At 45.9% G+C, this 144,179-nt stretch overlaps 1 protein-coding gene across 2 annotated transcripts; it reads left to right on the forward strand.

The window, feature by feature from the left end:
- Positions 1–546: 546 nt before the first annotated feature.
- Positions 547–109,483, forward strand: LOC119403520 (protein spaetzle 3-like). Of its 2 annotated transcripts, XM_037670459.2 has the most exons (6): positions 547–857; positions 99,572–99,696; positions 102,446–102,502; positions 105,527–105,706; positions 108,811–108,936; positions 109,194–109,483. In XM_037670459.2, the coding sequence occupies exons 1-6, from the start codon at positions 843–845 to the stop codon at positions 109,360–109,362; spliced, it is 672 nt and encodes a 223-aa protein (XP_037526387.1). In that variant the 5' UTR covers positions 547–842; the 3' UTR covers positions 109,363–109,483. The 2 variants fall into 2 exon arrangements, with proteins under 2 accessions (XP_037526387.1, XP_037526399.1); XM_037670471.2 differs by lacking the exon at positions 102,446–102,502 and having other exon boundaries at positions 573–857.
- Positions 109,484–144,179: the final 34,696 nt, after the last annotated feature.

The following is a 144,179-nucleotide window of genomic DNA, read 5'->3' on the forward strand; positions in this document are numbered from 1 at the left end:
GTAAAGCCTTCTACCCCGTCATTTTTTGACGGGTGCAAGTAAAAGATATTTATCTCTGTCTCGAAAGTGCGGTCTGCTTGAGCATCTCACGAAGCTATAGCCAACGATGCACAATGCGTCCGCACCGGTCATGTTGGAATCGGGATATATCGTAACCAGATTGGCAGCAGATGTTCGAAACTTGGAATGCTGGAACGGATCGAACGGAAGAACAGCATTTACGACTTCGCCGTGAAGTGCCTCTTCCGCTCTGGGTTACTTCACCGCCGCGCGTGCGAAAGTGGGCGCACAGCTAGACGATACGCGTACATACATGTGTGTGTGCGCGCGCGTGATAGGTACAACGGCCCTTTACCGCAAAACCGTATCGCACAGCAACTTCCTTCCCGAGCATTACGCCAACTTCCCGACAGGTCGAGTGCGAGGGCCGATGGGAAAGGGTGACCAGGCCGCAGCGCGTAAACGTTTCGAAAGAGGCGCATGAGACAAAGGCACGGGTAGAAAGTGCGCAAGAAAGAAAACGAGATCGGGCGAGGGCGACTCGAGGCGGCTGGAGAGGAGGGCGCCCCCGGCGGGGGAGGCTCGTCCGTGGTTTCGGGCGACGGCGAGTTGGTGAGCGCGACCGGCACTTGCACGGCGACGGAGCGCCAGTCAGGCCCTTGCCGAGTGCGGTTGCGCTTTCTCCCGAGAGGCGAGCGACCACGCGGACCTAGCGACGCACCTTGGGTTCACGTAGTATACCCACCGCGCTCAGCGGTCTTCCCATCTGACCCGAGTTGATCATCGACAGGGAGGCCACGCGGACTGTGAATGGGCTACGACTCCATGGTGCTAAGAACGACATGGATTGGCGTCAGGTGAGCTAGCTTAGAATCCCAGTGCTCGATGGCAGCGCGTGTGGCAAGCGAGGCAGGCCTCTCGCGCCGGGCTGTCACCCTCGGATGCGCAAGAGCTGTACACCTCCTTTCCCCCATGAAACAAGCTGTCGAGGGAAGAGCACGCGGGCGTCAAGAACGGAGACGGCTTTCGCTCTTTGTTGGACACCTACACAAAGTGTCCAACAAAGAACCTTTTAGGGAAGACGCAAATACAGAAAAAGAAAGTGGAATCCGCTGTCTCGATACTGATATGTGCAAAAATTTGGAGACGGCCGCCAAAACACATTCACTCATCTGAATGTTGTGAGCATTCATGGTTTCCTGCTGCACGGTGTCGTGAATAATCTAAAAACCATAGTGAGTAGCCGCATCTAATTGTATGCGCTAAGAAACAGCGCAGCTTAAGACAATTTACTAATATATCAATATTATTAAAGGGTTGCATCAGCACCAGTCGAGAAAGATTGATAGAACTAACGTTAGACAACGCTGTGTTCTTACTTGTGCCGTCGACAGTACTGTAAGACGTAAGAAGGAAGTCGCTGTCGGCAGAAGGTATGAGATTAGATAGTCGATTCATCACATTCTGAGATAATTTTTTTTTATTTTGGCTTTTTCTAATGTCACGTGACAAAGTGTTGTGCCATTTCTTCTTATACTGTGAAGTACTTCTTTGGTCACGCAATGATATGCCGTTGAACCATTAATATTTAGTGGCGTCATGCTGCTACAGTAGCACTGCACGACAAGGCAACCTTGATTATTTAAAGGAGCTTCATTAGTATTCTTCTATATATACGTAAGATAACGAGTGGAAGCCATTTAGATAGGTTCGGGATCGTTGCTACGTATCTTAAATTAACGTCACTAAAAGGACACAAGAACAACAACAAAAAACAGACTTCCTTCATCTACACTTCTCTATAGATATAGACGGTTTGTAGCAATTAGGCTGAGTTTTTTTAGAATACAGATCCAGTACAGCGTCTGTCGTCAGCACAGCGCCGCTCATTATTGGTTCATGCTTGGCCGACGGAAGTGACCTGGAAGATAACGGTTCCATCTTGAGCGAATAAAGAGCGCGAAAAAACGAAGAGGAGCGAGGGAACGACAGACACAGCTGTCGTTCCTTTGCTCGTCCTCGTTTTTTCGAGCTCTTTATTCGTTCAAGATGGAAGCCCGCCAACTTGCCCAATTAACCGTTCTGAAGAAAATCACGGTATCCATTAGTACGAAATGGAAGGCTTCGGCCCATCATAAACCATCATAAAGTCCATATAAAATTGTAGACACCGCCTTACATCGGCTACCGCTTGGATGGGCTTCGCCTATGCTGCAGAATATTAACGAGACAGAAGAGAAGGCAACTCTTATGAAATCTTTCAAACTTTGATGCACACACATGAAGTATTTTGCTATAGAGGTTGCGGTTCATCTCGCCAACCATAAGCATTCCTGTGGTTGCTACGAAACAGAGCGCTTCGGATTGTGAAAATCTGTAAAGCGTTGCCGCAGACTCCTGGCATCGAGTTCCTGGAGCACTGCAGTAGCGGTTCGTGTCGTACGTACATCGCAAGTACCTTGAAGATGAGCTGTTGCTGAGCCAGAAATAAGTATAAGGGGTGAAAGCAACCGCGACAATAAATACACGGCGCGGAATGGGGAGAGTAAACCCGAAATCGTGACACATGTTCGCTGTATATAGTTCTATGACGTCAAAATGAAGCCGCGTGTAAACAGGAACTTGCCAAGAGGTTTCATCACGTCATGCGGACCTGAGGAATGCGTAGTTGAGTGTGAGACTTGTACAACTACCCCCCAGCCGTCACAGACGTCACATTTCAAGTCATGTTTTCACGCTCACTTCCTCTCTTCCCCCGCTTGGAAGACGACGCGAAACTGCGTGAATCGTGAATTTTCCTTTGCGGTACACTCCCGATAAACGAAACTCACTTAAGCGAAAATGACCGATTAGCAGAACTATGGTAAGGACTTTCGTTGGCCGCCCATAGGCAAAATATTGAAGAAGTTTTCACACAATGAAAAAAAAAAAATCAGGGCTGCAATAGAATCCAAGCAGTATCCGTAGTAGTAAAGTGCCCTACAATAGAGACATGCCAGTGCTTCTTTCTTTTTTTCTTCCACGGTGTTTGTTAGAAACGTACTTAATGTGCGTACATAGAGAAAAAAAATGAGCCAAAGCCGCCTCTAGAAGCGCACAATAAGCATTACAAAGAACAGATTTCGAAGTAAACTGTTCTCTAAAAGGGCACCATTGATTGAAACTGCTTCGAAAAAATGCCCTATAGAGGCGTCATGTCCGGCGAGGAGTCACGTTAGCAGCTATGCAAATATTGTGCGACAGAAGCGCAGGATCGTACCCCGCTTCACACCATGTTGATTGCGTGATGAGTGGGTGGTATAAAGCTTCTTAATCATTACAAAGGGCTCAGCCATAATTCATCATCGTCATGATCACTATCATCATCAGTAGAAGCCGCAGCATCAGCAAAATGCGCAGATACATAAGTGCACTCACTGCCTTAAAGACACGCAGTGAGTTCTTCGCTACTTTGAAAAATGACGACGAATTATGGCTTGTGGATACTTTCTATAACTGTACTCGCAGTAGGCGCCCTAAGGGAGCTTACAACGGGCTCCAAGGAGGCCGGTCCTCCAGCTTACGTTGTGATTGTGCTGGTGTTTTCTTTTCTTTTTTTTGTATCGCCGGTACAACGCATTCTTATGGCTCAGATACAATCGTATTCTGCAAGCGTGGGTGTTCAGCCCAGTGGCTACGCGGCACTCGCCTTTGGAGGGGGGCCCCTGTTTTGAAACCCAGCACCACCACTTAAATGTATTTTGTTTTATGCATTTATTTCTTTGTAGCATATTCGTCACACGCGATAGACGGACCCACAGACAAACAATTGTCTTGTTGAGTCGACATAGACATGATTTCGCATTTAAAAGTCAGTACAAAACACTGACACTAGTTACCACACTGGACGCCATGAAAGGCGTGAAGCGATGTGATATTTCGTACGTTGAAGCCCTCCTTATTCTGTAAAAAAATAAAGAACGAAGAAAATACACATTGACCGGAACGGGGAAGTCTTTTGAAGGACCCGGTGTGAATGCATAAATCTCAACACGAACAAGGGGAAAATGTACTGTACCTGCAGTTCAAGCACGCGTGCAACGCCAATATCCCTGTCAGTTGTCCCATACTGAAATAAGAGGAATCAGAATTTGCACCCAAAATTGCCATTATTGGCTTCTGTGCGAGCGTCAAAGCTGTTCTTTTACGATGTTACGGTTGTTGAAACTTAAAGTTCAATTTGGAACTGCACAGCAGAACTTATTACATTCGCGCGCTTTTTTATTTCCGGCATTCCCGCACTTATATCGATAGCGTCATACACCCTAACAACGACACGACAGGACTTCGGTATAGTTCTGCAGCCAAAGGGGTCGGATGTGGGGATCCGTTGCGTTTCCCCACGGGAGCTTACTTTAAAACAAAGGAAAAGTCGCAGCTATGCACTTTAGTCTTCGCAGAAGCGTGGACATTATGGGCTCACAGTCTGTGACATTTTTCTTTTAATATCGATCGTATTCAAATGTTTAGTTATATTAGCGCTGTCATGAGCGCACTGTGCCTGTTTTCGCAGAGCCCTCGCGCCGCCTGTTCTTCTATAGCCTCAACTTTTTGCGGCTATGTATGCGTGTAGTTCGGGCTACCGGGGCACGGGCCCGGTATGCCACCCCATGACTACGCCACTGCCTATAGCATGTCCTGTAGCATGTTTCGCACTGCATTCCGACTGGCCCTTTGCTGTCATTGCAACATATACCTCCGTATTTGGTGGCCATGATAATAATAATAATAATAATAATAATAATAATAATAATAATAATAATAATAATAATAATAATAATAATAATAATAATAATAATAATAATAATAATAAGAACACACGTTTAGCACAAAACCTAAGATTGTGCGCCACATAAAGCAACATAACACACGGCGACATCTGGTTTCGATCATGTGATTGTTAAGGTCAGTTATATTACCTTTAGCGCAAGCGTTGTATCGCTCAGATGGCTTGCCCTGAACAAGAAGTACAGTTTTTGTTGCGACTATGTAATATAACGAAGCAACTTTTTGATGCAAAACTGCCTCAGCGTTATGAGCGTCGAACACTGATCGTGGCAGCCACATGTGGTAGGATTTGTAAATATTTCCAGATTCACGTAGTGTTCTTCAGAAGGTTGCACTGCTACCTCGAAATTTGAGAGGGAGCGAACTATACTCTTACCAAGCTCTGAAGAAAGAAGAGGGGCTGCCTGCGCAGATGTACGAGGAAATCAGAAGCAGGGGCGACGACCCAGATGCAGAAATCAAAATTACACGTTACTGTTACCACATTAAGAAGCACTCATACGTTATCTGTGGGCGCCATCCTTGCATATTTATCCACATGATGGTATAACTGTGGTTTGAAAGATAAAAACACCGACTTCGATTGCAATGTAACAGCGAGAAAGGCAGCATACGTACTCGGGCTCTCACAGAGTGCCGACTTGGGAATTCCGCTACATTTCCGTCTGAGTGCTAGCGCCAGTTTCTATAAGCTGTCTCAGTCTATCGCGCCAAACTACGGGATCTTATATTGGCGAAAATAGAAAAAAAATAATTATCTACGGTGTCTCAACTCTACACCGCCCATTGTATGCTACCTACGTTGGCTAACTTCCAGTCTCTCCATGTGGTCACTGGTGAAGCTAGACGTACTGGTTCTGGCAGCTGCGATATACCAGAAGCACAGCGGATACCGGTTCCACGTACTACGCGCGGCTTTCTGTATATATATATCTGCAAGAAACGACACCCATACCATCACTGCTGTCTACCACTGCTTTAAATCAGACACGCATCACTTAGAAAGAAAGAAAGAAAGAAAGAAAGAAAGAAAGAAAGAAAGAAAGAAAGAAAGAAAGAAAGAAAGAAAGAAAGAAAGAAAGAAAGAAAGAAAGAAAGAAAGAAAGAAAGAAAGAAAGAAAGAAAGAAAGAAATGGGGTGTTCCGTTATGTAATAGTTTTCTTGTTTAGTGTTTTCTCTGCTTTCGCTGTCAAAACATATGTATGCAGTTGAAAGCAAAATTATCGAGGCCACATCACCAGAAATAAATAAAATAAAATAGTTTCTGGCATAGTAGTGGTAACGGAATTTGTGTTTATGGCGCTGGTCAAACAGGCGCACGCAGTTTACCGCTTGCTTTCAGCAATTTGCGTAGGCCGTGAAAAAAACTTTTTCTTTTTTTTCTTGCGCTGCACCTGTGATACTCTTCTAGTCCTGAAAAATTCGTAAACAGGGGGTGTGCTGAAGACGACGTTTCGACAAGCGTACTTCTCTTCTTCAAGGTTGCAGCCTTGAAGAATACTGTCGACACGTCGGCTCCATGCAGCACACCCCCTGCTTACGAATTTTCCATCACAAGCTTCCACCTTCCACTGGCTCCTGCCTTTCAGTCCTGCAGCGCTGTAGCGATTGTACAATGGTTGCCGGTTCTATAGGTCAGCTGAGCCCGGCAAAGTTTGCCGACAACCTAGCCGCCTGTGTCTTCTGTACTTTGGCAGCAATCAAAAGTAGCCGCATGGGAACTGGAGGGCGCATAGGGCGCATCATACGCGCGCGCGCACGCACGGAATATTTCCAGTGAAATAGAAGTGCCCGAAGTGAAAATCTGATAATAATAATTGTTGGGGTTTAGCGTCCCAGAATCACGATACGACTATGAGAGACGCCGCAGTGGAGGGCTCCGGAAATTTCGACCACCTGGGGCTCTTTAAGGTGCACCTAAATCTAAGCACACTAGCCTCGAGCATTTACGCCTGCATCGAAAATGCGGTCGCCGCGGCCGGAATTCGATCCCGCGACCTTGGGGGTCAGCGGACGAGCAACATAACCACTAGACCACCGTGGCGTGGTGAAATGAAAATCTGACGTACAATATTTTAGCGGTGTGTTTTTCATTGCTCATTTTATTATTCTAGCAGAAAGGTACCTGTTCAATTACATAAATAATGGCGTCATCGAGATCCTGCACAATGACCCGCCTGTGCGTTTGTATATTCGTTTGTATATTGTGGAACTTGAAGAATTTTTTCTAAGGTATTATTTTGATGTCCATAACCTCGGCTGTTGCTAGTGCCATACATGTGCCCCTTAATGACCGTCGAGTTTCCAAACGCGACCATTCGGACGACATTAAAACTATTCAAGAGTATGTAGTTTCTAGTTTATGTAGTATAGAGTATTCTAGTTCATGTGAAGTCCCAAATTTCCCTCGTGCTTGAATGACAGAAGGCACATTAAAAAAAAAAAATTGGGGCAGCTACGCACTAGTGGTGCGAAGACTGAGGATAGAGCGGAGTTGCTGGCGTTCCCCACCTCCTTTCCCTTCTTCTCAACCTCACTTCCCTTTCCCACCCCTTGCTGTACTATACTAAATACGGCTATGCTATGCCGTTTCCATTAGTTTTGCATATCGATCGGTATTCATTGGTTATCGATCGGTATGGATTGGCCCGATAAAGTCCAAATTGGCCAAGTAATGCTCGTATAGTTTCGTCAAGGTCGTAATCTGCATCGGTTAGTTATCGATCAGTAGTGATTGGCTATCGATCGGTATTACACGGGTATCCAAGCTCAAGCGAGCATAGCCATGCGTTTCGCGCCAATGTTATGATTTTGGCTGCGCCAGGTTGCCATGGGGACGCGCAGTGACATCATCGCTCGGCGAGGTTTTTTTCCAGTCCACGGATCACAGCTCCGCCGTTAAAACGAAGTTTACGTTTCCTTAAGCGCCCCGATGACTACAAATAAGGCATAAGTTCAGGGGAAGATGGATGCTTGAAGAGATGAAAAATTCTCGAACACGGGCTGTCGCTGAAGCCAACGTTTCGACAAGCGGTCTTGTCTCCTCCAAGGCTGAAAGTTACAACCTTGAAGACGACAATACCCCTTGTCGAAACGTCGGCTCCAGCGACACTCCGTGTTTTTCACCTCTAATGATTGCAAGTTACAGAACTAGCCTGACCCAACATTCAGAAACTATATGTTTGGGGCAGTCATTGGTCGACGTAGTTGCCTATATCCGGGTATCATCATTGGCCGCTGTATCAACATCTCGCGCACAGGTGCTGAGCGCGATAAATTCCGCGAATCTAACCCATATTTTGTGGCTGCTTACGCACTGTAGTTCCGTTTGCTGAAAAGGAGAGAACTCTTAGCATCCTCGTTGGAATGCGCGCTGACACCACCAACGCCCATAGCCCATACGTGACTTTCAGAGTCATCGAAACCTGGAGATGCGAGGGCAGCGAGATACTAACTTTGGTGTCGTGTTGCGCAGTTTGTGCCTCGCACCATCGACATTCCGCCGCTCGTCGTCCGTGAGCTGAAAATGACAACGCGCCGTGACGCAAAACGTCCTGTGACGTAATTCTGTTTTACTCGCTCTTGTGCAGGCGTGTTTCGCCTACATATTCGAGCTCTGTATAGTGCACATGGCGGGCCACCGCATAAGGTACTGTTTTCGTGAAATACAACAGGGCTGTAGGATGCTGCATCTCGTTGGCTCCTCATTGTATTGGCGTTCCACACAGACAAACACGCGCACGCATTTACTCGCTCACACACACACACACACACACACACACACACACACACACACACACACACACACACACACACACACACACACACACACACACACACACACACACACACACACACACACACACACACGCGCGCGCGCGCGCGCGCGCGCGCGCGAAAGAAAAAGGAAAGATAGTCCACAAGATGGTCATTCGAAAATTGTACGCATGCATGCGCTTTCATAATAAATATGTTTAGGAAACCGTTAGGTTGTTTTTTTTTTATATCTATGGCGCGCTATACTTGACCAGCGCCTCCTCACTTGACGCACCATACATACGCGCGATATACCACGTGTTTTAATTTGTGTGTTTTTAGTTCGAAAAAAAATGCTTCCGAAAAGTTGCCTTCTGGGTTGATTCTAGAAAAGGTTAATTATTAGAAAAGGCAGAAATTGTCTGAGATTATGCATTTAACCTAAAAGACTTTCAAGTTGACCTTTCGATCATTTATCTTCAGCCGTTCGTTCTCGTTGAGAAACCGAAGCCGGGCATAGCAAATAAGTCACACCTTAAGATAAATCTCTAAATCTCCCCCACCCTGTTCCCATGTGTAGGGTAGCAAACCGGTTTTCCTAAACTAGTTAACCTCCCTTCGTTTCCTTCTCTAATATTTCTTCTTCTTAAGACTAACATCACTGTAGCGGTGTCCGTCCTATAGCATGCTCGTCGATTTGTTTCGCAGTGAAGAGTTGCCACAGTTTACCTCGCTTTCGGTTCAATTTACTATCATAAATTGAACACCACCCTGCACTACACTCCCTTAACAGAGGCGTGAGATACAGCGTTTGTGAGCGATGAAGGCAACGTGGAGGGCAGGAAAGGGGCGCGGGTAGGCGCGTTTTGCGAGTGTGAATGGCATGTGATCGTGAAATGAGTGGATGCCAGCCAGTAGGTGTGAATGGAAGCGACTACAGACGCGAGTACGTGAGGATGAGTGTGTGCGTGTGTGTGGGAGCGTTAACGAAGGCTAACGAGTGCGGGTGCGCGTAGGTGTGAGATTTGAATCTGTAAATAGACTTTGTCAATTGCTTCGAAACTACACGGAACGTCATGGCGCCTGTCTACGAACCATTTAGGCATCTGGAACATTGATGCTCCTAGAGCACCTCAGAAAATGAGACGCTCATTTTCCTCAGTCTCATGAACTTCGGCTTGTTACACGTGCTGTAGAATTCCTCCCACCGGGCCGCTTTATGGGGCTAGATAATGCTTGATAGGAGGAGCTCGAAGCATTGAGATTGTGGCATCGAAAATTGTGACAGAACATATGTTGCACTACCTGAATCCGAATTACCGAGAGGATATTGGCCGGAAATGACTATGCTAACCAATAATAACAGACTTTTGAATGATCGTTCTGAAGCACGCCACTATGGCATCCCTAATTTTAACTGCTGTGCAGTTTCGTCACGTTAAGAGCACAACTTATATTCGATTAAATTTCTGCATTCTGGTAGTTCTTATTGCCTGTTTACTATTGCATAGTATTCTTAGGGATTCACACGTGTCGATGTCGTTAAAATCAATCTGCTAAGGCCACTTTGGGCGCATTGATGTGGTGGATTATCCTGATTTTTTTATATGCCCCTTCTCAATGAGAACTAAATTATGTGAGTCAAGTTCGTACGATTCGTAAAATGTTGCTCTCCGTTGACTTTACATCATATCCTCCTTTTCTTGGTTCCGAAAGCTTTAGAGTAACAGACAGTGAACTACTGATGTTATGGTTTGTACGCGAATATGTACATTATAGATAATGGTGCAGTGTTTCCCAACCAACATGAGCGTGTCAAACTACCGATATAAATAGGGACCTTTCATTGACGGCCATTCTATCTCTGCTAGTGGTCTGTCGTTCAGCGGTCTAGTAAACCCGTAGATCACAGGAATTTTAGTTTAACCTTCTTGTAGTAATAAAATTTAATAGTATTGTAAAGTGTTGTAATACTGCTAAAAAGACGAGGACACGAGAAGAGTCTGGAAACACACAGATGCTGCGTTCATCTGGACTTCACGTGTCCTCGTTTATCTTTCTCTCTCTTTTTATGACATGATAACATGGAGAGCTTGGCACCTTGAGGTGCCACCGGGTTTCCCTCCTCGCATTGCTAACAAAATCAAATCCTTAAAATAATCGAAGAACGCTCATCATCACTGTCGTTGACGAGAAAGGGGGGGGGGTTCAAATCACCCACCCCTCCCTGCTGAAAAAAATTCCTGGCTGCGTCCCTGCTCATCATAGTGCAGACCACAAAATGAAAACTACTTCATAACAGTTCGGAAAGCTACAGATGATAGTAGAAGAACACGTAGAAACGTGTGCCAACGTGTACAAACGTGCACAACCATCGTCTTCTATAGTATTTCATGGTGGGACATCCACAAGCTCACATCGTAATATTTATTCGTCGTCGAGACGAAATGCGATCGATAGAGGCTTTCCAGACTTATGTGCTCTGTTTAAAATGTAGTAGAGAAAGAGCGGAAAATGAAAAAAGGCTTGACGATGTTAAGTGGAAGGGCAGAATATTTAATGGTAAATGTTTTCTATACCGTACAAATATGCACTACTGCAGCTTGAAGCCGATGTGACGTCGTTTTCCCGTGGCCAGAATCGCAGGCACTGGTATCGTTAGCATTACTGCAGGCGGATGCAGTGAGGTCTGTTTGGCTGGAAGTTATTACGCCTTAGCATAACTTATGCTATCAGCAAGTGTGTTTCACTTACTGAAACTTCATCACTTCGTCTTACAAAACGACAATCGACACGCATAGAGCATCTTTCCCGATCACTCCAGTAGCTTCAGAGAAACCTTGAAATATAGCTTGGAGAAGATGCCTCTTCGGCGATAAGAAAGAAGATCATTAATAGAAAAGCAGTTTTTAAATATGTGAAAAGTCAAAGCCACGTGCTTCTGAAGAGACGTATACAAAAGAAATCCTTGATTCACCCGCCCACTTTGTGTACCTCATTGCAATATTGAGTTTTGCTAAAATTGAGTTTTGAGTCTGATTTTCAGTGTTTGACGTTCTACTAATATAATTGAGGAAACTCGCTTGAAATCAGCAACGTTGAGTGTATTATGCATACCCACGTATGTGTATTTTTTTGTGTACCCAACAATTATTGCTGAATTGTGTGCAGAGACAGGTGTTTGTGGCTGTAAGCAATAACCCATGGGGCCAAAGCTAGGAGAATACTTCAAAAGGAAGCTTTAGAGTAAGCTCATAACACTAAAGATGGACAGGAAAATCACAAATGCAACATTGAGGCACAACAAGACGGCAGTGCGGATTAGACATTAGTCGCAAGCCGGTGGGATCTTAAATATATCGGTGTTCAACGTCCCGAAGCTCAGGGTTATGACAGGCACTAACGTGGAGAGCTTCGGATAAGAATCCACTGTCTGGAGTTCTTTAACGTGCGTCTAACTCAAAGTACAGTCGTGGTTTTGCGTTGCGCACCTAGCGGCATGCGACCACCACGACGGGAAAACCGAACCTGTGGCATTATGATTGGCCGCAGAACACCATAACCACATAACCACTGAGCCACCGCTACGGGTCCCCCGTATTCCAGTCCAAATTGAAGAAGTGATATCGCAGCAGTCCATGCATTCCGTAGATGAGATAAACGGTGATCTGTTACAATTACTGTACCGCTGCTAAGGGAAAGGAAGTGAACTTCATGGTAGTGAAAGGGGTTGGCTAGAGTGCTGAGCTTGGGAATTATATTTATTTATATGACCTGGTCTTCCACTGACCGGTCGTTTTCGGTGATGTTCATGATTTGTCCGATTCCAGTTCTTACAAACTATTCCACCGTGCAAACTCTTAATATTATTGTTTGTCCGATGTACGCACGTACTAACGAATATGAAAACTCCCTTTTGGTCATATACGGTGTCTATGAATATATACGTGTGTTTTCATATCCTAAAGGGCACAATAGCGGAACTTCCGGTGGTCGTCACATGCGGGAGAATCACGTGACTTGAGCACAAACGCCACGTATGACGTCATACCATCTTAGAAGAATAGACTGTTAGGCGAGATGGTAATTCATGATGAATGAAAATAGCGCGAAAAAACGTAGGACGAGACGAAGAAGGCTACAGCACAAGCGCTTGTGCTGTAGCCTTCTTCGTCTCATCCTACGTTTTTTCGCGCTATTTCCGTTCACCGTCATACCACCGCCAAAACTTGAATGAAAGGGTAGGTTCCTGCGTAGCTTTGCACAAGTATCGCTGTGTTGTCAGTGCCAGTGGTAGGACCATGTCACTGGTCTGGGCCAGTAACCACCGCCGTGCCGCTTCGTGCTTCTCACTATTTTGCCAGGGTCACAAATGCCAGAGCAAGCGTCGACAGCGAGGTGGCCGCTCTATCAATGACGTCATGTGTGACGTTTCTGCTCAGGTCACGTGACTCTCCCGCATGTGACGTAGACCGGAAGTTCCAGTATAGCGCTCCTATAGGATATAGACAAACGCTTCGTACACATTCGCTATAAATAATCCGACATGCTTTGAAAAGTACTCAATGATTTGTTTACATATAACCTTCCTTCCTTAAGGCTTCTAATATTCATCTCTTCCGCTTTCTACAAGAGCTGAATTACTCTTCATTTGTACACCTAGTTTTGTAGCGTTAGCTACACTGGCCGAGCTCGAGCAGTTTCGCGTGGCAATCAGAGAGCCGTGCTGCGCATGCGCGAGGAGAAGTGACGTCACACGGCGCACAGCTGGCGCACCGCAGCCGCCGCCGCCGCGCGCGCCTCGCCGATATCTGCGCATTCCAGAGGAGTGACGTCATAGCCGTGGCAGACATACTGGCGCCGGCGTTGGGACCGGGCACGAGACGCTGCCATAGAGACGGCAGCGTGTTACCACACTGACCACCGAGCCGTCTTTGTGGCAATAGAGAAATGGCGTTGAGCAAAAAATAAATATACATGTGTCACATAATGCGTACACCATGTGTGTGTCATTGAAGCAGCAGTAAGCTTGATAATCAAGCCAATCTTAGACAACCAGGAGAGCTAAGAATAATCAGCTGAACCTTAGCTCACGCTACGTATATCCTGGCATAGCCGAGCTAAGCCACTGCAATTTTTTTATATATGTATACTATTCCTGATCAAGAGCGCATTTTTGTTTGCAGATTGTTGCAGATGTTGCAGATTTCAGTTGTGAAATAATTTAATATGCATCCTATGTTACATTTTTCTCTCTTAGCTGTTTTTTCTTTCTATTGACTGAACGGCGACAAAGTTTGAATCGCTTCTCTTTCTTTCTTTTCGAATTAGTGCTCAATCGCGCATTGGCACACATCGATCAGTGTGTACCGATGCGCAATCGTTAATCTATAGTGACACTGGGACACGAATTGTGGCATCAACTTTCCATTACCTACAGTGGTGGCTTAGCGAATATGGCGTTGCGCTGCTAAGCACGAGGTAGTGGGATCAGAAACGGGCCGCGGCGGCCTTATACTAATATGGGCGGTAGGGGGGGGGGGGGGAATTGCGAACTGTGTACCGTGCATTGGGTCCGCTTCAGAGAATCTTCATTGGTGAAAATTGATATGGAGTCCCCCCATCATCTTAATGTCGTGGTTTCGGCACATAAAACTCTAGAGTTTATTTTTGAAATATTTTATTCATTGCCCTTATGTTATGCCCCAGAAGACTTAATGATTAATAAAGAAAACTCCCGTAAACACGAGTCCCGATTCATATATGTATCATGAAATTTGTTTAGTTTAATTATGACATGATAATAATATAAACTTGAGAGTCACCTACATCAGAATCTTACAAGGCTTTTGTTTATTATATTTCATAACCGTTCCGATTTATAAGCGTTCCTTTTTTTTAATATTTGCGATACGCCACCAACAACGTGTCGGGGTTGCACTTACCCTATCTCTGACCACCCTTTGGGCGCGACATTACCGCGGCCCATATAGTACATCGTGCCCATTTTGTGACGCCCCAATCCGCGATGTGACTGCCACACAATTGTTGTGGACTTGCACAGGCCTACAACTAAGTCGTCTTCGCCACCTCTGTGCAACGGGTCTCAGGCCAGGCCGACCACCAGACCTCGACCGCTGGATCCGTTGACCTTACCACCAATCATTATTAGACTTTATACACGAAGCAAATTTGCATGTGTATTTTTGACACCACCAGTTACTATGCCTAAGGGCAGGCTTTCGAAATAAAAATAAAATTCAGTCGCGCTATTCTACGACTTTTAGCCGTAGGGTATCAGTGAGCCACGAGGCAACGTTCGGGTTTCCAGCGCGCAACAAAAGATCGCTCACGCCGCCTCAAGGTCCTCTTAAATCACTTGCTCTCACCGAAAGAAATCGCTGGTTTTCCAAATAGCTGGTCTGTGTGAGGTCACTCTCTTATACGGGACATTCTCTTTACAAGTAACGCCTACCATCTTCGAGACGTGCGAATGCGGGGACTCCCTTTAAAATGTGACGGATCGATATTTGATTCGGGGCTGCGAACAATCAGGCCTCTGAAACTTCCGTTCTGCCGGAGCACGTTCTATTGTACTACTTCTTTTACTGGCGCCCTAATCGCATCTCATCCATCACAAACGAGTAAGTGAGTTGTTTAGACGCACGGTGAGTAGGACGGACAGGTTCAATTACTGATAGCAGAATAAAAGAACTTAAGTAGATGAGCTGTTGCAGCGACTTTGTGTGTATGCGCGCAAGTCGGGCTCCCTATACTCACGCAAACTCGTAATCTAGGGGTTGAAGCGTTGAAGGTACTTCGGCATCGAAGGTATATTTGTATCGTTTACACAGATTGCGGCTTAGTTTTTTTCTTTTAACACTGTTTTTGTAACGTACGATTCCTCCATCAGCAGTCCAGGTGTGCACTTCGGGCTGTACTCGTTAAAAGTACACCTCTCTTGTAACCGCGCATATGCACTGCTTCTCGCTAAGGAAACGTTTGCTATACATACTATACCGATGGATAAGCAACGTAGCCGTCTGAACAATTGACACTTTGGATAGTACTATGGACGAATTCTCTGCCTTAATTTTTTTCTCCTAGATTGCCCTAAGGCATTTTTTACCTCGGAGTAACATTTACACTGTGGCATTGCCTGCGCGTAAGCGATATAGTGAATACTTTATATTAACATTCGGTCATTATACCCAGGCGTCCATGATTGCACCACACCACACGAGCTTGCGTAGTAACGAGAATGCTTTGCCTTCCAAGGCAGTCAGTGTGCCTCGAACTATACACCGTGTTTTAACGTGGGAGTCCTCCAGTGGCGATTCCCCTCTCTCCCGTCGGCGGGCGTCTTGCATGCGCCGGTACATCTTGTGCTCATTTCCGCGTTGGCCGCAGACGCCGGCCTGAGCGAGCCAGCCGTCGCTTACGATTGCTTTCGCTTTGTTCTTGACTGCGCGGCCGCCAGGCACTACGAGTTGTCGGCGCGCTGACGCAACGGAGCGCTCAGCCTTCGAAACGTCTGTTCGGTACTGCCGCAACACACGGTTACAAACAAGAGCTCCGTGCGGGCTTGTCGGGGGCGCGTGCGACGTGGTCATAAAACCCATCAAGTGTCTTCATCGGCCGGCGCCTTTTTCTGGGTCACGGACGCGACGGGCCCCGCTGACCCGACGGCTCGCGTCCCGCGCGCTTCCGCTGTGTGCCCCATCGCGACAGCCCGCCCGGCGGCTCTTTCGGATCGGCGCGCGATCGACGACAACGCGTCCAGCGGCGCGCAAAGCGAGGGCACGGCGGGAAGCGTTGATAGATCATCGCGGCTCCCCCCGGGCTGGCCTCATTGGCATGCACACGGCGGCATCAGGCCCCTCGACGGTCCTGCAGCCAGTGGGACACAGCGTGACAGCCGCGAAGGCGCCGGTAGCCCTTGATGGTCCCCTTTAGCCGATGGCTTTCGCCTTGGACGACGAGCAGATTGCGGCGCCTGATAAGCGGCCCCTGCCACGGTATTCTCGCCACGCCATGAACGGCCCGTGAGCTCTACGGCGACGTCACCTCCGCTCCCAAGATAAGAGGGTGATTGGGACTCCCTGCTCGTGGCCTTCTGGACAAAATGCGTCGTAGAGGTGGTCGCGAAGTGTCCCGCCGGAGAACCGCTTTCCTCTAGTCTCGAGGCTGTGCCATTCCCTATCTCTTGGAATATAGTGTCGGAAGTGAGACAATGCCAAGAAAGCATCGACAGGAATGTTAGTCTACTTTGCAATGACCATAGACGCTGCAATTTTATATATGCAGAGAATATGCAGAACGGCTCGAAGTGCTCGCCGTGCATATCACCGGTGGCATCGGTAATATTGGCTCAGCGCTGAAAGTAGGCTGCACTGGTTGTTGTGACGAGGAGTTGGGGACCACACTTGCAGCACGACGGCAAGATACGCTTTGTATGAATAGTGGAGCGCAGCGAATGTCATCATATGATTCCGTACTAATGTCGGTCACAACCTAAGAAAACATGTAAGCTTCGCCCGTAGCCATTGCCGTGCCACCTGAAAAGAATTTTCATACATGCCCCCTGAAATTACGATTGCTTATTTCCGGGACACCAATCCCCTTCGCGTGTTTAAGATAGTAGATTTTCCATACAGAGAAAGTGTTGGTGTCACTGGTGTCAAGTACCAGACAAATTTTATTATAGATTCTGACTTGAGCATTCTGACTTGTCAGAAACGACGAACTTGGAGGAGTTAAGGTCTGGAATGATATACCGTGCCAAATAAATGAAATTAAATGATTTTCCTGTGCGCTTAAAAGGTACCTTCTTCTGAAAAAATTAATAAACAGTAACACTAGCACCCACTTTTGCTGCAATCTCTGTTTCATTACAACTTGATTAAAAGCCTAGCAAAATCATATTTGACATGCCTTACGTACTTTTCTGTATTTATTTTTGTTGTATAATATGGACAGAATCCGTTGCATACAAGTAACATTAAGTTGTACGATACTGCAATTGTTTTTATGATAAATATCTTTCTTTTCTTTATGTATTGCTCCATTTTTTTCCTTCTCTTGTTATCACTGAAGTGTACTTATAAAATATCTGCTTTGTTAACACAATCTCTTCATGCAATTGCATATTTATTTAGACACCCTGCTAGCCAGTAGCTACGGGTCTAATGTGTATTTTTATGTACTGAGAGAACTTGAAATAAAAAATGAATGAATGAATGAATAAACTTTTATTTTGCAATATATTTAGCATATACATTATTAAGTAGAAAGTAATTAAGCTTCGAACTATAAAGCAGGTGGCACGATTCTCTTACAGAGGTGGGGGACCGGTGCACCGCGATTCTGTGGGTGGAGAAGTGTGACTTGTGTCTGTCATTGGCTGTGTAACACCAGCACATTTCCTTCAGATAGCTATACGTTTTCAACGCGATATAGCGTTAAAGAACCCGTGTCACAAAAAAATGCGCTGTCGGCGTCGGCGCCATTATTCGCGGGCGAAAATTCCCGATGGATAAATGAACTTCCGCCGAGGGGTCAGGTTTACAGATGTAACATTGCGCGGCAGAAGCGTGGAATCGCACGAGGCGTCACACCACGCGAATATTGTAAAGGGTGAGTGGTTGAAAGCCGCCAACCCATAACAAATGACTCAGCCATAATACATCAGCATCATTGTCATCGTCAGTAGCAGCAGCCACGGCATCAACAAAGTGTGCTGCTACGTAGGTGCGCGCATTGCCTTACAGACGCGTAGTGGGTTCTTCGCAAGTGTGCTTGCAGTAGGTGCCATAGGAGAGTATACAGCGGCCAATGTCACGCTCACCGACGTCCCTTCCCTCACGGCACGTTTAAGGTGTCCACCGAGAATCGAGGCGTATGGCAAGCGAACGAGAAGGTGGTGCGAACGGGGCCCGCTAACGCTGTCGCGTTGCAGGGGCGTAGCCAAGGGGGGGGTTGGGGGGGTTCAAACCCCCCCCCCCAAAATTTTTCAGTTTTGCTTGCGTATATAGGCACGCGCACATAAAAACGCACGCACGAACATACATAAAGTATGGTTGAACCCCCCCCGAAAAAAATTTCTGGCTACGCCCCTGTCGCGTTGCACTCCTAAAGGCGAAGCTTAAGCGTCCTCCAAGTTTTTGTCAAAGTTACTGTAAGACGCACACTCGCCTGGTCAATTAAGCGTCTAAACTCTGCCGCCGTAATAAACACTGTCTTATATGTGTAAAAAAATGGTGCCACAGTGCGCTGTAACGACAGTCGAATATGTCATAAAATGTGTTGTTTATACGTGCCGCGTATAGCGTTTGCAATATTTACAACCTTAAGAATGAACTCTTTCTGGCAAATAAACATCGTTAAGGAAATTGCAATGAGCACAATTATTATCGGAATACACGCGCAGGCGATTTCACCGGTCAGTGCATTGTTGAAATGCAAGCAAGGTATTATCGTAATCTCTAAATGGCGCGCTTGAATACTACTTCACGACATCTTTAACATCTCACGTCCATCAGTCAGCGGGCATAAAAAGAATACGTAAACGCGAATTTCCCATTGCTGGTGCATACCCCACGTAAATGCCATTGCAAGTACGCGTTATCCACGTCAGTCATTTTTTATTCCTTTTTTTGCCGGTCCTAGCGCACAAAACATCGTGGTTTAGCACTAAAAAAAAAAAAAGACAGACACATGTGAGAGACAGGACAGGCGCTACTAACAACTGGTTTATTGCAAGGGTTGCAATGGAATAAATACCACACTGGTGCGCAGACGTGACGAACGCGTAACAAGACGTCACCACTTATCAGGCTACAGGCATGTGGCATCAAAAAGCCTAATCTCATTTCTATACAAGCAGATAGATGTGTCGCTAACACAGTTAGTACCTTTTTTCTTTATGTGATACGCCTCCCAGAATTCGCGGGCTGATTTGTTCCAGCTTCTTCCTAGAATCCTAGCCTCTCGAAATATCGGCTCACACATGCATTTTCGGCAGTGGGACGAAAGATGGGCCCCATCTACTTTCTTTAGATTTTGCGCATGCTCCCTTAACCGGTCATTAAGGCATCGGCCTGTTTGCCCTATGTACGACTTACCGCAAGACCGCGGTATGTCATACACCACTCCTTGTACGCATTTCACAAAGGGCGGGGCATGCTTCTTTGAGCACCCTTTCTTCTTGCAGCCCACCCAGGGGGATGAAACTTCGCGGTTTTTCTGTCCCGTGACCGCAGCGATCCTAATGTTTGGGGGCTGTACTACCTACGAGCATAAATGAACCGTCGTTGTTTCATTTTATATTTATTACCAGGTTACTTATTAACTCCCGAGTTTTTAATACTCAAGTGAACCTAAAGGTTGCAGTTCGAGGTTGCGAAAATATGAGCGCCACCCAGAGGGGAAAACGGGAACTGCGCCGTCCTATCTCTCACGGCGAAAACGGGGCGTTTCTTGTCGCGCGCCTATGTATGCTACGGCTTGCGGTGCCCCAAAGACCGCTTTTACCACCGTAAAGTTTGTTTAAGCGAAACTGGCGAAACCTTTGCAAGGTTCAGCGAAAGAGACGCATCAATGCATTAGCGCCGTTATCACAAATCGTGCTGTGCTGAGTGGTGTCGAAATTCTTCACGCCACACCGGCATAAAATTCTTTCGGATCCCGGCGGACGAAAGGTACGATCTGCATGATGCACGTTTTGTTTTTCTACGCTTGCACGGTATATCAGGATGCGGTTGCAGCAGTAGCTGTGTAATTTAATCGAGCATATACGTGCATGATTTATTTATTACATTCTGATTGTCTGCTCTACGGCTTAAATTATACTGTATGCTTGAATTTACTGTATGAATGGTACGTTTAGGCAATAAAACATTCAAACAAACTCTGCTCTTTATTCTTGTCTAATTTATGTGTACACGTAAACAAAAAAAAAAAAGTCTTACTTAGAATAAGCGGTGCAAAGACAGGTGGATGGGCGAACGTTCATCAATCAGAACGCAGTGATTGCCGTTTTATCATGCGGCGGGTTGCGCAACAGAAAGAAGGTCGCGCGCTCGCCATCTGAATACCTTCCACTTACTCAATTTGGCTTGCTGGTGCATCCCAATTGAATTTGGCGCTAAATCGCCCCCCTCCCCCCCGCCACTCGTATCCTCTGTCCTCATCAAGATGGCGTCCCCCAGTGCGTGTCTGCAATGCGCCGCCATGTTTTAGTACCGCCCCCAAACACCAGGTGTTCGTCTGGCGCTGCGAGCGAATATCGCGTTCCATGGATGGTATAGAAAGTTTCACTCCCCTGGCCCACCTTTGTTGTGCGAGGGCACAGCTGTGCAAGCTTGTTAGGCGCCGAAAAAACAAGCGGGACCCCATGCCTATTGGCAACCTTCTTCAGGTTGTGCGAAACCTTGTGCACATACGGCACAACTTCAGGTTTCTTCCCCGGTGCTCCCTCATCCGCTGTTTTTCGCTTGGCGCTGCCCTTTAGTTTTCGGAGTAGGACCTCAGCCACCGCCACCGATACCGGTCCAGGGAAACCCGCGGACAAGAGTCTTTCCAATTGTTTCACAAAGGCCGCTTCTACTACATGTGAACACGACTTTCGCAAGGCCGATTCCAGGCAGGATATAGCGATGCCCCTCTTAACAAGCTTTGAGTGGGCAGAGTCATAGGGTAAGAGTTCCTTTCGTGCCCTAGGGGAATACATCCAACATGTGTGACTCTTACAAAAGCGCAAATTAAGATCTAAAAACTGCAACATGTTACTTTGGGGCAGCTCTCGCGTGAACGATAAGCCCTTTCCATGCTGTTTAAAAAGGTTGATCACTAGGTCCACCTGGTCTCGGCACGGCACTGTGCTACTGTCGCTTAAAATAATCAAAAAATCGTCCATGTATATAAAAGCTTTTTTAACCTCATGGCTTAGAACCCCCTCAAGGCATTGGTCAATGTTAGCGAGAAAAATGTTGCATAAAATTGGCGCCACGCACGACCCGATGCAAATTCCCTTGTCTTGCAAAAATTGTTGCTCATTAAAAGAGATAAAAGTGTTCCTCAGGTAAACGTCTAAAAGGGTTAAAAAATTCTCTACCGTGAGACCTGCGGTGTTTTGAAATCTAAAGAAAGTAGATGGGGCCCATCTTTCGTCCCACTGCCGAAAATGCATGTGTGAGCCGATATTTCGAGAGGCTAGGATTCTAGGAAGAAGCTGGAACAAATCAGCCCGCGAATTCTGGGAGGCGTATCACATAAAGAAAAAAGGTACTAACTGTGTTAGCGACACATCTATCTGCTTGTATAGAAATGAGATTAGGCTTTTTGATGCCACATGCCTGTAGCCTGATAAGTGGTGACGTCTTGTTACGCGTTCGTCACGTCTGCGCACCAGTGTGGTATTTATTCCATTGCAACCCTTGCAATAAACCAGTTGTTAGTAGCGCCTGTCCTGTCTCTCACATGTGTCTTGTCTTTTTTTTTTTTTTTTTTAGCGCTAAACCACGATGTTAAGTACTCACCAACTCGCCCAACAACAAGTTCTTATTAGCGCACAAACCTTCCAGGCAAAATATGCTATTTTACGTCTCGTCCAATAAAGCACATCTAGGCCAAGCCATCGAAGGGAGTCATCCTGCCATGTTCGAAATCTCCAGAGAAAACATTAGATGCCGCCAAATAGGATGCGGCAGGTAGTTGTTAGAAGTACTGATTTCTCTATTCTTAGCCCTTTGATCCCCGATGTACAGTAGCAAGGTCTACTTGAATACAGTAGCAAAATGATGTTGAAAAAGAAGAAGGAAGGAGACAGGAAGCGCCCCATATAGTTGAGCTGTCTTCGATTACTACTTTACTCTATTCGTACTTCAGCATCATAATTGGTTGGTACCTTCTCTTACGAAGAGCAACAGCTTTGTGCGTGCATGCATGCGTGCGTGCGTGCGTGTGTGTGTGTGTGTGTGTGTGTGTGTGTGTGTGTGTGCGCGCGTGCGTGCGTGCGTGCGTGTGTGCGTGTGTGTGTGTGTGTGTGTGTGTGTGTGTGTGTGTGTGTGTGTGTGTGTGTGTGTGTGTGTGTGTGTGTGTGTGTGTGTGTGTGTGTGTGTGTGTGTGTGTGTGTGTGTGTGTGTGTGTGTGTGGAGGGGAGGGGGTGCGCACGCGTCACATAGCTATAAGGTAGGACAGATAGACATGAGCGTACCGAGATGATTTTGGAGTTTCTCTTGAGTTCTGTGCATTGAGTTCTGTGCTACTCTCTCATCACACGCGTTGACCACACGTAACGATACCAAATACGACTACATGTGAGCCTTAAATCTCAAGCAGTTTTAGATAACCCCAGTTGATTAAATCTTGAGTCCTGGACAGCCGTCAGGTTATCGTTTTATCACTAAACTTCCAAAACGTGATCGGTGCCTTGAGCGCTCAATCTCCACCCGCCAACATGCAGCATCGTATTCCTTTAACAAGGCCACTTGCCAATTGTGCGCCATAACTCGTCTACGTTTTTAAGTGGGTGTAACTTCATGCTTGTCTTGGAAGTGTATGCGTGCGGCTCTCATCGCCGGCCCCGGCCATCTTACCAAAGACCACAATTTATGAGGGAGCGCTAGAAACAAAGCACTTGTAATGGGAGCAAGCGGCTGCGTGAACCGCAGACGGCCTCGCGTGCCTAGCCCCTTCCTCTTTTTGCCCGAGTGCCCGGCATCGACGGAACTTGGCAAGTTTTCTCATGAGGGCTGACTTCGCCGCTTTTTCCAATTCAAATCTTGAAATGTAAGAATCAGCGAGTGGGCCTTGGTTCATCGCTCTTCATTCATTGCTCTTGCGACTGTCTCCTTCACTTCTCTTTCTTTTTTTCTCTCTCTCAGGTCTCCGGGGCTTTCCTGTTCGTCCGACTCGCGTATTACGAGTTCAGAGACGAATCTTATCGGACTTTATGCTGGGCGATCCTTTTCCGAGAGCGCACCGTTCTCACGCGATTCAAGGATGCGATTTCGTGATTCACATATTCTTGCTGCTTCTGCGCTGAAGGTTAAGCAGGCAGTGCCTGTAGTTTTGTCCCAGTTCTTTGGCTTTAGAATAGATATTTATCTTATACTATGGTGTGGAAATACGCGTGTATTCGTCGAACGCGCAAGCTACGTGGAGTTCGTTGCGTAAGACGTTTGCTTACGTGAAACGCTGCTTACGCAATGCCTCCTGATTTCGAAGATTGCGAACCTTCAGATTTAGTCGCTTTGACCCCGCTATACTTTGTGAACCTGAACCAACGCGCCTTCGTTGCTAAATCCTTTTGTATTGAGGTCGACAATGGATGATAAAAATGAGTGGAACGCCCCGTGGGATCCAGCTCGGCTCCCAGTGAGCTCCTGCGTGCACGTGCCATACAGCAAGGTACACATTTCGTGGCTAGCAGCAGAACTATAAGATACAAAAACTCGTCATCGAAGCTCGGCAAGCATGTTTATGAGTGTTTGTCAACATTAGCGAAAGTTATCTTAGGTTTAGTCAATGCTCAGAAAAGGTCGTGAGTATCTATGTCACGGGATTTTCGTGCAAGTCAGCTGCTTCACGTAGAGCTGTCATCAGGCTGAATAATTTTGTTGGAGCACTTTTAAACAAGAACCTCCAACTGGCGACATTGCGAACTTAGGCAGAAATGTAAGTACACAATCCTTCTCACCCACAATAGCTGTTTATTAGTGGCTGACCATCCTCGTTAATATGTTCGCTGCCAAGAAAGGCCGGCTCCTGGTTTTGCGACATGCTTTTTTCATATTAAGTTCTTTGTGGATCGTCATCATTATCAACATCATCATCAGCCTGACTACGCTCACTGCAGAGCAAATGCCTCTACCATGTTCCGCCAATCAACCCGGTCCTGTGCTTTTTGCTGCCACGTTGTACCCGCAAACTTCTTAATCTCATCTGCCCACCTAACTTTCTGTCTCCCCCTCGCGCGTTTGCCTTCTCTTGGAATCCACTCAGTTACTCTTATTGACCAGCGGTTATCTTGCCTACGCGCTACATGCCCTGCCCATGTCCATTTCTTCTTCTTCTTCTTCATTTAGACTAAGATGTTCTTAACACCAGTTTGGTCCTTGACCCACTCTGCTCTCTTCTTGTCCCTTAAGGTTACACCTATCATTTTCCTTTCCATTGCTCGCTGCGTCGTCCTCAGTTTAAGTTGAACCCCCTTTGTAAGCCGCCAGGTTTCTGCTCCGTAGGTGAGTACCGGTGAGATGCAGCTGTTATTTGCCTGCCTTTTGAGTGATAGTAGTAAACTACCATTCATAATTTGAGAGTGCTTGCCGAATGTGCTCCATCCCATCCTTATTCTCCTAGTTACTTCAGTCTCATGGTATAGCGCCGCGGTTACTACCTGTCCTAAGTAGACGTATTCCTTCACAAATTCCAGTGCCTCGCTGCCTATCGCAAAGCGCTGTTCTCTTCCGAGACTGTTACACATTACCTTAGTTTTCTGCGTATTAATTTTCAGGCCTACCGTTCTGCTTTCCTTGTCCAATTCAGTAATCATGAGTTGCAATTCGTCCCCTCTGTTACTCATCAATGCAATGTCATCAGCGAATCGCAGGTTACAAGGTACTCTCCATCAACTCGTACCCCTAACTCTTCCCAATCTAGGGCCCTTAAAACCTCCTGTAAGCATGCGGGGAAGAGCATTGTGGAGATGTTGTCTCCCTGCCTTACACCCTTTTTATTTGGGATTTTGTCGCTTTCTTTACGGAGAGCTATGGTGGCTGTGGAGCCGCTGCAGATTTCTTCCAGTATGTTTATATATGGTTCATTGACGCCCTGATTCTTTGTGGATTGTAGGCCGTAAAAACAAGGGCCAGCCAATCGTAGTAGTGAGCAAAATATCAGCAGAGGCAACTCGCCAACAATTAGAAGTTCTTGAAAACAAACGACTTTGTAAACTTCGTGAATTTGTTCTTATTGCTTGTCCATGTTTGCTCTAATATAACGTGTGAATTAAGAACGGCATAAACTGTTTGTAATGCGAAAAGGTAATTTTAATGAACAGGGGCCAAATTCACAAAGCTTTCTCTTGCCTACGCATTTTCTTAGCCAAGAATTCTCGTATCTCGAGGGAGTACGATAGCAACGGTACGAATTTAACTTACTCGCCACTTTTGAGGGCAAGGAGGCAACGCGAAAGCCGATGAAACGACAAGGAAAGAAAGAAGTGCGCGCAGGTGATGGTAAGGCTGCACGCGAAGCGTCTATAGCATCGACGGTATACGATGATAACGAATGTGTTTTTGCTGCATCTCAGCTTCCAGTTCGGGCGTCTGCTACAGCGCTTACGCGTCGCCGTGTTGCAGCAGACGTCCTGGAGCCTTGCGCGAAGCCAAGCGCTCGCGTTTCATCGATGACCATAGCTAACCAAAATCTACTTGCTCGATGACGTTAATAATCCGTGTGCTATCTCGTCAAGTGCAGGCGAACAACGCTCCAGATGCACCGCATCTATAAACCGCGCATAAATTGAAACATTGAAAGTTTGAAGATGTGACCGAAACGTCCCCCCCCCCCCTGTTTACCACAACCAGTTTAGTTACATTTTCATGAAGCTGCGCTGCCACTCAACTAATTAGGCATGTTCGAGCACGGTATGGTGGTTGTCATTAGGGTGTTTTGTAGCTATACGTAAAATGTTGCATTTCTTACAAAGATCTCAGTACAAGACATAGGAGTGGCCTTTGAGCCTACGGAGAACTGTACAGAAATATACAGCAGCAGTAAGAAAGGTGTCATGAGCGTAAAGCCGCAGGTTCAGTTAACAGCAGCATTTTGACAGGGCCGTAATGCGAGAGCAATCGTATACGCTTACATATGTGGACGCGTAAAACGAGGAAGATTCGTCGGGAGGTTTCTACGTGCTAATGCTTTTCAGAAAACACGGCGCAGTCCCTTCATCCTTGCGGAGTTTGCGTGAGCAAACATAAAAGAAGCGGCGTTCAGTTGTCTACACGAGCGCCTGGATTCACAGGGCGCGCGTGCTGCGCGTTCGTACGATTAACAAAAAAAAAAAAAGAAGACGGCGTTCGCGTTACTCACTAACGTCTATGGAAGCGAAAGCCATACAAAAGCGAGTGAAAGTGTGATTGTGCTTATATATGAGAATCGAAGCAAATTAAGTGAGTAGTGATTTGTTCAGTGAATGTTTATTTAAATGACGATAATCGAACCAAGTTGAATATTCACTTAGTGAAAGTGACATTAGTTGAAGTCAATTAGCGATAGTTTATTAGTGATGTCGCACTCGATACAAAGTGCACGGTAATATAGCCACACTTGATGGCTTTAACCTTCGAGTCACCTTACGCGAATGCATTAGGATACCGAGTTCTTTTTTTGATCGACTTTCACCGGACGCTTTGCATTACGCGTCATTCGAGGGAAAGATAATATATATATACTAGAGCTGTGCACGGGCCGTACTTCCGAGCCCGAGCCCGGCCCGGGCCCGCTGACTTTGTCGAAGGCCCGCCCGAGCCCGACGGCAAAGGGCTGCCAGCCCGCCCGGCCCGGCCCGGCCCGACGTACGAAAACACAATCCCGGGCCCGACCCGGCCCGGCCCGGCTTTTTGAAGGTTCGCTGCGAAAACAAAACATTGTTTTCCGGTAATTTGGCATTTTATTGAGCATATCGAATATGATCAAACGACACACGACGAACAGTCTCTAATAGAGACTGTTCGCCTCATGCCAGCAACAATGGAGTTCGCTCGCCAAGGCCGTCACGTGTATGGGGTATGCCAATGCAAGCGTCAGCTTCCACGAAGGCGATCTACGTCGGGTCGCTCGTAGCTGTTGCGTGCATTTTCACTAATATGGGATTTGGCCTTAAATCTAACGCGAACAGTCGCGTGGCGCCATCACTAGCTCAGGTGGTGTTACTTCTCTGTTCGTCGGAGTGCAACAGAGGCAGTGCTTTACCTGCTCCCCTTTTGTTTAAAGTATCGAATGGAAAGGAAAAGCGGTAAAGGGCGGTCGCGGAAAAGGCGCTGTATGCGTGCTGGAAGACAATTCCCGCTCATTCTCTATATTTCGGGCTTGAGTCGGGCTTTGCGCCGGGCCTGAGCCCGGCCCGCTAAAGATCCAAGTAGCCCGAGCCCGGCCCGGGCCCGAGGTGAAAATACGTCGGCCCGCCCGAGCCCGGCCCGCGGGCCGGGTCGGGCTCGGGCTTTCGGGCTACCCGGAGCCCGTGCACACCTCTAATATATACAATGAAGTAAGTGTTACAGTTGCCAGCTCTCTTCTGCAACACTGCAGCGGTGGTCGAGTCGTTACAGCGTCCGACTACAATGCGGGCGGTAATGGGTTCGATTCGCAGTGGCGCCAAGCACCCACGTATTTTTTTTTATGGAAAAACGGATAACACGGCCTGAGGTTATGTGTTGCGGGCGCTCTTTTCTTCAGAAGGTGGCCTTTCCGCTCTCTTCTTTCACTCCCCTTTAGTCCCAAAAACGCTGCGCCGTGCTCCTTCACGGATCACAGAAATAAGAGTATCTCTTTTTTTTGGTCTAACCACTACTATCGCAAGAGAGTCCAGTCCCGAAACCCAATTATCATACCTAGGCATTACTTTTCACGACTCTGGCTATTCTAGCGCCGGTCAGACATCACGCTGTTTTCAAGAACATCAAGAGACACGCGGCGGCCAAACTGCTTGCGGCCAAGATGACTGCCTTTGTCGGGACACACTTCCGTACAAGTTGGGTGGGATTAATTACACGCAACAGCGCGAAACGACAGGGACAGAGAGAAAAGACACAAACACAGTGATGTGTTTGCGTCTTCCCTCTCGGTCTCTGTCGCGTTGCGCAGCTCCGTTTAATGCCTCTGTCAGTAGTTATAAAGTACTCCAGCAGGTTATCGAGTTCTGAGGAGAGGGCAAAACAGTAGGCCTGGGAAAAGATTACGGCAAATTCATTTGTGTCATAAAGGGCTACTCTTCCCTTGGTAAGAACATGAAAATTTTAAACGCGAGTTTATTCTTTATCAACAGCAGTTACAGTATAGATGACAGGTGGACAGACAAAAATCCGCGTATTCAGCTTGACTAGTTTTGCGCCCTTAATAGTAATTGGCAACACGTATGACAATAGGTAGAAATACCACGCACACATGTAAAGGTATTACAGTCATGGGAGAAAGCTTGGTTATGCTGTTTGAAGTAGACTAGCCTATTGTGCATATTCGACAAACCCAATGTGTAGAAGCAATTTTACACAGAGGAGCTGTCCTATAAACTTACTTTTGCTGGTTGGTTGCATAGTTTCCAACTTCTTGCTCAGAACTGTAAGTTGTAAAATGAAACATCTTGTTTGAATTAACACATTTTATGTAAGGTTATATTCATTTTTGTGCAGTAGGAAACATACTTGAGAAATGAAAATGAGACAGAAAAAGGAGAACTAGAAAGCAAGTAGCAAAATTCTTATGAAAGTTACACTAAACAAAAAAACATAAGTTTTTGTTTGAAAGATACATACATACATACATACATACATACATACATACATACATACATACATACATACATACATACATACATACATACATACATACATACATACATACATACATACACTGAGGTGTAGGTAATAGGATGAACTGCTATAAAACAACAATGCTGATACACTCGGTCTTGAGCATATGAGGTTTCAAGGCAGGAACTTACGAGAGAAATCTCTCACCACTCTTATGTGCCAACTCGGCATTTCTGGAACCCACTTGGAACAATTTGATGCATAGTTTCTGCTGCTGCGCACTCACAAGCAATTTTTATACATTTTCCTCACGGCAGCCCACGACGATATATAAGAAAAGAGCCCCTGACAATGTGATGCCAAGGAAAAGCGAAATGCATCACATTTTGGCACATGTCTACAAGATGGCATCTAGTTTATTTACATAGTTCGGCACATTAACAACACCAGCCATGTCAGGTGACGTGGGGTGAAAAATTGACACAGCTTGGAGAAATTCTGGACAATACATAAATAAAACAATTTGCTGTTACTAAGCTCCTCGGTACAAATAATGCCGTTGTTGACATGTCAAGACCCTATTGCTTCTCCTGAAAACACTCCTCAAAAAGGTTTCAAAGTGTGCACATGTGCCGACTTCGAATGAGAGACGGCTGTATAGCAGCCTCCCATACCGCTTGAAAAAAAATTTTAGTGCACTGCGGGCCGAGGCATGTGATGTGAAGCTTCAGTGCTTTGCATGTATATCTTGCTGTTGGCCTCAGCTGCAATGCTTATCAGCAAAAATGTGCAGAATAACAATTTTTAATGTGCCACGACAAAGTAATTATGTTTCAGGTGCATAAAACGTGGACAACTCTAAAAGAATTTAAGAACATTTACCTGGCACAGTTTACAGAACCTTAAATACATTTTCATGGAGCTATCACAGCTTATCTGAATATAGTAGTAATGGTTATCAGCCTTCAAATTTGTTCGAAGTCGCCAGTTTCAAGATTAGCACACCAGCAGCCCTCTTCAGGCTAAACCATTGTACAGACGCATCAGAAAGCGTAAGTAAATCCATGCTATAGTCACCCTACAAAAAGCAATATGTACAGGGTCAATTTTTATGAAAGGGAACACGGGAGCGCATGGCCTGCGCGCTCCGGCGGCTGCCGTAAGCTCCGTCAACCGACAGCTAACGAAAGCTTGCCCGCTTTTGGCGTCATCTATTGGCTAACAAAATAACGAATCATGGCTGGTTGAGAAGCGCCTTTAGATAACGCTGGCTCTCGGCTCGCGTTAAGGGCAATTCCTGCAGCTCGCGCAGTGCTGGCGCGCCACGCTCGATTTGTTGACAGGCAGACGACGCGCTGCCTGCATCGCCCGTTACGCGAGCCGAGATGCAGCGTTATCTAAAAGCGCTTCGCAACCGGTCATGACTTGTTATTTTGTTTGCCAATAGATGACGCCAAAGCAGGCGAGCTTTCGTTAGCTGTCGGTTGACGGAGCTGAAGGCAGCCGTCGCAGAGCGCAGGCCACGCGTTCGCGTGTTCCCTTTCATAAAAATTGACACTGTACATTCAGCAGTAATATATGATCAAAGCTGCATAGATGATAAACTATTTGCGGAGTATACAATTACATTATGGAGAAACCTATGGCAGCAAACACTATATAAAAAATTAAACTTACGCAGTACATGCAGAGAGGTTGACTGTTGAAGAGGACAGACAGGCGATGGGATTACATTACACAGGTGCTCAAGGCTGGTGGACATACTAGGAATAGTGACGCTCCTCTTGCCTCTAAATAATCCGCGGAGAAGGACTTTCCAGAGCTTATATATACATAAAATCATTTGTGCTATACTAATGCGTGTGTCGTGAACGACTATATCGATCAAGTGCAAAATTACCCGCTTCAATGGTTTAATTCTTGCACTACCATACATGAAAACACGGTTTTGGTTGAGGACCATGGCTGCTGTTTCTAATGGCAGTGAAATGCAGAGACACACATGCACTTTTATTTACATGCATGTTAAGAATTCAAGGTAGCCGAATTTAATTTGCACATTAACATTACAGTGTGCTTTACATTAATATCAAGGTTCGGTATAATAAATGCAAAATTTAATTAATTTTGAATCCTCAAGTCCAAGAAATTGCTGAATGATGCACTGCTCAACAATTAAATTGCAGCTGTGCAGATTCTCACCATGCAATTCCAACTGCTCCAGCTATCACAATGCATTCTTTCTGTTGACGTACACTTTGAACAGAAGGACACAGTCACTGTTAGTCGCTCTCTACTTGTTGGCCTTGTGTGTTTTGTCCGAGATACACTGTACAATTACATGACAGTGCGGCACCTGATCCCATGACACTGCTGGAACATAGAAAAATACAGATGATTGTTACAACCGTGCTATGTGTAAAAATGGACAGCTGATATGTGCTAAAAACTCTAGCTGTCGTATTTTCAGAAGCCGATGAAAAGTATGAAAAAATAATCAAAAACAAGAAAAAAGGTCTGGACATAGAGCCACTGACGATGAAGACCTTGAAAAAATATTTTATGATATAAATATATACCTACGATGTTCATTTTGAACAAACTTCTGCCTAATAGTGAGACATCAGCCAATAAAGTATCTTCTATTTCGACTCTACACTAGGTGCAAGAAGCCGACCGAAAATGAGTTCACTATGCTACACTAAGAAAAAATCAAGTATGTGTGGAGTATTGCTACCCCACAACTATAACGTCATCCATCTCACGTATTTTCCTCGCGTTATCACCACGGTGCCGGCTCTTCCCGGTCACGAATGACACGCGTGTTAGCAGTGACATAGCATTCTTGATGGTAAAGTGCCAGAGTCGTGTTTTCAAAAAACAAACGCGTGCAAGCAAAATTACAATTATTGTTGTGTGGCAGAAATACTCCCAAATACTCGATTTTTTCTAGTGTACTCATGTATTGCTGTGTTACAAGACAACAGCTATTGTTCATCACTTTAAAGTTATCTAACATGGCCACCGCATGATACAGTGTGCAGAAGCAGTTTTGAAGACTAGAAAACACAAAGCATTTGCGGATTATGTGTGTTTTTGTTGCACAAAACCGTTTTTCCTAACAAAAGTACACTTCGAAAAAAAAATGCACTTGATAAGAAGAAACGTTTGTGAGCAACAAACACACTCATAATCCACAAATGCATGTTAATGGCTCTTATGGCCTCCACAAACACTGACCATCATTATTACTGATGTCAATGCCATGCCGGAAGGATAGGCTGTGTCCTGCTCAGAACACCGAAGGTGCACTGTATGACCTGTCGTGCATGGGTGGGGTCTGCACTGCACTGCTACTCAGCTGGGCCAGCCACGGACAGGAGGGTGAGCACCCATGTCACTCGGGGATAGCGATAGTCACCTTCAGAGATCAACAAACGTGTACTATGCAATTGTGCTGAGAAGATGTGCGGCGGAAATGCAACGTGCCACAACATTAAAAAAAGATGAGCTATAGCAGGTAAAATGCGCATTTACAGCTCCTGTGCGGCCTGAGGCTTGAACTAGAGCTCTTTCTCCCTGCATGTTGCGAATAGCCAGGTGATTTTCACCCACTAGCTATTTCCATGCATAGCACTTGATACACTGAGCGAGTCACAAGCACAAGAGCTCAACAAGCAATAAAAGTATTAGTGCTATTTCAAAAGCACAACTTTCTAGTTTCACATGTATGGAGTAAAGTTCATAAGCTGCAGACTTTACACTTTCGACATTGTCCATTCTATAATAGTTTGCTTCTTCTTAAGTGTCCAATTAGCATTGCTGTGTGAAAATATTACAAGCATCCACTGTAGTAACAATGTTTGGGTTGTGAAGGTGCGTACACTAACCAGTGTTTACTGTGCCACCTGTACTTAAAAAAAACTAACCTAGCAACCAGCCATTAGGCAGTTTTCTGCCCTTGAAGCTCCCAGGCAGAGCACAGTCCATCCAGATGAGGCTGCCATGAGTGCTTCCAGGTCCCTTTGAGGTCGGCTGGATGATGACAACCCCACCGCTGCAAAAGACTTGTACGTTTACGGAGCACAAGTCCTTCCCATTTCTGTACAGGTGCTCCAAGTCATAAGGTGGCTTGATTTGCCAGTGCTTGCAGTCGATGGATTCCAGGACGCTACGAAAGTCTGTGATCTGTGAGGAGGCCATAAAGGATATATTCAAAAAACCATCATTGAAAGCGCTCTTACTAGACATTTGGCAGTAACACAAAAATTATCACTTAGTCAAAGCTATCATATGCTATATTCAGTTTGAAACAAACTGAAGCCCCATGCAAGCTTTACATGCTGTAAGATATATATGTCCTGATAAAGCATAGTGCTGCCACAACGGTAATCTTCTATACAAGTAATTTTGCAATATAAGCAGTATTCCTGAATAAGTGCTACTTGACTCCTGGAAAATGAAGTCGCATCAAATATTTTTCTCTCAACTGTCAAGCGTGTTAAACAGACAGGCTCCTGTTAATAATCAGATAAATGCCTGCTTAAGCCAAATCATAAAAAGTATTGGTGTACTTGCTCATATTGCAATATATTTATATTGGCCATATATACGTATATACAAAGCGGAAGCGGTAGTAGTACATTTTTCGTACTGGAACTTAACATGGGGTGACATTACATCTGCTGGGATGAAAACCTTACAAACGTACGTTATAACACCACACGAATAGCAACGAAATTAGTTGCGCAAGTTCAACTCACCAATGGCACAACGATATTAGCAGCCGTCAGCGTCATCAGGAATCGAATGTGCTCCGCAGCCACAGGCAAAAGGCGTCTGTGGACTGGAAGCTGCCGCTGACGTAGAAATGCAAGGCAAGCAAGCCGTGTACGTCCACTGGTGAAGCGTGAGAAATCGCCGTGGGCCGTTGTAGTCAAGGCTCCAGTGCCGTGCAAAACGACAGGACAGATGAACTCGAAAACCTGTACTTAGCAGACGCTGGTCTACGAAATCATCCAAGGCAAGGCACCAGTGGGAAGTGTGTTGTGTCCGGAGAGAAGTGTGACGTCCACGTGCCTTCGCTGACAAGTAGAAGTCCAAGTTTTCACCGGAGAACAGTCAAGGCGCACTGCCAAAGCAGCCACATCTACAGCAGAATATCTCGGCGCGCGACTTCGGTTGGACACGTTATGACGCTTGGATTACGGTTATCACAAGAAGGAGAAGCAACGAGTTAAAAATGGAAGTACCAAGCCCAGCGCCAAATCCTTAGAGCCCTCATAAAGCACCATCGCAACTTCGTAGGGCGAAACACGGTTATAAACGATTTTAATCTTCTGTCGCACGGGCACAGCCTCTTGACAAGTCTTTGAAATGTCAACACAGCACCACTGTTCACAACGCACGTCGTTACACTCCCGAACACTGCATTTGCCTGGACTGCTCACAAGAAAATAGAAGCGCTCGGGCTAACCAGTGGCGAAGCAAGGATAAATTCAGAACGCAGTTCATGCGTTACCGTGCGAGCACGGAATCACTCAAGTAACGTGCCAAAATGCTGTCAATTCAAAATGCCGCACTGCACCTTAATGAGACACAGGAAAGCGAAGCAAATGAACTGTTACCGACACTCAAACACACATTGCAGGCTCCTCCAGTGCCAGTTACCGTCCGTACACAGGCGCCGATCCCCGCTTCATAAACACACCGAGGCACAGGCTTCGCTACGCTTCACGGCACACCAAGAGACATTGCCGTTGGTCTTCACACGGCTTGCGCGCACCGAAAAAGCAGCGGTATTCACAGCACATCCAGTCGAACGCTGAAGGAACTCAAACGTTTGCGAAAATCGGCACCGACACACACAGTTTGCGGCGCCATGTTGTTTTCGCGAACTGCGCAGCAGGGGTAGCAGGGGCGAGCGCTAAGAGAACTCACAAAAAGCTCTTGCGCGTTTTTCACGGCGAGATAAAAATTTCTCTTATGTGCGAGGGGGAAGATATGACGAACACGACAGCAGCGCGCGATGAAAGAAGTGTTTTGTCAACGTCATAAGATGAGCTGATGTAGAGAGTACTGCTTCCCAACCAATCACAAGCTGCGCCTCTCGCCCAAGCCATCGTCTGCTTGCGTTTGTCGTCTGCTACGATAGGAGCCTGCAGTGTGGTTTCGCCTTGGCTACGCGATAATTTCCAGGTCAAGATGACACTTCTGAGCACAAAATACACATATGAGTGGGTGAAGCCAGCTTCATATGATATGCTCACGCCGAGTGAAATGGCAGTTAATAATCAAAGGGACATGAATTCGGCAAAGGTTTGTTTATACTCGCGAATCGTGAGCATTCGCACATATTTACGATGTCATTTCAAATTACTGGAGCCATTTCTTTCTGACTTTGCCATATAAGCGCGTTCCGTTACGGTGTCCGAACAGTGAAGGTCGAAAAGCTCGATTTGTTTGTGGTTTCATGCATAATCCCGACCATCTATTATATGCTGTCATTTGCATTGTACGAGCCCGCTCTGGATAGGCCCAAAGTGCATAGCGACAGCTGCATTTCGGAGATCGTGCCTATTGGGTAGTTAAAGCCAGATCAACTAGACATGTTGTGGAATCATATAGTAGGCTTTAATAACGGCTAACTGAAATGCTCCGCTCAATTTCATTTCCAATAGCATGCAGCTGATGTGCTCCTCTGAACCTCTTTGGTGGTAATTTCGACCAATGCTGCGCACATCATCGTACGCTGGACGTCTCATTGGAGGAAGTAGGACGCAACACAACATAACAAAAAAATGTTGACGAAATACCGCGCCGCTTTCGACTTCATCGACCATTCATGTAGAACTTTGGTTTTAATCCAACCACAAGCCTTTGCGTGCATAATTTTTCGCCATTGACACCCAATAAGCTTCTTTAATTACTGCGACTCCCAGCTTATTGGACGACTGCTAGTGTCAATACTGTCCATAGCGTACAAGCAAAACAACACACGAAACTCAAAGCGCCTAAATAAAGTAAAACGCACCAGCAATCATCAAGCAGCCTTACATGGCGGTGAATTAGCTCACAATCAGCCACGGCACCTAGATACCCGCCGCAGTTGCATGTTCTAAACAGCCATATTGTTCGTAAGAGTGGTCCGTACCACTCTTGGGATTTCCTCGTAGCCACGCTGTTTCTGCGCATTTTTTTGCTTCGTGAATCCACTTACGAGCCTTTTTCAGTGACGTCACCAAATATAGCAACTGTATCACCATCGCTGACATGTTCCTGGGCTGTCGCAGCGCGCTTTACCGCAGCGGCCGATGTGATAACGATGGCCTCTTACGGCGTTTTTTTCGCTTCGTGAATCAACTTACGCGAAAGAAATTCTCTTAGCGCGACAATTTGCTCGTAAGTGAGTTTTGTGAATTCGGCCCCTGTTGTATATTTCAATATTACATCGGAATTGTCTGCTTCGTTGTGTATAACGCTCCCTGTAATTTTCAGAAAGACATTAAACTGTTTTAACGACACTCGTCTGTATTCGTATTTTACGTGAGAACTTCTATGTTAGCCGGCAGTCAGTCAGCTGCCACTAATGATAATTTGAAATGAAATTCAAGAGTTCTGCGTGCCAAAGCCACGATCCGATTTCAAAGCACAACGTAGTGCGCGACTCGAGCTTAATATCGGTCACCTATATCAATAGGTCGGCAAACTGACTCACGAGTCGACTCATTCAGACTCACTCAGACTCACATCGAGCCTTGGGTCTGAGTCTGAGTGAGTCAGGGTCAGTAATATTTTAGGGAGCTTGAGTCCGAGTGAGTCCGGTTGAGAAAAAATTTGGTGAGTCGGAGTCCGAGTGAGCCCTAAGTGCAAAATGTATTTCTTGAGTGAGTCTCAGTGAGCTCCACACTTTTTTGCTGACCTATGGTTCTATCTACACAACTTCAGCATTACTATCAGGCTTATGTCGGCTCACGTTTATACTCCCGTCGACTCACACATACTTCAAAGCACTAGCCTTCATACGCCAGCTCAATATTTTTTAATCAGAGGCGTGAGTTACAGAGAGGGGAGAGGGGGAACAGGTGGGCCTCCCCCCGCAAACTCTCACAGGAAGTTCATGATAAAAATACCTCGTGTGAGTCATTTCTTACAATAAAAATGACCTTACTGGATCGCAGCCACTGATAACTCATATTTGAAGGTACGAGATCAAAAGGCGCCAAGCAGAGCAGATATATTGGTGTTAAAGAGCATTGACACCATGGTCGAAAAAACACATTATACGATAACGGACTCATGAGTCGACTCACTCAGGCTCAGATAGAGCCGTGAGTCTGAGTGAGTCCGAGTGAGCTGTAAGGGCAAAATATATTTCATGAGTGAGTCTGAGTGAGCTCGACATTTTTTTGCCAACCTATGCCTATATCTAACACTGGAGCACCTAATTGCACCCAAATCTGAGCACCAAAGAGGGGTAGCGACGCGCATACATATGTACAGTACGGTCCACTGTTAAATGGAACACTCGAGTGTGCACCTTTCAAATTGCTGGCCTCCCAACTACAAGTACATGTGAAAACATTGGTCGTTCAATGCACGAGTCTGTCGAGAGAAGTCAGAACTGTCAACTACCAGTAGACTTATGCAAATCGATGCCACTGTGATTTAGCAAAAGGTCGAAATCCGGACATGCCCTGCACGCAAGTGTTCCCTTTAACAGTGGACCCGTCTTTACGTATATATGGGAAGCCACAACCTCAGGAAGGTGTAGAACAGTTATGAAGTACCTTTAGTTTTTTTGTTTTGGTTTGTTTTGCGCTCCAAACAAACTGTTCCGTCTCTGCCCCCGAATCACGGGTGGCCTTTCGCGAGAGTGCACAGTTAAGCACGTTAAACGTTACGTGTAATGCTCCACTGTAGTGGTGCACAATGTTCCCCTCAGCTGTGGCAAGTTTTACGTCGGCCAATCTGGCCGATGCATTAACAACCGTATGAGGGAGCACGAAAATATTGTGAATATTGTGAGCACCTCCGCCACTCTGCAAGACGGCAGCACAGTTGTGGTCTCGACGACGTTTATTCGGCAGAGTCGCCTGACCAACCCTTGAACGAAGAAGACGCTCACAGTGATGATGATTATATACAGGTGAAGAAGATGAAGGACGAATGCTGTGAATATTGTGCTCACAATATTTTAAAGAGAGCTCTCAGTGCGCATGGCGGGTCTTGTCATTGTAAACCGCGATTTTCAGAAGTCGGAAACCTAGGCAGAAGCACGAACAAAACCACACGCGAACCAGGGGCGTAGCCAAGGGGGGGTTCAAACACCCCCCCCCCCCGAAATTTTTCAGTTTTGCTTGTGTATATATACACTCACACATACAAACGCACGCACGAACATGCATAAAGTATGGTTGAACCCCCCCCCCCCCCGAAAAAAATTTCTGGCTACGCCCCTGACGCGAACTGTTAAAAGCCTATCACATCGAAACCATTGGTCATGCATGTGTGAGTGACACATCTGTTACGCCATATGATGCTGAAATGGGACCCGTCATGGTGATGCAGTGGTTATGATGGTGGTATGATGGTTATGACGCAAAGGCCGCGGGATGGAATCCCGGCCGTGGCGGCGGCATTTCGATGAAGGCAGAACGCTAGAGGCCGTGTGCTTCGATTTAGGTGCACATTAAATAACACTAGGTGGTCGAAATTTCCGGAGCACTTCACTACGGCGTCTCTCATAATCATGTCATAGTTTTGGGACATAAGACCCCAGCAGTTATGATGCTGAAATGGGACTGTTGAGTATTTGAGGGTGGTAACACGTGTATCTTGTCTGACTGGCTACTTTGTCTCGTTTTTTTACGCGTCCGCGCATACAAGTATGTTTATTTAGGAAGCCTTTCTTCTGAATAAAACAGTTGTAAGTGTAACGCCTGTCCTTCTTTCCTCTCCTTCTATTTCCTTCTATTTTCGAGTCTTGCGCTCCTTCGATATGTTGACCGAATTGCGTTTACACATCGTGTTATGTGCTCCTGTATCTCGGCCTTCCAAATTGTCGCTGCATCCAAATGATGTCGACTCGGGAAGGACAGGCCGCATTGTGTCAGGAAGAGGACATGGCAACGCAGGTCAGCGGCCGCCAAGAGCCAAGGAGAAATGTACTACGGCTCCGCAGCGGTCGCTCGCCTTGAGGATGCTAGACGAGCGTCCCTTATCGGACTCCGGGGCGCTTACAAGCGGCAATTATTGCGACACGGCTGCCTGGCCATCCAGCAGTGCCGTAGCTGTAGGCACGGGCTTCGGATGGCATATCGCTCGTTTCCCGCGCGCGGAAAGCCGCGCTCTTCCGCGACGCTGGAATCTCACGTTGGCGCGCGCAAGCGGAGCGGCCGCTGGGTGCGCGTGGGTGCGTCTGCGCTTGGATCCCGCGGGAGCACCACACCATCTGCCTCTCACGAAGGCACACCTACAACGCTGTGCAGCGCACACAACGCGATTATTCTCACCATGTCGGTATACTTCGACTCGTTCCGGCAACGCGCTTGACGGGAGTAAAAAGGCTGCCGCTGGCCCTTGAGCCGCGAGAAACGGGTTTTTTTTTTTTTTTACTTCGGTTTCACTATACCGTCGATATACAATTCCTTGTTCGCTTTACCACTGTGTCGCGAGAATGGACGCTCACCTTCGGTAACTGAAAAAAATTGTAGGAACTAAAATGAAGGTAGATGCAAGCTAATTCGAATTCGAGCGCACACTTTCAAAAAGCTGCTAGCTCTTATATAAGCGCGTACAAACGGAGACACATGTTAGTGAAAAGCTCAAAAACAAACAAAAAGAGGCAGGCCAGCTATCAACCAGCATGGATCCTCCCTTGCAAGTATTGCAACGTGAAACCCTAATTAGGCACTGCACATTGTTTTTTTTTTTTTTTTTTTCGTGTAACAGTCAGCTACGTTGAACACGCAACGGGATTTTGCCTGTTTCCTGCTGCCATATTGCACGAAGCTGCACCGTGCGCCGCAACAGGCTTCCCGGACTGCCGGCCCGGAAACGTTTTTTTTTAAACATTTTTGGCGTAAATTGGAGCATCGACGCTATCTCAATCGCAGGGACTCGTGAAGGTCGACAGAAACGAAATAAGGACTTCTCATGCCTGCCAAGGTTGAAGATGTTCCCAGGGAAGACAGTTGCCTCAACTGTAGACTACGCCCTGTACGCGTATTTGCTGTTGTACAGAGCTGCCCGTTCCGCAACGCACACACATAACACACACTAGGACTGCGCTATCAGGATTCCATCATGCTCCTGCCGACCATATTGCCACACGCGCTTCTTTTGCTATTTTTATGCAACCAGCGCGTTACACGCGTAACCACTGGCTTACGCAGGTGGCGCCGGAATGTCTGGGAACATTGCCGATTATTTCAGAATCTTCCAATAAGATTGCGCGCACAACGCGAGCAATAGAGTTTATTGTAGAGCTAACGCGAGCATGGAAGGTTCGATAAGAGATGTATAAAAGCCGACGCATTGCATCGACGAGCAGATTGATTATTCGACGACCGTGTACGCCGATGTCGTTGCACTTTCAGTGTCATTCTTTATTGGGCGAACTTGTGCCCGAAGAAAGACATTTTTTTCTCTGTCTTGCGTCCCTAAACCACGACATGATTATGAAGGACGCCGTAGTGGAGGACTCCGGAAATTTTGACCATCTGGTGTTCTTTATCGTGCACCGAAATCTAGGTACACGGGCTTCGAGCATTTCGCCTGCATCGAAGTGCGGCCGCGGCCGCCGTCGCCAGGATTCGATCCCGCAATCTTCGGATCAGCAGTCGAGCGCCATAACCACTAGGCCACCGTGGCGGGTTATATGTATATAGTCGGCAGGAGCTGATACATCGTTGTCATCTCCCTACATGCGGATGTGTCAGTTGTCAATTTTTCTCAAGTTTTGTAGGAAATGCCTGGGTATGTCGCAATCGGTTTTTACACTGTTCAAAGAGGACATCCGTCGGTGTTTTTAGAAGAATTGGCTTGGAAGAAAAACTGCTCTCCTAAGAAAAAAAAAATCGACGATCTTACGCTGTTCGCTGAAACTAGATTCTTTACTTTTGAAAGTTTCTACGTTTGGGCGAAGTGTTAGAAACACATGGTCACGGGGAGTATATAAAACGAACACCTGTCTTTTTGTGCAATTTGAGTGAAAATAAAACGACGCGTTAGCAGACACTCGAATGAAATGTTGGGTGCAGATATTCGCAAGGGCTTGCAATGACATGAGCGAAAAAAATACAAGAAAAAAAGACGACTTGTTACTTTCTTTCTTGGTCCCGATCAAACTGTTACTGAACGCATATGTGATAACGCGCTTTACTGATAAAAGCGCCAAACCTCTTTGCAAATCGACATTGTTCACAAGGCATAACACATTACGGTATTGAATTTTCGATGTATGCTTCTACCTTTTTCCGTCGGTTCAGATCATTTTTCCGGTACATTTTCTTGAAATATTACTACTGCGGTCGGGAAGATTTTTGTTCTTAACTGATGCTTTGCAATGGCTAGCCGGCTTTCATCAGTCAGTCTTCGCTATTACGGTTGACCATAGCCTCTTTTTCAAAACTGCTGCTAACATATGTGAACTGCTTTGGGAATATGTACCACGTGGCCAAACTTTCAGAAATAAGTACGATGACGAAGCATCATTTTTCCAAAGTAGACACCTTGTTTTCTCAGTACTCAACCAAAAAGTCATACCCTCAAAATCAGCGAAGGCGGCTCGCAAATTACAAGCCATTACCACAAAGAAAAGCCTAGTTAATTCTCACGCTAGCTGTTCTGAAGCACACCTTTAAGATCGCGGTTTGGCCACTCATTCATTACCTGAATGTGGGAACCGGCAAGTATGCAACACACGTGAGATTTGCTATGAGCATCACTCGTCACAATCCAGCGATGAGGTCGGTACGTCATTTTTGTCAGCTTCGGCACCCTCTGTTTCATCACTATATTAGTAGAAGTCAAATATGTGCGATCCTTTATATTGAGCGAAACTTTTATATTCCGGCATCACACAACCCGTATAGAAGGTGTTAAAGGATTATGAGGGACAAATAAATCGTCAAGGCAATCCCGTTTGAAAATGCCCCAGAAGTACTGAACCAGCGTAATGAGGTCCAACACGCTCCGCGTCTTCCACCTGCTCGGAGATATACTCTTCAGGAAGTGCAATCGCCGCTTGTCGCGTATTTGCCGACTGTCTCACCATCGTTGCCACATTCTGTTACGGTTCTGTCACATACTGTTGGTAATGACCAGCAAACGGAAGCCGCTCAGCGCATCGCACTACATTTACACTTTGCCGACAAGGGGAACGACTCCACTCCCCTCATCGGTCCGCTGCTTCTCTATCGCGCACCGGGAACTTACCTTTCGTTGGGAAACATTGATATGAAGACTCCAGCTGTCGTAAGTAAACTGCAGAAGTGCGAAGCCTGCGCGCAGCAGTCAAGACGGTCGCGTGGAGTTCTCCTCGAGTGCCCCGCATATCGTTCCATGCGCGAGGGCCGTGGTAGAAAGCGGGCCCGCTTTTTTATCGCACTTCCGAAAACGAGCTCCCTGCCTCCCTTCGTTTTCGTTTTCTGTTTTGTCTTGCGGTACGCCTGAGCGCGCGCTGAAGATGTCTTGGCCGCGATGCACCAACGTGGGGCACTGCCATGCGCTCGCACCACTGCCGTGGCAGTTCGCATGCTATGTGAACGTATGACACGTATATCTCGATGCGGTCCCACAGGATTCAGTCGACTTTGCGTGTGTCGGATTACGGGCTGAGCGTGAAACAAGCCCAAACGGACAATGGTAGCAAATGATGGCGATGATAATGCGCGTGCGTGCGTGTGTGTGCGTGCGTGCACGCAAGCACCAGTGCTTTCCAGCAGTGCAACAATAACTAATCCAATAAAGTGTCCAGCCAAGTAAAAATGGAAATATAATACTAGGAGCAGATTCTCCGGTTACGTAAAGTGTTAAGTCGTGGACCTACGTTCACGCTGTGCAACAGTGACAGCCGAGATGCCGGGATATTACGCTTGCGAATAGGAGCTTTTGTGAATAAGTCACCCAATCATCACAAGCCTGCTTGCTTTCCTTTGTTTCCCCTTTATTCTTACTCAAGGTGGAGCCGTTCGCGTTATTTTTTCTTTACCTATGTAAAGATTGTGGTATTTAATATATTTAATATATTGTAGTATTTAATAGCAACACATGCAGTCTGAGTGTATGAGTGGACCGTCAAACCGGCCTTGGGTTTCTAATAGCATTACAGCAATTCGTTTCACATAGACTGGTAGTATTGAAAAAAAAAGTAAATAAATAAATAGTCATGGTGATACCATCATCTGTGAAAAGTCCAATTTTGAATCTGATGCGCTTTCGAATGATTACGTAGAACGTAAATAGATGAGTACTGTTGTCGAAACCTCGTAAAATCCCGCTGTTGCATTCTTCCCCCGTGAAAAAATAAATAAGAAAGAAGCGTCTTTTGCAGCTGTACGGTGTGTTTAAGAATGCTTGTATCTGAAAGCGTGTGAGAAGGTATCAGGAAACATCACGCTCAGCTAAGGACACGTGGGCAGCGCGAGACGTGTGCTTAATGCGATATGGGTTATAGCTTGCAGCAACACGCCGTGACTAACCGAGCCGGCCCCGGCGTCACTGTCTCGGTCACGTAGTCTTCTTCCTGTTGTTGTTATAGCGGCGCTTACGCAAAGGCGAAGACGACGCGCAAATGCAATGGCTGGCCGCGAAGTGAGCCGTGGCTATTCATTGATGTCGCCCGTCACGCACGTGTCACTGAGCGGCACGGCTTCTTTTCGCGCACTTTAACAAGGCCGCCGGCTCTTGGCGCTGACATTCTAACCGGCGGCCAGAACAAACAACAGCGGTGGGGAGGAGGCCTGACAGCGGTCCATGAATCGGCCTTTGCGAAAGAAGAGGCTCTGACACGTTTTGCAAGGCGGCGGCACCAACACAATGCGCGCGGCGTGTCCCTCGAGAGAGTGCCGAACGACTCAGCCGCGTTTTGACATCACTTTCGGCAATAACCTGGCCCCACCCGGCGGCGGGGGTCAAGCCCCGAGCATGCACATACAAACAGACGGAAACCAGCATTCCCCGGTGCGCGAACAGCACAAGCGACAAAAAACCGGTTGGCGGCGGCCGGCGTCGTACACGGACTGACGTGCCCGGCTCCGTCGCTCGGTGCAACAACAAAGGCCAGCAAAAAGCACGGACACGACTTTTGGGAGGCCCGCAGACGTTCGCCTGCCGGGGGGAGAAGGCGCCGGTAATGGTCGCTGCCGTGGCGGCACGGCGGGGGCGGGGAAACTTGCTTGACCTCAGAGGGTCACGCCGGGGCCTGACCCGTAATTTGGCATCCAGCTATCCGTGGGAAACACACCGGCGCCAATGGCGGTCTACCACACCCGCTCTATCGCGGCGCATGCGCACGCCGGCTCCTCCGGCAAGAGTCTCGGGCCGCGACCGCGTCCAACGCACGGCCGCGACTATGGCCGCGCCGCCGCGACCCGCTGGATGACGACGTGCGGCCAGGATTACGCGACGCCAGGATTTAACCCGGTCGGCCAGGATCATGACGGCGCTGGGACCCGGGCCCCAGGTGAGCGGCGCTGCAGAGCGGCCCAGAGCATGCTCTCCGCCGACGGCGGAGAGAATCTTCTCGGCCGCTGCTCCACCGGGCACCCAACGGTTCGATGTGCTTGTCGGCCGTGTCTGTCACCAAGCGGATCACGGTTGTCACGCGCTCTTGGACTCGCTGTACTTGGCAGAAGACTAGTGCGAGGACTGACAGCAGCCCGCGATCGCCAGTCCGGACTAACGCGCGTCCTGGCATGATCCATCAGCTTTTTTTTTTTTAATTTCTTTTCCACTTTACCCGTCCAGTCGTTCAGCCTCATTTACTGCCGTAGTCGTTCGATCACTGCGCACTCTTCCCTAACATTCTAACTTTTGTTTTTTATTGCCCTTTTACACCCAATACTCTCGAGGAACTTCTTTACTGCATTAGATCGAAATTTCTTGCAAAAAAATATGGGTCATTTTGATCTTTTGATCGAACGGTGGTGCAAAATATAAGTCGTTCTTGAGCTTAATCTTGTGGTGCAAAATATAAGTACTCTTGAGCTTAATCCAAAACTAAAACAAAAACATAAAACATGACGTCCTTACGCGTCTTCCTTCCAGGGATGCCAAATTGCTGAACAAAACGCACGGTATTTACTGAGGCGCCGTTACCACGTCATAGTGATGCATTTCGTTTGCAGTAATTTAAGTTTTTTCCTATAGCGCTCTTGCCTAAAAAAAAAAAAAAAAGCAGCCACAAGATAACCAAGGCTCGATGGAGGCGGAAAATGTTTGAGGCCCGTGTACTTAGATTTAGGGGCACGTTAAAGAACCCTGCAGGTGGTCAAAATTTCCGGAGCCCTCCACTACGGCGTCCCGCATAATCATATCGTGGTTTTGGGACGTTAAACCCCAGATATTATTTTGACAACTAAGGTCTTCCCAGAGTGCCTGTGGCGCACAGATGCTCTCAGCGCGCACTAACGAAAGCGCATTTAGAACCATTTCCTTTTGGCTGATTCATTCGTCAGCGTCAGGTCACGAGGCTAGTACCGAAGTAACATGGTTAAGCGCCGAAGTTCGAATTCTGATTGCAATTTCTAGGCGCCTATAGTGAACTGTATAGATAAGAACGCAGTTGGGAATTGTTCCTACGCGCGTTTTCGCCTCATGCACCCTGTCGCTTTGCGTTAGCGCTCTATAGTACACGTCCAGTGGACCTTGTTCTTCTTATTTAGGTGCCAACCGAAGACAGTGCGCGCACTCCACAGGACTATACCGTGTGGCGCTAGTTCATTGGTTCGCTTCATTTGGTGCTCACGTGCTGATGTACTGCAGAGAAATGCACAAAAATTGCTATGTTCAATGAAATGGCGCCTGCAGGCTTGCCGATCCGACTGCCGACTTAATAACGCCGTGCAATGTATAGTTTCGGTTTTCACACGATGGAGAATTCGTTGTGATCTTGAGAACATACAGATTATGGTCCAGTGCGGCTTTATGAGAATCGGCAGCTGCAGATGCATAATGTAGCCCATCTGTCTGAGCATCTTCGATCGTTATACTGAAGCAACACTGAAGCATTCACAGCGCTTGTCCCCAATGTGTGCCGCATAAATTTATACTTCAATTGATTGGAAATGCGAGGGAAAACGCGGAGCACGACAGACGGCACTTTTCATCCCACTTTATTCGTATCGTCGTCTACTTTTCGGATTTCTCTTTTCTTTTTGGCGATGGCAACCTCGATGACCGACCGGGATCAGGGAAGAATAAGAGCGTCGTTGCTGCCTCACCGATTATTCCCACGGCCCATTTACAGCTTCGGCGCCCTTGGAGTAAGCATGACTAAGCATCCGGTTCGCCCTCGTATGCGACCGGAAAATGATCGCAGGACCGAAATATAGGCCATTACTCGGAGCTGATGTCACCGGTGACTCGCTGCGATGGCACGTCTCCCCGTACGCTATACGCACGACGCGACGCTGCTTGAAGCCACGGTCACGCCGACGCGTGATCGCTGCGTGAATGCGAAATCTTCGCGCGGCGTCGCGCTCTGGCGCAGATGGCGGCGAGCGAACGCGCGGCGTCGGCGAATGTGCCCCCCCCCCCCTAAAAGAAAGTTTGTTTTTTCTTCTCTAGTTACAGGATCCTTTATACGTATGCATAAACTAATGTCCGTTAGCAACGCTCCGTCAGTGCTCTCGCAGAGGAATTCCTTTGTGTGCCAGGGATCGAATGAACGGAATGAGTCCATTAAGTCTACACTGACGCCACTGTGCCTTTTTTAATGAAATAAACATGAATGAAAGAGTTGCGTCGTCAATTCTCGCTGACGGCTGCCCTTTTCCACGTGGTTGTTAGATTTTAAATTTAAGAAAGAAAAAGAAAAATATATACATAGTCCTGCATTTGGTGAGCTCAAAAGTTCTCATTTTAACACAACCAACTCACGAGCATGATGTACACTTTGGATGCAGTTCCCTCAATGCTCATCCCAAATATTAGTTTCCTCAACAAACCGCTGAAGCACTCACATTGCTGTGTGATTTATCCTTGATTGCCACGGGCCTTGTATTTTCGGTTATAAAAAAGTTCTCTCTGAGTTTAGCAAGTGGAGTTCCTCTTCGAGTCGCTGTCTATGTATGGTGTGCTTGGGACAGTCGAGCAACAGATGATGCACATCTTCAGTCGTCGTGACCGCACGAATATGCTGATGATGGCGCACGCTGAATTCGGAATAAAAAGTGCTTTGTGTAAGCAGTTCCGAGTCGTAGGTGATGCATGACGATGTCGAGACTTCATCGGATCTGAGGGTCTAGTTGTCACACCAAACTGGAGTCGACTGCGTATAAGATTGATTGTTTTGTGATGTCTGCGAACCAGGAGAGCAAACACAGTTCACGTTTTAGTCCTCGTATATGAGATGCGGCGTACAGTCGGATTGTTTTATGGGAATAGGACGAGTTAGGGAATAACGATGAGGAGCTTTTGCAAACTCATCTCTTATTTCATTTCCTCTGATTCCGAAGTGGCTCAGAACTCATTGAAATACCGCGTTCTTATACCTCGTTCCCATTATGCAGAGGCATTATCGCAATAACAATGGATAGCACTGGTAGTGTTCACCCCCGTTCTTCAGAAAGCAAACGTTGACGGATTTCATATGCTATGAGAGCCTGCGTGGTGTATGATATACTTTCATTCGCTCTGTCGTCACCGAAGTCGCCTATACGACGAGCTCAGACTATCGAGAACAGGTGCAAGAGAACGAGCAATGGATTGCAATGCTTCGAGGCATGCAGTGTGAAACGTGAAGGTTCGTTGCTGATACATGGTGTGTTACTTACAATCGCAGTATCGTTTACAATCTTGGCCACTTTACTTCAGCACCACATGCAGTAAAGGTGCCCACTGTTTATGCTTTCTATGCGGCTAGACGCTCTTTCTGCCCGCCTATGTATGCAGCTTCTGTGAGGAAGACCCATACATATATAGCTGATATCCGTGAAGGTCATAACTTGGCGGCGACGGAGCGCCAGTGACTTCTAAAGAGGAAAACTGTAATGTTTGCCAAGCACGCAACACTATTTCTACACCGCTATTCGTGTCAGTGTTGAGACACTGATGATGAACGAGCGACCATAAAGAACGCATGGCGAAGAAAGTTTTTTTCTTTTCCCAATGGGTTTCCTGTGGGTTGTAAATCGGCCACCTTGATTAGCCTGTGCATGTAGCCGCGTGCGAATGTTACAGGTATTGTTGCTCAGATTTGGCATGTGCTCTTTTAATTGATTGATATTTCACGCCGATGTGTTTGTTTCCAAATTCATTGTTAATTATTTTAACTCGGTGTTTGAAATAGTGGACGACTTGCCCCTACGACGAGCCAATAGCAAGAGTCTCAAAAGTTTTTTTCTTTTTTCATTCACATTGTCTCAGATTCGGGAGCAGGCAGTTAGCAGCGTTTAAAGCTTCGTGTTCTTAAGGCGAATTCAGACAGTTACCTTTCGCGTTGAAGTTTGAGTATGCGCGGTGCACGCACTGTATTAAATTATGGATACAGCATCGTATGTTTGTATGTCTGCATGTATATATACACACGTAAAATTGACAAATTGCGGTTTAACCGTAATTTATCACCTATTCTATTGCAAATGTTGGTGTTACGCCTCTATAATGACCCCGTTGAATATCTTGCGCTCTTCTATTTGTATGTTTGTGTACTTTTGTGATAGCCATGAGTGGATTATGTGTGTGCAGGTGTCGTATGATTATATTTGGGTTTGAGTTTGAGTTTATTCCACCACGTGGCAGGTACATAAGAGTGCAGTATTATACGTGGTTTGGTGTAACGGGAAAAAAGCTGCATTTCACAGCTTGAGTGGTCCCTACACCTAGAAAATGACAAAATTACAGGCAGCGGAAAGCGACAATACCAACAGAAAAGCACGCATGTGGCCCGTGACAGCAAATAATAAAATAAAAAAGTCTGAAATACATAGAAAAATATTCATAAAAAGGAATGTATAAATGAATGACACTAATTAACCATCACAAATATCACCCAATAATCATGAACAACACATTCAACACATCCGATGTAACATATCAGCTTTCGTTTATTACGCAATGTTTGTTTTATTACGCGGAACAGAAACACGCTCACTGGCAGGTTACTCTGCCATATATATAATAAAGTTAGCTTTGGATTCGCAGCACAACCAGCGCCATAGCTTTAGGTTCAGACGACTGCTGATAAATAGGACTACTTGACTCACTTGTCATCGTCCATAGTCAGCACGTAACGCAAATTGTGGAGAAAGCAAACTTGATTTCGAGCTTGTAACTGCAGTCGCAGGAAATTCAAAGAATAACCAAAGAAAGGGAGTTCATTTTGATATTTACATAAGTCATAAAAGAAAAATACACGGAGTTTGGCAAGCCGATACTAGCACAGCTGTCGGCCTTGATTATTTCTTTGTAGACGGTATTCATATCGCGCACTTAAGGTGCAAAAATGACTCGCTCACTCGCGAGTTTAGAGGGTGCAAGTGGCCCATTTGTCTTTTGCGCAACGGCTAACAACAATGCAAATGCAGTAAGCCTTCTTAAATTTGACATGAGTAACGCTAGTGTCAGGACGCGTAGACCAGGACGAGTAACTTAGGTTCAGACACTTTATTAACGATGATCTCCGCTAAGACTTGTTATTCGATAAGCTGAACATTTTAGGGCCATATTCTTTTACCTTTTGTTCATTATTTTAACTTCTGTCAGGATGGACACATTTTCGAGGTCCATTTAATATTTGTCTTAAGGAGAGTCCACAGAATATACTTTTCACAACAAGTTTGCCGCTGATGGCTCTAGTGAAACAGTTTTTCTTTTCTCCTCACCATTACCTGGGCATATTCCAGGCTGTTCTCGCCCCTGAAAAAGGTGGGAGTGAGTAACAACTTTATCAAGAAAAAAAAAAAAAAAAGATGGGAAAACCTTGCCTCCAACGTCGGAGGCATTACGACGCACGACCGGAAACTGGCTTTCGCCTCGTGCGCATCTTTACAATACGAAACGAGTTTGTTGCTCCTCTAAGCACAATTGTCGAACTTTCCTGCGCTCGTCTTCTCGGTAGTTATCGCTGCGTAAGCGCACTGGACTCGTACGGCCAGGTACGAGAGACATCCGTATACTGGAGTACAAACATCGCTAGTTACGCATTAGAATGCTGGCCCTTTCTCTGTAAACGGAAAAAGTGAGCGCCGATCGATAAACATCGAAACAAAACTCTGTGCACGTTTTGAATTCGACTAACGTGGCAAGTCTCAAAGAAATAAATATACAAAATTCACTCCCAGAAGTAGACGGACGAAACAGTGTTCATGGCTGTGACCCCGTGAATTTTCAGTGTGTTTTCATTTAGCGCTAACGAGACCTTTTGGTGACTGACTTAAAATACGGCACCCATGGCGCAACGAACAGAATTGTAGACCAATTCTCTGCTCAATGTACCCAATACGGATTGTCGTCGTTCTTAAAAGCAAGAATTCCTGTATACACGCCGCGGTGGTCTAGTGGTTATGGTGCTCGACTGCTGACCCGCAGGTCGCGGGATCGAATCCCGGCCGCATTTTCGATGGAGGCGAAAATGCTTGATGCCCGTGTACTTATATTTGGCTGCACGTTAAGGAACCTTAGGTGGTTGAAATTTCCGGAGTCCTCCACCAAGGCGTCTCTCATAATCATATCGTGGTTTTGGGACGTTAACCCCCAACAATTATTATTAGAATTCCTGTTAGCTTTGTGAAAAGATTTTCATTAATTGAAGTCGCTAAGGTGCATGCTGCCTACACAATGGTTAAATTTAAACATTCGGGCCACGTGTACTATGCGCCAATGCACTTTTCAGCATCGCAACTGGCAGGCAGTGGGCATTAGGAGACGAAGATACGTGAAACCTAGTGTGCAGGGTTTGTCCGAAAAGTAATGGCAGTGATCATAATGTGAAGCGACCATACGTCGCAGCGCGCTATAGGACCGGTTGGGATTGGGGGAGGGGTAGTTAGCTTGCGCACGCGTCGTCGCTCAGTCACAAGAGGCTCTTCTCCGTGAAGCTCGTTTTCACTTCCTGTGCAAGCCGTAAAACAGCGCTCGTTGGAACAAGACAGAAAGGAATGCGCATCAAGTTTTGCGATAAACTCGGCAAGTCTGCGGTGGAAACAACACTAGTGGTAAAGACGGCCTTTCGTGATAATTGTTTGTCGGCACGTCAGGTCTCTTATGAAAGGCCATCGTTTCGGGACAGTTGACAGTGTCAAGGAGGCTTGCACCTAGATTCTAAACGACATTCCGAAGCAGGCCTTCCATGATGCCTTCGATGCCTGGAAATCTCGCCGGAAGTGATGTATCGGCGCAAGAGAAGCCTGTCCTGAAACTTTTAGTGTGTTGTACTGATGATATGAATAAAATTTATTAATCGAATCACTTACATTACTGTTCGGACATTCCCTGTGTCCCTTTCAAGAGACAACTGCTAGCGTTTTGTCTTTGTGGTGCTTATATGCCTTTTCCTGTTTAGTAATATTAACTCGCACTTGACAACAGGTCGAGAAGGTTGTTTTGTACATCGCACAGAAGTTCTTGAACGGTGTTCATGGAGAGAACCTCTTTATGTCGCAGAAAATGAGTTTAGTATGCTGGAGGAATCGCTGAAGTCTGATATATATATGTTGCTGCTTTTTTAATGCGTAAGAACTACCTACATTTCTGTAAATGAGCAGGTGCTCTAATTTATTTCATATCCGCTATGATACGCCAAGTTCCGGGCTGCCACCGTATTCAGTAAATCGTAAACTGAAAGGGTTCAGCACAGTGGTGACTATAATTTGTGGGCCACCTTTTTTTTGAACATTTTGAAGATTAAAAAATAAACTGGAAATTTTGCGCAAATTTAACAAAACGCGGTTAATAATCCTTAGCTTGCTTTACCTGCCACAGCGTACTGTCGTGAAAATATACTGGTGGTACGCAAGAAAGTTAGTCGCGGGCTGTACTGTCCATCATAAGTTGCGTGCGGCGTCTATGACTACAAAAGTCTACAGACTATATAGTACATACCTCACTAACTGCAGGCTGTCAGGAAATTTTCTTGGATTTAATAATGGAGACTACGTAATCGTTGAATCGCGATACTCAAAGCGTTCTTCCGTTCAGCAAGTAATGCAGTAATATTAAATAAAAATTACGGGAAGTTTGCGCTAAGTCGCGCAAAGCTTGGCACAGCGAAGCATGAACCCGTCGCCGCTCGTACTCCCGATCGACCGAAACGTCTGGCTTCGAGATGCGCGGCTTCCTCCTCGAGAGTACGCAGCGAGGCTATGCACTATAGAGCGGAAGTTGCGCGCGATGTCTCCGTCGGTGGGCGGGGCTTAGCTGCTGTGCATGCGCGGCTTGGCCAGGTGGTGCGGTATCTGGTCGCTAGACGACGCGATGCTTGCTTCCTCTTTCTTTCCATCTTTTTTCTCTCTCTTTCGTTTATGTTCTCGCTGTCTCTCTTTTTCTTTCTGCATTTCTTTCTCTCTTTCTCATTCTTTCTGTGCTATGCTTTACTCTCCCCTCCTCATTTCCCTCCTCCTCACCATCACATGTCTCCTCCTCACGCTCACTTCCCTTTCCCACCCTCTTGCTACACTATACTATACAAGGCTATGGTATGCTCTGCGAGCGTGCCTAGATAGCCGAGTGGAGTACGCGGGTTCGAATCCCGCCTCTTGAATAATTTTTGTTTCGGCAAGAATTTTTCTCTTTCTCTTTCTTTATATCTTTCTTTCCGTCTCTGTTTCTTTCTCTCTCTCTCTGTACTCGTTCTCAGGTAGCCTCACAGTGGTACATACCCGTTAAGATGATGATAGTTTTCTGCGATCGACTCACAGGGAACGATTTGCTAAACAGCTTCGCTGGTAAAAGAGAAATAGTTTTTCAGAAGGCATTAGTCTGGCCTGACCCTTTCTGAATGGACTATTTCTCTTACACTTGCATTTTATAGTTTGTTTGATATTTAAGACACAGTAAGGTGGCTTGAGAGCCTGGAAGTAATAATAATAGAAACGATCCCGCCGCAAGTTACGCACGCACACCAACACACACACAGAAGTGCTTTCAGCACCGTGAGGCCACAGATGATGGGACTTGCGTTCGAGTACATGCCTGTTAAAGTTGCAAATGACGGTTAGCGAACTTCCCAGTTCGGTTTCCGTTGCTGAAAAGCTTCGCATAAGCTGTGTAGGTCGCGGTTTTCACAAATGCAAGCCCACACACGGCGATGTTGCACCTTTACAGCAAAAGATAACAGCCTTAAATTTTCCCCTGGGTCTCTATTAAAGTAGCGTATATACTCGGGTATTATAAAGGCTTACTTAAGTATTTATCAGCAATACACGCACAAATAAAGGGACGTTTTCCTCAGCTAATAAAGAGTTTAGTGAAAACTAGATCTTACTCACTGTGGTTTTACACCAGGGCTATTAGTTATAATTACGAGGCATGACTATTAGACTGTAAATGAAAAATGGAAACACTTTTCATGCTCCCGAAAGTCACAAAAATGTGAAGTCATGACTCACGACACTATAAGGAGGCCATGATCATACAAGGAAAGAAGAGAAAGACAGACAGTCTGGTCTATTTCCTTACGGTGTCACAAAATACACGAACAGAGGGTTAGGTCGAAAGAAAATGAATGAAAAGAGCTGGAGACTTAAACACCAGCTAGGCGCTCAGTGAGTCATTTTAAGTAATAATCATATGTGGTACGCATTTTCGCTACTTCCATTTGGTCACTAGTGTCGTGCAACGTCATGTGAGGATCTTCGGATGGCTCGGAAAGCTATGGAGAAATGAAACAACTAAGCTGCTTTTTTTTTTTTTACGTACGCAATGTGCAGCGTGCTTGCATGAATGAGGCACGCAATGACTAAAGCACTGTCGATTTCGCAAACAGCCGTCTTTTCCCTTTAATGATGAACCAGTGGTATAGTGGGTGTAGTGCAACAAGCGTTTGAGCAAAAAAAAAGTAAAAAGAAGAAAAAAAGAGAAAAGAAACCGTGGTGGGCGTAGCAGGCGTCGTTCAGTGGCAGCAAGACCGCGTGCTCTCTGAGCGTGGCTCGGCGCGGCCACGCATCTGCGCTGCGTAACTACAGCGGAGGTGAAATGCCTCCATGCCACGGCGACCTTGATAGGACACCTTTCTTTTTTTTTTAATTGAAATCGGGATCGCAAGAGAGTTATCAGCATAAGAGATGACAAGTTGCCGGTGTGATGAAATACTGTCCAAGTGTTACAACGTAACTTCAATTCTTACGACATCGTGAAAATGAATAATCACTACTTTCCTAACAATCCGGCACGTATAATTAGCATAGTTAATGAAGTAAGCCGGGTGCTGTTGGACGAATGCATCGACGACTCGCATCCGATAAGTCTAGTTTTCTAAGTAAACTTTTTTTTTTCTATATGCCGGGGTGGAAAGTTATAGACATCCTTGTCTTTTTAATGGCGAAGATCTTTTAACCATGTTTAGTTTGAAGAACCATTTTAATCGCAATACTTCGCGCTAGTTTTATCTGTTTTCTTCCCGTGACTACCTGTCTACCTACCTACCTTGAGCGTAAGATCAAGATTAGGCTTCATGTTGGTGTCGAATATACGCATGAATAATTCAAATCTCGCACCGAGAACTTGCTCTTTACGCTATTGGATGAAATCGGCTACTTTTTAGTGTCGTGCTGGGTGTGTCCTGCTGCTTTGATAGCAGCGCTGGCAATAGGGATCTGTAGAATGGAAATACGGTAAGAAGAATAGCGGTGTGGGAAGGAGGGGGGGGGGTATGTTTTGCAGGCAGCTATTGCTGTCGCTGTTGTGGTGATATGGATGCATTGTGCGCCGAAAACGGCATCGTCTTTTCGTTGGCTGTTTGCTGGTGTGTCTGTAACTGAAGAAGTATGTGTCCGCCTTGAACGTTCGCTAACGAAGGAAGAAATCTGAGGCTCTTTGCGTCTGCGATGTGCTCAGGGCTGCATAAAAAAAAAAGAGAGAGAGCATCGATCAATTAAACGTGCCAACAAGCACATACAGGCATGCGACTCATAGGCCTGTACGAACCAAGTAGCCTGATTCGTCGCAAGTCGACGAAGGATAACCTTGATTGCCTGCAGATAACTGGAGATTTTTTAATGTACACCGAAAATGTACGTTACAGCTTAGAAAGCTTGCTTCGTAGGGACGGACGAATGTGTTTAGATTAACCGAGAGCCGAGCTGGTTAGTAGATATTCATGTTTAAAAGACAGTGCGTGCAAAGACGGACACAAGAGAGGGGTCAAAATCGGCGTTTGTGGTGTCTTGACCTCTCTCTTCTGTCCGTGTTTGCACGCCTTGTCTTTTTAACATGGACGAATGTGGTGATCTCAAGGAAGATTTGCGTCCGAGAAATTATTATTGCAGAAATCACTGAATCGCTCGTTTCAACTTCAGCAAATGAACATCTTGATACATTAGCACTAAATTACTGCTAAAAAGTACCCAAGTCACCTATGCTTCATACGCCAACACAGCGTCTTAGGGTTATTTTGACCATCACATATTTGTAGTTAGCAAGAGATGACAGCCCATACACACTTCAACGTCCTCTCTGGGGAACCTTCCATGATTTGCGCATAAAATTGAGTCCTCCCCTGCTTTCACTCCGTGCCTCCCACAACCACTGCTGACCGCCTTTCAAGTGTCAGCTGCTCACGCTCGACAGTAGCAGTGCGGTCAGCACTCAGCGGTAATATGTCTAGAGTTTTTCGTACCAAAGCCGTAATGTGATTATGAGGCACACTATAGTGGAGGCCTGCGGAAATTTCGACCATGTGGTGTTCTTTAACGTGCACTGACAGCGCACAGCACAGGGGCCTTTAGAATTTCGCCTCCATCGAAATACCACTGCGGCCGGGATCGAACCCGCGACCTTCAGCCGCCGAGCACCGTAACCCCTGTACCACCGCGGCGGACTAGTGCGGTGAGCAGCGATATTTCCCCTTCCTTCCCTCCTGTTTTGCATACATAATTTCCCAAATAAACAACCACTTACTACTACAAATAAGGGTTGTAAGGCATTTTGCGAATGCGAATGACCGGTTTTGCTTCAGAGGTCCACAGAACAGACTTGTGGGCTGGTTGGTACTGCGCCTATCTTGAGGTTTAGCGCAATGAAACGACGAAGAACGACAGCGCTGTGTCCTCGTGTCTTCCGTCATCCTAAGTCGTTTCCTTGTGCTTAACCTCTATTTTTTGCGTCAGAGGGCACATCACATGGCAGCTTAGGGAAAGTAGTCAAGTTTATGCAGCCAGCTGTATACGTGTGCAAGTTGCCTTTGTACAACGTATGACGTAGTTGCTTTGGCAAAAGCTACGCTAAGGATCTTCATCATGGTTAAGAAACTAGACTGATGTCGACCAAGCAGGGAAATTTGATTTGAAAGCGAGAGCTGTTTCTGTAAGTGGCGATCCCTCGCATTCCTGCTATGCGTACTTCAATGCTGTGTCAGTGTTGCCAGTGATCGAGTTCTTACAATGCACCTTTGCCACACAAAACTCACCCATAAACAGTCTCTTAATGTAGAGCAGTCACATATATTAGCAAAACATATTTTACTTATATATAAGAACATTGCGCAATATGTCATTGCTGCCATGGTTTTGTGCTCCTTATAATATGGCAGATGCCAAGAATGGAGAGCCTATTTATGCCGGTCTGTGAGGGAGAGTTCTTACGCTAGAGCAGTTATCCTAATACGGGCCCGGATTACCATATGCGCACAGCACACAGCATACGCCAGGCCTTGCTCTAGTCATCACCGCAGGAGCGTTTAATGTGATGGGGGAGCAACTTGTGTTGCAATGGATGCGCATCATGACGTCAGACCCAACAAATGGCAGGCGTTGACGGACTAGAGCGACGTAAGCCCGTAGAGAGCGGCACGTCACAGGCACTATATGCTATACCTCCACGTGCTTCTCAGCCTGTGTAGCATCCAAACATCCGTAGTTCTTCTCTGTTAAGAACAATACAGAGTTTGCGACCTACCGTACAAAGCATGAAGGATAAACGACGAGGCGTACTACAACAGACGAACGGCAAAAAAAGGACATAATTCAACTCACATACCGTGAAATGCTTAGCATGTCGCGCCTTCAGAGCGCGAGGGAGACGCATGGTGAAAACGGAATACACAAAGAAAAAGCATGTTACGCATGGTTTCATAAAATTCATGCGAGATCACTGGACGGTCGGCGGAACGTTTTTGTCGTTTGCTGCGGCCTGTCATATACTGCGACGATTTAGGTTCTTCGATCGCCTTGCCAGGCATTCATCAGGACCGTCTTGATGCGACGGTCTTGAGGCCAAGCTTGTCAGTGACAAGCTTGGTTATATTGACGACCCACTCGATTCTTGCGATAGCTCATGTTTGCGGCAATGTTGTGTTGCCAAACGTGGTATAATTCAGTGATTCAAAACTTTGGGCTCTGCTAAAGATATCGTTTTGTGCTTAGCAGTCTCGCTTGAATGAAAGAAAATGAAGTGTTTCTTTACACTATTGAAGTCTAACCGGACGCGCTATATTGTGCGATCGAGTTAGGAGCACTCAGAAGGTTCGACAAAGCGAAGAGCACACAGGTCTTGATGATAAGGGTACACCTCTTAAATTTCAGTGCCGATCTTGAATTTACCATCGTTGCAAGAGTTATGCCCTTATTCGGGCATGACGGAAGTTCACAGGAACGCGGAAGCTTGAACTGCGGCGAAGTTGTGGTACAACGAATGTCGCTAAAGCCAACGTTCCGACGAAGGGACTTCTCTTCGCCTGGGCATAAAGACAAATCCCATCGTCGAAATGTTTCCTCCAGCGACATCCCTTGTTCCCCAACTTCTCAGCTCTTATCTGGGTAACACACGCATTCGAACGTTTGAGAAATGGCTGGCGCAAAAAGGATACTACTTGCCGGACGGAAAGATGGCACAAATGAGGGCAGAAGGCCCCAGCGGAGATGTAGACTGTGCTATACACAGTTTAACCCCTTCGTATCACCGCTTGAGCTTCGGAACATTTGTGAACGAGAAAACGAAATGGAGAACTTCATGCAATGAATACGCAGCCTGAATGCCTTTTGATTGCCTTTACAGCAGTCAAACTACCTTTATGGTGTGCACGATGGTCCCAGAAACGTAATTGTAATATTTTGCACCCCGAAACTGCACAGTGGTTTTGACGGAAGCTGCAGTGGTGGGCTATTGCGTCTACGTCTATCTGCGGTTCTTGGACCTAAATGAAGAAAGACAGCGTTTTTTTTATTTATCCGCCACAGAAATCCAGCCGTCATGAACCCACGACCTCGTACCCAGATGCAGAAAGACATAATTGCTAGGAAGACATTACTAAGGGATACTCGTAAGAGCATAGGGCCTTTCGTTTCCGGAGACCTTCGGCTGCAATATTTGCCGGCAGCAAAATTTTGACGGGTATGAAACCTGAAGCAAATAAATAGGCTATTTACACAGTGCTCTTGTCTTTCCTATAACAAAAGTTCAGTGAATGAATGCAGCGTGATATTGACGAAAAGTTAAAGTAACAAAGAAATTTCTCTCTTCGTGCTTAAAACGCACGCAGAGTTTATAAAAGCAAAGAAATGCATAACAACGATCCATTTCAAAGATTAAATTTAAATCGATTGTGAAAAGTAGTTACAAAATGGGGCCTGGTATATTTTGCTTTTTAGATGCGAAGTATCTTAAGGCCGAGCTCAATCCGGTGGTGTGCGGCGTGACCACCCTTACTGCGCATGCGCATACTCTCTCCACACACCTCCTCTCCCCTTCCCCTCTCCACTTCCCCTCTCCCATTCCCATCTCCACTTTCCCTCTCCACATTCCCTCTCCCCTCCTCTCTCCACTTTGCCCCTCCCCTTCCCCTCTCCACTTTCCCTCTTCTCTCCCCCTCTCCCATACCCCTCTCCCCTCCCCCTTTCCACTCTTCCTCTGAAACGCGGGCTAGACATGCCGAAATTCTCTCCTGCGCAACGCCGCGATGAGCTCGAGCGCATGCGCGTCCCCTCCCCTTCTCTCTCCTCTCCTACGCTGCCCCCCTCTCGCCCACCTGTCGACCACGTTCCCCGCTCGCCCTGTGAGAATTAACGGCCAGGCTAGATGGAAGATACGACGCGCGTAGCGTCCCTCTTCGCGTTCCACGACGCGAGGTCGGTAGCATGCCCAACGAACGCCAACGGAACGCGATCGTGCACGTGCTCCGGGTTCGCATCGCCTCATGGTCCCCTTTAGCGAGAGATGGTGTATTCGCTGTCGCGCAGCTCCCACCCACCCTTTTATTATTATCCATTTCAGCCGCGACGTGTAAAGCACTGTCTGTAAATGCGTCAAACTTGCACAACGTTATTACAAGACACAAGATATTCTATTGCAGCAAAATATTTTCATAACACGATTATTCATATGTGTTTTATACTAATTAATCTTAATTAAATTGTAAAAAAGTTCTTTTTATCCTGAAGTCACTCATGTTATGTTCTTGCATAAATAGAATCAGGTCTCAGTCTATAAATATAGTGCAAATTTGTATTCGGTTATGTTCATTTCGAGCATATAAAAAATAGCGCAGCTTGCACTAAGTCGCGCAAGGCTGCGTCACAACAGAGCTGGCGGGCACCTAGTTAGTCCTGGCATGTCTAGGCTTTTACCCTCTCACCTCTCTCTTTCCCACTCCTAGCTATACTATACTATACGTGGCTATGCTTGCTCTTTTTCTTGTTTTTTGTGTCTGTTTCTTTCTATCTCTTTCTCTCTCTGTATATTTCTTTCTACGTCTTTCTATCTTTTCATCTTTCTTCCCTTTGTTTCTCCGTATGTTTTATTTCTCTTTCTTTCTATGTCTTTCTCTCTCCTTACTCGTTCTCCCCTCATTTCCCTCCTCCTCACCATCACATCTCTCCTCCTCACGCTCACTTTCCTTTCCTACCCACTTGCGATGCTACACTATACAACGCTATACTACGCTGTGCTAGCGTGCCTGGATAGCCGAGTGGTTACGACGCTCGCCTTCGGATCGTGGGCACGCTGGTTCGAATCGCACCTAGCCAAGAATTTTTCTTCGCCAAGAATTTGTCTTTCTATTTCTTTCCATCTCTTTCTTTCTTTCTTTCTCTCTCTCTGTCTCTCTGTACTCGTTCTCTCACCCTTCAGAGTTATGGCATACTACACCGCACAAATCCGCGCATGTGTTCTTGGAGCGAAGCAATATAGGAAGAAGAGGACGAAGAGAGCGCGTGCCGGTTTCCTTATGATAATTTTCTATCTACGACACACGGCAAACTTCCACCATAACAGCACTGCCGTAAAATTATACTCTTGACAGTGCTCGCTGAAAGCGCTACGTCGAACGACTCGTCGAACATGGTAGTGCATTCAAGTAAATTGACCATATGCAACAGTACAGCGCAAAATGAAGTTAAACATTTATTACGCAAGATCTCCATTTCATACAAATCTCAATGTATCTTGCTCTTAGCGACTTGTCCACGCAACTAGCAAAAACAAGGGATGTAAACAATTACGTACATAACGTCTTAAAGGGCTAAAAGACCACATACCTATAGTATACATACATACATACATACATACATACATACATACATACATACATACATACATACATACATACATACATACATACATACATACCACGGCCTCTGAACAAAAATGTGCGTTTGTATAGAGCTGCCGTGTACGTACAAACACACGCGCGCGCACAAGCACGCAAAAGCATGACCACAGTATACTCTGGTACTGTGCAGTTAGAAGTTTAGCCCTAAATTTTCGCAAGGAGAATTCACAGAATCTTCAAACCGTGTACCGTAGGTTCTTTTTGTCTTTACGTCCTTTTGTTAATCCTGAATTGCTCCTAAAGAGACTCAAGGCACATTTCATGTCACTTGTCTGAGCTCAAAACAGTTACATGGTAGAAACAAACCTGGCGGTGGTCTGTAACGTCTAGTGCACTTATGTATTATGTGCAGTGTTGGCGGTAACGCATTACTTTTTTCAGTAACTTAGTAACGTACTAGTTACTATTTCTGAACTCTAAAGGGTAATGCACTTATGTTACCAATTTTCGGTAACGCTAGGTGTCGCGTTAGTCTTTACTTTTTGTTCATATTATTCCCGGAGTTTTACACAAAATTCATTCGTCTTGTAGGAGCCACTTTCCCAGAGCTCGGCCCGACGTTATTGTGTCACTGCGGCGGACTGATGTCGGCCCGCCAAACGTTGACAAGGCGACCCCGCGTGGGGTCCTTTGTTGTGCGGGGCAATTGAAACTGGGAGTTATTTGCCAAAATTTCTTGAATGAATCTGCTATATTTTTGGCTACCTCACTATCGTGGTTCAAGTTGTCGATGAAGTGAAGCAAAATGCAATCCTCGTAACCGTCAAAAGCGAACTGTCGAGATTCGCTTGGCTTGTGGACATCAAGGCTCGGTGTGAGCTCCAACACAACTGAGGATGACTTCTTCGGAAATGCCTTCTCGACATCAGGCCCGTAACCAGGAATTTTTTTGACACTTGCTGAAAACCTTGACTTTTTTAGAAAAACACCTATTTTTATTGTTTCTTTTTGGTAAAAACACATACTTCACCAAAACTTCGGGAGGGGGGGGGCAACGCCTACCCCCACCCCTGGCTACGGGCCTGATCGACATCATCGCCAACTGAAGATGAGCGACTCTCTCGGTACCTTTGGGGCCGCATGACATCACGATGAGAGGCTCAGGGAAAGCTTTCCCCGCGTTCACCAGTAATAGTAATAATATCTGGGGTTTAACTTCCCAAAACCACGATATGATTATGAGAGACGCCGTAGTGGAGGGCTCCGGAAATTTGGACCACCTGGGGTTCTTTTACGTGCACGTAAACCTAAGTACACCGGCCTCAAATATTTTCGCCTCCACCGAAAATGCAGCCGCCGCGGCCGGGATTCGATCCCGCGACCTTCGGGTCAGCAGTCAAGCCCCATTAGCACTAGACCACCGTAACGGGGCCGCGCGTTCACCAGTTTTTCCTGAAAGTGAATGCACGATTACCACACAGCGCACCCATCGACCTCCTATTTAGCGTAGGTGCGGACGTATTCCCTAAGAAGCGAGTCAAAATGTCCGATGGCAGCTTTGAAATGCAGCTGTTGCTTACAATCAGTAATGTGTAGTTACATTGGGAAGTTGTCCCTGCAATACTTTAGCACTGTTAATAAACTTAGTATTCAAAATGAGTTTTCCTTCTTGCTATCTGCAACTGCGACTATGTTTCTGGTTATTGAATTCCTGAGCGAGCAAGGCTAATCCTGAACACCTTCACATACACAGTCACAATATTTGCGGGAATTATGCAGGTTAAATTAAAAAAATTGTTAATGTGCGGAAATACTTTATTCCCAGATTTATTCCATTTAAGCATTTCTTTATTGCTACATAATTTGCGCATTTATTTTGCAAGTAGAAGCACGCCGTCATAATTACTGCAAATTTGTTCAGTGATGTTTTCTTTGCGAGCGTCGATGATAAAATCAATCACTTTTTGTTTAATGTCCCACTGCAAAAAATGGCTTCCCCATGTCCCACGGAGTCAGAAGTCATCACATGTAACTGTACAGGCAACTTTAGGCCACTGTAGTAATGCCCCGGTACAGCGCATTTGTGCAAATTATTTTCGTTAAATGAGTACGTCGGGTAAAATTGTTGTTTGGGCTAGAAGTTTTATGTGAAATATAAATATGAGCTTGATAAAGTTGCTATTGTAGGTTTCTGCTGCGAAGATGAACTAAGATTTCTGACCATGGAATAATGGCAGAAGTAGCGTCCGTTACTTTTTTTTCGGTAACGGTAACGATAACACGATAACTTTTTTTTTATGGGTAACGTAGGGCGGTGATGCGTTCCTTTGTTTTTTAGCGTAACGAATAACGTATTTAGTTACTTTTTTTCGTTGACGCATACAACACTGATTACATGAGAAGCCATGGCATTTGTCACCTTATAAGTCAGCTAAAAAGCAGTTTAAAAAGCAGGGCTTCAATTCACAAAAACGTCTTAAGTTATAATTATTCTTAAGAAAAAGCGTGATGCTGGGCATTCATTACCGAAGCCGGCTGCCCAATGACAAGGAACACTTACGAAAGAAAAGGTTGTGCACATTATTATTCTAATAGTGTGTGATGTTTTAAAGATCAACATAAAAAAATGTGGGCAGCTTGCATAAGTGCTGCAAGGCTGGCCTTACAGCGGAGCTTGTGGCCGACTTAGATTATTAGCAAGGTCTTAGCATGGTCATAAATAGCATGATGTTAGTAGCTAGACCTTAATTAGAAATGTCCTAAACAGCAGAGTCCTAATTAGCACGGTTGCAATTAACAAGTCCTAATTAACATTGTATTAATTAACATGATACTAATTAGTAAGATCTTAATTACCAAGTTCCTCTCTCTCTTCCTATTTGTTTTTTTTCTCTTTCTCGCTCCTTTCTCATCCGTTTATCTGCTCTGTGCTTCTCTTTTTTTTTTCAGAAGGCACACGCATTGAAGAAACGCCTTTATTGCACATCTATCCTGTCAACACCAATGAGTGTGCTGGCCACAGGCCTTATTATCCGCCAAATTACTAAGCAATACAGAAGAATGTACTATAACTATCCTCATTTATCGAATGCACGTCACCAAGAGTAAACTCTTTATTTATAGTCAATCCTGACATGAAGAAGATGACGAAGAGAGCGCGCCGGCCGAGTTACAGCATTGCACGCGCTAGGCGCAACTGTGTCAGATGCTAGGCGCCACGGGAGCTTTAACGCGATAGCGTTACAGAGCTCGTTTCGCAGAAATTCCGGTGTCGGTATCGGCGGCGGCGACGTCTTTGGTTGTGAGCGAAAAATCAGCGTTGTCCGTGTGCGAAAATACGAGGTAGATGCAAATAAAGGTAGGAGCCCGATGGCGCCCGCACTTCGGCTTTCCTTGCGGCACGGTTTAGGTCTCCACTGAGAAGCTAAGGCAGGCCAGCGATTGGGAAGGCGATACGAACGCGGTCCGATTACGCTATCGCGTTCTACTCTTGTTCCCGCCGCCTCCGAGAGAGTCGGGCGCGCGGTGTGGTCACACCATCTCTCGGAGGCGTTGCGATGATGCGGCGCGGTTTTTACAAAGGGCACACACATTTGTGCACGCATTCTCTTGCACACACGTAGAATATTCATCGATGCTTCGAAAAAGCGTGCATGGGTGCATGCGGATACCGCTATCACGTTCAACTCGTAAAGGCGAAGCTTAAGGGTCCCCCAATTTTTCTGGTCATGCGAACCGGTGGAACGAAGATCTTAAGCAGCTCAGCTGTTAAGACTGTTTGGAATTAAGACTATAGCTGACTGCTTGGCAAGACTTTCTTTGTTAGACTTTGTTATCTAGATGCAATGGTGAATGTTCGCGCTTTAAGTGAGGCATCGTCATCGTATCTTCCCACACTTGCCCCACTGACTCGGTAGCTAAGACAATGCGCTGCTGAATACAAATTCGCGCATTTGATTCCTGGTGGCCATATTCAAGTCAGAGTGGAATGCAACAACGCCCGCATCTTTTATGGTGCATGTTATGAAACAACAGACGGTCATAATCAATCCGGAGCCCTCCATTATATACGGTGCAAATATCGTTTCGTAATTCACACGAACACAGCTACTGCACCGCTGAAAAAAAAAGTGCTGCGCGGTGCAGATGTAACCATAAGAAACCTTAATCAGCAGTATAGCTCTGAACAATGGACGATCAAGGGCTCAACGCCAACGTGAATAAATTATCTCGCTCACTATTGTCTCAGTTAAAGAGTAACACCCGTACACTTAACAACGTAAGAGATGGTTGAGGAGGGCAATTACCGACAAGTACGTCAGGCCTGATGAAACACCGCATGAGCGGCACGCGGAAGAAATCACGTTTCCGAGTATTTAACGGATGCGTGGCTCGCTATACGGCTAATATATATATATATATATATATATATATATATATATATATATATATATATATATATATATATATATATATATATATATATATATAAAATCAAGGAACCTACTACGGCTCCTAAATGTTTTCCTCTTGGAAGAAAATATTAAGGGGAGAATATCTTTTTGTTAATATGGTGCCATTTAATTTTTGTGCTAATTAATATAAAAACAAAACAAAGTGAACGTCATAAGCAGTTACGTATATCGAGTCGACTAAGCTTGGCCTCCTGCAACTTCAACCGAGCGTCAAGTTATCTCCGAATCGCTTTTAATGGAGAATAATAAAGGTGATTTCCGCGAAGTTCTTGAAGTATTTAGGAAAGTGGTTTTCTGTCGGTGTAATGTCAATTTGACGCATTGTTTGCGAACGCTCTGTACTGCAAGTGAAAATTTACTCTCCTCTGTAAATGTTGCTAACTGACGTGAAGAATAGGGACAAGGGCGTTTTGATAAAGATAAACCAAATATTTGTTATCACGTATCCCTAAAACTCCTTTCTTAACTGAAGCTCATGTGCGCATTGATGAGCTCTGAACCGTGCAATCAGGCCTGTTTTCGATACGACTCAGCTGAGAAAGGCTTAATCGTTAAACAGGCGCGTGTGTCTGTGTATGTGCCTGCGTGAGAGAGAGAAAAGATCATAATCCAAAGCTAACAACTGCGCACTCATACGGCCGAATAAATGATATTTTAATACGTAATCAAGGGAGGAAGACAAACATATTGAGTTATTTTGTACAATTAAGTCACGTAGAATAGGGACTTGCAAACAGTGTTTTTTTTTTTTCCTTCTGCTATATACGCCAGCGCGATATGCGCTAAACTGCGATTAATAAGAGAATTGGCTCAATTCCTATTTCGAGCACCCGATACATCAGAGCATGAATTGCGCAGTCAGTCTGCCTATGGTCCTGTTGAAAACGTTTCAAAGGTAGTTAGCAAGCCCAGGTGAACGATGGCGAGAGAAAACAGTGGAAAGTAATAGACAACCAAGGTGTAAATATATGCAAATTATCGAACAAAGCTAGCTCGACCTTTGGCACACCTGAATGCAAAGCTGTTGTCAACATAAATGGAATATGCCTATAAATACACAAATAGGTAACGAAAATTTTTTAAAGCGCAAAATAACACGAAATTCACCGTTTGTTATGATTTAACAAGCGCAAATTTCTTGGCGCCGATGGCGCCCCAGCAGCGCAAGAATGCGGGCCCTTAAACAAATTTTCATTTGCTGTCCAGTTAATTTGCGATTGATATATACGAAATACAATATAGTGGCATGGACTGATTGTACAACGTGCCATTTCTTGCTTTCTTGCTCGAAGCACGAATCAGGGCCCACATTCACCAAAAACATCCTACGCTCAAGTTATTCTTCGCTTCCAGTCATTCCTGAGTGCTGGAAAACGGCACGGAACACTTACGAACTGAAGGCACTGCGGATTCTGCTCCAGTTTAACAAACATTTTCTCTCGAAAAGTGGTTTCCCATTCAGATGCGCTATCTGGCATATTTCTTCTATGAACATTGCACTGATAAAATAATAATTGTAACAAAGGTAATAGGGATGCTTCGTTAGTGGTTATGGTGCTTAGTATTCGCAACGGCCTGTACTGTTTGTCCGTAAAATAATTTTACCACTTTTATTCTTCACAATGACTTATCAATATTTATATATCACAGCTAAGAGAACAAGCAAGTGATAATGTAGCGAGAAATTTCCCCATTTTCATTTATGTCCACAGATTCATAACAAGCAGAAAATAAATTCTTTGTGTTTGCAGATACTTGACGATAACTACAAATTCAGCATAGATTTCATAAGGAAAAAGACCTTGCGGTGAGGCAATACGTTTGCGTTGCGGAAACTTCTTGTTAGGCACACAGTCTTACAAATAACGACGAAATTTTATTGAAATGATTGCCATAAACATGTTATTTCCAAAAAATATTTCCGTCAAGGCTCTTCATACAGCTTTAGGAAAGTGCGAAAGTTTGCAACAAAATGAAAGTACATCAGCGCCAAATTTCAGAAAATTGGATTTAAATGGGCTACAGGGTTTCTTATTTTCTTTTATGTTGCCTCACGTCTCCAATCTAAGCTGCAATCATCACGAAGCGGACACTCACAGGCAGCTTCAGATTGAATCGATAATATTGTATTATTACTTCAATTCAATTACTGTCAAAATCTGCAAAGAAGTTAAAATCCCTGTAATGCAAGAAAAAACATTTTTTTTAAATATGCGGCGAATTTTCTCAGGAGAATTTGTGTGTGTGAGAGGCAGTTTATCAATCCGAGATATATATGTGGACATCTGCGCTTAGGGTGCAGTATATGGAAATGTTGTCAGCGGTAGTCAGCATTAACCATCATTTTCCGGTGCTCGTGTTATGCGAGTGAAAGCGGTACGTTTAAACAGAAGGCAAATTTATACGCTTTATAAATCAAATATACATTTCATATTGCTTACATTTTTATATGATGGTTTATGTCCTGCTTTTATATCACTAGAGTTTTTCTTTTGTTCAGGTTGTAGCTTGGGAACTGGTATTTCTGATGGCACCCAAAAAAATGTTGTCAGGACATTTACAGCTCCTTTACCTTCATGTAAAATGCTTTGCATTAAAACAAAGTTACAAATTTGGGGAATACTCCATAAGCAAACAGACACCAGAAAATAGCGAAAAATCTAAGATAAAGGGTATAAAATTAACTATTACACATGTCCAACCTGCTGCATTGCACTGACGCAAGGGGAAATTGTAACAAAAAACGTTTGGCAGCTCCACTACTATGAAACCTAAGGATCGCGTAGCATGGGCACCCAGCGATTCGCGTTCGTTGAGTTCCCACTGCTCCGTTTACCAAAGCGTCGATGAGGCCGATGTTTGAGGTAAGCATGTAAGGTTTCCCTGGCACGAGTAGAAGTTGTTAGGAAGATTCGCAAACTCGGTGTGTGACACGTGCGCTACTTTTTGCTGCGCTTTATCGACTTCCTATTTTAAAGACGATAGTCTTTCTTGGGGAACTTAAACGCAGAAATTTTGGTCGGTCTCTATTTCTGTTTGTCTGTCTGTCACCCGATTCAGCCATCCGGCCAAAGTTGAACCACTTGCCCTAGGTCCAGCCATCTTGAACTGCTGTGTAGGTTCATACTTGTGTACATTGTCGATCAAAAAGCAAATATTACGCATATCTGAGGCGCAACATCACTACGTAAGTATTAGGTGGTGTGTTCCTTTATGAGAAAATACAGATCATCATCATCATCATCATCAGCCTGTCTACGCCCACTGCAGGGCAAAGGCCTCTCCCATGTTCCGCCAATCAACCCGGTCCTGTGCTTTCTGCTGCCACGTAATACCTGCAAACTTCTTAATCTCATCTACCCACCTAATTTTCTGTCTCCCCCTCACGCGTTTGCCATCTCTTGGAATCCAGTCAGTTACCCTTAATGACCACCGGTTATCCTGCCGACGTGCTACGTGCCCGGCCCATATCCATTTCTTCTTCTTGATTTCAACTATGATGTCATTAACCCCCGTTTGTTCCCTGACCCACTCTGCTCTCTTCCTGTCTCTTACCTCCCACATGAATACACCAATTAACCCTCGGCCCTCAGTCCCCAGCGGCTGCGAAGCAACTGACCAAGGCGGCGGTCAGACCTGCGACGCAGCAGAGGGTGCTAAGAATCTCTGGGTACGGACAGGCCGCCATTGGAATCTGAATTTGGCTACGTATAACGCTAGAACTTTATCTAGTGAGGCGAGTCTAGCTGTACTATTCGAGGAATTGGAGGGTGTTAAATGGGATGTAATAGGGCTCAGTGAGGTTAGGAGGCCACAGGAGGCTTATACAGTGCTGAAGAACGGACACGTCCTATGCTATCGTGGCTTAGCTGACAGAAGAGAACTAGGAGTGGGGTTCCTTATTCATAAAGATATAGCTGGCAATATAGAGGAATACTATAGCATTAATGAGAGGGTGATATGTATCGTAATTAAGTTTAATAAGAGGTACAAGATGAAGGTGGTACAGGCCTACGCGCCTACATCCAGCCATGATGATCAAATGGTTGAACGCTTCTACGAAGACGTAGAATCAGCAATGAGTAAGGTAAAGACACAGTATACTGTACTGATGGGCGACTTTAATGCAAAGGTAGGCAAGAAGCAGGCTGGAGATCATGCAGTTGGGGAATATGGCATCGGCTCTAGAAACGCCAGAGGGGAGTTACTAGTAGAGTTTGCAGAACGCAATAATTTACGCATCTTGAATACCTTCTACAGAAAACGGGCTACTCGTAAGTGGACGTGGAGGAGTCCTAATGGCGAAACTAAAAATGAAATAGACTTCATAATGTGCGGCTACCCGGGCATTGTACAGGATGTGGAAGTAGTTAACAAGATCCGATGCAGTGACCATAGAATGGTAAGATCTAGAATTCAACTTGACGTGAGGAAGGAACGGCAGAAACTGATACGCAGGAAGCCGATTAATGAACTAGCTCTGAGAGGGAAAGTTGAGGAATTCAGAGTTTCACTGCAGAATAGGTACGCGGCTTTAACCGAGGAAACCGACCTTAGCGTTGACGCAATGAATGATAATCTGACTAGTATCATCAAGGAGTGTGCAGTGGAAGTCGGGGGTACAGTTGTTAGACAGGACACTGGTAAGCTATCCCAAGAGACGAAAAACCTCATTAAGAAACGTCAAGCTATGAAAGCCTCAAATGCAACAGACAAAATAGAGCTGGCGGAGCTTTCGAAGTTAATCAATAGGCGTAAAGTAGCCGACATAAGAAAGTATAATATGGAGAGAATTGAGCATGCTCTAAAGAACGGAAGAAGCCTCAAAGCTATGAAGACAAAACTGTGCATAGGCAAAATCAGATGTATGCATTAAGGGATAAGGAAGGCAAGGTCACAAACAATATGGATAGAATAGTTGAGGTAGCGGAAGAGTTCTACAGAGATCTGTACAGCAGCCGAGCCATTCAGGATGATAACGTAAGAAGGAGTAATAGCGCAGAGGAATCTGACATCCCACCAGTATTGACAGGAGAAGTAAAGAAAGCACTAAAGGGAATGCAAAGAGGCAAAGCAGCTGGTGAGGATCAGGTAACATCAGACCTGTTGAAAGACGGTGGAGAGATTATGTTAGAGAAAATGGCCACCCTGTATACGAAGTGCCTCTCGACGGGGAGGATACCAGAATCTTGGAAGAATGCCAACATCATCTTGATCCATAAGAAAGGGGACGTCAAAGACCTGAAAAATTACAGGCCCATAAGCTTACTGTCGGTTGTCTACAAGCTATTTACAAAAGTAATTGCTAACAGAATTAATACGACATTGGAGTTCAATCAACCAAGGGACCAGGCAGGATTTCGTACAGGATTCTCAACAATAGACCATATTCATACTATCAATCAGGTGATAGAGAAATGCGCGGAATACAACCAACCCCTATACATAGCCTTCATAGATTACGAGAAGGCATTTGATTCGGTGGAGACATCAGCAGTCATGCAGGCACTGCGGAATCAAGGCATCGACGAAGCCTATATAAACATAATGGAAGAAATCTACAGCGGATCCACAGCCACTATAGTCCTCCATAAAGAAAGCGACAGAATCCCAATAAAGAAGGGCGTACGGCAGGGAGACACGATCTCTCCAATGTTATTCACCGCGTGTTTACAGGAGGTTTTCAGGGCCCTAGATTGGGAAGAGCTAGGGATAAGAGCCAATGGAGAGTATCTCAGTAACCTACGATTCGCTGATGACATTGCATTGATGAGTAACGCGGGAGACGAATTGCAGCTCATGATTACTGAACTGGATACGGAAAGTAGAAGAGTAGGTCTGAAAATTAATATGCATAAAACTAAAGTAATGTGGAACTATCTTGGCAGAGAACAGCGCTTTGCGATAGGTGGCGAGACACTGGAAGTTGTAAAGGAGTACGTCTACTTAGGACAGGTAGTAACCGCGGAGCCGAACCATGAGAGTGAAATAACTAGAAGAATAAGGATGGGTTGGGGCTCATTCGGCAAGCATTATCAAATCAAGAATGGTAATCTACCACTATCCCTCAAGAGGAAGGTATATAACAGCTGCATCTTACCGGTACTTACCTACGGAGCAGAAACCTGGAGACTTACAAAGAGGGTTCAACTTAAATTGAGGACGACGCAGCGAGCGATGGAAAGGAAAATGATAGGTGTAACCTTAAGAGACAGGAAAATACAGATACATAATTCTAAAGACCATAGTTTCTTAATTAAGCTGCGCTGAAAATGCGGCTGCGTTGAAAATGCAACGCTATGACGGCGACGAACGCCCTCTGCCACGGAAGAAGGAAACCCTCTGCACAAGCTCATGTTTCCCGACGTATGTCAGATGGCGCTCATATCTCACGCAGCGCTCGTCTATCGTCTTTCGGCGGGATTTGCAGCGTAGCACGCAGATACGTGGCCAATTTTTTTACGGCAGTTGAGATACGCGTCGTCTGCAGCGAGTTCCGTCAGATTGTTTCCCTCTTCAGATGTAGCGACGCAGCGCCGGTGAAGCGTCGGTAGCGTAGGGAGAGGGGCATTCGCTCGCTCGGCGAGGCGGTGGCGCCCTCTCTTGCGCGCCGTCCGAGTCAGCCGCATGTTTTGGAAACGTTTTAGCAATGTTGATGCAATTATAGCATTTATTTTTGGTTATTTCTGTTAATCATATTATTTCAGACCTTGTTTGTTCATTTTAACCCTGTTTTTAGCATTGCTAGCCTCGTTATGGCCTGTATTGAGCACTTTACTGCGAGCGTGATCACACCACATGAGATGCATGGATGGACGACAAGCCGCGCCCCTAAAGTGGTCCACACTTAAAAAAAAAACACCAGGGGAAGAAAAACGAAGGCATGAACATGACTTCGGTACAGCAGGAAGATGTGTCTGATAACGATCAAAGATCAAAGGGTATACTATGTCTAGATCAGGGCACTCTCTGCTACTGTTACTGCGCATAATAACAGAGCGGAGCTGTTTTAGCTGGAGGTTGCTATGCATGGTGTTGGCAAAAACTGCGCCGAGCTATGACGTTACTGCGTGTTTCCTAGCAACCACCTGGCAGATCTACGCCTAGCTTCGCAACGCCGGCCTAGTTATGCAAGGCACGCAAAGCCAAGAAATGAGCATAGGAAAGTACAGCTAGGGTGTGGGAAAGGGAAGTGAGGGTGAGGAGGAGTGACGTGAAGGCGAGGGGGAAGGAAAGGGGGAGGAGAGAGGGTAGATAATGGCATAGCCTTGTAAGCGTGGCATAGGCTTGCTTTTTTCTGTTCTTGAGTTTTTCGTAGTGTATCGATGGCCAGTTGCATTTCCGAATATGTATAATCATGTGGATTCACAGTTCTGAGTGTGAACATCCCATTATTTCAATTTTATAGTGTTAAAATGCTTTTCTCATTTGTTGTTTCGTTGCTGCCTAAAAAATTGGGCCATGGACCACGTCAAGCATTGCTGGCTTTTCGTTCATGGTCCTCAACATCGCTTGTATGTACGTTGAAATAAATTTGATTTGATTTGATAGTATAGTCTAGCAAGGGGATCGGAAAGCGAAGTGAGAGTCGAGGAGGAGGGAAAGTAGGAGGAAGAAAAGGAGGTGAGAGGGTAACCCATAGAAAACTGCTGCATTGGGCGTGTTGGTACAACATGATTAAAAGTGCATATCAGCGCAAACGACAAGAGGGAACAGAAGAGAGGACGCAGAGCGCTGATATAGCGCTTTGTATCCTCTCTTCTGTCCCCTTTTGTCATTTGTGCTGATATGTACTCTTAAACATGTAACCCATAGCGTAGTCACGTACAGTATAGTATAGCGAGGGAGTGGGAAAGGTGAGGGTGAGGAGGAGTGATGTGAGGGTCAGGAGGAGGGAAAGGAGAAGGGGAGACGGGGAAGCATAGCATAGCCATGTATAGTATAGTATAGCAAGGGGTGGGAATGGAAAATTAGGGTGAGGAGGAGGGAAATAAGGAGGGGAAGGCCACCAGCTCCGCTGCTTCATTAGTCTTCGCACCACTAGCTGCCCCATTTTTTTTTTATTGACGCTATTAACTACGCAGGTTGTAATAGTCGAACGTCTGCGTTTAAACGTTTTGGTAACAACTGCGTATTTCCGAAAGAAACGAAATCGCGCCACAGGTGGGGCGCCGACATCGGCGTCGCTTCGTTTCTTCGGAAGTGAGGACGTTAACGGCAGATGGGAAAGCGAGCGCAGCACTCGCAATCTCGGCTCGTATGATGTCTTTAAAAAGCAATTCTTTCAGCAATATATTCTTGGGAGGAGCTTTACTCGTTCCAAAGCGTTTCCTTATACCTAAGAAAGAAAGAAAGAAAGAAAGAAAGAAAGAAAGAAAGAAAGAAAGAAAGAAAGAAAGAAAGAGCTGCTCAGCGCCCCTTTAAGCTATCTTGAGTGACTTGTTTCACAAACAGAGAATACAGCATTCTCGTTCCAGATTTTCTGATTTATCGCAGAGGTTGTCATAGGAGTCCCGGAATAGGGACCCTCCCCGTTTTTCTTTGCACTTTAAAGGGACACTAAAGGCAAATATTAAGTCGACGTTGATTGTTGAAATAGCGGTCCAGAAACCTCGTAGTGCTACTTTTATGCCAAGGAAGTGCTTATTTTGAAATAAAATCACGTTTTAGTGGTCCGCATCGCGTTAGCGCACTTCAAATCACCCGCCTGAAATCAGACTTTCATACATTACTCTGCCGTGCCCAACGTTGCCCGCCTTTACTGCGCGGCCACCGACAGTAGTAGCAGCAGAGCGAAAGTAGCGGGACCCACAGCATCAACAACGGCCATCGAAGCCATCGAAGCTTGCCGCAATCGCCGCAATGGATGTGGACGGAGAACTTGACAACGAGACTTTGAGCGTACGGGTTCATTCCGCGGCACCCACTGAAAAGACACATCGGTTTCCTTGCTGCAGCACCGGCGTTGTGCACCATTCGGGCATCCGGCAATATCACATGCATGCGGCATTTTGTCGAACTTTCTGTCAGAGCGACTTTCACTAGCGCGCAAAACACACGCGGCAGTACGCGATCCTGAAAATACCACTGAGACCCGACCGACCCGACCGCGTGAGCGAAGCAGGGCGCCGGGCTAAGCGCAGTTCGGCGAAAACGGAACCTTTGAACCACGCGCGCCGTACCCCATGGCAACGCCACAGAGGTTCTTTTTTCCGTGAATCAAACGGAAACGAACAAACAGCATTTTATTACGTCTTTTGATGCACGGAAGGTTCTTTTTTTATTGCTGCTGGTTTGATCACTAGTGATTTATTGTAGGCAGACTCTCATACGTCATAGGGATCACTTCGAAAATGTCCCACTCGTGGCGCTCATCATGTGATACATTTAGCTTAATTTCTCGGTAAGTAGGGCACTGCTGTTGATAATATTGCTTTAGAAGTTGTCATACATTGAGCTTTCACTATGACATATGTAAATTGTTATTTGCCTTTAGTGTCCCTTTAATAAAGGAATGTTTTCATCATCATCATAATTATTACATTGAAAACAAAATGAACCGGTTAATTTAGCTTGCCGGTGTCATTAGAAACGAAAGAAGAAATCCACCGGCTCCATAGTAAGTTAAAAAAAAGCTTTGGAGCAGGACAGTAACGAAGAGGTTGGGATACAGCACGTGCGCTCCATCTTCGTCCCTGCCTCGCTTCGACGCTTAATTTGTTTTTTAGTATTCGTTACTAAAAAACGCAAATTACTACATAACCTTCGAGTGTTGTAATCAATCGCTATTGCAAATGCAATCGCTATTGCAAGGTTATTAAAGGTGCGAACGGCCCTTCCTTCATTTAAGCGGCATACAACCCCGGCCATGTGCATGTTCCTTGCAACGGGTAGCGTCAACGACAAAGACGAAGAAGAAACGCATAGAGTGCTAAACTTCTACTTTTTATTCACAGATTTCACTTCTTTGCAAACTAACCAAACAACGTAAAACCAGCAATCGCATCGTCTGACAACAGACAAAATATGCCGATAAAGGCTAAACTGCTTCAGAAGAAAAACGCTGAGTATGAATGTATGCACACAACACTGAGGTGACACGGTGCTTTCTAATGAACCATGATACACCACGCGCATGATGAGCCATTCTCAAACAAAGTTATTTTATTTTCCAAAAGTGCCACAGAAGTCTGGCTGACACATGCATTCCCTTGTTTCTTAATGTGGTATGCCACTACTAATTCATGCGCCCTTTGATTTTTATGCTGAAACAACAGTTCAGAATCATTAAAAACTGGTGGCCAACCACAACTCCTACAATGGAAGGCCAAATAGCAGTGTGCTGCACTTTTCATTGAGCTATGATGTCTCGTAATCTTAGTATTTAGGCACCTCCCGGTCTGTCCTGCATATACTTTTCCGCATGAAATAGGCAGGTGGTACACCATACACTCCACATTTGCATGGCACAAATTAAATGTCGTGCTTTATTTTACCGGCAACCTGCTCAGGAGGATTGCAACGGAAATTTTTTGCCTGGTTTGTTCTACTCGTTGGTTGCAATGAATCATAAACAAGTTGCCCAATTTTCCGTTTTGTTTCCCATGCATGTTGTTTAGCAGCGGAGTGTGTTTTCCGCGCATGTTTTGTGCTATATAAATGTTTGTTGCGCGTCATAGTGCCATGAAATATTACGACGTCTATTGTGTCTCTTGTGAATTCGTTTTCATGTTTTCGAACTGGTGAAACTATTTACGTTTGTGTTGCAAAGATAACATGTAGGGTTGCATGCGTAAAATATTGCTTACTGTGACAGCAAACAAGTCTATATTAGTTTTGGGTTTCTTATTTTATGGCTATAAATATTGGTTTACTTGAGAATTCGCTTCCTCGTGGCACTCGAACTTTCTTTTTAAAGGCAGCAAAACATTGCGCACACAACATGCATTTTTCTTTCAACTCAAAAGTATTAGCAATTCGTGCCTAAAACTCTGAAATAGTACCGACGTCATACCATGTCACTCGTAGTTTCAAAAGCAACATCGATCGTTTTACGTAACTGAGATGGTGTATTGTTCCGGTGGCGCTTTCCCCTCTCTACATTTTCCATATATATGAAAGTAAGTAGGCAATGAAAGTATACTGAATATGCCGCAGCAGTTGATCGAGCAGAGCATCTGCACTTCTACCACAAGTCTTTATAGCGGCATTTTATGAAAATATATGCTGAAACTTTGCATCATATGCTCATGAGAACAATTTAAAACGGACACCGACCACGAAAGCTGATAAAATCAGTGACGTTTCGGTGAACAAGGCTCCCGTATGGGAGCCGAAACGTCTTTGCTTTCATGAACTTTCGTGGTCGGTGCCCGTTTTTAATTGTTCTCGTGTCTTATACCGACCAGACGGGTTTCCGTCCGACTCTTGACTTTATTCCGTGCTCTTATGCGTGGACCACCACTGGTGCACGAAAATACAAAATCAAGCTAATTCGACGAAATTCCTGCGTGTTGCAAAGCATAACTTTTGCATATACCGGCTGCTGCGCTCTGGGCCCAGTCCTCAGGGTTCTTCGTGATTCACGATTCAAGACTTGCGCGCTTCGTTCCGTATAGTCGGTTCCAACCTAAGAAAAATGCAAGCTCCGCCCACAGCCGCCTAGGCCCCACCCAGAGAGAACTTGCATAGGTGCCCAATCCAGTCGCATGTGCGCATTTTCAATTCAGGTTTTTGATTTTCCCATACAGACACATGTTAGCGTCGCTGGTTTTCACTTGAAAACTTGAACTTCCTGCCAAAATTCAGCAAAAATTCCGACACCACTGCTCAGCCAAACGTAATATTTTAGGTAGGGACGACAAACTTTAACCGTTAGTATGCGTAGTATTTGCATTAGCATCAATAGAGTACTTAAGGTGTGAACGGAAACCACCTAGCACGACTCTCTTGTCCAGATGAATGGCAGGCGCGCCGCAGTACTGGGAGCGGAGTTTTATATTTTTTCTGAGGTTGTAACCGGCTATTGGCCGCGAGATCGAGCGGAGTCGCCGCCTGGCGGATACTGGCTGAAGCGCGCCTAGTGTGGATTGCTCCATGCGTCGTCTGCTAGCCGCGTAGTGTTTGCATGTGCGCGTACGTCATGCAGGGCCTCAAAAGGCGGTTTGTTCCGTTGCGTTGGTGCAACTTTAACCGCTCGTACGTATGCCTAACACGATGTAAAGAAGCATTTGACCTTGATCGGCTGTATACGTACTGTAATAAGATCAGTGAGTGCACTTGTCGAGAGTGCTGTGTGTGGTCGTCGTACCGTCCGTTCACGAGAGTCATATCAGTGTAGGTGCCGCTGTGTGGTTCAAGCGCATTGCAAAGTGCACTTGGCGTTGTCCTAAAGATGATAAGTATTAAATCTCATGTGAATATAGCCTTTTAGAGGCTCGGTGGTTAAAAAAAAGGCTCTCATGACCTTGCGCGTTGTGGTTAGGTGTATAACTTCGGGACTGTCGTTTATAGGTTAAGCGACGAGCTTTAGTTGTGTACGGTCCTGGTCCCACTGCAGAGAAGTATTTCTGTCAAGTCACGTCTGACACTTCGGCACTTAAATTGTCCCCTAAACAGAACAGAAAATGGAATGACACGGAAATCGCAAAACTGAGTTGCCTTGGGCAATTATATCTTGTGGCGAAATGTATATACAAAGACACTCGTGTACTTGCGAGGTAGCTTATGCCTGTCAAATTTGCGCTTTGGCAAGTTCAGTGTCGGAAGTGCGTCAGGCCTCAATCTCTTCCGCGAAAACTTAAAAAAAAAAAGAGAGCGAGCGAGAAAAATATATTCATCAAGATCAACAGTGGCGATAAACTCGTTCGCGCATTTTCATCGCTTACGTGGCGAGTGAGGGCTCATAAAACGATACCCTTTACTATGCACCAGATCATGCATACACACTTGCCGCGTTTCGGTGCACGTACTTGCCCTGCGGAACACTGAGAACTGTTCTCGCGGCCGTGTAAACACAATGGAACATGCACGAACTACAAAAGGGCTCGGGGACTCTCGCTTAAACAGACTCATAGCCAAGCGCGAACAAACTTTGCATTCACAGCGCAGACGGTACATGAATGACAAAGAATAAATTCCATGAATTAATTTTCTTCTCTCTCGATTGATTCTCGCTTAATTTTCCTGCGGAAGTGTAGGAAAATCAAAGCACAGGGAAGCTTCCCCGAGCGTTCGCTTACTGCGACCGTCTTCATGCTCGTAGCGCACAGCAGCAACAAGCATATAAATGCACACATTAGCGAAGTTATCACTGACTACTCACCATTCTTTCTCGTCTGCGAATGCGAACGCACCGTCGTCGAAGTGCTTGCTGCACATCATCGCGTACTTGGAAGGCGCCTTGCCGTTACGAAGCCTAACGAGCCACAGTCGGCGACGTTCCGAGTCGGTGGGATAAAAATAGAAGCTTATCCCTGGCTCTGTGCAGTATGTGCGGCATTGTGGCACCTAACAAAACCTCACCATCGATAACGAAGAGTTTTCTGCGGGTACGGAACACGAAATCACGATGTGAAAACAGAAGCCCCGTGCACTTTTACACACACCACACGAAACCAGTATCCACACTAGCGGGGTGATCGTGCTGCCACCTATAGGTCGATCTCGCCGCGAATAGAATGCGAAACATTTCCTTCCAAACCCTAAGAGCAGTGGGAGGCCAAGCTATCAGACCCAGACCCGAGGAATCAGCGCCAGTCAGCGCAACCTGATGGAACGGACAAGAGATATGGCCATGGCTCGCGGCGGCCGCCCGCTTAAGGCGCACACTGCGCGTGCTCAGGATAAAAGGTCTTTCTCTCTCTCTCTTCTATACATTCGCAAAGAATTCAAGAACTTCAAGAACACGATCACTGAGCAACCGGTAACAACCACGTCGCAGAAGTGTGCGTGTTTCCTCCCCGATTACAATGAGCAGAAAGCGCAATGTTGCCGCCAAGAGACCTCGAATCGGAAGTGCCCATATAATACGATATACACCGTTCTGCTATCCATCTGTTAGGAAAGCTGGTGAGTGCCTCGTGGCTCTGAGAATCGAACTCCGTACCGCGAGCATTGAAAGTGGACGCTCTAACCATTTCATCACCGCTTAAGCCTCGTCTTCAGCAACCACTGCTGTCAATTTTCCCGCAATTCCGGAGTGGTACCCCACCTTATCACCCGTATTAGCATGTCGACCGCCTAGAACGTTGAGCTACAAATGTACTGGAATATAATACGCTCTTGCTCAGCTTTCGGCAAAATGGTCACGAGAGATAATAATCTTTAATGAAAATCCCGGAGAGGTTAGCCTGGTTTGTCGCCTGGCTTGCTACTCCGGGTGTCGGGTGATGACTATGGTATATGCAATGAATCACATATACACACACAAACGGTACACATACACAAAAGAGCCATTCACAAACTTTGGTTTAGCCCAGAGTTCCTCAAGAACACCAACAGCGCTTTGGTGTTGTGCATCGCGCAACCGCTGTGGATGATGCATACCTTGCAGCCACTGTACAAGGCTGGCGCGGCCGCGTGGGGGCGCGAGTGTGATTCCAGCGGAGACCAATATCTGCCGAAACTTTGTGGGTTTTGAACATGTCGCATTAAGGCCTACATATTTAGTGACCCGCAGAACGTCCAAGAAATAGTGCTGCTTTACGCCGCAATCACGCAGTCACGGTATCTGAAAGGAAAGTGGAGTAAGGGAGACGGAAATACTTTGCCTGGAGCTTCTTGAAGAGCTCCGTGACATCTGTAACACAGTGAACATGCAGGGGGTCGAATTCATCCAAAGTTTCATGTCTCTTTCTGTTTCTTGGTGCCAAGGGTCGACAGAACTGGCAAAAACAAGTTGCGTCCAGGAACGGGGACACCACGCCTGAAGGATATATATCTATCTATGTTTGGGGTATGTAACAGAGATTAAATCTGCCAGTTCCCCATTACCCAAGGTCATGCGCTTTGAGAAGTATGCGAATTATGGACACGTGTATGTGCTAATTTGTAATCGTGTTTCGAGAAAAACAAGTGGCATTGACATATCCCTGTGATACGCAAGCACGCGGCTTATATTCTGCCCTGCGTGGCACCTGTAACACCATTCACTCTGTCGAAGGCAGGTGAAACGTTAGTAAACTTGTTTCGCACGTATGCCGTCTTTTAAGTGCAACGCACTTATAGACCGAAGGCGAAAGGTGGCATGGTCTCGCATTGGTCTCGAGGAGTTACGGAGTCGCCCTCTGTCGGACGCGCCTCGATTGCGTGCTAGGCAGGATACCGCCGGCGCGCTCCCCATAGGTTTTGCTGTCGGCGCTCTACAAAAACACCTCGCGGAAGCACTTCAGGGCATTTCTGTAAGTACTTTCGAAATGAATTGTGTTCTTTACTGTCAAAATAATCATTTTCGACGAACTGAAAGCACAAGATAGTCTACAGTCGCTGCCTCTTTGCTGAAAACCGAGCACCCGCGTCACTCTGTCACCGCGTTGGAGACCCCTGAACCGGCGTCTTGCGTGAAAGGTAGTCACTCGCTGAGTGCAAACTGTGAAATATCTCGTTAGAGTAGACTGCCTGTATATAACCAAACGGAGCATAACAGAAAGAAGCCTCAAGCCAGCGATCGCACGGGTTCGCGACAACTGACGGTGCCTCTGCATGTATGAGCGTCTGCATGTATGTTGGTACTGATGGTTTCGCTTTTGCTACGAGCGCGTTTTGGCACCGCGCTGTGAACTTTAGGCCGCAAAATATGAGAATTTGTGAGTAAACAAACAACTACTGTTGCGCGGACGCTATCAGAGCAGTTCAAAAACAATTTCCTTACAACTGCGGCTTCGGTGCGCATGGCAACTTCGTGATCTGCCGTCCCGACGATTCAGTGTTTTTTTTTTCTTTTTCAGTCTAAATTCGGGTACGTTTCAATGTCATTTGACAAGTTGTCTCGCACTGCGTATTGATCGTCTTCTCAGCGGGCAAATGCCGCTGCTTCTGTTTCTTTATTCAGTGCATTCGTTTCGTTTGGTGCTCACACAAAACGTGAGCAAATGCGACGCATTTTTTTAATGCTCCTTAATTATCGTTCCGTTTGCATTCCAGTGAACTTGCCGCTCTCTGTCATCAACAAATTCATAGACCAAAGCTTCACCACTTCGAGATTGCTGGTGGAAGAAGAACCAGTCTACGAAACCGAGCATGTAGTAGCATGCGACGCCTAGGAAAAGAAAGAAAATACAGTAACGTTTGCCGGACTTGTTCTGCAAACGTCGGCTGCGAACTAGGACCCACATGAACTTGAAATAGCGGTGAATAAAATAGAAGGTATTGCAGCAATCAGCAGCCGCAAAACAGGATAGTAATTATTTGGCGTGTACCCGAGCAATTTTGGCAGCAGTGTCGTGTCTAACGCCAACAGGGTGGCATCTTTCCCACGTAAATAAATGAGGCTCCAAGAAAATACATGGGGTTGGCCGGTGGGCCGATCACGGAGGCAATGCAAAATTTATGTAGCTTATGAAGCAATGCATGCCTCATCAAATGGGAAGGTTGCCCGTCGGCGGCTACAAAACAAGTGATGCAAAAAATAATCGTCACGTGATGGTGTCACGATATGACGTCATCATGACGTCACAGATCGCCAATATATGTAGCGTCATTATGACGTCACATGATGACGTATTCACATGTCATGCTCGCTTTGCATTGCCTCCGTGATCGGTCACGGAGGCCGTGCAAAACCGCGTTAGGTGCAGAACGCTTTTGGAGGGGGGCGCGGGATAATCAGTACATCGACTGAATGGCTTTCGCCTTCTAGTCATCTTTAACGAATGCATAAGGGACCCTGCGCGTTTTTTAATTTAACGTTTCTAAACAATGACTTGAGCATCTGCAGCCGATTTCGTGGACGCTGAGCACGGGGCCGACGATCGAGAGGTCGCATTGGAGGGTTCTGAGATGGCATCGCACGTGGTAAAAGGTAGCGCTTTTACCATCCTGTGGCAGGTAAGCATCATTTGCCGGCGGGAAGCGCGCGCGAGCCATCGTACCAGTGCGCGCTGTCTGCTACTCATCGAACATCGCAGGACCGACGCAGTAACAAAAGTCTTCGTCGCGGAAGTGCTTGTTGCACACAAGACTCGTAGCGGATGGCTACTTGCCGGTTCTTAGCTTTATAACCCATATTCACGCTGTTTCTTGTCCCGCGGTTACCGGTGCAGGCTGACACTGGGCTCCGTTGCGTAAACGCGGCACTGCGGCACCGAGCGGTAGAGCCCCATGTTCGTCGCCTTCGGAGGCAGCCACTCTATTACAATGGTTTCAATTAAGTAGAAAATGAGAGAAAACTTCCGAATTCGAACAGACCGCAGGGCATGTGGGACTTGAAACTCGTTTTCAAAGCACGCGGCAGTGCGCCACAAGCAGCCGACGCGGCCGCTGAGACCACGTGTTCCTGCCAAGCACGTCACGCCGACGGTGGCGCCGGCGTTTCCAGTGGTGAGCCTCGAGGCCAATAGTTCGAAGCGAAACAGCCGCCGAGCTTCGCCGCTAGGCCGAACTATGATTTCAAAGACGATAATCTTTCTTGGGATACTTAAACGGAGAAATTTTGGTCTGTCTGTCTTTCAGTTTGTCGGCATGTCACTCGTTTCAGCCACTCGGCCAAAGTTGAACCACTTGCCCAAGAGCCAGCCATCTTGAACGGCTAACTAGGTTCATACTTGTGTACATTGTCGATCAAAAAGCAAACATTACGCATATCTGAGGCGCAACATCACTGGGTAAGCATTAGGTGGTGTGTTCCTTTAATAGAAAATGTATACATACGTAATTCTAAAGACCCTAGTTGCTTAAGCTGCGCTGAAAATGCGACTGCGCTGAAACTTTCCTTCCTTCGTGCCCTCTGCACAAACTCATTGTTGTGTTTCGGTTTCGGTTCTGTATTGCACTGTACGAATGCCATGGGGCGCCGCTCTGTCATTCCTGTTTTACCCAGGCGACGTGTAAATAAAAGAGTGTGTGGAGAGTACTCTTTGAGTGCGGACGTTTCTTCTGCTTCAGCGCTTCGCACCAAACCGCGTGTTCGGACTGGCTGGCGTCCCCGCCGGTCGCGTTGGTCACCGCCGGTCAGGGGCGTAGCCAGAAATTTTTTTCGGGGGGGTTCAACCATACTTTATGTATGTTCGTGCGTGTGTTTGTATGTGTGCGTGTATATATACGCAAGCAAAACTGAAAAATTTTGTGGGGGGGGGGGGGGAGGTTGGTTACGCCCCTGCCGCCGGTCTTCGCCTGCTGCTGTGCCGGGACTACCAGCCCGCAACACAGCACTCATGTTTCCCGACGTATTGCCAGATGGCGTCCATATCACACGCAGCGCCTCTTCTATCGTCTTTAGACGACATTTGCAGCGAAGCACGCAGATACGCGGCCAATTTTTTTGTTGTACTTTTTTGTCGCTTCGAAATTTTTTCTACTTTTAAAGCGAGAGAGAGAAATTTATTGTGGAAAGGCAAAAAGGGTAACCCAAAAACAAATATCCGGTTTGCTACCCTGCACTGGGGAAGGGGGAATAGGAGGGAGAAAGGTAAGGAAGATAAGGAAGAGACAAGGAGGGAGTTAAGCACCCCCAAACGCGCACAGGAGTGTCATAATCGTTCACGAGGCGTGTCGCTCGTAAAAACTTCAACAGCGCCTTCGTCGCTTTCTGGCGTGAAGCTCGGTCTTTCCGGCATTCCAAGACTGATTGCTCAGAAGGCGGCTGGTCGTCGAGGCGCGCAAACACTGTTGAGAGGGAAAGTCTCTGGGAGCTGCACTGAAGGCAATGACGTAGGATGTGTTCGATGGTTTCGTCACTGCCGCAATGACCACATGCAGCACTGTCTGCCATTCTGATGCAACAAGCAAAGGCGTTCGTAAAGGATACCTCTCCCCCCCCCCTCTTCCTCTTCCTCACCCTAATTTCCCTATCCCGCCCCTTGCTATACTATATATGGTCATGCTACGTTATACCGACTGCCCTCCCCCTTTTCCTCCTCCTCAGAGCGCGCGCTTCTTCTTGCCCTGAGGACCGGTTCTGTGTGGCCCGCGGAACGCAGGCATCGTCTTCGCGGCGCCGCTGCACCGAACTGCACCGATTGCGGCGCGATCGAAACCCTGTGCCACCTATTGTTTGACTGTCCTTCTCTCAACACTGCGCGGAAGCGGCTTGCCATGAAGTACCGCCTCGTCGGACTGCCGTGTGCGACCCTACAGGACTTGCTCCATCCCACCGGCCACATGCACCGTCGCCGATCAGCCCTTGCGGCCCTACTCGCTTTTCTCGAGGATGCCGGCCTAGTCGAACGAATTTTCTAGCCGCTCACCACGGTGACTCGGACGCCCGTTCTCCTGCCCCCCCCCCACCCCCTCACTGTTTTTTTCCCCACTCATACCTTTCTTTTTCTTCTTTTACCATACTCTTTTCACTCTCACTGTCCCTTTAATCCCCAATCCCCCGTGAGTGTATCGGTTGAGGTGTCCTCACTTGAGAGACAGTTTTCGTGCACTCCACACCCAATTTCCATTTTCATTTCCTTCTTCCTTTTAAGAATCACCTCCCCCCCTCTCCCACCGCTTGTTATACTATATATGGTCATGCTACGTTATACCGTATGCCCTCCCCCTTTTCCTCCTCACCCTCACTTCCCTCTCCCGCCCCTTGCTATACTATATATGGTCATGCTACGTTATACCATCTGCCCTCCCCCTCTTCCTCCTCATCACCCTCACTTCCATCTCCCACCGCTTGCTATACTATATATGGTCATGCTACGTTATACCGCCTCCCCTCTTTCTCCTCCTCACCCTCATTTCCCTCTCCCGCCCCTTGCTATACTATATATGGTCATGCTACGTTATACCGTCTCCCCTCCCCTTTTCCTCCTCCTCACCCTTACTTCTCTCTCCCGCCCCTTGCTATACTATATATGGTCATGCTACATTATGCCGTCGCCCCTCCCCCTATTCCTCCTCCTCACCTTCACTTCCCTCTCCCGCCCCTTGCTATGCTATATATGGTCATGCTACGTTATACCATCTGCCCTCCCCGTTTTCCTCCTCCTCACCCTCACTTCCCTCTCCAACCCCTTGCTATACTATATATGGTCATGCTACGTTATACCGTCGCCCCTCCCCCTATTCCTCCTCCTCACCTTCACTTCCCTCTCCCGCCCCTTGCTATGCTATATATGGTCATGCTACGTTATACCGTATGCCATCCCCCTTTTCCTCCTCCTCAGCCTCACTTCCCTCTCCCGCCCTTTGCGATACTGTTACACAAGGCTATGCTCTGCTTTATCCTCTCCCCTCCCGCTTTCCCTCCTCAACCTCACTACGCTATACTATACATGACTATCGTACGCTTCCACTTCGCTTTTGCATAGCTGCGCCGAGGTTTGAGGGGCCGCCGGCCATTTTTCTGGTGCCACCCCTGCTTGCGTCTATATGGCGCAAATTTAACGTCATCCAGAACTAAATACAAAAGTGAGGTAATGATTCTGCTTCATAGGACCAAAACTTGCACACGTTATTCTTTGTTTCTTTTCCTTTTAGATGCGAAGCAGCTTTTGCGCTGGGCTTTGTCCGTAGTTCCATTGGCGACCGTCCGCTTTCTACCACCTATAGTCGGGTACAACTTTAGAAAAAAGCGGCATTTGCACCTCAAAGGTGGATGCACACGCGCTTCCACCAATGGGCGCGCGCTCTAGACTGACGTCACGAGCCGGACGGCCGGTGCCTCCGCTCAAGGAGAAGAAGCGGGACTATTTCTTTGCCGCGGAGGCAATCGGCTGCCGCGCTTCGGTCATATGGGCGGGGCCTCTCCTTTTTTCTAAAGTTGTACCCGACTATAGCATAGCCATCTGTAACATATTAAGCGCGCGCTCGCGCCAAGGAGAAGTCTTCTTCCTCTTGTTCTTCGACCGCCTTGATGATGATACGTGCAGAACACTTTAGGGGCCCGGACTGCCGTATGCTGTCCTAGATTGGCGTAACACAGAGAAAACCATGTGTGCTGGCACGCGCTAGCGCGTGCGGGCCTGTGTAAGGGGCTGGGTAAGACGCTGTGGCCTCCTCCCCTTACACTCTCTCAGCAATCATGTGATGGCGTCGGCGAACGAGATTCTGCAGACGCGCGATGAACCAACGCGTTGTATCCTAGTCAGAACGCGCTGGCACGCGCTAGCGCGTTTGGGCCTGTGTAAGGGGCCGGGTAAAACGCTGTGGCCTCTCCCCCTTACAATCTCTCAGCAATAACGTGATGGCGTCGGGGAACGAGATTCTGCAGACGCGCGATGAACCCACGTGGCGAGCTCCGACAAGAGTTCGGGACGAGTAACAGCAGCAGCCATTACAGTGAATCCATGGTGTGCTCCATTTGCAAGGACGCGTTAACATCGGGCAAGGTGCCCGTGATGAATGGAACTTTAAGTCGACCCATGCACTGCTTCGCATCCCCACATGGTTCCTTTTAGTGGGAGATGGTGAATATTCTTTTTTTACTGCTTCTGGCCTGTCAGTAGGCTAGAATATCTTTCAGAGGCATCTGGGTGTACATCTTCACGCGCCCCATCGCAAGCTCCCGCAGCGAAATAGTGAGCAGCTACGCAGGATCATATATATATGGGCTCGTTTTTCTTTGGTAAACACAATATTAATGATAAATCACAGACAATACTGCCAGGGAAAGGATAGGGGATGTTATTTGTAGTAGGGTAAGGCGGGGCAAAACGCGACAAAAATTTGAAAATAGTGAATATCTTTTTTTTATTTCACTCGTTACCATAAAATGTCAAAACAGGAATGTCTTTTGGGTACAAGGTATGTGCTACATAAATATGGCGATGCTGTGACGGTTCAAAATATTATTTTAAAAAGAAACAAAAAATGCACCACATGTCTCATTTTGCCCCAACCTGCGGGGCAAAATGAGACGCTGCGTGAGGCAACACGAGAAAGCGTGAAAAAATTTTAGCCTTTCAGTTCTTGCAGTAGAAGCACTTCAAATTCACTCCGTGGGCCGTCACGCAGTCTTAATGCACCCAGTCTTTGCGCTCCACGCATTGAATCTACACAGAACCCGGCGCTGTGCTGCTCAGAAACTCCTGAAAAGCATTCAGTGCTTTTTTCATATCGTTTTCCTCCCAAGAAACTCTAGATGATATTGTCTTGTACGTCCGCACGATTCTTAACAAAGGATATCATATATAATGAGCGTAAATATATGGTTCACTTAATAAGACACTCTCTAAGACAATTCAATGCCTTTTTGTCGCGTTTTGCCCCTCTCACAAGCCAGAATTAAAAAAAATTTTCCCTTTTGGCCCACGGCACCAAATGAACTACACTTTTGGTGGCATGTAGCTAGTAGCATAAAGTAACAACATAAATAATTACATTGTTGTACTGATGCCGGAATAGCTTCATGCACGGATCCGAAAATTTGGCCGAGCAGAATTTCGCCCCTTTTTGGCGGGTCACAAACACACTGACATCAGCCGCGCAATTTTTCCCGCGTGAACGCTGTAAGCAAACATCAACTTTTACACATAAAATGTCGAAAACTACTGGCACCTATCGCTGAAATAGAAAAACAAAGAAAAGGCACTTTTTGTATTAGCTATAGAGGGCGGCAAAGTCAAAATGTCGGGTTTTGCCCACCGTCTCATTTTGCCCCGCCTTACCCTAATTAGGATATACACGTGAAGAAAGTTATTTCTCCTTAATATTCTGTTTAACAAAGAAAAACGAGCCCTTAAAAGACATCTTTCCTTCATTCATAGAGAGGGTCTCGTTCTGGCAGACTTGATGCCTTCAGGTAATATGCGAGGGATTATTGTTCAGTTGCCAGCTCGTAAAAAGATAACGTGCTACGTGACGCCAACAGGCAGAAAAATAGTGTTTCACACTCGCCGTAATGGCTGTGGTTGCGCTGACTAACACTCCTAGGTTTAAATGCACATATACCGGGTGTCCCTGCTATCTTTAGCCAAGGGTTAAAAAATACATTATTAAAGGCAGGCGAGTGAAATCAGTTGTAAATTGCTGACAGCCGCCTTGCGCAGAACAGACAATTTTTTGTTTTGTAATTAATTATTTTATTAATTAGGATTATTTAACTAAATTGCTAAATATTGACATTAGGCAAGAAATGCGACTTGTAAAGTTCGAGAGCGTCTTCAGAAACCCCTATTGCATTATTTGCGATAAAGAGAGTCTCACGTATACCCCTTTTTCCAAGCTGCTAAGAAAGCCCGCGAAATACAAAAAGAACCACGTGACTTGCGCATTCGCGCGACAGCGAACGTGCTGCTCTCAGCCGTGGTTTGACCGAACGAAGTCAGCGGCGGCCGCGACTCGCCGGCTCCGTTGCAGCGGTAGGCGGATAAGTTAACGGTGGTTTCGTGGCCCGCGCTCGCTAAACTTACACCGTCACGTGCTCCAACGGGCTTACGCGGGCCAAGAAACCATCGCTGCTCTCAAAAAATCCTAATTAACAAATTACTTAATTACAAAAAGAAAAAATTGTCCGTAGTGCGCAAGGTGACTGTCAGCAATTTGCAACTGATTTCACTCGCCTGCGTCTAACATTACATATTTTAACCCTGGGCTAAAGATAGCTGGGACACCTGGTATACACCATAAAGTGAACGGGAGGATGACCGCCGCCGTAGCTCAGTGGGAGAGCATCGGACGCGTTATTCGAAGGTAACAGGTTCGGTCCCTGCCTGCGGCAAGTTACCTTTTCGTCCACTTTACTTTCTTCACATATATATCCTAATTACTACAGATCACATTCGTCATGTGGCACGCGCACACACACACACACACACACACACACACACACACACACACACACACACACACACACACACACACACACACACACACACACACACACATATATATATATATATATATATATATATATATATATATATATATATATATATATATATATCACATGAAGAAAGTGTTATCGATCGGGTATTGATATATCTTACGCAGACTACGGTGGTATTCTGCGTGTCAATATTTCAATGACATCTAAATCAGGGGAACTCACGTACACACTCATAACAGTAACAGCATGCAAAAACTAAAAATAAAGGAAGAGAAAAACGAACGACATCCGGTATGCCTATAGTTTAGGAATTAACCGACCATCTCAAACAAAACATTTTAATCGATGAATTGGTAGATATTCACAAATCTCTGCCGTATAGAAAGCACTTACTGTGGTCATCAAAGTAAGATGCTTTGCGTATACGCAGGGACTCGGCGTGGTAAAAAAAAAAAAAACTGCGATCGCTTGGTTGTTTTCAGAAATAGAGAAACGTTTTTCCCATCGTATTCTTATGCATAGTGCCATTACAGTTGCGTGCAACTGTGACCCTAAGCTTTATTTTCCTAACGTAAGCATTCATCACTCTCCAAGTATATAAAATCAACAAATTCAAGGTGAGTCAAGTTATGAGAATCTGCGGTCGGACACCGGTCGTGCTCGTACTTCCCTTTTAACGAAAATCGCGAGGGAATCTTCGGCGTCTTGCGACACTGAGATCGTGCGCTTAAGTTGCCTCTTTGCCGTTTCAAGGAACAACCGTCCGAGATTTTATGGTGCGACGCGCGTGATGTGCGCGCTACAACCACTCTGGCCAGAGTGGCAAGTGCGCGCGCCCTGGAAGCAGCAGCAGCAGCAGCAGCAACAGCAGCAGCACCAGCAGCCAGGAAGGGTGCAGCAGCAGCAGACCGCGTGGCGTATGCGGAGGAGCCCCCCAGAGGCCGACGAGGAGCAGGCCGAAAAAAAAAGAGCGAGAGATAGCGGCGGCGGCGCGGGGCATCTCATTAGCCCCGTGTAGCCGAGGGGCGGACGAGGTCAGCTCGGGGCGCATGCCCTCTGCAGGTCGCGCTTTCTCACGACCTCTGGAACGCTCGACGGGCATTCCATTCGCAGCCGGCCGTTCCGGTGTCCACTGTGGCATCCTCGCCTCCGATGCACTTGAAGACCGTGAAAAAACATCGCCACTGCCCATTGGCTGCCCCCATGCGAGAGGCAAGCGCGCCGTTTCTGTCCCGTTCATTGCCCTGCGTATCTTCCTGGAGTAAAGGCGCGCGCTGTCCCGAGGCGGCAGTTCGCGGCACGGGTGGGTTTGAACACCGGTGCATGGACGGTCAGCACCTTGGCGGCCCGCTATAAGTAGACCGCCAACTCTGCGATGTCGGGGAAAGTGGCATGTCATTCATGTCGCACACACCGCCGCTAGCATGATAATCGGATTAAACACCGCATCCTTTGCATTTAGAAAATGCAGCTCCGGCTTTCAGAAAACGTCATAGTCCTCAATACTGATTAATACTGTGGAGCGAGTAAAGTGTTAACCACTCGTTTACGCCTTTTCATATGTTTATGCGAGGAACCGCACTGCATGTTATCATATGAGCACTAGAATATAAATGACAAATACAAAATAGGAAAGGGGAAAACAAAGATATAGCTTTGCGGAGACTGCATTTCTGCTCCTGCAGTTTTTTTCTGTTTGCGTATTTTGTCTTCATGGCACTTGTCAGGTGGGGAGCAGAGCAAACTGAGGCTGCTAACAAAAATAAACTATTGAGGCTTAGTTACAACCGTATGCAGATAAAAAGGCAATGTGGAACATTCTGCATAGTAGCGCATTAAGATCAAACATGCATCGACGTCGCGAGGCAATTACTTTCTAGTAGCTAGGGCGAGTGCAATTGTTCCTCTGTACAGGAAAACAAAAGGCTCCAACCACAACTGATTGCAAGATTTCTCCCTCTTTTTCCAACGTCACATAGCAGGCGCGACTCATATACCTCCAATGGACCGCTTACGGGCCCGAGGCACTTCGACAATCACAAACAAGCATACATAGGAAAAACATACAAACAAACAAGCATACAAACGGCCCCTTTACTCTCGCGCGGTTTCTTCTCTTAGCGACTGATGTTTACATTCGCGCACGAACAAATGCTGTACGTGCTCCAAGGGCCGCTTTCGTGTCATTGGCTCTCATTTCGGGCAACGGTGGTTAGTTGTATTCAGCACAATCAGCGGCCGCCATTCACTGAGATTCGTGGGTACCGCGTGTGAACGGTAGATGAGCCTCGGCTCTCGCTCGTGCGCGCATCGTGCGATCGGCCGGTACATTCCACGTTAGTCACGACCGATCGCTGCCGAGGCACGCGGCACTTCCGTCCATCAGGAACACTGCTGCGCGCGCCGAGGAGGCCTCGATAATCATCCCAGCAGTGGAACGAGGAGGCTCTCTACCTTCCCCTATTTTACTCCCATTCTTTTGCCTTTCTTGCACTCGAACAGCGTGGAATTTTTTGTTAACTCCTGTTTGACGAAGCCGCGGTAGTTGCATCGTATCCCAGTCGCATCACTCCGCCACGGAGGACGAGCTCGCCACCGGTGGAACAAGACGTCTCGACCGGCGCGTGAGGGGGCGGCCGGAAACATAAAGAAAACGGTGTCTGAGACGACGCGAGGACTGGCGCGTTTATGGGTTCCTCCGAGGGGGACGACGACGCGTGAGGGTTGCGGGACGACGACGTGTCCCGGCCGGCGGCAGGTGCCGGCGCTGACCGCCGCCGCCGCCGCCACGTCGAGTGTGGTCTTCTCGCGTGCCATGAAAACAGCGCCGGGCCCTGCTCGCGACCACGACCCATTGTGTGGCCCAGAGAGGACGTCTTTATCGATTCTTCGCGGCGGGGTTTCACGCGGGACCTCGCTGTTCTGAACAGTGCCGCTGCTCCGTCCAATAGGCGCGTCATTTCCACCACGTTGGTGGTCGTGTTACGCCGCAGATAGCGTCAGAAGCTAATATTGCCCCCTCCCCCACTTCCTTCGTGCTCAGGTCGACGAAATTTCTTGGAGTGCCAGGCAGCTCATTTCGTTTGTTCGGCTGTTCACGTTTCAGCCTCTGCAACCTTTGCCCCCTTGTCAAATACAGGCATGTGGTAGCTACTAACACTGACGGCCTGCTCGCCACCGCCAGGAGACGAAGGCGCAAGCCTTTGCGTCTCTTGACTCCGCGGTGGCATGCAGTCCGTGTCGGATGAATCGAAGGCTGCCGAGTGTTTGTTATAAGTATTGTTTATGCGAAGCTCATAATGGCACTGTCCACCGCTGACATCTAGCTCGTACGATGACGATGTAGCTAGAAAAAGACAGCCAGAATTCAAGCAAGAAAGGATCATAAAAATAAGCCGTTCACTAAGGGGAACTCTTTGCAAAAGCTCGTGTAAATGTATTATAATTATCGTCTACAACAGAACTTCATGATGTAAATTATTAAACAATGGATGTAACTGTTTGTTTAGTGAATGAATTAATCATCGCAGTCATCAGTCGTAAGGTCAACTTAATTAGTCTTCATGCATATCTTGTACGTATACACTGCAGCAGGCAGGATATATATATATATATATATATATATATATATATATATATATATATATATATATATATATATATATATATATATATATATATAATATGACGAGTTAGTAAACGTTACTACCACTATCGGCTGCGGCATTTTATGTTATAATTGTGACTGTGTTATGAACAATTCAGCCAATCTATAATTTTCTTAATTATGTTGGAATAACAGTTTTATGCTACGTCATGGCACACGTATATGCAAGAAGCGAGGCATAAAAGTCCGGTCCAAAACATCAAACTTAAGTCTGAGTTCATGGTTGGCTCAGCTGTACAACGCGTGCGACACCAATGTAGTGCTATATACATGTATGTACTTTGGGTTGCTATTAAGAGTGTTTGTCGCGTAGAAGCCTTGGTATTCTGTGCGTGCCTATATACGTGTCTGTGTTCGCATACATTATTATCTGAAGATGTCATTGTGGTGTGTGTTTACCAGAGTAATCACACGAATAGACAATACCATATGGTCTCATTTTTTTTCGTCTGAGCTTGTAGGGTGGCGAAGTTACTAAGTTTGTATTACTACTTCCCTGTAGGTGGTAAATGTAAGTAAGTGTCATGGTAGTAAAGTCACTAACCTGGAAGTTACTACCTTAATTTACTACATGGGTAGCAATTGTTGTGACAAGCGCTTACTATCTCAAATTAAGTAAGTACCACTACTTTTATTTTAAGAATGGGTGATGGGAAAAGGGGACATAAAGATGTCACGCAGGAGGTTAGACGAATAAGTAGACAACCATGTGGCAGTTCAAATGGCACGAGTCGACAGCAATCGTGTGTAAAGATCGAAAGATATCATTTCATGTAACAAAGCTCGGCAAATATTGAAGTATGTGAGAAATCTAAAATCCATGCAGTCCCTGACACTTGCCGTCAGCCACTGCATGCACGAAGAAACCAGCGTCTGCTCCTCACGCACACGTGGAGGAAGGCCGAAAAACACGCGCTGCATACCTAGTTACTCAAGAACTGTCAGCAGCGTTTCTGTCCTATCAAGTAGTGAAACGATACTTAGGAGCATGTGTACGAAGACCGTGATGGATTGCGTGCTTTAGGTTTTGCTGACTCTGCAGGACACTTTTCACACTGTCCAGGCGCGTAGCCAGAAATTTTTTTCGAAGGGGGGGGGGGGGGCCGAGGCCTAATTGTTCGAAAGAAAGTCTTTCCATGGCAAAAAGAAGAAAAAGTTGCCCGGAAATATAGAAGGTTGGACGAATTTCGGGGGGGGGGGGGCGGGCCCCCGGGCCCCCCACCTTGCCTACGTGCCTGACACTGTCGTCGTTAAAGGGACACTAAAGAGCAAAACGATTTTTCTCATATTAGTAAAGTACTCTTTCACGATACCAAAAACACCACGCTTGCTGCGAGAAGACGCTGAGTAAGCGAGAAAACGCGCAAAAACAAAATGTGGGTGGCGACGCCAGCTTGAAGTTTCCGCACCATTCGCCGTGACGTCACATGTTTTGACGGCGCCTGCTAGGGACTACGTAGTTCCTAATCGGTAAAAATGAAGTACATTGTCCTCTGAGGGGGCCATAGACTTAATATACCAAGTTTGGGGTAATTTTGTAGAGCCAATGGCACCAAAATACGATAAATACACTTTGAAATCCGTGACGTCACGCGGGGAGATTAAGGCGCGAAATTTAAAAATGAAACTTTGAACTTGATTTTCTCCTCTATTAATAAACGTATGATTGCGAAATTGACGACATTAGAGTTCTCAGAGCACAGTTTATCGATCTAAACCGATTCATTGTTTCTCTTTAGTGTCCCTTTAAGGTCATAATCTTTCTTGTATGGCATGTCATGGTAAAACTTTATTGGGCCTTGAGGCTCAGCCAAGGGCTAATGCGGGCCGCTCTATACTCTGGGACAGGTAGGCTAAGCCGAACTGCCACGTCGTGGGCTCTCCGGACGGCCCTGAGAGGATCCTGAAACGAGTCGCGGTGTAATACCTGTTGCCACTAACTTTCTTCTTTGGTAGAGTCCGTGTGTTCCACGGGGCAGCGCCACAGCATACGTTCTAAGTAGATTAAATCATCGCATTTGTGATTATTTGATTTCTATGCCTCTTATTCAATATGATCTTATTCAATATAACCGGGTTGAGGTACGTGCGTGTTTGTAATAGCCGCAGAGCAACAGACTGCGCTCGATTGAATTTCAGAGTGCGGCAGTGGAAACTGTCTACGTCCGATAATCTTCCTTGTGCAAAAGTTAATTACACGACAAAGATGAGCCCGTAGCTCTTGACGGCAGTAAGAATCTCAAACAGCCGAATTCGATAGCGCGAGGCTGTGACACTTAGACATGCTGACTGAAACTTCGGGTGGTGGAGGTTTTGGGCACCATAAGTCGCAGTAGGCGTCGAAGTCCCTATAGTTTTAAGGAAAATATTTTCGAACAAATTCGACAGCGTCGACACAACAATGGTTGTTATGTACAGTTAAATATTTGCTCCTTTTGTTTCCCATTTCCCTTTTCCCCTGTGCAGAGTAGCAGGCTCTCTCTCATATGCTACGGTAGTTTATGTACAGTTAAATATTTGCTCGTATTTTATTATGCTCGATTTAGTTGTACAGCCAGCCTACTATGAGAACATATGCCGCAGTTCGCTTTCAGCGACTACCTACCTTTCACGCAAGAAGTCGGTTTGGGGGTTCTTCATCGTGAGGACTGCGCGCACTGTGTTCTCACTGTACGTATTCTGTAAACATACAGCGTTTGTAAACAATTCTGCGCTTTTTTCCCCTCGAAGATTATTATATTGACGGTAAAAAACTTCCCTCGTTTCGAGAGTATTGAAAGCAATGATCATGAGGGGTCCTGCCGCGAGGTGTTTTCATAGAGCGCCGACAGCCAAACCTATGAGGAACACGCCGCGTTATCCTTCATACCACGCAAGCGAGACGCTTCCAATAGATGGCGACTCCCTGACTCCTCGCCCCCAATACATGCGAGTGGAGGAGACCGAGCTGCGAATATCCGAGTTGAAATACACAGTGGTTACATTTGGCACATGTGCCATGGGCGGTGACCAAGATGGCTGGATTATGCAGTGCCTTCTCTGTAAATGCAGTAGTTCTGCGCCATACCGTTCAGCTTCCGGCAGTCCTTTGACGTATACATAATCAAGTGGGAAAGTGCATTTGGCGCACATCGAAGCAGGTTTGAAGTCATTATGGTGATGCGGTCCACCGCATCGCTGAGCTGTCACTTGCTCCCTTCAGACCACTCTGACATACCCCACAAACTTCGGTGGTTATAAACCAATGCTCATATCGGGTATTTCGCGCACTCTCTGGGAAGGTCGATGACTCAAATACAACTCTGATGCACCGGGAACGCCCAGTCCATTATCTCTATAGTGGCGGTCGTGATGTCAAAAGTTTCCTCAGTTCGAAGTCTGTGATTCCTTCGCCCTCGTCAGAAATGATGCTGGTTCGTGTTCTATTTTCATGCGTCATGAAGGCCAGGACAAAGATATTTTCCAATGGCAGCCAAGGTTGCCTCGCCGTTGACGTGCACTTCTATAGGTATTCTCGTGGGCGTAGATACAAGTTTCTGGAGCTCGTCTTGGTGTCATAAAATAAAAGCGTTTTTATAAGCATTACCTACTGATAAATGTCAACATATGTTGTTGTTGGCATGTCTACTATTGTATATTGTTATTTACAGCTTCGAATTTTGTTCGCAATCTCAAGGGCAGAACGGGAAGCTCCCGCGGTTAACGAGTCATCTAAACTGTTTAGTTAATTTGGTGGCTCTTTTAGGTAGTTAGTGTCTTGCAGCTACTTATGATTACTAGTTTAGTGACGGCAGCTGGTTGCTGAGATATAATAACAGCGGAATTTATTTGAGGAAAATCACATAGCTAAGCCTAAGCTAACATGATCTGACATGTGACTGGGGTAAAATGAAGAAGGACAACAAGGAGAGATGTAAATATACAGCTACCACGTAACACTGTGGTTTCCTTGAAGTCTGGACGCCGGTTGCTGGCTGGTTGATGCATCACACACAGAGGCAGAAGAGCTCGTCTGTACCAATGGGCGTACTCGCGCAAAAACGTTATTCAGGGTGTTCAACGAATAGGGTTATTTCTAGCCTATACAGGATGGTGGCTGACTCCTTGCAGGCCAACGGTCTGCATATGCGTGACGTCGATGTAGTCTCGCCATAGTCGTTGCCGACAGGTAACTCACTTCATATGTAGCTACGGATCCCTCGGCAGAGACATCACTTGCGACGTCACTAAAGCAACACATTGATATTTGAATTAGCGGCCTCATCCCGACCGCAACCTCTCTTCGAATAATGAACTAATGTTAAGTAGTGCAGCGCGAAGCAAGACTGAAGAACAAGGAAAAGACGAGGACTTGTCCCCATGGCTTGCTTCGCGCTGCACCACTTACACTCTTAGAAAAGAAAGTCGGCATATTCACTAACTAAATACTAACCGTTTACTTGTCACAAAATACACTAGCCTCTTAGTAAGTGAAGGTAGTAAAATGCAGGTTAGTGGAACTTGCTAGTTGCTACCTAGTTAGTGAGTGAATAGTACTAGCTCGAATAGCTCGTCCATTACTAAGTTGTTAGTAACCGCGCTAGCAACTTACTAACCGTATTAACTCTACTGCATTTAGTCAATTAGAGGTTTACGCCTATTTTGTTTATATGTGCGCGTGCATTGCCATATCAAGATGATTCTATTACAAAAGTACATAAAGGATTTAAAAAAAAATGAAGTGACATTGTCCTCGTACATTAACTAATGGCCGCTAATTACTTCATGTAATTACCACGGTAAGTACACATCACAGCAACATACATAGAGGTATGAATTGATCACGAATGAGAACACACGCGCAAGCGCACACACAGAATAGCAAGACTTTTACATAGCGGATATCTACTCTAGCAGCGGCTTAAAGACTATTTATGCTCCTACTTTGGGACAGCACACCGTGTGCTGGTTAGCAACCATAGAATTTAGAAGAATAATTGATGTTTTCTGCACATTATCGTGTGCCCTTATATTTGCTTATATGTGTGGCATCACGTAGCACGAAACTTTAATTCCAAGGTAATCAATAAAATTAAAGTTTGTTTAAATTTTGCTAAACACCGTCACGATTACGGCAATACTGCGCATCTACGAAAGATGTGGCAACGTGGGTGGCTAGTAGTCACTTAGTTAAGAACACCAAGTAAACTTTCTGGTTAGTGAAGGCAGCACTTTACGACCTTTACTAACTGCTGGCTAGTAAACAGATTTCGCGAAGGTAGTAAAATGCGCTCGAAACTAGTAAATGCAACCATTTACTAACCATTTACTAACTTTTCTTCTAAGAGTGTAGCATTATGGAAAACCAACCATCTTTAACCACTACTCTTCTAAATGAACCCTTCTTCCACAAGGAGCATCACTTGACAAAAGTTTCAAATTGCTCATTGTGCGAAACATTTTGGGTGTACGCGTGCTTTTGTAGGTTCATTAACTGAAATTAACTTCGAAACAGCTTCTCCACTTTACGTGTACGATATCGCTTTCAAGCGATTATATCTAAGCGTAATGTTACGGCATAACGGTAGCGTATGACGTGACACATGTTATAGGGCATCAAGGATAGTAACTGCTGTGCCACACCTATGAATGACACCTTATGGTTTCTGGTGAGCAAGGCAGATATAGGCTCAGTTTTAGCTTTCGGCGCTTCTGACTGTGTTGTTATTCATTTGTTTCGAAACAGTCATTTTGAAGCAGCCCCGGATTAGTAACTTCTTTTACATACGTCAGGGTGGCCATATTCATCAATCTTTTCACATACCATGATCAGGTCTTATGATTTCAGACATATATATTACAGAAATGTTCCCGTTATCGAGGTCTCGGGGTGCTCAGGGTGCTCAGAGGTCTCAGGGTGCTCAGGTGCTCGCTTGCGTAGGAACAAAATGTTGTGATGCTGAATAGGTGCAGATGGAAATTCATCCGCCGGTAACACCCTGTTTCAGAAGTACAGAATCTTTCACGACACTGCTGAGAGTTCACAAAGCCAAGCAAAATATGTTATAGACGCTGACTCGAGACATGGAAAACAAGAGCGCGGGGAATGCCGCACTGTATGGCAAAAAAAAAAGGGGGAAAAAAAGCCCCGCTTTACTCCTGACGGAAACGTGTGTAAAAATGTTTTAAAATCTAGTAATTTCGTAGCGCAGCAAATACCGATACGGCACATCGCGGTAGATGTTCGCTAGGTAAAACGCACCGTATCAATATCAGTCATGACATTAAGTTTCAGACTTGGCCGCGCCTTTCGCCACGGAATATTTATGTCAGAGTATTTTGCCGTGGGATTTGTTATTGCTCTCATTCAGCCTACTTCTCTTTTACGTTCATTGAGTCCTTCTTTGTGCTTATAGTATTGCAGTGTAGCCTATGCTGTTATCAGGCGGAAAAGCAAGTGTGTTGCGTGCGTATGCATTCTATACGCCTCGCAAGAAACTAACCGCTTTGTCGTAATTAAACAACATGGCTGGTTCTTTTCAGCTGACATTGGCACTTCTACTGGTCTTGTGTGCTTTGGACCTGAAAGCAGAAATACTCAAAGGGTATCCCTGCATTCGAAGGCTCAACCAGCTGTACTGTCCAACACCCGGGAACGGCTACCCAAAGTACGTGTTTTTATTCCTTTCGCTGCCGCGTCTTCGTTGCTTTTTGCGTGGTGTTTTGGCTGCCGAATGGACACCACCGGGCAAACTAACAAAAGAAAGTGGTAAGGCGCGTAAATGGGATGTAAGTGCACCAAAGGGAATTCCAGCCGCTGTTTATGGCGTCTGTTGCCCCTAATTTGAGTTTTATTCGAGCTCCATCGGCGCGTGATAAGTATTACCCGCGGTTTCGCGCACTAAGATATGATAGCACCTCATGCAAATGCGAACAGCGCTCTTTGTTCGTCTTACCACGCGGAAACTCGTCTACACGTGTAACCAAGCACAGGAAAGAAAGAGGAGCAGCGCGTACATGTTATGCAGTTTAAATATAGACCTCGTCCCCATTGCTTTGCAGCTTTCCGGTATTCAAGAATTCAGCGAAGAAATTAAGAAAAGCAGCAGCAACGCATGTGTACCGACGTGGCTCGAAGGCCGAAAAGTGGCATGGTGCATTTGGTGACTGCTTAAAATGCGATGCTATCGCGCGCTTTTTCTGGACTTCCTGCTGAGTGCGAACGTTACAAAATGAAGTTGTTTAAGATGCATCCACAGCAAAACACGTCTAATCTGCCTGAACGGGCACACTTAATCAGTCACTGTTGCATCATTTGGAGAGCTTAGCGCGGGGTCTGATTCCCCGGAGACGCTTATAGTTGCGCATGAAAACGTTTGCACTCTACACTTTTATCCCACCTTGCTGCATTCTCTCTCTCTCTTTAAAATAAGCTGTCTTCTTGTTTCCCCATTGGTATTCAAGGCCGCGCACGTGCAGACAGGCGGGAAATCTTTGCGGCGAAACTGGTAAATGGCCCGTTAGAAATGCCTTCAAGCGCAAATCTCACACGATTGCTAAACGCTGAAAATCCAATCGCTTCATTGCAAAATGAGCAGATATTGCATGCTCGCCCAGCAACATGCATCATTGCATACTCTGTAAGGTGCTTTGTACTGACATCTTCCGGCACGCCATGCTTCAGGAGCAGCTTGCGATACGTGCATTTCGGGACTTTGCTTTTATTTTCAAATTTGATTAGTTCTAAACGTGATATGATATATTTAGTACAAGGAAAGAAAGCAAAACCATGACTTTCATCCCGCATCTGTAGGCTGTAGCAATTCCTTGCTGTACGTGACACAAAGCTGCTTGAAATAAAGCTGCCCACTTCCGTTCTATAGCTGTGCGTATTTTGCTTACTATCGTGTTTATGTGTTTATATATCGTTTTCTGCCTAGGCACCAGAAATTGTGTTGATTACAGATGAGACATGTTTCTCTGCAGAAGAGCGCCGTCCGTCAAAGGCACATAGACAGTGACATTATTTTGGGGCAGTTAAGCTTGATGCTGCTCATGGAAAATGTGTATGCAAGCAGAGCTATTCGTCCTGAGTAGCCAACCAGGCTCAGCCAGGTTAAACTTCATGTCGTTCCCTTCTCTCGCACACTCTGTCTTGCAAGCGCACCGGCTCAGCGGGCATCGTGTAGGGTTTGTGTCTTCGGTGGCATACTTTATGAAAACCGCCGTCTTAGTTTATACCAGGATTAATTAGAGAGTGTTAAAGCAGCTGGTAAGCTATAAGAGTATATTTTTCCTTGAAGGTAATGATAAAGAAAATGAAAACAGAAGAACATCTGCTTATGCTATCAATTGCTACCTGCTTGACAGATCACTAGCTGTCCGAAAGACTCCGCTTCAAACCAAATTCGCTAAGCGTGAAAAATGTTCTGCTTGAAAGCGTTCGATTGTTTTTCAAGACTGACAGTGTCGTTACTCATGCTACAAATTATTATTATTATTATTATTATTATTATTATTATTATTATTATTATTATTATTATTATTATTATTATTATCATCATCATCATCATCGTCATCATCATCATTATTATTATTATTCAAGGTATTTTCCACTACTGCCATTCTGCCGCGTGTGGCGGTTCAGCTGCAGGCCCAATATATGTACTTTCCGCCATGAATAGACCAGGGTTTGTTGCTGTCCGTGCTCTTAATCTTGTAACTGTAAGTAGACAGCACAACCTGGCAGTCGTTGCATACTGAATACTAATAACCTCAGCAGCGGTGTCACCATATCATAAACGCAGCTCCCGAAGCATCCGCCTAGACGAATTCTGCGCATTTAGTGTTAACCACTGATAAGCCGCTATACATCTCACCGCTGTTTTCTAAGAGCAGTTTTCAATACTTTATCTTAGACATCCATATACTCACTATTTACAGTCTGTAAGCTTCCTTTTGGTGTCAGCGGTCTCCACAGGGTTGTTATCTTAAATATAGCGCAATAAGGCTTTCTTAGTCGCCTGTATAGTAATAGTGATTATCGTCGTTGGTTACTTAGCATTCTGTTTGCGAGCTTTAGAAGAAGTGCTGTTCCTGGAAATAAAGTGAAATAAAGCTTGCGATAATTCCGCTTATCAACTCACCACACATTAACCGTTTAACCTGGTTATGATTCGTTTTCAGCAATGTGGGCTTGACTGTATCACCAAGTACAGCCCACATTTTGGTTCAGAGGGGAAACCATGTTTCTGTTGTTTTACGTCTGTTACAATATAAAGCTTGCGGTTGAATTTGATTGATCGCTTGCGTGGCAGACTCTCATGACTAAATCAGAAGACTTCGGTGCCCTAAGCGCTGTAGTCGAGGAAGTGCCCTGGAGTTTGCGTCAGTGCTGTGCTTCCCGTTATCCTGCAGAGTCAATTGGACAGGCATTGAAGGCGGTGAGAGGTACAAGGGGAAAAGAGTCAAAAGGTAGGTAGACAGACATCCACAGTGTGCACGTGGCTGTGGATTCCAATGTGCGACGCCTCGGCGCAGCTGATTGCACGACAGACCGAGCGTCAAACGCCCAACAGCCTTAGCAAATCCGTTATGGCTCGTTAGCTATGCCCGATAACTCTCATGGAGCAAGTACTCTATCACTAAATTGAATCCGATGCATTCATTAGCTCTGTGCAAATTCCGCGGTCCGCCGATGTATAACAATGAAAACTTCAGCGAAGCTCCTCTTTTATTCGGGACTACTGAAGCGATAGAGGCAGTGGTGCTCGGCTGTCGTGCGTTTGTTGCGAAACGAAGCAGTCGCGCTGGAAATCACTCCAACATGCACGACGCCTGTCCCCGGCATGCCCGACTGGAAGCACGCCTGCCACGAAGAGGATGCCTTGTGCATGCCACGACAAGTGCATACATGTTTGCACTGTTCACTTCACTGTCGGAGAAAACTTTCGAAAATGTGTAGGCTGATTTTTCTCGAGGTTGCATGGACCATCCTCTTCACTGCGTGTAACTGAAGCTGGTCTCTCACTTTTCTTTGTGGGATATTAGATAGTCCTCTCGCTCTCTCTCTTTTACATACTTTTGAAAGATTTTCCCAAGCAAAGTTATTTGTCAAGATGACAAGTGCGCAGGCGCCAAACACATCGTCCCCCTTTTCGCTTGGTCGACAGGAGAACGAAGGACGCCTGCGAGTTTCACAGAAAGGATACATAGCGGCTCATGTGGCTCTGAGGAAAGTGAGCCGATTAGTCAAGCGGAGAAACGGCGGCTCTTGTGCGTATCGAGCGCGCCGTCGATCGACTTGCGTGACCTCGGGCAACCGCGCTTTCTTATCCACGGCTCTATCTGTCTCGTTAGTGTAAGACCAGTCACGTCGAGCGAAACGTGATGTGAACGTCAAGCAGGCGACAGCACCGCAGACTCGTACGTGCACTTTCGCGCGCGGCCCAGCGATAACCTTCCGCGCGAACCGTTTGGCTCACAGGGCTTCCCTGTAGTGAATGATACTGTCTAGCCCACTATGATGTGGCCGAGGCCCTGGCTGAGAGCATGAGGGACGCGAGCTGCTCTTCAGTCCTCAGCGATGCTGGTCACGGAGTCACCTGTTGACTCTGCGCGAATGAGGCACCGTATAGCACTCGCTCGCGCAGGGGCACCGAGCCAACAAACCACGGTCGAGGGTCACGGGAACGGACGGCCTATAACTGTACAGCACAACCGTTATCTCTAGTCGGGTGCTGGTCGCACAGCGCACAGGATATCCGTTTGTGGGCGAGGCTTAACAAAAAGTACCTGTGTATGACGAAATGTCCGGGTATAGGAATGTCCGGGTAGTGGATGACGCGTCGTCACGTCAGATCAGTTTTTGATCACTCGGAGCTGTGAAACTTGCATCCAAATTGAAGCGCACGAACATTTCTCCATTTCGTCCCCATTTAAATGCAGCCGCGGCCGGAAGTGTACAACGTCATACCCGCGGCGGGTAACCTCACGAATGTAGCGAATGATCTGCCGGCGAACGTTGAAACTTGTGGAATATACTGATAAACAACTTTAAGGACTGAACTGTTCGCCTCTTTCTTCCAGGTTGCCTGATTATCCACTAGGTTTGTAGTTGCCTTCGTCGTCATTGCATGTTTCCTTTCTGCAAACAATGTTTGTCAACACTTAGACACAGGTGGATGTGGTTGCACGATAGCACGCTGCATGCATGATTTACTGGTCGGTGTTCGTCACTACCACAAGTTTCAAGTTGTGCACGGTTTATTGGGGAGGAATCCTCCCCCTGGGGATATCTTACTCGCAGGTCTTGAAGAGCGGACCTTGATCATGCCTGCGTATGTCATTTATTTATTCTGCCGCTGCAGTCAGGGGTTGCCTTCATAAGCGCTTGTGTGAAGTTTAAGTTGCACCGAAGCTGTGTGTGATGTAGAAATAAGTTTTGCGACAAGACTTCCCCGAAATGTGTCAGCATTAGTTTAAATTTTCTCGCATCAATGCAGACTATTAAACTTTATTAAGATATAAATTACTTACACATTAACACGGCGGATGATTGGAAAGTTGAGAGAAATAACTGACTCTTTCTGCAAGGTTCTTCACTTTACGCGGATATTGGTCATACTGCTTTGCAGCTTGTCTTCATACTTGGCGTCCCAGCAAAGAACTATAAATTTACAGGAAGTTGTTCATGATGATACGCGATAAAAAAAGAAAAAAAAGTTGGCGCTTAAAATAAGATCACGGCGCGATGGCTTTATTGTCGATTTGTTTTCAGTCGTGCAAAAAATGTATTGAGTCGTCACTGGTCATCACAAAGCTACTCTTCTTCAGTCATGCATAAATTCTAAAGTAGACTGAGCGTCCACAACAACTACAGCGCCGTCTATAGAACAAAAGAACGATTCATTTCTCGTGAGGATGCTGAGGGCGCCACCATACAGCGAGCGTGGTTATTTGGATCCCTTCGAGTTCGTCTTCTCTGCGCAACAGCGCAACAGTGACGTAATTGGGACAGCGCAACATTGACTGTAACACACGCTGGGAAACTACATGCTCCGAAAGAAGAAAATAGGAAAAGCCTGCGGGAAAGGGTTCTGGAACATTTTCACACACCCCTTGGAGCTCAACCTGTGTAAAAGTTCGCCAGTTGTCTCATATGATTATCTTTGTTATAGATAATTTTGCGTGGCACGCACTGTGCCGTTTCTCTCGCGCAACAGGTAGCACGTCTCTCCTTTTTTTGTTGTATAGTCTGACCAGCGGCATCTATAGAAGCAACATCCTGACTGCAGCGATGTACGTAAAAGCTATTGTCGACGGCGTTGACCCTGGCGTTCCAGAAAATTGGTCGCGCAATTATGATTGCACGCACGCATGCAAGCAGTGTGCATCATTAATATCGGCCGCGGGCCTGATACACTGGGCACGCTACTCATGGATGCCCTGACTTGCCTATGCTGGAAGTGTAATGCGGAATGTGCGGGTGGCTCGCAGGGAGCGCATCGACATGTTCATCGACGAGAACAAGGCGCTTATTCGGCGCATGTTCGGCGAGTACTCGTCGCCCGACGAGGACGGTGGCCACCGGGACCACTATGAGACGTACGACGGGAAGACCATCCACACCAGGACGGAGAGGTCCCGCTCCTCATTCGCCGGTGCATCGTCCAACAAGTGAGTATTTGGCGGCGATTTGGATCACGGAGAAGGCGTGCTGTGCGAGAGTGATTCGTCTATGCCGCCCCATTCTGAAGAACTAAAATTAATATAATAATATTATTAAGAATTTGATATGAGACATTTCACACGCACAAAAAAGCACCATCCTACTCCAGAATAGTGATAAACTAACTACTTTATAAAATACGTTATAACACAACTATTAGGAAAGCGGATCTCTCCTAAAACCTGCTTTCCAAGACGTATACAATGGTTGACACGCACGAGTTTTTCTCGAGGCGCATGTTCGCTGAACTCCTGTCCACCGTGCGTTTCACATCTCTCGTGCAAAGCCTTAATAAAAAGCGCATGCTTAGTGGGCAAATGCAACAAACTCGCTGTCACTGTCGTCTAAAGCCACTGCAGATATGTTGGGATAGACTAATTTGCAAATTGACAATAATTTATTTGTGTATACTGAGGGCGCCAAATGAAAAGCGACACTCAAATATGAAGCTGCAGAGCGCATGTCATAAGCAAGCTTTTCTTTTTTTTTTATTAGGATATCTGCACAAAGAAAATACGCAGTCTTTCTTTGTGTAAGCTGATACCATGTTTGCCTGTCTAGGAAAGCGATATGGAGGCTGCCCGCTGAATCGCAGTACGCATTTAAAGCCAAGTGGCCACAGAATACCAAAAGCAATTACCAACGTATAGTACATTGATAAATGAGATGCATTTGGTAAACTTCAACTTGATAGTGAGTGTAGAGTATGTCTCAAACAGAGCATGCGACAGTGCCAACAGCATGTTGACACTGTTGACTACGTGCACTTCGACGACGGGAAGTAGGCACATTAAGGCTTGGTTATCTTAAGAGGAGATATGTTGAACTGAGTGCTTGCGACAGAAGTAATAATAATAATAATAATAATATCTGGGGTTTAGCGTCCCAAAACCACGATATGATTATGAGAGACGCCGTATAGTGGAGGGCTCCAGAAATTTCGACCACCTGGGGTTCTTTACGTGCACCTAAATTTAAGTACACGGGCCTCAAACATTTTCGCCTCAATCGAAAATGCAGCCGCTGCGGCCGGGATTCGATCCCGCCATCTTTGGGTCAGCAGTCGAGCACCATAACCACTATACCACCGTGGCGGGGCTTGCGATAGAAGTAACACTCCATAACACGCGCAAAACTGCCCGTAGAGCGACTATAAATATCATCATCCTTCTGCATGACATCCCCATGACTGGAATTCACGGGAGGTGCGACTCCCACTTTTTTTGGATCCCTTCGAGTTGTCTTCTCTGCGCAACAGCGTAACAGTGACGTAATTGAGACAGCGCAAATTAAGCCTTCTTAAAGAATAACAGGCACAGGAATAATTGTTCAATGGAAACTGCGTTTTTTTTAATCTTATATATGATTTTGCTATTTCTGCATCGCTATAGCCTGTTAACAAGAGCAGAAGCACAACGAGACTACATATAGCCTGCTTATCAGAACGATTTAAAGGAGTTTATACACAAAAATCTGACTGTAAACTGACTACAGCGTGAGCTTTGCGTGCTTGCAAGAAATGCTGTGACTAATTTTGGCAGAGAACAGACGGCTTACAAGAAATTTATTTAAAATTTTAATTCTAGAAACAAAGCGGGGCTCCTTGTTCAGAGTTGTCGCGATAAAAACTAGGAAAACGTCAGGAGAGAGCTGCAAAAGGCGTCAAGATGGATATGTGTACGGCAAATATGGTGCCGTTTTTAAGGAATATAATCACCGAACTACTGTAGACGAATCACTGCGACCACGTGCAGTATGAAAACATACCAGCGTCCGATGCCAAGGCATCAAAAACGAAACAGTGTTCCACCTCCATTTGTTCGCGTTCGGACAGACGCGCGTGGTCGTATTCGACGGACGACAATAGCGACGGCGACATGGTCTTGTTGCCGGGAGACGCCGCTGCGTGTTTCTATGTAAGTTATAACTAATGCCGCAAAGCGGAGGCGCATGTGTGAAATGTAGCAGACGTCACATCTGTTTGGTAACGTCGCCGCCTTGGTACTCAACTTGATGTTGCTGTCACGTGAGACTTATTCATGTCGTCGCTTGGAGGTTTCCCACCACTTGGCGAGAATTTTTGGTTTCGTCAAACACACCATGTAAATTGTGTTTACATTAAATTATTGAGGACACTATCGTGTACTTGCTGGTCGTCATCACGGTCCCCAATAAACGGACTTCCACATAAAAAAAATAAAATCATAGTTCATTTTGGTGTCTACCCTTAATGCGATTTGAGCTTGACGATCCATCACCGCCTCACGAACTCTAACTGTTTCTAGGACCTCCTTTTATGCGTATACGTAACGCTCTTTAATGTCGAAGCGACACCGAAAACTTTCACGTCACGAGCACCACCTTTAAAACGGTTAAGATATAAGAAGCCGCGTTTAGGGCCAGCAGCTCCCATAAGATCTCGGAGAAAGATTGAAATTATTAGAAAACGCAGAACCATGGAATCCACCTTCTATACTGCTTCCCTCGGTAACAAGAGTAGGTCATGAAACTGGACAAGTTGATACTGCCGCATGTTTCGTCATTAGTATGGGCGCGCATTAAAAACCCACTCAAGGGTGGTTCTTGCGGGAGGTGGCGTGACAGTAAATACCCTCACAAACGACAGCAGTGGGCAAAGTAGGTGCAACGAGGAGGAAGGAACGGCTGTGAAGGCACCAATGGCAGCATTCACATCCGGAGAATTCAGAAAATTTTCTTTGAATATAACACCAGAACACTAAACACTTTCCACGGTAAGGGCTTCATGGCCACTGTAAGAAGAATGTAGGGCTCTTCTTTGCGTAACGGATACGTATTTGAACAGGAGTTGGTGTCTGGAATCCACATCTATGAAAACGAAGTTTCCAGGGAAAAAAAGAAACCTAATCTCATAAGACCAAGTAGGCTTGCATAAACAAAACGTAATTAAATACGGCATAATTAAAGTGTGAATGTTATGTCATCACGCAGATAAACTGTACATCACGCAGCTAAACTGCAGCTAAAAAGGTTCAACGCTAATGACCCGAGCTGCTCACGTCTTCTCTCACAGAGTGGATGCCTGCGAGTCGGCTGTGGAAATTGTCACACCATACTGGGCGTCGAACAGCGCTGGCAAGATTCGAGCCATTGTCAACACCCAGCACTTGCAGCAGGCGATACAGCAAGAAGTCTGCCAGTGAGTACTTCAAATACATTATTTTTTGTTTAGTGCGGAACGTAGCAGATGAATTGCGTAATACGTGAAAAAGTGTCTTGCAATCCACACTTCCATTATGAACAGTAAGAGAGTGTCGTATCTGTTTGATTTCGTGTACACGTCATAATCCGTGAACGCGCCTCCTCCGAGCAATTAAAGGAACCGACATGCGAAAACAGCAAGCCCTGTGCCCTTAGGATATGTTCTCTGTTCAGCCCACTCTGGTCTGCTTTCAGGTCTGTGCAGACCAAGAAGTGCAACAACGACTGCAGCTGCGAGCAAAAGTACAAGTGGCATAGGCTCCTGGCTTACGACCCGGACGACGATTGTAAAGGAATCTTCATGGACTGGTTCCTGTTCCCCTCATGTTGTGTGTGCCGGTGTGCAAATCCCATAAAAAAGTGACGCGCAACGCTCCTCGTGACATGGCTGTTCCATTGGATGGCATTTGAAAACAAACGAACGCCACCCTAAAGGAAATGCGATATGCTGCTTCGAAAACCCAAAGCAGATCGCAAATCACTCCCGTAACATAAGACGGAAATAGAGGAAGCAGCGAAGGACGGTAGCTGACGGGAAAAACTCTGCGTGACGTATTGCTACCCAGACAGCTGTGGTGATGTGAGCCTTTTGGGGCGAACGGCCGAAGCAGCACGGGACGTGGGACACCGCCAGCAAAACAAATTGTGCGTGCGCTTTCGATCACTGGACAGCGTGTGTATACAGGACTGGAAGGCGCAGAAATGACCAGGGCCGAGTGTGTGTCCGCGTGCGTCGGCCGTGCACCCGTGAAGCAGCGTGCGCGTGTGTGTGGTGTGTGTGTGTGCGTGTGTGGCCACTTCGAACGACTTTGACAACGCCGTATGGCGGCTACCGTGGCCCATTGTGCGTATGCAATCAGCGACTGGTGCTCAGAAGACTGACTGTTTAAGAAAGACTCGGGGGGGAGTAGAAGTATTACACCCACGTAATTTGTTCGAGAAAGCGGGGACTGTCCTGTCCTGCAGATCGACAGAGCGAGAGAAGGTCTTTTATCCTCTTAATTTTCCTCGTAGCGAACAGGAAGATATTATACCTAAGCTTCAATCTGACATGCATGGCGATGAATACGCCTGAGAAAAGTTAACGTTAAATCACTACTGCAGGCAGACATAGAGAGAGAGAAAGAAAGAAAAAGGGAGCTCACACTGTAACTCAAAAAGTGATAAGTAAATCGACGAACGATGGAGTTGTACGGATATCTGAAGTGAGCGGAGGGAAAGGGTTACGGGGGAATTTGTGGCTGGCTTGGAAGACTTGACAATTAGTTGCACGCTCCAGAATATAATTCTGGTTATCTCTCTTGCTAATCCATAGCTAAACATGAGTATCTTTAGACTTGTAGATTTAAACAGAAGACATCGAGTGGGCCAACTCGCACAATTTGCATAAAACTTGTGGCGATGTTGTAATGAGAGGGCAAAATCAGCAGCTTTGCTTTGTTTGTTTGTTTTTTTTTTCTTCGCTAAGTTATTGATAATCGCTTTTGAGGAATACACGAATCGCGGTTAGAGAAGGCCGCCGAGGCCACGACAATGCGAACATATTTTGTTTTTCTTATGCGACGTGCAATTTTTCGCCGCCATTGCCAACAAAAGCGGCTATGCGCGATTCGTGAAAAGTTTTTGAAGACATTTTTTTTATCGCTTTCGCAGTGAAAGGTAGGAAAGTGTTATATACATAAAAAAAAATATCTTTCGCACCCCGCCTTTAAGCAATGAGAGATCACAACTGCGCGACCGAGCATATGAAAGTTCATTCATACAATTTGTGTTCGCGATTATTTTAACTCGTTCTTTTGCTGTACTTCGTGTGCTATTTGTTTCTAGCAAGGAACGGTTGACTGGGATATTATGGAGTTTAGTGGCATGTTCTGTTTTATGAAAACATGAATGGAAAATTAATAAAAAAGAAATAAAAGGCATTTCGCTATGTTCCCTTCCCACCTAGGAGGGACAGAATTACGCCGCTTGCAAGCTCCTCACTGTAATGCCGGCTGTAAGGTACAGGTATGGTTTGCCTTGTCTGCGGCTTCGTCTTTCCTTTTTGCTCACTTGAATAATGTGACCTTTTTCATGAGAACGAGTTCATTGCGATCGAAATAAAATAGGTAACTATACAAGAATTCTAACACATCATTTTACTATGCAAAAAGTGAGCGGGGGTAAAAAAAAAACCTATATGTTGAAGCGTAAAACGACGGCTCCATTTCCTGCAACGCAGATGAAATATTAATTTTGCTCATCATTCTTATAATGCAAGGAGATGGAGCACCTAAAACGTTTTGATTGCCTATTGTTTCGGAAACGCGACTTCATGTACCCGCTGCGCGTCGTTTCAATGTTGTTTCTTTATTTAGGGCAGCCACTGTCTAAGGACCTGGGAATAAATGCAGCACATATCTGAGTGACTTGGCCTATGGTGCCTGTCAACACCCATGTCATGGAACGCAAGAAATAGTCAATGACGTACGTACATCACTATCGCTACACATTTCGAAAGCGTAGCTATTCATGAACACGAACAAAATACAATTTTGTTAAGAGTCAGCAAGTGCTTCAGTGATAAATGTTCTATATCTGCAATGCTTAACAGTAAGTAGTAAGTCACGGGTAACCTTATAAGCACCTAGGGCTCAGCGAGTTGGCTAACTGGCTCCGAGCCACGCAGTGACGACGGGGCTTCGGAGCGTGCCGATCTTCATTACTGTCACCCCTGCGTTGAAGAGTATCGCTCTTGCCGATCTAGGCAAGCGACGAGGTAAGCGGATCGTAATAAGGCTTGAGCCGGTCACTATGCAGTCTCTCGCCCTCGGCGACAACAAGATCGGAAGACGGCGTTTCGGTAATTGAAGACGGGTTACAGCAACCAATGGCCAGGAATATTTGAGCAACCACGCCGTATACTGACAGTGGCATTTTGGAAGTAGCTTGGACGAAAGGTCAGAAGCCACAGCTTGCGGGATCCCGCAGCGGTAAGGAGGAGTCTCGCCGGCTAGTAAGAAGGGGCCGGCGTTCTTGCGCTGCCGTGGCTGGCTGGCTTGGCAGAGATCCGCGGTCGACTGCGCCAAATGTAAGGCTTAGGCTGAAAGCAGGAAGACTCACATGGCAGGGAAAGCGTTTAATGAGGCTTAGTTATGGCTACACATTGTTACACAATGGCTGCACACGACAGCGTCTGTGGCTGAACTGAACTGCGACGCACCGAGAATTCCAGGTGGCTGACTGTGCGGCTAGTTGCTGCGCAGGACACTTTGTGCCATCTACAGCAGTCCCCACCAACCTTGCCCGGCAAAAGGACATACTGATGGTCTAGTTGGTATGGCATAATGCAGAGTACATCGCAAAGAATCACACGGACGGCGACAGATCAAGGCGGGACACAGCGCTAACAACTCAGTGTTTATTGCACGTCAGCACATATATACTATATATATGCAACACCGTGCAGAGGAAAAAAGGGGGAGCGGGCATGCAAAGCAATCAACCCAGCAAATCCAACAGGCGACTGACGCGACAAAAATAGCATTTCATTCTCCGATAAACAGACTGAAGGGCAACTTACGACGTCTCTGTTTTTAGTCTCTTCAATAATTTCCATCGTGAGTTGGTCAGAATGTTTGAGCAGAGAATGCGCGCGGTTGAACAGTGGCTTGCACGACGCGCGTGCCCAATGCGCGGCGAGGTGGCCTTACTAGGCGAGTTCTTAGACGTTGTACCTGTGCTCTCGCAAGCGATCGTTCATGCACCTGCCTGTCTGGCCTACATACCCTTTGCCACATGTGAGCGGAATAGCCTACACCCTCTACACAGCCACAAAGTGTTCGCGGTGCTTCTTGTCGCACCTACGTGGCTTGTGCACACCCGCGTTTACTCTATAGCGTACAAACTTGACAGCTTCAATGGAGCAGACAGCGCAACATCAACACCGACACGTTTTCCAATTTTCTTAAGGTTATAATTATTATTTTGGAGGTAAGGCAAGACAACAATTTTCTTTCTTTTACGCGTCACATGGTCAATGGCGTTGCGGTCATCTTCCTTGACATTCTTCAGATGCTACCTGCTACAGCGGTCTACACATGCTCTGTTCATCAGAGAAGGAAATGCTAGTTTTGTCGTGTCAGCCGCCTGTTTGATTTGCTGGGTAGATTGCTTTGTGTTCTCCCCCTTTTTACAGCGGAAGCTGTTATCAAATCACAACGGCAGTGGGGTAGTTGCCCGCCGCCGCCGGTGTCCGTAACCACTATCGCGCGATATAAGGAGAAGTTAAATGAGAAAAAAATATCCAGGATCAGATGGGATTTGAGCCCGGGCCCTCTGCGTGGCAGTCGAGTATTCGAGTATTGCTCAACGAGTGGGTCGTTCAGTGCTTCCAACCCATTATGAAGGGCTAAGCCATAATTCTTCATCGCTATCAGCCACATGCAGCGTTAACAAAGTGCACCTAATGGCTTACAGATGTGTAGCGGGGACCTCGCTTATGCGCAGAAAGACGAATAATGGCATAGTGAGTACTTCGTTACTTCGCGAAATTATTATTTGTGGCGTAGTCCTTAAAAATCCTTAAATATAGAGGAAATGCGGTATTTGTCCGATGCCTTCACGATTACTTCGGCAGCCGAAGGCATCTTAAGATGGTTAAAGACATCATTTGGGACACTAATTAATAAAGATATATTAACTTTTGAATTAGTGCAGTTAGGCGGCTATGTCAAATGGGAGAATTGAAGTTCTTCGTGACCCATCGCAGCTTCGAGATATAAAAGGAGCGGCATCTCGTAATTATTGTGGCGTAATGAAATTCAACGAAATTCAACGGCGAAATCGAAATCAAAGCACTGATGAGCGCAACAAGCAGATGACCAGAATGACGTCACTGTTCAAGACAACGATTACAGAGGTGTAGTTCTTACGCGTTCGTTAACGTATGTGCGTCATGCGTGCTATAATTGCAAGCGCAGCCCGCACACCCACACAACGAAGCCGGTTGATGCTCAATATAACGACGCTCACTCATTCTGGACGTCTCCCGCGTTTCGGTTTCGGTTTCCCCGCTGAATTTGGGTGAATTTCATTGCATCGCAATTATTATTAGAGGCCGCTTTTTCAAAATCTCAAAGCTGCGATGGATTCTTCGCATGAATGACCTAAATTCTCCCATCTGAGATAAGCGCCTAATTCCACTAAAAATTAGTTAATTTAACTTTCTTGATTACTGACCCAAATAATGTGTTTAGCCAGCTTCAGGTGCCTGCGGCTACATAAGAAGTGAACGCATTGAACAAATATTTCCCTGACTTTTTGGAATTTTGGACACATTTCTTGAAACACCCGGTATATGAGAACCATTATTTGCACAGAGTGCTGAACATAAAGATAAACATTCTGTTATTAGGACCACCTTCGAGGTTGATGGCCTGAGTTTTCGGGATTCCATAATAACCGCCAGAAATTCTGCTGAAAACACAGATGAGGAATCGGGAAGCCTTATTGAGAATGACCACTTAAAATTAACAGAGAAAATACCAAAGCCAGATATTTCTTCTCTTTGTGAGGCATCTGTAGCTATATAAGACATTTCTTATGTTTAACCCCTCTAAAGACATTGTAATAGACCGTTTAGTATATTCCAAGAATTTTTTTTTGCATGATTCGGATATATATTGTCAAAAATAATTTGAATGTGCTCTCTCTTTCATTGGCAATAAGGGGAACTTCCCACCTAATGTGCCAGCAAGGGCTGTACGTAGTCGACCTGCGGTGTATGAAACTGAAGGCAGTAAGACGGGAAAAATAACTCATGCAGATGAGATATAAAAATAATAAAATCAGACTTAAGCTGTAAATACGTAATCAAACCTTAATTTGTATTTAATTACCCTTCACTCTGCCAATCCCCGAGTTGTGGGTGCAAGCCAATAGTTCAAAAAAATCTACGTCTAGATCTGGATAAAGAAGAAGACTGCTGCGCTCAGGCTTCAACAACTATGGAAGGTAAGACGCTTGACTGGCGCTTCTCTGACATTCTGAAAATGTTCTAACGCGTACTGTTCTGGCGGCTTCGTACCAACAATCAAAACATTCCTGCCTGATTATGTTTATAGCAGCTGGCTAATCTCAGCTGCGTGTACATATAAAAGCTGGTTTAATTTACGTAATTTTTACGCTTACTCGTACACAGCTCACAAGTGAAGGCTTCTTGGTAAAGGCTGATTTCGATATTGTAGCCGTATACGGAAGGACTTTCCGGTACTACGAGATTTTCCCAGGAAAACTAATTGTACAAATAGAAATTTCAGGCGTAGGAATCAATCTGAAGCGAAGTGCAAATTTGGGGCTAGTTGGTTGGACTTGTTTAGACGATCCGTGTGAACGCATATCTTGGACACTGGAAAATAACAAACGAGAAACATGGAGCTGCAGGGAAACGGTTAATTAAATCTGTACTATACTTGATACGACGCGCACATTTGTGTTTATTTTCATCCTTATCAACTTATAATCTTATGCATCGTTCAGACTATTCAAGAAATGTAAATAGAGAATCACGTTGATTTGGATCTGGGGACGTCAACGCAGCGACGTCACGAGATTGTGATGCGTGTCACGGGAACACTAATGATTGATATGGGCGTGCACAAAAAGGTTCGAGACATTTATAAATATATTTTGGGCTTACATACCGAGTATATGGCATAGTGGCAATGGTCCATGAACATGGTGTACTAGATCTGTGAAAAATCTTCTGCAAAGTCAAAGAAGCTGCAGATTATCACGCAATGTTGCAGTAACCGAGCTGTGTGTTTTAGTATAGAGGGTGCTTCAAGAAATGTCCGAAAATCCGTAATAGTTAGGAAAATACGATATTTGGTCGCGGCCTTCATAATTACTCTTTCTGTAGCGGTAAGCATCTTCAGGTAGCTAAAGATGCCATTTACGACAGTAATTAAAGAAATGAAAGTACTTATCTTTTTAATTAGTGGCGACAAGCTGTAGGGATGAATGAGAGAATTGAAGTCCTTCATGCGAATATCCCAGTGCCGCTTTGATATTTCGAAAAAAGCTGCCTCTGTTAATTATTGCGCAGGAACGAAATTCGACCAAAGTCTCCGGCGAAACTGAAACCGAAATACTGGTGCCTGGTATGTGGACCAGGCACCAGCATTTCTTAATTCCGCCAAAGTTATTACTGCACGACAGCTTCCCTATTCTTTGTCTGGTTTCCCTTATGCGCACTTTCTACGCTCTTTTCATAGCACTCTACCAGCCGAGCCTAACAGCTATTTAAATAAGGCCACGCAGATATGGCGGTAGACCAGTGACGACTCTAACCTAAAATCTAGTGGTGGTGAGCGGAGCTGCCACTGCGCATAAGTTCAGTAGCAAAACATTCGTGGGAGCCGCATGTCGACTTACATTATTTTACAATGTAAACGCCGATACGATAGCATACAGAGGTAATGAGAGATATACCTAAAAGAATAACATGTAGGCTATGTAAAAATCCCCACGTGAACACGCTCTATACCACGAGTCGTCTGTTCGATAACATCAAGTATGCTACAGGAGCTGTATTGTTTTAGTGCTTAATTCTTCAGAGCATACCTTGCGCGACTGCGCGGTCGACTTCGTTCTCTATTTGGGCATCCGTAGAGGGTGCTAACTGTTGCTGAGATTCTTTTTTTTTTTTTTTTGTAATGCTGGTACCTGCCCGCGGAAGCACCCGCCTATACATGCCATTGCTTGCTCTGCAAGGTCCGTTTGTTGCTGCTGTTTTTCTTTCTTTTTTTCTCGCACCGACTTCTTTCTAAATGCACACTTATTCTTCTTTTTTTTGTTTTTTTTTAACGCGCCCGCTTTATACTAAATCGCCAACATTATTAAGATGCCCGTGAAGGTCGCTTGAGCTATTCGACTGAAGACGCCACCTCGTGTAAGTATTGTAAACACATTTTTATTATTATTTATTACGCGAATGCTTGAAAGATGACTAAGAATACGGTACGTGGGTATTATCAGCGTGTGGCTGTAGAGTAAACCCGAGGGGGCTTGAAACATATAGGTGTATGTATCCCGAACAGAAACAATGTTCTATAGAGTCTGTGACATCGACAGATAAAACACCTGTCATGCGCAGGCGGGCTAAAGAGACGAACGTTCAGTTGCCAGAAAAAAGAAGTACCATTTTGCTGAATTCCGGCAGCAAAAAATAAGCACCTAGAAATCATTCATGCGGCGGCTGCATTTTCGATGGAGGCGAAAATGTTTGAGGCCCGTGTACTTAGATTTAGGTGCACGTTAAAGAACCCCAGGTGGTCGAAATTTCCGGAGCCCTCCACTACGGCGTCTCTCATAATCATATCGTGGTTTTGGGACGTTAAACCCCAGATATTATTATTATTAGAAATCATTCATCAATGTTAATAACCCGTTCAACTAATGCACGAACGAGAGCGCGGCATGTGGCGCACGTGGCATTAACATGATGCATATACATGTTTAGTGACAGGTTTCCAACTTTTTCAGAATACGTCAGAAGTAGGGGCGGATACAAGGATTTTTCCAAAGGGAAACCTGATACCTAAATCGGAGTCGGGGCGTCAGTAGCCATACTCTTATACATTAAAAAATAAGGGGGATAGGGGTCTCAGGACATCCGCACCTCCCCTCCCCCCTCACTGGATCCACCCGTGGTCAGAAGTGATAGCCGTTCGAGTGTGTGCCGTTTTCCTTTAGTCGTGAGTGTGGATTCGCAATTGTGTAAATTAACCTCGTTTTCTCTCCTGCCCTTTCTTAACAACGAATTGCCGTTACTAATCATCTCAGTGACGCAGTACCCGTACCACTCCCGTGAATGAAGGCACTTTCCTAATGTTTCTGAATCAGCAGTTATGCGGAAAAGCTTTGGCAATGAATTCCGCACTTTCGAGTAATTGGCCCTGGCGACATCTATGCCTTTAACAGTCAGCATAAGTTCTACGGCGTAATATATAGACACTTAGGTCTTGTAAATTTATGTGTGACGTTTTTTTTTCTAAAAGAGCCAAACCCAGAAACCGAAACTGGGCTAAATTTCGCGGGAGCGTAAGGCGCGCCTAAGTATATTTCACTTTTAAAACAATTGTAATTAAAATGGGGCAATTGCTGATTGTAACGTGAACTCAAAAAGGCAGTTTCGAAAATAATTAGGCAAATCCTGCACCTGTTTGGATCAAACAGCCAGATCCATTAGGCCAGCGCTACGTCAACAATCATGACCAAAACAACCAACATGGCCGCGTCCAATCTGTTTCATTTGGGTCCTAGTTGCTTTGCTACCGTGCTTTCGTTCCACAATTAGTTTTTCTTCGGCAAGTTGGTACTTACTAAAAGACATGATGTTGTAGGGAAAAACTCGAATATAAAAATTAAGACGCCGGCTTTCGTACTTTCTGCCTCTTAGTGTTTCTTTTCGAGCTTCGCGCTACAGTATCATGTCCTTTTGCTCAAAGACAGTATATTTGAAATGGAAGGTCACTGAAATAAAGATATCGGGCACCGATTCATTCCTTGAAGAAGTGATCCGAAACGGCGCGGCATAAAACGAACTAAGAAGTCGAAGAAGAGCTGAAGCATTTTTGAAGGCCTTCAATAGGTGCCAAGAACAACAAAACGCTACCAACAGTCCAGAATTGTGCTTTCTGCCTGGAAGGACCATTCGCTCCACAAGTCTAGTCATCGTCATTACGACCATTAAACAAAGGACGTTACCGACGGAAGCTCAAAAATTGTGTTACTTTTGTTGCGAAATATTGCTGTATCGTTCATTCACTGCTATTTAGGCTCCTTTTACGAGCTAATTCAAGTCCTAAATGAAATATCTCAATCTATAAGAGCCAAATCCAACTTGTACTAATGAATGCCGGCGGTAGTGGGTTGTATAGGTTTTAACCTAAATATAGATTTGATGTGTTCTGGTGACATGAGCACACTGGCAAAAAAATGTTGGAACAGGCCCGACTGTATTGTCAGTATAGCAAAAAACTGCGTTTACCTCAGGTTCAGTTAAAGTGGATTTAGCTCTTTTAGAAAAAAAAAACGCCAGATATTTTCTGTACGAAGTACTTTTTATTTTTTTTTTCTCACAGCAAAATTATTATTGACCACCTGAGAAAGCTTTTTTCTTTAAATTTCACTTACGACGTAATGCTACAATAACTAAAATATAAGCTAAAAATATTCTCAACTAAGCAAGCCTGCAAGATGTGAAAAACGCCTCTGCAAGAGCGGCTCATAGCATAAATGGTATGAAAAACTGTGGCCGCATTCCCAGAAAGCTCCTATGCTAGAATTGTTCGTGAGAGCGAATTCCACCAAGTCCCCAAATTGGACATAGCAATAACGAAGCCGGTTGACCAATGGTAAATGACACTTACGGACGAAGGAAAGAAAAATTGTGTAACTTCAGCCGCAGCATTAGCAAAAAAGAAAGAAAAAAGAAGAAAGAAAGAAAAGATTGCAGCGGCAAGCGCAAGCTACTTCAAAATTGAGCATAACTCGAGGTTAACGATTTCGTACAAGAGTGGCACCAGGAACGTAGCCATAAATTTTTGTCGGGGAGGACGGGGGGGGGGGGTGAGTTCGACCTCCTTTGTGTATGTTAGTGCGTGTATTTGTATCTGTGCGCGTATATATGTGCATACAAAATGTAAAAATTTCGGGGGGCATTCGGACCCCCAACTCCCCTTACGCCACTGACTGGCACGATTCCCGCTTTCCAAATTCTTTACATACAAAGCCTTCCAATTTTTTTTTTTACATTACTCGAGATGCATGCTTCGAGCAGCGAGTAATGTTACATTGCAGCACACTTTAAATAAATCGAAGAAGAGCTGACGTTATAAAAGGTAATTTGAACTTGTATAAGGTTAATTTTAGAATTTCTCCTTCCCATAATCTTAACATCACTTATTTAGCATACCCTGAATTCAAGCTGTAGCATAAAATTAATGAGTTCTGTGGTTTTACGTGCCAGAACTAAGATATGATCATGAGGCGCGCTGTAGTAGTGGCTCACTCCAAATGATTTCGAGTACACTGGGTTCTTTAACGTGCACCAAAATCCCGAGTGTTTTCGCATATCGCCCTCATCTAATCCCGCGTCCTCGAGCTTAGCAGCGCGACACCTTTACTAAGGCAAACCTGTATATTTCCAAATATTGACGTCGATGAAAACATCACTATATCTTAAAGTTTTTTTTTTTAAATCGCAGCTTATTGCATTGATTGGCTTGTTTTCTTAGCAGACACGAGCGAAACTGAGTAAGTAGTCTACACACACTTTCTTCAATTACACATCCGTGCTAATGTGTTCACATGGCAGTACATCAGCGCAATTTAACGAACCTGGTACTTTGTTTTATTGCCTCAAATTTAATGGGAAATGGTTTCGTTCCTTATCCATACTGCATTTGTTGAAGGTGAATTTCAGACAGCTCTTCTACGCACATGCTAAAGCCTGAAAGACTGCACCACAGCAATGTCTTTCATGCGCCCACGTAACGTGTGTCGTAGAGGCGATGTCACCGGATGACAATCCACATATTGCGAAATATTAAGGTGAAAGCATTTTATGTCTTATAAGTCAAGAAACTTCGCGAGATTTGACGAGTCCTGACCATACTTCGCGAGACTTCACGAATAGCAAAAAAAAAATAAATAGCAAGAGTCGGTCAAAAGGGACGTGATACTCAAGTAAATGCAGGTGGCGGATCCAGGGGGGGGGGGGCGTACGGGCGATCGGCTCCCCCAAAACCTGTGTCACCCTCCTCCCCTTCCCTCTCCTTCCCTGTAGTGCCTGTCGCACGCCTCCTTTGCCAGGTTGCCTCGGCAACCACTGCCCAAAAGGCGAAAGGAGAATCTTGTACACGCCTGCAATTTCGTACCACCTGCGGCATGTAAATTTCCGAAGGCAACAAGGGCGCACTAGAAGCACTCTAGTGCAGCTCGTTTCGATTTTCTCAAATATTACAGATAAATAAATGGACACGTTACTGCTACTTACATTATACGTCAGAAGATTTTTCTGCAGTAACGAACCCGTAGGAACAACGTCTCCACAAACAAGTAAATAGTAACATTTCTCGCCGCAAATGCCAACAGGGGCGCTTGCTTCATGGCTGTGAATGGTACGTGGTGAGCGCGGTGAAATGAAATGCGAGACATCGCAGCCACGTGATGATATAATAATAACAAAACCTTTAGTTCTTCGTGCTTGTGTGCATAGTCTGTACCGCAGATTTTCCTACGATATTTATGAGAGGGAACTCTGGCGCTAGTGTCTATGGGAGCTGCAACGCATCGCGCTTCAGCCAGCATGGGAATTATGGGTGGTACGCGGATTTGTCTAAGCTTCGATCGTTCGGCTCCATTTAGTACATCCGCTTTGTCTCAAGACGAAGTTCAACAAAAGTCAGCAGTTCCACTAACAATTTTAGGCTCACCAATTCAAATCTGGTCACGAAGTTCACAACGGTCCATCCTTTTATCCAAAACGAACGCCAAAACACAGCAATAAACAAAACCGCAAGTGCGTTCCAAGCCGCAAGCACGAAGATTAGGCAAATCCGTGTGCTGCCCATCATTCCCATGGAGGCTGACGATCGCAGCGCCACAGTTCCCTCTAGGTAATTGTAGGAAACTCTACTGGTCTGTGCGATTAAGCTCATAACACTGCTCCTCGGCAAGAGCAAACGGGGTGGGCGGACCCGATTTTCGCCGTGGGCATCTGTCAATCAAACTGATTGACGCGCGATCTCGGGTACAAACTCGTTGATTCTGAAAAGGCCCCAGTTCAACTCATGACTGTCATAGTGCCGGTGTGCCTGTCAAGCGTTTCACGCGGTGGACACTAAGCAGCAGCTTCTTTGTATATAAAATGATTTGGTCAGCTTGCACTACTTGTGCAAGGCGGGAGCCGTCGGAGGAGCGTGTGATCATCTAGCTTCTTCCAGCTTTTTACGTGGCTCGCCTACTCAGTCTGCTCGGTCTGCTCCGGAGTGAAGGCCACGTCAGTTCGGTCTCAATTTTGATGCTATTAATTAGTTAGGTCTTAATTAACATATTGAATAGGTCTGTCTAATGTGGTAATGTTTTATTCAACAGAACATTAATTACTCAGGTGTAATAAGCAAGAATTAATCAATATGGTGCTAATTAGCATACTCATAATTAGCACGATCCTAATTAACCTTACCTTATTCAGTAATATCCTAATTAGCTTGGTTTTAATTAGCGTGCCCGTGTTAATAACTGAAAACACTAGCCCGCGCTAGAGGAAGAGAGAAGGGTCATTCCACGCCAAACGTCCCAGACATTGCGCTCGACCATCTCCAATTGTATTGTAAAAAATTGTGGACGTTCATATCAGTGCACTATTTGCCCTCGGAAAGTATTTTTTGGAAAAAAAAATTTTCTTGTCTGTTACAGTGATTTGAATTTTGCCGTAGTGGGTGAAACATAGGTTGCGAAAAAATACTCTAAAAAATACAATACTTTACGCAACGCCTTAAATATCTGCTGTTTACTTTAAAAGGAATGACACTATCTTATTATCGCCCATTGACGACCACTACTTTGTCTCACGATGTGCTTTGTGGTGAAGCAATGCTGCAATTCTGCGCCCATTTTGATCATTTTTTAAAAATTCTACGAATATTACAGACAAAATAGGACTATATCACATGGCTGGATAGTTGGCCGTAAGCGTGTAAAAAAAGTATTTAAGTCGATGACCGAGTAGTTTCGAAGTGGAAGGGGCGCAAACATTGAAAAATGTGTGAAATGCTCCACGTTCAGGCATATGTAGAGTGGTGATGCAGTCCAAGTAAAAATGCACGCTTCATCTCGTTGGGAAGAGTAAACAAAGGAGATTTATTTGTGAAAGTTTAATCGCAGTGTTTTTTTGTTTTTGGCGAGAAACAAAAATTTATGTTGAGCGTTCGCGGCGTGCCTGGGCGCGGGCCCGTAAGTCCGCTTCACTGCGCCGCGACTGTTCCTTGGGGCAACAGAAGTATGCAGCGCCCACGCGGGTGGCACGATCGTGTGCTGCTGTGAGTTTTCACGTTTCGACACGCATTCTTCGGCTTTCCGCAGTGCCGCCGACGAAGTGTCAGGGGAAACGAGTGATGGTTCGTTTAAAATATATTATTATATAATAAAAGTGGCTAACAGGCACCGGGAATACACTTATAATTCTTTTTTATGGGCAGCTCGCTTGAACGTGACTCGCGCCATTCGTGCCTCGGAGCCGAATGGTGCTACGTATTCTTACGCTCGGATCTTCGGCAGAGGTGAACTTTGCTCCGGTGATCGCGTCGCCGAGCGAGAACGCGGCACTCGAAGGTTCGTCTTTCGGCCGCATCCCTTGGCAGCGCGTAAGATAGACATTGCGAGTGGTGAGTATACTGCTATCGTATCATATTTTAGACGGAGAGCCTGTACAACGGAAACCGAAAGCGATAAATATACAAAAGGACGAAGCCGACTTTAAGGCGGCTTCGTCCTTTTAAATGTCTATCGCCTTCGCTTAGTAATCGCAAGGCGATTACTAAGATGAAGGCATCGCATGCAGCGTGGCAGAAAGTTGAGCTCTCAGCAAGGTTTGAGTCCACAATCTCCCTCAAAGGTACGCGCACGTTTCACCATTTCGTGCCATCATCACTGACCACTCTTAATGCCGTGCTCACCACCTACTCAGCAACACAGGAATTTCAAGTGGCGAAGACCATTCGTCGACAACGGAAGTAAGAACTGCAACCTCCGCAGAGATCGAAAACACAACCCAAGCTCTGCGCCTGTCGTACGTGTGCATGCAGTGACGTGGCAATGAAATCGTGCTCTGCTCCGACTACTAACCGGCAGCCTTTAGTGCCCTTCCGAAGCATTCTGCCAGCCATATACACTGTTTGCAAGTTTTCAGCAACGTGAAAACTCACAGCAGCACACGATCGTGCCACCCGCGTGGGCGCTGCATACTTCCGTTGCCCCAAGGAACAGTTGCGGCGCAGTGAAGCGGACTTACGGGCCCGCGCCCAGGCACGCCGCGAACGCTCAACATAAATTTTTGTTTCTCGCCAAAAACAAAAAAAAAAACACTCCGATTAAACTTTCACAAATAAATCTCCTTTGTTTACTCTTCCCAACGAGACCAAGCGTGCATTTTTACTTGGACTGCATCACCACTCTACATGTGCCTGAACATGGGACATTTCACACATTTTTCAATGTTCGCGCCCCTTCCACTTCAATACTACACGGTCATCGACTTAATGCTTTTTTTGACACGCTTACTGCCAACTATCCAGCCATGTGATATAGTTATATTTTGTCTGTAATATTCGTAGAATTTTGTAAAAAATAATCAAAATGGGCGCAGAATTGCAGCATTGCTTCACCACAAAGCACATCGTGAGACAAAGTAGTGGTCGTCAATGGGCGATAATAAGATAGTGCCATTCCTTTTCAAGTAAACAGTAGATATTTAAGGCGTTCCGTAAAGTATTGTATTTTTAGAGTATTTTTTCGCAACCCATGTTTCACCCACTACGGCAAAATTCAAATCACTCTAACAGACAAGAAAAATTTTTTTTCCAAAAAATACTTTCCGAGGGCAAATAGTGCACAGATATGAACGTCCACAATTTTTTAGAATACAATTGGAGAGGGTCGAGCGCAATGTCTGGGACGTTTGGCGTGGAATGACCCAGAAACGAGAAACGACGCGTGGCACGAGGAGCTTCTTTCGCTGGAAATAAACGGCAGCGTTGCATGATAATTGATGGTAGCGCAGGCCAAAGACACGGATAAAAGAAGGCACATGAGACACCACAGCGCTAACTTTCAACAACTATCTTATTACCAGCTGATCCCGCTATTATATGTACTCTCTCACCGTCCTACGTCACGTGTGCATAGCTCTGACACCCATAAATTGTAACTTACACGCATACATCACAAACATGACAACGCTGTATGAAACGCACTTTTCTTATAGTGCTTATCCACAAAACAGTTTATCGCGAATATATGTAATCTAGTTCCTTATTTGACAACACCACTGACGGTCTGCTCACACAAGCGTCACCAAACGCTGAAATCCTGCTGGCCTCCACTATCAATCGCGTAATCTCGCACCTACTCCTACTAATGATGGCCGTTTCTTTAAACCTAAGTCTGCACTTACATGTGTGACAATACAGGGAAAGGAAACCGTCAGGAGCAACGCTACTTAACTTGTTATTATGTTCGCGCAATCTATTATTTATGCATCTACCGGTCTGTCCGATGTAGGACTTTCCACAAGTAAGTGGAATCCGGTAGACGACACACGTGCTGCATTCAACAAATTTGTTTCGATGCTTCTTTTCGCATACCAAAATAGTTGCTGAAAGTTAGCGCTGTGGTGTTTCATGTGCCTTCTTTTGTCCGTGTCTTTGGCCTGCGCTACCATCAATTATCATGCAACCATACCAACAAGCCCAAATCGCCACCCTCATCGGCAGCGTTGGGACGCGCTGCTCGATCTCTTCAGGCGTATTGTCCTTAAAACCAGGTTAATATTAGAACGAAGTCTTCGGATTTTACATTGGTGCCGAAACCCGACCCGGTTTTCGTGGAGGACCATGGAACGCCTGCGAAGCACGAGAGCAGCTCGGCAGCGACACAGCACTAAGATCATCAATGAAGTCGGTGACCTTCTAGCCTCCAATGAGTTCGATCTGGCGGGGCTTCGCAGCATTTTTCAGCGCCTGCAGAGAAGCGCCGACGAGCTTGTCAAGGTAAACGAAGCACCTGCACGCAGAGATAACTGATGACGAGGTACTTGCGGACTTCGACTCTGTGCTAGAGTACGAGGACCTAGCGGCGGGGAGTGTTGGCCTTCTACGACATCACATACAGGAGCTAACTCTCCGATCTTCTGTGCCATCAAGGCCCAACGGTGAGTTGCCAACCGACTCTTCTCTGTAGAGTCAAGCAACCCCGAGAAAACCTTCCGTCGTCACCGGAGCTCTGTCGATTCAAGCAGCGCCGAGAGAACCTTCCGTCGTCACCGGAGCAAGGCTTCCTAAGCTGGACCTAACGAATTTCGACGAGTCCCCTACGAAATGGCTTCTATTTTGGGACCTCTTTCGCCACTCCGTGCACGAGAACCCGCGCCTTAACAACGTCGATCGGTTTCACTACCTCCGGTCTCTTCTAGACGGCCTGGCGGCAAAGGCTATTGCAGGCATACTGACAACGGACACCAGTTACGAGGACGCCATTTCCACCTTGAAGGAGCGTTTCGGAGACGTGCGAATTATTGAGCAGAGACACCTCGAAAACCTTCTCACTCTACGTGCCGTCATTACGTCGGCGAACGCTAGTGCCCTCAGAAGCCTCTATGACTTTGTCCAAGTAAACATAAGGGGACTCAAAGGCCTCGGCGTCTCGGAGTCGAACTACGCTGTCATGCTGTGCGAGGTGCTGATGAAATCGATTCCACAAGACATAACGGTGGAATATTACCGACGGCGGCGACTTGAAGCCTCTAGTGCGAAGAACCCGCCGAGCTTCAGCAATTGGAACTTCAGCAATTGCTCAAGTACCTTCGCATCGAGGTCGAGTGCAGGGAGCAGACCACCTGCCTGCGACGGGTGTCGTACAGCAGTGAACAGCAGAATTCCGGCAGCCGTAAGAATCAGCCAACGGCATCAGCTGCAGTCGTCAATAACAGTGCGTTAACGAAGGAGGAGGCATGCCTGTTCTGCTAGAAGTCACATTCAACGCTGGATTGCGACGCATCGATTCCTGACTTGGAGAAAAAGCGTCTTCTGTCGACGACTGGCTGCTGCTTCAGGTGTACAACCAAGGGACATTGGGCAAGAGACTGTCGACGTAAGGTGAGCTGCTCGTATTGCCAAGGAAGACATGCTTCCTCGATGTGTTCCAGAAAGAATGCTAAAGCTGCTCACATAACGACGACACCGCAACAAGCAACGAGAAGTACTTCCATGTACGCTGTGTCAGATGGAAATAGGCGGAGTAACCTTGATACAATACTTTTGCAAACATTCAGAGGATGGATAAACGGCGCAAAAGGTTCCTGCTATATAAGAGGCATTCTGGATAACAGTAGCCAGTGCACTTTCATTAAAGAAGTCGTTTCAAGAAAAATGAACCTCAAGGTTCTAGGAGAAGTTGACATTACCGTCAACGTGTTTGGAAACAAACGTGAAGGTCGAAGTGCGCGTCGACGACTGGTTGAAGTAACCTTGCAAAGCCAGTACGATGGTGTTCAGCATGTCGTTGAAGCAATAGAGATACAGCACATCTGTCAAGTCGTTGCTGAAGTACCCCAAGACCACGAATTCATCAAAGGGTTACAGAATCGCGGTCGACTATTGGCTGATGCTCTTTGCTTTCCGCCTATTCCACAAAAAGAAGGCATTAGCTTATAATTGGCTCAGGCCAATTGTGGAAGATCCTTGGAAGAGACATCACTTGGCATGATAATCCCAAAGATCTTTTTTCCATTGAAACTGCACTGGGTTGGACATTACAAGGACCCCTAAACAACGACGATACCATTCATCCACACACAAACTCAAACGTTTGTGTATTTCGGACGAACTGCTGCATGAACGACGAACTGCTGCAGGAACGCGTAGGCACAGAGCTGCGGAAGTTTTGGCAACTTGAAAGCTTAGGGATCACAGATGCGGATGAACCATCCTCCTATGATAAGAAAGTTTTGAAAGCTTTCTACGAAACCATTAAGTTGCGCGATCAACGATACGATGTCTGTCTGCCTTGGAAGGAACTTCCATAAGACCTGCGTGTGATAATCGTGCGGTAGCTGTCGAACGACTTCGCTGCCTACTTCATTGGCTATCTCAGAGAAAAGAAGTTCTGCTCAACTATGATGCAGCAGTCAGACAGTATATTAAGGATGGTCATGCGGAACCAGTTCCCCTCGTCGAGGATGCGACCACCACAAAATACTACAAGCCCCACCATGAAGTACTAAGGAAATCATCCACCACGACGAAACTATGAGTGGTCTTCGATGCGTCGTCCCATGCCACGGGAATGACTTCGCTAAATAACCACTTAGAAAAAGGCCCAAACCTCAGCAACGATATGTTGAAGATGTTGCTGCGCTTTCGCCAGCATCCGTTCGGAGTCGCGGCTGACGTCCAGAAAGCTCGGAATCAAACCGTGTGATAGGGACGTCCTGAGATTTCTTTGGTTCGAGAGAACACGAACAGGAGTACATGACATGAATCGCGTTCGCGATTACCGTATGACTCGCGTGCCCTTTGGCACTACGGCAAGTCCTTTTTTACTGAGTGCGACATTGCAGTACCACTTCCAGTGCGTATCCGGAAAGTATCGCCGAACAGCAGAGAAGTTGACGAGTTGCTTTTACGTGAACGACATGGTCACTAGTGTTCCTACCGCATCGGACGCCTGCGAATTATACGACCATGCCACAGAAATATTCGCCAAGGCTGTAATGAAGTTGCAGAAGTGGGCAACTAACTGCACTGACATAGAAAACCGCATAGAACAGCCAGACCACAAGAAGATACTCGGATTACTGTGGAACACCAGATCAGACAAGCTAAGCTTGAACGTCGACCCTGTTCTTGAACGTCTGCAAGGACTGCTCATAGCATTCCCTGCTGACTGTGCTCCTTGGTGGGGAGGATTTTGGGAGCGTATGGTGAGGTCAGTGAAAGAAAAATTGAGGAGAGCTCTAGGGAGGTCACTTATTAGATTATGGTCAAATGAGCACGGTCCTATAGCAGAAATTGAAGCCATCATTAACAGTAGACCTCTGACGTATTCATATCCTGCCCCAGAGGAACCAGAAATCTTGACACCTGCCCATTTCTTGCATGGCAAGCGACTGGCGGCACTTCCTGATTTACGAACTGCAGCCGTGGTACCTAGCTCCCATACTGAGCTACTTAAAACATGGATACAGCGACAAAAGATGCAAAAAGACTTCTGGAATCGCTGGTACGAGGAATATTTATTACTCCTTAGAAACGCCCATATTAGGCCAGTGGTGGAGCATTCCTGAAGGCAATATAGTCATAGTGCGTGATGAATGCGTGCCCAAGTTGTGTTAGAAACTCGCACGTGTTCTGAAGAATATTATGGGAAACGACGGCATTGTGCGCGCATGTCGCCTAAAGCTAGCCGACGGGAAAGTAATCACGCGGTAGCAATTCACGACGGGAAAGTAATCACGCACCCGTAGCAATTCGTGGGCCGGGAGTGTTAACAACTGAAAACATAGCGCGCGCTAGAGGAAGAGAGAGACGAGAAATGGCGCGTGGCACGAAGAGCTGCTTCTTTCGATGGAAATAAACGGCAGCGTTGGGACGCGCTGCTCGATCTCTTCAGGCGTATTGTCCTTAAAACCAGGTTAATATTAGAACGAAGTCCTCGGATTTTACACTCCGCCTTTTCGTCGTCCTAATTAACATGGTCTTAATTAGCTCAGTCCTGCTTTACACGACTATATTAGCATAGTATTAGTAAGATGTGGCTTAATTAGCTTGGTCTTAGCATGACTTGGCTTAATTAGTTTGGTCATATAATGTACTGGCTTAATTAACTAGGTCACAGCCCAGCCACTTAGCTGATCAACCGTGCGCACGTGCTCGGGGAGCGGGCAGACGAATAATAAAAGGACGAAGAGGGCGCGCGCCGACCGAGCGATGCGCTAGAATGTACAGGCCGACCACAATGATCACACACGTGGCTTCGGCGATTAGCTCCGGCCGCAGTGTTGTAAGGCGCTCGGCCGGAGCTAATCTCAGAGGCCGTGATGCTGATTATTCCAAAGGATACTTCGTGCAGAGATTAAACGCTTGAAAAGGAATTTAAACAGCCCGTACCTTAAAAAGATATCGTTAGTAAAAGTTTCTGACACTTTTCTTGCATGGGTGCACTTCTGCACTCAGTGGAACGACAAACAAATGAAAAGATGCCTCTGGTCTGAAGACACCACCCAACTTTGTCGACGGCCCTTGACGTGACGCCGCGTTCCATGGTAACCAATAGAACGCAGCGCGCGCTGAGGGATGGATTTCACCTTTTCGTACTGTTGGCTCATTCAAAAGGGGGTGCGCCAGAGCTCGGAAAGATTGCGAGTTTCGCCAAACTCGGGCCATCCTGCCTAGCACCCCTGGATCCGCCCCTGAGTAAATGTGTGTGTGCCGTGACGTCATGTGATGTCATGTTGGCGTCACGGAGCACGTGATCTTTTTACGAGCTGGCAGCTGACCAATAATCCCTCGCATACTACCTGAAGTCATCAAGTCTGCCAGAACGAGACCCTCGCTATGAATGACGGAAAGATTATTTTTAAGGGCTCGTTTTTTGTTGTTAGACACAATATTAATGAGCAGCAACTTTGAACTTTGAATCTAAGGGCGCTGTTGCGATCGCTGGCGCGACGCTATCTCGACAGCCATCACTGCGGACGTCTCGTATACCCTTCTACGTGCTGCGTTCTCAACGCGAAGTGAAGTGACTATGCGGAGAGCATCTCTCCCTGGAGCGGCCGTATTCTCTTACACCAGCGTTTTGTAGTTACGCGAGATCGGATACAAAACAGTTAGCTGCCAGCCTCACTTCGTATAAACTACAATTTGTAGCTACCGCTTCGCCCTTGCGGTGAAACTGTGACATTTTGGAAACCTGAAAGCGACAATGAGCTCTTCGCAGCAGAGACTTCAATTCTATTTAAGATGACCACCTCTCCCTTCTGATTAAAAGTTATGTCAATTTCTTTAATGTTGTAAATAATGTCTCATGTCATCTTAATATGTCGGTCGCTACGCAAAAAGTAATCGTGAAGGCAACGAGCAAACATTGCATATCCCCTATTTTTGAGGATTTTCGGACACATTCATTGAAACAACCTGTGCTGATATAGCCTGCTCATGATCAATCAATTTCTAAACAGATGGTTCGGGTAGACGGCGCAAAAACGCAGTATTGTCTTACGTGCAAACACGCTGCTGAATATTTTACTCCATACAATGCTCTGTAAACAACTTGAGTGTGCTGATATCGTGCTCCAGGCATCTATTATGGGTCCTGCGCTCTCTGGATCCCCTGGTTGACTGTTCTTTATAACCTCTTAAGTTGTGACAGAAATCATGCATGTGTAACAGCCAATACAAGGGCATAGCTTGGAAGGCGAATCTCTGAGCTCACAGGATAGAGAAAGGCAGCTGCTGTAAGCGCCTATAGTATTCAAAGCCACTGGCAAACAGTGGCATGATAGAAGCCTATCGAGATCCTTACTTTTATTTTGGTAGTAAGCCTACTTTTCACCGTTTCCCAAACATTCGGCGTGTGTTGTGGTTCTGCGCAATGCCTTTTCATAGTTCGGAACAAGCAATCCTGCCAAGCTCATGTTAAGCGCAACAACCAAATAGCCTTAAAACATATGTGGTTCCATAATGCCCCATGACCGATATTGCAACGTATCGTGCATTCAAGGTTCTGTTCCGCGTCAAGATTAGAACGTTGAAGTATAATTTGTGTTTTGTGGATAGCTTTAAGAATGTGAACGGATTACGTGGTACTTGTATCTGATCCGTTGAGGGTTCTTGCAGACTGCCATCAGTGAATTGCCTGTCGACGTCTGAAATGACAGCACATGCCTCTAAATAGTCACATCGGCACCGAATTTGTATGATGGTAAGGATATAACGACTGAAATCGAATGTGGTGAGGCCCGCTTCCTCACGAATTTGTATAGGTGTTATTCGTCTATTGAATTTCGTGCGTCGGAGGCGTTGTAAAGCTCAGGTTCTTTTGATGGTGAGAAACCGCACATGCACGCGCGCATGCACACTCATTTTAAACGAATCAAGAAGGTGCCTCATATTGATATGGTTCTTTTTTTACTTTTTAATGTGCATTTTGTTTTGCCAGTGCCAAGTACAAGAGAAGCGTGTGCTTCAGCGCTGGGCTCTCGGTTATCCTCATGGCATCTATCATCGCTGCGGCGCATCTTTTGCCAATTTATGGTAAGTCTTTGAAACGCCTTCATAAAGAGACTGAATCTGGCGCACTCCATACCTCGGCTACACAATGCGCCAGAATAATCAGTGGGCACGTAAAAGGATCAGACGGGTAACAAACATATTCTAGGGCCCCTCAAGGCATATTTATGCTTCAGGTGGCATAAATCAGAGGCCACTTACGTGCTCCCATATGATGTGCAATCACGTCAGACGTGGCACTCGCTCAAAAGTTAACGTTCGATAGGCGTCTCCATGGCTGCGAGCAAAGGAATACCCTCGTTTGTAGCAAAGGAGCACCTCTGTCACTTCACATCGTTGTGTGTGCCAGTGGGATCTATACAGAAATAGTACATATGACACTGACATCGTCGTGGTATATCTAAACACATATATTTGTTACGAAAAGCACAAGAATACCCGAGGCTTATCCGCGTGCCTGACATAAACACACAATGGGTGTTAATAAAACAAAGTGATTTGCTGCTGTTATTTCTATTATAACTGACATGTTAGCTGGAACGCATGGCACGGTTTAGATTTTTATTAATCTCTATATGTGGGAAACAAAAACAAAACCAGCACCTCTGAGAGAAAACCAAGGTGTGATCATCAACCAGCAATAAGCGCGTACGCGGGTGATCGGTTTGATGCAATAAATCGGGCAGCATTTGGACAGCACCAATAAAGCAGAATTGAATGTGCGAATTAAATGATATAAACAATCGAAACTTTATTTCAGCAGTTCCTACGAATTTCAGCTCTGTTCACGTGCTTACACAATAAGATACTGCGCGTTTGAAAAGCTGAAAAAGGTGTAAGTGGACTTGCCTTAAGTCACAGATGTTGGAACGGCGAAGCCTTTTGTAGTCTCTGGTCTATCACATTTTTGTTTTCCTTTTTCAGAAGAGAATGGAGAACTTTCAGCTTGTAAGTGAAGCCCTGCATTGTAAAAAAAAAAAAAAGCTCCCTGCTGGGATGTTGTTAATGCGTAAGAGTTATGTACAAATACTTACGAAGCCCATGCTCGGTTCTTTGAACCTGGCCCCATTTACATGATGTAGTACTAACGCGAAAGCGCTTAGTTTGTGTTATGTTTTTATTATTATCGTGCTCCAAGAAGCACGCCACGCGATACACCGAGTGCGTCAGCAATGTGGTATACAAAATTCCCCTAAGCTGCGGTAGGGTGTACATCGGCCAAACGGGCCGGTGTTTCAACGATCGTGCAAGGGAGCACCGCTTGGCGGTCAGCAGCAACATGGGCGGGCACTTGGCAGACCACTGCAAGCGCTGTGGTTGTGCACCACACTTCAGCCAAACCACGTTTCTAAGGAGAGCAAGCAGCCGCACTGAAAGGGAGACATTTGAGGCGGTTCTAATAAAAAAAAGTCACAGTTTCGCCGCAAGGGCGAAGCAATGAATGCGATAGCAGGAAACTAATGCTATACGAAGTGAGGCTCGCCAATGGATACTCTCAGTTTGAACAGCGCTCCTGTTGCAAAGGCGACCGAAGCAGCGAAGAAAACTAGCGTGCTTCAAGTGTCGAGCTGTGACACTTGATAGTTCGCGCTCATCGTTTGTTTGTTCGTTTAGCGGCGTCCCTTGAGATCGAGTGACTTCCGTACGCTCCGTAACATGAGCGCGGATACCACGGTGAAAGCTTGAAACAACCCTCTTCCCCTCACCACCAGAAAACCACGCGAGCAGACAACGGAAGGGCAAGGTTCTCCCTGCGCAATAAGAAGAAGCGAGCGAGCTCGCCGACGACTTTTAAATGCGCCCGTCGTTCTCCTAACGCCATCTCGCTGGTAATGAAGAAACGCTTATAAGCGCAGCCGTCTCTGAGTCCTCCAGCGGTAAATGGTGTGTATATAACGCTCGCCGTTACCTACGTGGAGGATCTGCGTTTCGTGGCGTAGTGGCTAGCGCCACTCGCTGCGGAGCAAGAGGTCCCTGGTTCGATTCCGCGCTTCGGGAGCATTTTTCTTAATTATTTTTCTTTGGGGCTTTTATATATATATATATATATATATACATACTTATACATATACGGTGCATGACGGCGACGGCGACGGCAAAATTCAGCCGAGACTGTCCATATAATTGCTATCGCAATAAAAGGGCACGTAGCCAGTGCATTAGTGCCCCATCACTAGATTTAAGTGAGAAAGAAGCAATCTTTTTGAAACATAGCTTGTAGACATGTATACTATAGAGTTTAGATTGTGCGATGCCCCTTTTGCCTCTCACTAGGGATGACACGTGTTCTTGTGTGCTGGCATGTCTTCACGGCTCGCGTTAGTGCAGTTTCCGGCGGATGCCTTGACTCTGTTTCAGTGGCTCATGATGAATTATTAGTTCTGCCATGTTTCTATTTCTGTTATGAGATTGCCTTGTTCCGCAGCCTATATAAATCGGCGTGGTTTCTGATAATAAACCGTTGGAAGTTGGCGCCCGTGTCTGTCAGTTCGTGTCTTCGCTTCGTCCTCGTCCTGTTTGCGCCATACCAGTTTTTCCTCAAGTAATAAACCAACTAGCTCAGCAACAACCCCTGTGGAAGCAACAATAAAGCTAAAGTCAGTAAACTAGAAATGAAGACTATAAATGGTGACCAGGGCTACCATGTGCTGTGATACCAGAATATTGAAGAAAAAAATTATTCCTCGATAGTCTACAATGCTGTGACGTCAATATGCTAGCGAAGACTCGCACATATATAGCTCGTTGCTGCAGCCGATGCGATTGTATATATGAGTCGGATAACTTCTAACTGTTCTGATGTGCGCATTTCACTTAAAAACAAAATGGGCGTCTTTAACGGAACGCCAAAGAGCTGCATTGAATCAGTTTTGACCGGGAAAAGCACTCTTTCAGAGCTTTAGTTTAAGTGATTTGGCGGCAAGAAATTGATTACTCGTGGAAGTAATTACGGTCGAACATCCCTATCTCACATCCCAAAACTTCAGTGCCGGTATGCCAATGTGACGTCACAATTTTTGCAGCGTATTACGGTGGGTTTTCGTTGACACAATCTTCAAGGAAACCGGAAAATAAAACGTTTCTGAAGATCGTATTATCCAAAGCAAGTTCCAAAAAGTATGAAAATATATGTTTACGCGGTGAGGAACTCAACAGCAAGGGCTCGCGTGGCGCTGAGTAATACTGCACCGCATAACACTTTATGCGGAGCAGCATCACTCGTCTCTACCGCGGCCAACGCACTTTTAACGCGATAGCGTTCAGCCCGTGTTGCAGAAAACGCGGTTTCATGGGTGTTGGCGGCATTGTCCGTGAGCGAAAAATCCCTATGGATGCAAAGAATAAAAATTAAGGTTCGAGCCGGAATCGAGCGCAGGCATTCTGCGTGGAACTCAGGTATACGCTACCACAGAGCAACGCCAGTGCTTGAAACTGCTTCGCAAAAAAAAAGAAAGAAAAGAAAACCCCTAATTAGGCGTCATGTCGGGCGAGGAGTCGCGTTGACAGATGTAATATTGCACGGCAGAAGCGTCGAATCGCACTAGGCGTCACAGCATGTGAAATGCGTAATGCGTGGTTTAAAGCTGTCCACCCAATACAAAATGCTCAGCCGTGATTCCTCCTCTTCCTCCTCCTTCTTTTTCTTCTTCTTCATCATCAGCTACGGCATCAACAAACTGTGCAGCTACTTAGGTACGCGTATTGCCTTACTGACGTGTAGTGGGTACTTCAAAACTGTACTTGCAGCAGTCGCCCCAGGATATTTTACAACGGCCAGCGTTGCGCGCACAGACGTTACTTCCCCCACGGCCCGGTTGACGTCTCCACCGAGAGGCGAAGCATGTCAAACGAATGAGAAGGCGATGCGTAAGGGTCCCATTAACACTACTGCGTTACACAGAAGGTTAAGCGTCCTTCAGGATCTTATTGGACATTGAATTAGCCCATCGTTGTGGCAGTGGCTCTGTCCACTCTCTCCTGCCGGCTGTTTCTTCGCACTGCTGCCGCAGAGTCTGCACGGCTGCTGGCTTTTGCTACGTGGTTCGTGTGTCATTGGGATCTTTAAGCTATAGCACACTGAATTTTTAGAAAGCTACTAGTTTTAGAAATACCATTAAATGCACACTTTACGCAGTCGTATCTTACAATTTCAGGTGAAAAAGTGATCACATTAACCGTATGAAAATACACTGCTACTATGTGATGTAGGCCGGGAAATAAGAAAAGTGTGTTATGCCAAAGAATTATATAGAATCTTATCAACGACGTTCTACTGTATATTGTCTAGATTCTGAAACGTATTTGGCGCACAAAAACTTCTCGAAATGGGATGGGTCGAGTTCTTTGTCATTTTACTAATGCTGTATAGTCTTTAGTTATCGATGAATAGTAAGCTACACCCGAGTAGACACTGTGTATATTTATGTACCGCCGTGAACTAGCACGCGTAAGCTTCAGCAAGATCTCGCTACCTATTTTTCGTTCTTTTGCCTTTTTTGGCTTGCCAAGCCTTCTTACATCAAGAGTATACATAACTCTGCAAATGCGTAAAATTAGTTTATTAATAAAGCGTGATTCATTAGTCTCCTGAAGTATATATGTATATAAGCGTGGGATTCAACCCCGTAGCCACACACGGGCTATGCGAGCCCAGTAGTGCAAGACTCGCAACAATGTCGGACACGAGCAGTCTACCCAAATGTTCCGTACGTGATTGTTCTATAGCGTCCGATTTGCGGTCAGAAATCGAACCCGCGACCCTGTGTTCCTCAGCAGAATGCCATAGCGAGACACTGTTGCAGATGTGTATATTGTATCTTAAACGAACAGATGGTATGTAGCCATACAGAAGCTGCATAAAGTTATACAGACGGTCGCAAAAATTACAGTACAGCGAGTGTGCGAAAGACGTATCCAACGTGCACAGCGATGTGTAGCGCTGTGCTTTAGGAGAAGAGAAATTCGCATTTGCCATAGAACCCGTGTCCCGTAAACATTTGCGGCCGACTGTTTAAATACATAGCAGTGCTCCATGGGCGCGAAGGGTTTTCTTTATTCATTTATTCATGGTCTTGGCACGTGAAACAGCAGAATCTACATTCAAAATTTATTTTCTTTTTCGGAGCTTTTATTTAAACACCTCCGTCAATACGTGTACCCACCCACAGTAACGCCATACGACAACACTATCCATAAAGCGCAACCATTTTTTTTCTGACCTGTGTTTGCAGCACACGAAGCTACCACGGAAAACATCGTGGGTATGTAGCATGTGTTTTCTATTAGGTATATAAAGCAGTCTTCTGCGCGTCGCGAAAATTATTTGGGGTGTAAACGCATCACATTATCACCGTCGTTTCGGGCATATCTTTTGAATAGCAGCATGCTGTTCTCCACAACACGTAGACTCTACGCGTCGTTCTCTACAGACTCTACGCACGACGAATCATCGTGATTTTTTTTTTCTGTTGAACAAATGAATACGTAGCTTGGAAGGTGCAGCTCAAACAGAAGCCTTGGAACGTGTAATATGAGAATCGAACCTATCGCTCGAATAACACGAAGAAAATATGGTAGTATAACGTTCGCTTTATCAGCAAATCTAAAAAAAAAAAGCCTCTTATAAATGTCACAGTTCTGTTTTTGCACCTAAGTTATCGTGGGACATAACGGGCACAACAGACCAGAATGATTATCTACTTAATAAAGGCCACTCATACCGCTTTAACTATTTTGTATAAAGTAGAAACAGAATGATCGAATCTTGTTATACTGAAAGGTCATTCCATTTATTAATATGCACGTCTAATAGGGACGCAATGGACAGCAAGCTCGCTGGCTTCAGCCATGTATGTATAGTCAGATTCTGTCAGTGCAACGCGAAAGGGTGGGAGTGGGGGGAGTGAATACCAGTCAGGTTTATAAAGTTCAAGAAATAAAAAAAAAACGCCATGTGCAACTCGGACGGTTCTGGAAGTAGTGGTGCTCAACCAATGTTTTGTCCTGTAGTGCAAGATTAAGTCATGTGGTGTATAGCTAAGGTCCACATAACGCCTTTTCAGGTAAGGCAAGTTAGTTTCAAACCCACCGCTAAAATATTGTTCACTAATTAATGAATTATTTTCTCTTATTCTCTATTGAGTTTTTGGTTTCGGCGGCCACAAAGGAGAACTTGCCGGTAAGCATACCATGCGACTCACTCTCTTGTTCTCTAAGAAGCATGCCGGGGGTTACCTCCATGGGAATAATAGCATACGGAGAAACAAACATTCATGAGTGGTTAGATATTGGCCCAGATTATATTTTCTATAAGTACCATTATAAGAGGCATTATTTCTGAGTCCAGTGAAGTACAACTTGGACGCTCTAGTAGCCAGGGCGCACGTGAGATACGTCGCTACGGTTCTTAGAGCTTTCTTCATAGAGAATCTGCGAGACACGCTGTTCAGTTCAGCTCTGTAGGTTCACCATATATTGTTGTATTTTACCTGCAGTGTCTTGGTATCTTTTGGGGTGAATGACTTGCTCATAAATTCGCTTCAGCTTATGCTTCGTCGTGAACGCACGGTAGAGCATGTTTGGTATTGTCAATGGTAGAACGACACGAATCTTTTATGTTATGTTCGCTTACCTGTTCTGCCTACGAGCGTATTTGCCTTTCCCACTTTTCTTCTTTCTTTTTAGTGTAATGTGCTTCATTGATAGGAATCATTTGAGAAAACAAAACAAATAATAAGATTCATATCGTGCCTCCAAACATTACTTTTGACTCGTTTCACAGTCGCGACACAGCAAAATGCCTTTACAGACTTTTGTTTTTGTGTCCAGTGGTCAACACGCTTCCACCCCCTGTGAAGTCCAAGGAACTCATGCCGCGTAAGTATCGACAACGTTCATATAAGTATCGTATCCACAGTTCATGGCTCCAAGAAGCCAGCAAAAATGAAACGATCCGACAATAGTATCCATTGTGATCTGGTCACGTTACAGCGCAACTATCTGTGATATATCGGTCGTCGTGTTTGTGATATTGCTGATAGTTCAACAGCGATGGACTATGTTTTTTTATCAATTATTTGCGCGACAGCAGCTATGCTCTCACACCTCTATCCAAACTCACTCAACTTAGGGCAAAATACTTGCAGTTCTTTCCCGAACTGACTGCATGCACTGCAAAGATGGCGTCACGACGACGACGCGGTTCATGCAGCATGACTCGTGCGAGATGCAGCAGTTATTACCAACGTTTCCGTCGCAACACGACACAAGCGCAAGCTATCGACAAATGTTTATTTGAAACAGCATTCTTGATAGTTAGCACTTGTGGTTGTGCTGCTTGCTCCGTCTCTGTCCAAGTGTACGCTATTCCATTCACGTTATGTACCAACAACCCCAGGCTACTTTTCTCGAAGTCAAGTGCAAGTCCATGTGGTGCTTATATGCAGCGGATGCCTAGATTGTGCCCAGTACCCCGAATGAACTAAATCCACGTGGTCCGCACATAAATGTCCCTGATCAGTATCGCGGATTGTGCTCGTCGAGGAGTGCCAAGTGGTGTCCATTACCACAGTCGTCAATGTTGGCGCTGTGCGTTGTGCTCAGAGCCAAGCAAATACTTTATGTAATCGAGCAACACCATATTCTACAACTCTGAAGCCGAACAAGGCGTACGCGAGGACATGTAGTAGTATGCATTAGAGCTGTGCACGGGCCGTATTTCCGAGCCCGAGCCCGGCCCGGGCCCGCTGACTTTGTCGAAGGCCCGCCCGAACCCGACGGCAAAGGGCTGCGAGCCCGCCCGGCCCGGCCCGACGTAAGAAAACACAATCCCGGGCCCGGCCCGGCCCGGCCCGGCTTTTTGAAGGTTCCTTGCGAAAACAAAACATCGTTTTCCGGTAATTTGGCATTTTATTGAGCATATCAGATATGATGAAACGACACACGATGAACAGTCTCTATTATACAGATTACAAAATACAAGTAGACGGCCTCATGCCAGCAACAATGGAGTTCGCTCGCCAAAGCCGTCACGTGTATGGGGTATGCCCGTGCAAGCGTCAGCTTGCACGAAGGCGATCTACGTCGGATCGCTCATCGCTGTCGCGTGCATTTTCTCTCTTATGGGATTTGGCCTTAAATCTAACGCGAACAGTCGCGTGGCGCCGTCACCAGCTCAGGTGGTGTTACTTCTCTGTTTGTCGGAGTGCAACAGAGGCTGTGCTTTACCTGCTCCCCTTTTGTTTAAAGTAGCGAATGGAAATGAAAAGCGGTAAAGGGCGGCCGCGGAAAAGGCGCTGTATGCGTGCTGGAAAACAATTCCCGCTCATTCTCTATATTTCGGGCTTGAGTCGGGCTTTGCGCCGGGCCCGAGCCCGGCCCGATAAAACTCCAAGTAGCCCGAGCCCGGCCCGGGCCCGAGGTGAAAACACGTCGGCCCGCCCGAGCCCGGCCCGCGGGCCGGGTAGGGGTCAGGCTTTCGGGCTACCCGGAGCCCGTGCACACCTCTAGTATGCATGCTCGACAGTAGCAAAAAAAAAAAAAGAGTCGGAGAAGCAATGCAAAACTACAGGCAAATTTAACTGTTGTTACTGTAATTTAGGCGATTTTGTGTCCTCAGTGCGATATCGTAGCTTTTTTTTCACTTCTTAAAGGTTTAACTCGACGCGAACAAGGAAGATGTCTTAAAAGGTATCTCCCCATGTCTCCTATGTAACATATGAACTTGAATAACTAACGCGTGTTCAGCAATTACGTAATTCTTCAAATATTACTCCATTAACTTGTTCTATGGTACAGTCGCGGTTCCATGCTACAACGAGACCACTTGCTCTTTCTTAAATTGCGTCACAGGGTACAAGCTTTATTGTTCCCGAATATTCTAAAACTGCATGTATACACAATTTTCTAAATTATTTTGCATATCAGGCACGCGTGTGCACGGCACCCTGCAGTACTTGCCCCGAATTCAACCTAAAAAGAAAGAAACGGGAATAAAGGAAAAGTTCACAGCGCGATATTAGCAAGAGACCTTTAGTAACATTCTCACTTTCTTTTTCAAAGACAGTCACTCAAATGTCAATCTAACGTGCAGTTCAGTTGAAGCAGAGTGCACGCAGGAGCGTTCATTATAGGCCACATTCGATGTTCTCATCGAACCACCTCGGCGCAGTCGAGAGGAGCGGTCGAGGTGACACAGCGGACAGCGGCGACGCCTTGCACATCGACGAAGAGAACGAGTCGATCCCGTCGCATACGCTGGCAAAGTCGAATAGCACGCCGGCAGTACCATTGCCGCTGCCTGGTGAGGAGAACCCGCTGCTCGAGCTCGAGAAGCGCGTGGTGCCCATAGCTCGAGTCACACCCACCGGCGACTCGCACCCCGCTGTCAGGAAGGGACAGACCGCCCCTGAGCACATGCACATGACGCATGATCGCCGGGCAAGCCACAACTTGAAACTGAGCAAACCACCGACGGTCTTCAAGAATGCCACGGGCGCGATGACAAAGAACAGTAAGCGCTTTCCTCCTGGCTGTTCGCATGGTGTAGTGCGTGCTCTGTGATCAAGGTTTCTCGTTTTCAGATCAAATAATGGTTCATGTATTTACCTATTGAATACAGCCAACCGCTTTTGTAGCCGTCACAGTGATAAAATGTGCGCCCGTGACACAAGAAACATTGTGTTGTTGCTGCCTTGTTAGTTTTCTTGCCCATGTCATCGTTCAGTCTCTTGCCTTGATATCAATATTTTTTTTGCTTGAAGTTTGCGGTGACATCCAGTGATTACTTTATTATTTAAGAGGACTGACAACTTGGTAAGGATTCATATTTACGAAACGGCGCCACGAAGTAAAACAAAAAGACGAATGAGCACGCGAAACACAAGCGCCGAGTGCTCCTTCGTGTTTTTGTCTTACTTCGTGGCGCTGCTTCGTAAACATGAATACGTTAGTATTTGTACGTCTTTTATCGTGATAACGTCAAGTAGGTACCGTCAGTCTCTTATAATTTTTTCGTGTAAACTGAGCTTTACAGTAAAAAAAACAAAAATAAAGAAAGATCACTGGGACCACAGGCCACTTTTACCGTGTTCATTGTATTTCCCGTGGTAAAATATCCAGATAACGTCTGTTATTTAAAATTTACCGACATTGACCGAACCGCGGGTGAAGCTCACTCGGTTGGCATTCACGGGAGCGAAGATGCAGGGGACAGGACAGTTTTTCAATGAAAACAACGGCCAAAACTTCTTGGATCAAAATTATAAGAAATTTCACTGCTATAAATTTTTCTGCAAGGCCTCTTAGGCTTTGCAGAAAAACAATCCTCATGAAAAGAGAAGCATGTATAAAGTACGTGAAGTGGCAGCATTAACTACAGCACAATGTAAAGTCATTCCTTTATAAATTATGCATTCGCCCTATCAAAAAAAAAAAAGAAAAAGTTAGGAGCCCTTCCTCTATCGGGAAAATGGGGACAAGCGAAGCTTGGCGGGTGCGTGCCTGACTTACTTTCTTTTTTTCTATCTCATTGCGGAATGCTCCTTCTTGTTTTTCCTTCCTCCATGCTGGGAATTGGACCACCATTCACGTGCTTAGCAGCGCAACACTTCAGTTTCTACAGGCAACAACGACGACCATGCGTGAAACAATGAAATGCAACAACGAAACGTGTCATCGTGAAATGACAAGTGACCTCGAAAAAAGATCAGACTTCCATATCAGAAACCGCTGATCGCCGACAAGCCCACGACCGAGAGAGCTTCATTTATTGGAAAACGGCGCATACAAACACGCACGTTACCGGCGCACTTTCGAGGCCATATATTTTTGTACACCTGCATTTTTGAACACTCGCCAGTGCCGGATTTTTCGCGAATCACACCGCCGCCGCCACCAACAAAATCTGTAACTCAAAGAAGCTTCGCTTAAAACTTGCAAGCAACAGATTATGTTGACTTGCCACGTAGCGACGAGGATGTGTATACTTAAACTCCTTTTTTGTAACCCTGACCCCTCAAGGTTCTAAGCTGAATGTTTTATATTGCTTCGTCATTCCGCAGATCGAATCCTGGCATGCTTTATATCTGGAAACTCCCCGAGCAGCATGGATGCCTTGCCACCTCCTGGAATTTGCGATTACCTCATCTATGCGAGTGCCGGCTACGCCAAAGGTCGACTTCGTTTCGACTACCCGTCCAGTGAGTCTACGTTACGCTGCGCATGGTGCCACTATGTGCCCGCTTTTTCGATACCACAGAATCTGCTTGAACTGGTGCGGTGAGACAGCTACCACATCAGTTGCAAACGCATTAATTATAGCTGCATATTCCGATAGTGCACGATCTCAGTCCATTTTCACAGTATACCGAGTTGTTTGACACCATCCAACTAACACACTTAGATATTATAGACTGCGAGTGACATCATGGAAGCAACGAAAGACGGGGTATTATTTAAGGGCTCGTTTTCTTCGTTAGACACAGCATTAATGATAACCAACAGAAAGTCAAGCCAAGGAAAGTATAGGGGACGTTACTTGCAGTAATTATGATATAAATGTGGAGAAATTAAAGTGGACGAAAATACAACTTGCCGCCGGCAGGGACCGAACCTGCAACCTTGGAATAACGCATCTGATGTTCTACCAATTGAGCTCCGACGGCGGTCGTCCTCCCGTACACTTTATAGGGCATATCTGTGTATTTAAACCTGGGAGTGTTAGTCAGCACCGCTCGCAGCCATGACGGCGAGTGTGGAACACTCTTTTGCCTGCTTGCGTCACGTAACACATGATCTTGTTACGAGCTGGAAGCTGACCAATAATGAAATTCAAGGTTTAAATGCGCAAATATACCCGATAAAGTATACAGGTGGACGACCCCCGCTGTAGCTCAATCCGCCTTTATCACGACGCCCCCGCGCATGCGCTCTCCCCTACCGGAAAAGTCGCTAAATGTCTCGTCATCTCGGAGGCTTTGCTTCTGGCAATACCAGTTGTCCCGGCTCCTACCAAACCCCTACCAAAACGGCAAAGGGCAGCACAGGAAAATGAAAAAGGTGGATTGGTAGAGCATCGGACCCGTTATTCAAAGGTTGCAGGTTCGGTCCCTGCCGGCGGCAAGTT

The sequence above is a fragment of the Rhipicephalus sanguineus genome, chromosome 1 (assembly GCF_013339695.2).
Source record: "Rhipicephalus sanguineus isolate Rsan-2018 chromosome 1, BIME_Rsan_1.4, whole genome shotgun sequence".
NCBI lineage: Eukaryota > Metazoa > Arthropoda > Arachnida > Ixodida > Ixodidae > Rhipicephalus > Rhipicephalus sanguineus.

Excerpts from the sequence above, each read along its gene's own strand:
- LOC119403520 (XM_037670459.2), top strand. Across the intron at positions 99,697-102,445 it reads CCCGGGAACGGCTACCCAAA|AGTCAATTGGACAGGCATTG; the intron begins GTACGTGTTTTT and ends GTTATCCTGCAG. Across the intron at positions 102,503-105,526 it reads AAGGGGAAAAGAGTCAAAAG|GGAGCGCATCGACATGTTCA; the intron begins GTAGGTAGACAG and ends GGTGGCTCGCAG.